This window comes from Thamnophis elegans, chromosome 2, assembly GCF_009769535.1.
Source record: "Thamnophis elegans isolate rThaEle1 chromosome 2, rThaEle1.pri, whole genome shotgun sequence".
Lineage (NCBI taxonomy): Eukaryota > Metazoa > Chordata > Lepidosauria > Squamata > Colubridae > Thamnophis > Thamnophis elegans.
The window spans coordinates 78,230,961-78,375,139 of NC_045542.1; the positions used below are offsets into that span (position 1 = coordinate 78,230,961).

The window sequence follows — 144,179 nt, forward strand, 5'->3', positions numbered from 1 at the left end:
TCACTAATTGTAGCTCCTTTCCCCATATAGCTTTAATTGTGGCTCACTTATTAAACTCTATTTAGCTGAAAGCTCTTGATTCTAATGCCTTCTTTCTAATTACTAGCTTTTGCACAATATTGCACCAAAAAAATAAGTTTTCCATTTATCTGAATTCTTTATCAGATAAATTGCAAAAATAAATGGAGTAGTCCAAGTAGGATTGCAAGATACAGAATAACAAATCTGAAGAAACAGGTTCATAAGTGATATGCAAAGTGTTATCTTATCTTTATCTAATATAATTTTAATCATATGCATTGTTTAATGGGGATTATGAGAGTCATTTTCTCCATAAAACAAAGTACTGTTCAATGTAGTGACTAAAGTGCTGGGTTAGAAACCAGGGATATGTGAGTTCTAGTCTTAGGCATGAAAGCTGGTTGGGTGACTTTGGGCCAATCTTTCCTCTTTCAGTCCAGTCCACCTGATAGAGTTTTTGAGAGGGAAAATAAGACACAAGGATGTTAAGTATGTAAACTGTCTTGAATTGACTGAAAATACAAGGCAGGATAAAAAGAAATCTAATCTATTCTTCTATATTTTCTCATCTAAAATTCTTCTACAGGTAGAGATATAAATCAGAATTTGCAAAGTGAAATTTCTTTTACTGAGACAGTAAGTAAAACAAGTTTTGTTTCAATTACAAAATAGGATAGTTTAAAATATATGAAAATAACCATTCATTAGATTTACTTGAAGAAATACTTTTAGTTACAGTGACATTATTGCTCTGTATATTGTATATAGTTTTAGTTTTTAACTTATATTTCTTTTACTGTGTATCTTCTAGCATGTTATTATTCTCCACTGCAATTTTCACTCCATTTTTAGTATAGCATGTTAGGTCCTTTGTGCTTCTTTTTAATAATTGTACCCACCCCCTTATTTTGTAGCATTAATAAAAACATGTTATTTTGCCCAACCACATGTATTTATATTGGTCAAAAATAATTTCAGAGACAAATAAATGTCAGTAAGAGAGTCAATTATGGCAATGGAATGCTGGGCACTAGGAAAGTTGATATTATGGTAAAAAAGATTAAGTTATTAAACAGCTACTCTAGGTGATTTTTTAAGCTGTTACAAAATGCTATGAGTTTACCTTTTCAGCCAAGGCAATACACTTTTATAAGCTAAGGAGACTTTTGTCAATGCAATTTTTCATAATGGTTTTCTCAAGAGATATTATTTATGAATTAGAAATATATTATTATCTTTTATAATAGCCCCAAGACATGGATATATCTATTATGAAACTATAGATTCCAAACATGTACCATTTGAAATTATATTGTTTGCCATATTTCATTTTTTTTTATTGCTAACAGAAGGAATCTATCAAGTCAAATTGTTTATCATATTTGAATTTGTAGAATATAGTATTAGTATTTGCTGAGTGCAAATCCCAAGGAATAAATTTGTTGGCTTATGGTAATTTCTCCTATTATACTTTAATGTTAGGTAGGAGTCTCTGCTAGTATCAAATATTACCATTTAGGGAATCCAAGATACACAGGGAAGATCAATTTTATTCCATGCCTATCAGTCCTTTGAGGCAGATTATGTTAGGAAACAGATTCCATAAACATGTTAAAAATCTACCTTATTGATGTATACTATATAGTGGAAACTTGACAGCCAGAGTGTGTTTTCCTTTCCTTCATTTTATAATCCAGGGATTTAAAGGAAAATCAGATTGAGTTTCTTTTTAATGGTCTTTCATTTTTAAGGTTTAAAACTTTATTATTTTGCATTTCCTTCAAAAAAGCTCCTTTTCATTTCACTCTCACCATCCAATGGGTTTGGATAAGAAGTAAAATGAGATTTTCTACAATATGTGCAGAATATTCTTCAGTTATAATGTATGTTCTGCAATATATATCTACACAAATAGCAGGCTCTTGATAAATTACAATTTTGCAGATAGATAAGTTAAAGTATTTCAACTTGATATATACTGAAAATGAAATAGTGCATTTATTTGTTTTAACAATATGTTCTTAACCAAGATATTTAATCTTTTTCTTTTAGGATGAGGCAATATTTGGATGGGTATAGAAAAAAAAAGAAACAAGGAAAAGAAGATTTATTTATTGTTCTTATTTTCATTGTTCTATACAATTAGCACCTAACCATTCAAGAGAAAAACATTCCCACCATCAGAAGTGCTGGAACATAAGTTCCATACAGTTTATATGAAGAATATACAATATAAAGTGCAAAGTATGCATTTGTGGTTACTGCATTTATGATTACATTACACTGTTATAATGTTTTGTTTAAATTCTGAGTAAACAATGCTCTTTGTTAGTATATTGTATACATTCTTATATAAGAATACAATATAATATGGATCTAACGCTGTGGAAAGAACAGTTAAAATTTCAGAAAAAATAAGTTTGCATGAAATAAATATATAAATTGAAACATCTGAAGTTTTGAATTAATTTTATTCCCATGCAATTACAATTGCATAATTGAATCTTTGTATGTACAGTATGTTGAAACATTTAAGTAGCCAGTCAGACATCAATCTCTGCTTGCCATAAGTAAAGTTCAAGGTAGTGAAGCAGCAAAGTGTGAATTCATAAAGGTGATGAAGTTGGGATGCAGTGGCAGTATTTTATTATTGTAACCTACCAAGTGTTAAAAGGAAAGGTAATTCTCCTTCCAACATTCACTGTCATGATATAACTTTTCATTGCTTCCTTGCCTCTACGGATTATTGCCTGGAAATCTCATGACTCATACCGCAAAATTATATTACTAAGAATAATATGTTTCCTGAAAACCCAAGTAAAAATGCTCCTTTCCTGAACAATAGAACATTATCATATTTGTTATTGTTTATTGTCAATCATAAAACCAGCATTTATAATATAATTTATTTATTTAGGTTCTAGAACAATATATTTGAACATTTCTGTTCCCATCTACATCTTTATGTCTTCATCTTTAAGTTGATGCCTTGAACACAGCATTCCACCTGAGAATGTTGTCACAGAGTTGATAGTCAGCATCCATGTACAAAATAGTTTAGATGTAGGTAATGCATTTCCATGCAATTTCCTGTTCTCCAGTGGTAATACATAAATACTCTTCTGCATGAAATTTCTCTAAAATAGATATGTGGTAGTTTATAGTGCAGGAGTTTAGCACATGGTAAGGCCTTAAAATTATTGCCTACAATATATAAACTGCACAAATAGGAACAGCAAAATAAGCCATTTTTTAAAAAAATGGTTTGACTTCTTTACTCTTAGCCCTTTTCATTGGCTATTTAATGTAATATTAGTTAAAAGTAGCTGATGTTAATTGACTAAATGCAAGATGTACTGTACTTAATTTCCATTTCCTGCTTTCAGATTACTAGATGTTAACATTCAGCTTGTCTGAGAACCCCAAAACAATCAACCCAAGAATAAAAAAACCAGATACACAAAATCCAGGATTTTCCATAACATAATTGACTTTCCTGAAAGACAACATATCCCATTCAGTGGTGATCTTTAAAAGGTTATACTTGGATTTGAAAAAAAATATCTACATTACAGTCACATAGTTACTGTTACAAACTTGGGCATTGGTCCAACCTAAAAGTGGAGAATCTGTAGCCATTAAATTGCTCTTTCCTGCAGTCTGGCCAAAGATAAAAATGTTTGGAAGCTGCTAGTCAATAAGACCTGCTCATAAGAAAATACATTTTTGCAAGACTTCTCTGATCGAATTATAGCTCATGTACAGCTTGGTGTTAGGAGAATTGAATGTAGCAAAAGACAGTATATAGGCTTAGATTTTCATTAGGGAACCCTATGAGATATTATTATTTATTACAAGATAAAAGTCTTTTTAAAAGATGTAGATTGCTTTCATCTGTCCTTGATATTAACATCCCTTGGGAATGAAACCTTGTATTAATTATGTCTGGTATATACGGTATGCAAATGAGATTGTATGTGCTTAGATTCTACATTTTAAAACTGAATGTGGAACACTCCCCCCACAATGCTTTTATTTTCTGAAGTTTTTTGAGTTGATGATGAATAAGTCTGATCAATGATAAGAGTGAATTGAGAGAGAATTAATTATTTTTGTTTTACAAAGGTATCTGAATAAGAATGAGAGAAAACATTAATCTAAAATGATAGATCCAAGTAAAAATTGCACCCAATCAACACCTGAGGTGCTTTATTTTATTGAATTCCTACAGCCTCAGGGAATATATCTGCCTATGGTATCTATGGCTATTGGGAAGATTTTTTTTTCTACCAGAATGACCTCAAACATTGGGTGTAATAAGTAGAGGCTTTCGGTTCAAACACAGACCAAGTAAAATAGGCCCTAGCCCACAGCCACTAATACTCTGATTGTTAACAACTTTATCTGCCTCTAATGTCATTCACTGAATGAGATTTCCATACATCCACCCACTTCAAGAAAGCACATGGATTTTGATGGCTTGCTTTGAGAAGCCTCCAAATGGAAGCATCAAGGTCATAAAGACTGAAACCAGCATGATGTTACCATCTCCTTAGTCTGAAGAATACCTTAGAGAGAAATGTAGAATTGGTTGCCCTGGCCAGCTCTTTGGAAGCAGCCTTGAACCAAAATTAATTATTTCCAAGATTATCGCTGAATTTTTACTAAGTTTATTGAGATGAAAGGATAGGATTGTAACAAGTCCACTGAATTATTTCCCACTTAGAACCTAATAGGCAGAGGATTTTTGGGTTCTAACATCCTTTCATTACTCAAACTAGGTAACATCATCAGCTAGCATTGATGATGTTACCTAGTTTGAGTAATGAAATGTTTGCAAGAAAACAACCAAGCTCAGAGAGTACCAAGGACCCCTCATGTCAACCCTGAGTTAAAAATATTCTCCTTTATTAGTCTACAGATATTCATTAGTCTAGTACCTCATTATTACAGATGTAAACTGTACCAATAAAGTTGCTTTTTACAATTGACTGATGGTGATTTTGTCAGTGTCAATGGCATTCAAGTGGTGATTTAGATGTTTTGGATTGCACTCAGGGCATTATAAGTACTGTGCTTGCTTTTGCCACAGCCATACTACTTCTACTTGCAGGTCTTTGTAATTTGTGATTTTCTCAAGTTATTCCTCTTGTATTCTCTTGTCTCCAGGTACTGCAATAGCCACTATCCAGATTCCTTTTTCTGGACAATTGTTAAGTCTGTCGAGTAGTCAAGTGCTTGTCTGCTTGAATTTTAAAATCTCTGAGCACTTTCATTTCTTCATTTTCTATTATTTTGTCTATTTTGTGATGCCATCCGTTTGTGCTTGTAGGCAAGTGGTATTTCTTGCAGATATTCCAGTGAACCAATTTTGTTACTTTGCCATGCTGTTGTTTAGATTCAGGCTGAATGATTTTCTTGCAGCAGCTAACTAGGGGGTCCGCAATTTCTTCAGCTTCTTTGTACAGGCAGAAATTGTTATATGTTGCTGTCTTCTTAATTCAGACTTTGTATACATTTGTTCTTAAAACTTGGTCTTGTGCAACTAGAATGAGTCCCTTGGTCTCTTTTTTTCAATTTCCCCACTCTTAGCCATTGCCAGGACTTGTTATTATCTAGTTGTGTATGTGTGTGCATGCACATGAACATGTATTGGTCATGTAATACTCTTCCTTGCCATGTCTCTTTTCTATTTTTCCTTTTTTTTTTTGGTAAACCAGTTTGGTCTCTTTGGTATTCAGTAAGCTTCCATGGTGTACTAGCTTCAGTGAATCTTCATTGTCCTTCAGATATTCTTCCAATGTTCTCTTTCTTCTTCCATTTTCTATTTGCAATATTCCGCACTCATCTATGCTCCTTAGCAAGTAGTCAACATTACTGCATGGATAAAGGGCAGGATTCATTGTCATTATTTTCTGGTCCTCCTATCCAGTGCTTTTAATTCAGCTTGAGTCCAGGCCACTATTCCTGCTGAGTATCTAATGTGTTAATTGTTATTACTTTTATTTTAAATTGATTATAGTCATTCAACTTCAGTGGATACTGGGTGGCATATAAAACCAAAAAAATCCATAAAAACAGATAAAACGGAACCACACAGATAATCTGGACTAAAACAATCTGAAAATCAAACAGAACAGCTCCATCCCAAAATATAATGATAACATCAGCCCCAGGCTTGGGGCCAAAGTCAGATTTTGAAGGTTTTCCAGAACCCTAGGAAGAGGACACAGTCCCTATCTATAATGGGATGCTGTTCCTGAAGGCCAGGGTCACAGAAGGCATGCTTTCTCAGTCTTGCAAGTTGACAACATTTAGTAGAGGCAATCTGTCATATGATAACAATCAAGTCTGCATCTCGAGGATTCAATTTACTGCTTTATTATTCAGGCCTATATACAGGAATCTTCTCAATGGTTTGCACCTGGGTAAAACTAGATAAGGTTCAATGGCATTCATGGGTGTGGGTGTATTGGACTTCACTCTCTTATGACTACATAGAGACTCTAAACCCGTGAGGTTGAGCCTATGTCACCCAGCCCAGCTAAGCTACGCATGCACATGTGCCTCCCGATGGCCAGCTGGTCTTTGGGTCTCTGCCGCACATGCATGTGGAGTGAGGCGCATGTGGGGAACATGTGCATGGGGGGCAGGGGGCATGTGTGTGGGGTGCTTGCATTGCATTTTGGAGGTGCATGCACATGCATGTGATACCCCCCGCACCCCGTTTTGGGCCTGGAAGGCCTCCTGCATCAATCTGGAAGCCAAAACGAGGATGGGGGGGCAGGGTATATGCACATGGGGATGCTCACATTGCATTTTGGGAGGGCATGCACATGCTTTGGGCACTCAGCACCAAAAAGTTTAGACATCATTGCTCTAAACTAATTCCTCTCTTTACTTCTCCCCCTGGCTCTGCCAATCTGTCTCCAACAGGATTTGAGCACTGCCACTTTTCCAGAACTTTTGCCTTCTTCAGGTAAAGGTGAGTATGTCCCTTGAGTAATTAGTTTGCCCTTGGCTTTTGTTGGAAAACTTGAGGCTCCAGTAATAAAATCCAACAACAAAGAAGGTCCTATGAACCTAGTCTGCCACTATTCTTGATCAAAACCATGTGGAAGGAGGCTACTAGAAATACTCGCTGTGTTGCAGTTGTACAATGTCAGCAGGTTTATTTTTATATTTCCTACAGCTGTTGCCAAATTACCCCTGTTTAATATGCTGTGCACCAGCCTTTGTTTTCTGCACACTGCCCCTTTTCTTTATGATATGCTTTAATTAGACATGAAGTGCCTAATCACGGTTGTGAAAACTATGAAAAGGAATGGCTTGTATGTATCTCAGTTTATTAAATTGAAATAGGATTGTCTGAACTGAATATAGTGCCCCTTTATAAATTTTGCCCAGATTTTGAATGATAAATGCCCAAGCTATGTCATTTACTATAAATATAGTAATATTTATACTTCCAACTATAATTTTAGATTGATCCAGAATACAAGTTTGAGTCATCAAATGGATTTTCCAATCCATTTTTCATGTTATTTTCATTCACCATCACTCAGTGAGTGTGAACATGCTTTGTTTGTAACAGAATGAACAATATCCAGCCTCTGAAAACTCTAGGGAACACACAAAATTATTTGTCCCAATTTTAAAAAAAAAACATATTATTTCTTGCAGATACTTCAGATAGGTTTATTACTGGAAGAGTGTTTCTGGTGATGGGGAGAGCTTGTGGACGACACTGTCAATCATCCAACTAATAGACCCAATGAAAGCAGGCATCTTCAGGAACTCCAAAGCAAGCCTTTATTGAGTACATCATCCTGGCACAGAAGAAAGCAAAACCAACTCTAAATTTTCCCATGCAACCCTGCATAATTAAAAATGTGTTTTTAACTCATCCTCTCCTCCCATGGAATGGGTCACATTGTCCAATTAGGAATCAACCTGTTGTTTTGATAACAGTCCATATCTTGGCAGACACCTGCAGAAGTGTTCTTGGTTCTCACTGTTAAAGATTGTAGCCTCCACATGCCATCTCACTCTTCCCTCCACCCAGTTCATTGGCAAGTTGAAAAGCAATAAATCATAGGAAGCTTAAGCATTTTTCAATCTTGATAGACACCTCCTTTAGCAGTGATGGCAAACCTTTTTTGGCTTGCATGCCATAAGCAGGGGAGGGCAGTGGAGTTGTGCGTAGGCGTGCTGCACCTATAATGCAATGCGCAACCCCCCCCAGTGCACAGGTGCGCATGACAGATGCGCCTCCATTTTTTGCATGCTTTTTTCACCCTCCCCAGGCTCCAGAGGCTTTATAGGAGCCTGGGGAAGGCGAAAACAGCCCCCCTGCCCCCTGGAGGTCCTCCGGAGGCTTCAGGAGCTTCCCTGAAGCCTCCGGAGGGCAAAAAATGACCCTATGAGCAAACTGGAAGTCATTTCTGGGTTCCTTGTAGGGCCATTTTTAGTCCTCTGGAGCCTTCAGAGAAGCCTTTGGAAGGCCCCTGAAGGCTCCGGAGGACTTAAACCGGCCCTACGAGCAAACCGGAAGTCTGTTCCCAAACTTCCAGTTTGCCTTTAAGGCCAGTTTTTTGTGCTCCAGAGACTTCAGGGAAGCTCCTGAAGCCTCCAGAGGGCCTCCAGGGCGGGAGGCTGTTTTCTCCCTCCCCAGGCTCCTATAAAGCCTCTGGAGCCTGGGGAAGGCAAACAATGGCTTTAAAGAAAGGCTAACTAAATGCTATCAGGAGAATATGTAAGAGCATGTGGTCTGTGCATATGTGCCTAGGAAGAGTGGCAGGAGGAAGTAACCTCAGATTAACAATCTCTGGAACAAAGAATAGATGGAATGGTAGACAACAATAGGTTCCAGAGAGAATCCTTAACTATGTACACTTACTGTCATTTTGGGGCCATGAAGTGTTGAAGAATCAGTGTCATCGGATTTGACTCTCCAATACCCCTATGTCTACCAATCTACAACTCCCACATGGTAATTTTTGAAGAGTTCTCTGTTGATCTCTGGGGAAAGACTTAGTAAGTGGATCTGTCAGCAATGTATTGATTGGGGGATCTGATCTGATTTGTATTCCACTGCAACAAAATGAATGACTGCTGTTTAAACATTTCTTTGGGTTTCAAATCAGCAACCTGTGTCTTTAATTGTGCATCTCTTTTGAAGGGTGGTGATTGAATTCGAGGAATTCTACCTGAGCATCTGTGCATGGTGGAATTTGGTTTTCATGTGCTTCAGTCATCTTTTGTGCAGCCTTTTCCCATTTGATCCTCCTCCTGATAGGCTATAGTTAGCTCGATGTTAGACTTTGCCTATTCCTGTATTTTGTTTCCTATAAATAATCTCCTTTCTGTTAGGGCTTATAAAACCTGTTCATTAATTATTGTTTAGTTCATAGTCTGACTTTCAACAATGCTTAAATGCATGCACAGAATGGTTTAACCTTGAACAAATAGAACTTCTACACTAGCGCTATGCCATTGATTTCCTTAATAATATTTATACTGTACATACCCAGTTAGAACATTGTTGTGCAGGTAAATACTACTACAATGTATAGATGCATTCTCAAATGTTTTTCAAGAGAGAGAAAGCTTTAATTATTTTTCTTAAAATATTGAAAATATGGCTGCTAGAAAATGCATATGCAAGCAGTCCTCACCTTATATCCACAACTGAGCCCAAAATTTCTGTTGCTAAGTGAGACATTTGTTAAGTGAATTTTGTCCCACTCTAAGACCTTTCTTGCCACAGTTGTTAAGTGAACCACTGCAGCTGCTAAGTTAGTTACGCGGTTGTTAAGTGAATCTGTCTTTCCCATTGACTTTGCTGATCAGAAGGCCGCAAGAGGTGATGACATAATCTTGAGACACTGCAACCCTCATAAATATGAGTTAATTGCCAAGTTTCTGAATTTTCATCACCTGATCATGGGATGCTGCAATGGTCGTAAGCTTGAAAAATGGTCACAACTCACTTTTTTTAGTGCTGTTGTAACTTCAAATAGTCACTAAACGAACTGTTGTAAATCAAGGATTACATTTATAGCTTGTATAGCTATTTCAATTTTCAACTGCATATCTGATTTATTTAATAAAAGTTTTATTCTGAGTAACGTGCAGAATAAGAAGAAAAGAACTTATTAGGGGTCTTAAATTCGTTTACAAGAAGAGAGAAAATGGGATTGGTTACCCATAATTCAGACATGCTTACAAAACCGAAGACCTGATTTTAATAATACAGTAATATAAATATGAATAGTGCTGATATTGTACTAATCTGGCAGTTTGTTTATGGGCATTGTAGTCGTGCTTCCCAAAATGAGTTGGAATGGATAGCTTGGACTCTTAAAATTAACAGAGCAGCAAAGATAATTGTAAAAAGCAACAACTTCTTGATTTGCTTAAATTGAAAAGGATATATTTCCCATGCTGAGAGCCAGTTTGGTCTAGTGATCAAGGCACCAGGTTTGATCAGGAGACTGAGAGTTCTAGTCCTGTTTTAGACATGAAAGGTGGTGGGTGATTTTGGGCTTGGCCATTCTCTCCCAGCCTCCATTGTCAGTGATAAGCTAGTTGGTCCATTTCTTTTAATATTTGGTTGACAGTAGGAGAAAAAATATAGTTTCATTCTATGGGACTCTTAATCACAAAATAAAACAAAGATACAGGTACTCTGGCAGTAAGCAACATATAGTGCTTCCATGATGTTCCTTTGCATACGTTGGTTGTTTGGATGGATGTCAGTTCATATTTAATATGCAATATAATCTCTAAATTTCTCTTTGATTTACTGCTTCCAAGTTACTTTTCTGTTTGCTTTTTTAATGGTGTTCATACTGTGTTTAACTTGTTCTTTCTCTCTCTCTCTCTGGGCAAAGCTGATCGCTTCAAACAGAAAATACCAAGTTTATATAAACTCATTACTGTTACTTCATATAAATGTATAAATAATTGATTTGGCAAGTTGTAATGCAAAGGCATTTCAACCTTAAAATCAGCCTTTTGAACTTTCAAAAAACAGCCAGGAGGGCTTCCACAGCTTTCAGGAGATAGCTCAAGTTTTTCTTCTCAAATTTCCACACAAGTTTTGATTTCTAGAAATAAAAACACAGAAACACAGAGAAACAGAATGCTATATTTTGTCGAAATCTGGCTCTGACCAACAAAAAGAAACACAGGTCAGATATTTTCTTTTTAATTGTCATGATGAACTTTAACAATCATATTTTGGTTTAAAGGCAATTTAACCTCATGACAATTAGTTAAAAGTAATTACATTCCACTTAGTTTTCTTATCGCTACATCTTACTAATATTCAGATAACCCCAAAATGAAGGGGCAGTATTTATCTGCCACTTCTTTCCTTGCTCATTCCCTCAATCTTTTATTTCCTGCTATGTTTCTAATTGATTATCAAATGTACACAAAAGACTGTATCTTGAGACATGGAAAATAGAAATCACTGGGTTTTCAGCTGTGCTCCTGCATATGGTGTTCATATTGTACATTCTCTATACGTGGATGATTAATCCTAGCTTTGGCTATTGATTGGAATAAAGAAATTCAGAATTTCAGTTCTTCTTTGGGATCAATTTGAGAGTTATTATGTCTCTGTGCCTGGCTTATTCACTATCTGTACTTAATTGACTCCTTTCCCTCCCATTTCCTCCCCTCTCCCCTCTTCCATTGGAGGGTTGAGTAATATAGCATTATCATTTGTGAGTGGTACTGTTTATAACCTTAATTTTTCCTCCCTCCCCTATTATCATCATCTTCATCATTGTTGTCATTATTATTATCACTATCACTATCATTATCATTATTATCATTATTCAATTTTGGTGTCACCCAACTCCAGAGTAACGACTACCATTATTTACAATTTTATATAATTATACAGTATACATCTATATTTTTATTCTGTTCTTTAGTTTAGCATAGTAAAAGTATACACCATGTAACTCTGTCAAATGTCAAATGGACTTGGATCACTTAAACCCACATGGCGGTGAGTCTTCAGTCTGACAACAGGCTATGTTTTCTGTACTGTACAATAACATCTGGGAGGGGGGAGCATTCCAAATCACTATAAATATTGGCAACAATGGGCAAAGTATTTATTGCCCATTCTCCACCTTCCTTTGAGAGAATTCTCAACAGCACAAATAAAAAGCATGACACTAAAGAAAAAAAGGTGTCTAAAGTAGTGCTTGTGTGTCAGCTCTCTGGAATTCTGTGCTGCTAAAATGAAAGCACAGGAGGCTGTTTCCCACCAAAAGTTGGAAATGAAACTTGCTTCCTTTGCCAAATGTTTCCCTCAAGAAAATAAGAGTTGAAATTTAATAGTGAGCACCGATCAATGATTGAGCTGGAATTAAGGAGGAAATGCAACTCAGCAAGATACATGGATAGCTGGAATGAATAATACACCAGAATAAATATAATCCATGACATTCTTATGTCTATTCCACTTTACATACAGGCTGAAAGGAAGCTTTTTCTTGTTTTAAAGACAAGCTAATCTTCACGCGTGATGGTCTGGTCTTAAGCATGTATATTACTTTTGAATAACTTAAGTTCAATAAGCGCATTGCTCTGGCCTGACTGTTTAAAAATGTATTATACTAATTTCCATTTTTCTGTATTCGGATGCATATTCTTAGAGCTCTCCTGTTTCAACGGTCCTCATCTTCCAGAGGATGCTTTTTTCCCCTCAAGAATTGAAGAGTGAGCTTTTTGAAAATTCCTGCTTAGAATTTCTTGGCAAACATGGCTCTGCCTATTGTAGCTACAACTGCTCTAGTTCCTGAAATCGTTCACCTATCTGTCAATGACATCACAGCAGATGGGTGGTTGACTTGGTGCAGACTTAAAACTCTTAGCATGCTGCTTTAAACAGGCAGGCCACGCTGAGCTGGGACGTCGCCTGCCTGTGCTCTGTGCAGACTGTAGGTGGCGTTGTCGCTAAGCACCGTCTCTTTTTTCTCTTTGCTAGCGCTTGTGGCTGCCTTGGGCGACAGCAGGTGGTGCCAGATCCCGCACGGAAGCCGCCGCCCCAGCTTGGGAGTGTTTGCCTGCCGCAGACTCGAGCGGCTGTCTCTGCGCTCACTCCTTGATCCTCTTTCAGTAGCGTTTGGAACCAGCCGGCTGAGGAACGAGGCGCTGTCCTTTCAGCACCACCGGGGGGTTTAAAAAGCAGCTTTTTTTTTTTTTTGGCGCAATCCGTCGCGAACTTCCTTCCAAGAGCGAGGTGTGCCCTGCAGTAAGTAGATAGTGGGAGGATGATGGGGGTGGGGGGCGGGAGGAGGATTTCTCCCCCCCGTGATCGTCTGATTCTGAGGCATGTATTTGTGACCCGCCCCTGATTACTGGTGCAGATGCATCAGGGCTAAGAAAAAAAAAACGAGAAGGAAAAGGGGCTCTCGAATATATTTGACACTGTGTTTCATTTGTTAATTTCTTCACAGACTATAATTCATTCTGGAATATGTCATTTGCCAAAGAAGAGGTGGTTGTTAAAGAATGATTGTTATTAAGCATCCCTTTTGAAAGGTTTTGTGTAGTTGCTATGGTTTTAAAAAATAGATGTAATATACAGATAAAAACCTGGGCCAAATGCATCCCTTGTTTAGATATTTTCTGTTAGCAACAAAGGAGCCAAGCTAGGTTCACTCCTATAACCCGATCTTGATATAAAACAATCCTTGTCTGGAACTAAACCAACAGAAGCTTAGCTGAACTACCTTTTGGGGTGGTTTAGACTTGATGATACATTCTTTAAAGCAAGAAATAAAGGTAAAATGCTTCCCCCTCTTCCCCCTCCCTCTTTTCCTCCCTTCCAATTTAACAGAGATATGCAAGTGGGAACCATATGACCTGCAGGGTGATTGAAATATGGCAAGCTGGCATATTCTCCCCTTAATTTCCCCTCCTTTCTGTCCCATCCTCCTTTTTGCCCCTTTAATACTGATCACCTCAATATGTTTTAGGTCTGGAAAGTGAGATCTAAGGATGGTGAAGCTGGGAAGCAATTTGAATGAAAAGAACAAGCAGCAGCCGTCCAATGAGGATGGTTTTCAGACGGTTCCTTTGATAACACCCTTGGAAGTCAATCACTTACAGTTCCCAGCTCCAGAAAAGGTAAAAGGAAAACAAAACAAAATCTAAAGGAGAGGGGTGGGGGAAGAATACACACTATAGGCTTTCTAACTATTCTGTTCTATCGCCTTTCAGAAGCATAGAAAAGACCCATTGTTCCCTTTAAAGGGGTTGACTTTTGCTGTGTGCACCTGTCTGTTTTCAAAAACGGAGCAGACCAGCATATAATAGAAATGGATCATGGCTCAAGCCTGAAAAATGGCAGAGTCTGTTCATCCTTTTTATCCAATAAAACAGAGAGGGGGAAAATACCTTTATTAGAACAATTACAATGAATTTGGGTATTTTAAAATCAGCTTTAAAGCTGCAATCCCAGTTGTTTATCTGACATGAATGTAGCCTGCTGCAATGAATTCTTTTGACAAAGTGTTGCAGGGAGATGTTTCATGCCTACATTCCTGTATCCCTATTCCTCTATTAGTTTGTGGGAAGAGAACACTTTTGTCAAGCAAGTCAAAGCTTAGATTTTGAATAGGATCTTCAAAAGCCAGTATCATCGAGCCATTATTTTAATACAGTCTGTTGTCTAATCTGTACACATTATCCTATTCTTTAGTATTATTATTGGGGGAGACAGTGTAAGGTTATAAATGTGTCTCAAATTCATTTAATCTGTCTTTTATGTGGGTAGAAAATGACTGCAGTGCATTTGTCTATTCGGTTCTCAACCCCCAAATATGTAGAAAACATACTATGTGGACTGTAGGCATGCACACAAAGGTGAAAAGAACAAATTAAAGAAATTATGCTTAATTCATCTCAATAATGTCACTCTCCTTCCAAAACATTAAAAGTTCTCTCTTTAATACATTATAATAAGTCATAATGTCTTTTCTTATCTAGAGGAATTCTACTAAGTAATTTAGTGATGCAGTGATTGAAAGATAAAATGATACAAAAGATTAACAATCCATAAAATTGCATTTCTGATTGCAAAGTAGTGTAATGTGAATCAGTTCTTAGAAGCAATGGGCTTGATGGAAATATTGTGATGATAATTTTTTTTGAAAAAAGATTTTTTTTGAATCTTGAATCTTTATTTGTTTCTTTCCAATAATTTTAAAAATGTATTTATTTATTTATTTATTTATTTATCCTATTTATATGGATCTATCCAAGAGGCAGCAAACCAAAGTAGAATTACATTAAAACAAAACAAAACAAACAATCAAACACAACTAAATGGCATTGAGGCCCAACAAAAACCCAAAACTACAAGACACATATTGTAATGTCCTAGTCTCAAAGCCTGGAGGAAAAGTTAGGTCTTCATGGCCTTCATGGCCTTGCCAAAGGCCAATAGAGAAGAGACTACCCATGCTTTTGGGGAGACTGTTCTAAACACTTCAAGAATAATAATCTTAAAAATATAGAAAAGAAAAATAACTCTGTCAATGATTATTACTCTGGATTGTTATATAAAATTTGCAGAATCGGGACAATGGGCTTCTCAGTACTTTGCTGTGGAACACCTCCAGAAGTGTTCTGGTGCCTTTATATCCTGCTTGTGAGTTTCATGATTGGCTATAATGGAGGTAGAATATCCCACTAGATAAGCCTTATACCTGATTCAACAACACCTACTTTGTTTTAAACAAAATAAAAATTACATTGAACTTAAGAATAGTCCATACTACAGAAAAGAATATTGTTTATTAGATACACAGAATTTCTAATAAAACAGATGTAAGCTGTCAATCATATTTTCCTTGGGTCATGGAGATGTGGGCCTATACCCTTTTTCAACCACACAATCAATTTAGACAAATATTTATCAGTTTCAAGTTGGAATAAAGATGATATGAGCTTCATTTTATTTAGGCAAGGAACCCAGTGCACATGGATGAATAGCTGGGGCAATCAGGTTATAAGCAATGCAATACAAAATAGATTATGTGGCTGTCAGATCTGGCAGACAAGGGCTTAAGCAGATCTTGAAAAACCTTGAAAAAATATGTGGTAGCTGCTTTATCTGGGGATGTAGATGTTTTGGATAATAATTTCTACAATATCTTGATGTTGCTCATAATTGAGGATTTTAGAGTGTCAAATATTTGGTGAACTACAGATTATTTGAGCTTGTCTGGGATGACATAACAATATCAGATGTGTTGAATTTATATTTTACCAACAAAGAAATAAAGAGAGACTATAGATCTATTTCAAGTTATAGATCTATTTCAAGTTATTTAGCTCTTATCAGCTAGCCATACTCTTTCTGGGGTTCGAACCCAGGCTACTTCAAACCTGGAACAATATAAGGTGTTACACAGTCACTATCATTTTTGTTTCCTTTACCCAGACTTCCATTACAGCACAGTATTTAAGCCAAGGACTGGGACTTTGCTTACTTATGATGAATAAAGACATGAGCAAAACTGAATTATGCTGTCATTTCCCAACTGTAGCCTTGTGAATGTGTCAGATTCTGTTGGGCCTTTGGTCAAGACTTGTAAGTCATATTATCTCAGGAAGGCAGGAAGTTAACTGAGAAATATATAGAAGCAAATACCACAATGTATACAATTATTGTATTTTTTAAAATCAACTCTTTCTATAGGAGAGGTACAATTTTGGTAGATGTTCCAGGAAAAGGGCCTTGTAGAATATTAGGAAATGATTACAAATCATCAAATTTACCTCACAATATTTTTGTAAGAATCAAGCAAGCTCAATTCCCTATATAGAAGCTTTGGAAATTAACAGTAATTTCCTACATGCAGTGCAGATGATTATTTCCCCTGCCCCAAAACAATAGTTAAAATTATGTTACTCACTCTTTGGCTATTTTCAGAGCATAAAAACATTTCCATATGCAAAGATAACTGATAAAAATACTGACACAGCATAAACTATATATACATAATAATTTGGTATCAGATGATAACTAACCTGATATAGAAGGAACTTATATTTACCTGTACATTTACTGTGCACCTTGAGTTATATCTGCAACTTTAACATTTCAATTTTATATTTTTATATTTAAGATCAAATTAGGCCTTTTCTAAGAAGTTTTTAGTGAAAGAAAGCTCACTGATGGCACTAGAAACAAAAATAAAGTATTGTTATGTTATAATCTTAAAAAAACAAACAAATGGGAGAAAAGTTTATTCTGAATACTTTATTTAGTGTCTTGGGAAACTCAATAACTTTCTCAAAATCATTAAAAAATTGCCATTGCCAATTCTTCTCATAGTATCTTTCCTTTCAATTCTTCTCATAGTATAGCTCATAGTATCTCTTTGAATATATATCTCTATACATATATGTAGAGTATTCCATCTAAGGTCATGCAGAAGTTTTTTTTTTTTTTTGCATACTTTCTAAAACAACAATAGTGTGGATGATGTCCTGTCTCTTAATGTAATATAACTAAAAAGGATTAAACTGATCCAAAATAACCAGGTCTTCTTCTTTGTTCCCAAGAGAATCTTAAAGATGGGGAGTTTAGATTGTGGCACTACAATAATCAGACTAATGTTCATGACTTTTGCCAAATCAAGAGTTACCTTGTAGATAGTGAGGTAACCACTGCTATGGTCTGGAAACAAATTTATTGCTATATCTGTGTTTTACTACTTAGAATCATATAGAAGAGAACCACCTCATTGCAGTGGTTAAAGGCATTGAACTAGAAATCAGGAGACTGTGAGTTCTAATCCTGCCTAGGCATAAAGTCAACTGGGTGATTTAGGGCTAGTCATTTTTTTTCTGGGCAATTTCAAAACCAAAACTGAAAAATGTTGCCAAGAAAACTACATGGCCTTGTCCATGTAATCACCAGAAATCAAGAGTGACTTGAAGGCACAAAGTCACCAGCATCATAGAGAATCAGAATCTAGCATAAGGAAAGGAATCAGATTTGGGGTTTTTTTTTGGAAATGTTTGATAATATCTGTGAAATGTCTGGTATGGCATAACAAATGGAAGTAGTTTAAATGACTCCATGCTTCCTTCAGGGCAACTCTATGGCTCAGTGAAGCTGCTCTTTTGCTTATAAAGCATTCCAGATTGAGTGCTTGTTATCCTCTATGAAAAAGGCTAGGTACGTCATGGAAAGGCCTTATCCAGAAACAGCCTAGGCTGCTTTGTGTTCAATGAACCAATAATAGGATATGACATAAGACCTTATCTAATGTCTCATCATCCCCCAATGCATTATTATATCTGAGCACACTCAGAGTCCATTACTACATATAACCAAAAGCTATTTTGCAGCTCAAGTTCTGATCACTATCTATTTTTGTCTTTTAATTCTTTTAATCGACTCAAATGCCTATTTTGCAATTATGGGAGCTCTGAAGACTGCAGTGGCTGAGGATGCAAATTAGATAAAAACAGGTCATCATGAATATCCACAGGGGTCAAAAAGTCAGGATGGCAGTGTGACCATGCAATCAAAACCCTGATTATGTTTAAAAATGCATTGCATGTACAAACAGATATAAAAAATAAAGGTGAAGTGGTAATTGGCAAAACACAGCCACATCTTGACTTTTTAAATCCTTCCCTATAGATTCCCCATCATATCACTAAAATTTTCCTGAGATGGGGCATTAGTTTATCTTCTTTTTTTTTCAAATAATAAGCCAAATTAAATAAATAAACCATATTTAGAAATTATAGAATAATGATATTTTATATCCCACTTCACACATGCCTCTATATCTCTATCTATCTCTATCTACCTATCTCTGTCTCTGTCTGTCTGTCTGTCTGTCTCTCTCTCTCTCTAACATCTCTCTCTCTCTGTATCTCTATCTCTATCTACCTATCTCTATCTCTTTCTATCTGTCTCTCTGTCTCTCTGTCTCTCTGTCTCTCTGTCTCTCTGTCTCTCTGTCTCTCTGTCTCTCTGTCTCTCTGTCTCTCTATCTCTCTATCTATCTCTCTATCTATCTATCTATCTATCTATCTATCTATCTATCTATCTATCTATCTATCTTGCTATGGTTCGAATAGAATAGAATAGAATTCTTTATTCGCTAAGTGTGATTGGACACACAATAAATTTGTCTTTGGTGCCTAAGCTCTCAGTGTGCATAAAAGAAAAGATACATTTGTTATGAATCATAAGGTACAACACTTAATGATACTCATAGGGTACAAATAATCAATCAAATCATGCTAGGAAACAATCAATATAAATCTTTTTTTTTTAAAAAAAGAAGTGAGGTACAAGCATTTGGCCTACTCCTAGGGCTACTTTTAAGCAATGCAATTCAGACAGCTCTATACTATTTTTAACCCAGCAAATGTAGGTGATGGATATTTTAGTTCTTTGTGAGAGAATAAATAATTATGCAGTCAATGAAAGAGAAATGAAAAGAAATGCATAATAACACTTTTGCTTTTTCTATGCAAGCTCTTAAAAGCAAGGGGTAAACTTTTATTGAATTTGGGGAGGGGTAGAGCAGATTTATATAAACTTGCCCTCTTAAAAATGACTGCTATGACTTTGAAATTATATCCATTGCTCTTCCTTGACTATCTATATCTTAAGTTTGTTTATTGCCTTCAAGAAGCCTTAGAATTTATTTAAACTACCAGGGACAACATTTATAAGAGATTGTTTGGGAAAATTAAATAAGTAATTCATTTTTCAATTTTAGTGGAAAATTCCTCTATTCTTACAAGTATTTCTTCAGGATATTCAATTCCAGTAAAGGTTTCAATAACTTTTATGATCAGCTCAGTGATATCTTATTCCTTTTAATGTAAGGACATTGCCTTTTAATGTCCTTTTAACCTAAACAATTGGGAAATTAATTTTCTTGAAGTTCATCAGACATAAGGAGAACTAGTGGCAGTACCAGATCATAATGTTTGTTTCTATTATGTTTCACATTTCTATATTAGGAAATGAGAAGTTTGCTTAATTTCAACAATTGTTTGCACTTGTTATTTATTTGCAGGCTTACTCTAATCAGAATACCCCAACAGTAACAATATAAAACTATACAAAGCAATACATAAACCCTAAATACTTCCCTTAAGAAAATGGAGCATATTGAACAATGACCTAAGACAAAAAAAGCTGAGTGAAATAAAGCTTTTAGCCATTTTTCAGAATGCCACAGGGGAGAGAGTTGCACAAATTATGGGAAAAACAGAAATTTTTTACCACTTGGTCCACTATCTGTTAATCCCAAATGGACTGGGGGTGTGGGGACCTTATCAAGATATCAATGTGAGATGGGCAAAGTCAATCCTGGTGAGGTGGTGGTTTGAGGTGCTTTGTGTATGCTATACAGGACTTTAGATGTGCTGCTCAATACTTTGAACTAGCCTTGGAAGCCTACTGGTGTAATTCAGCAATTTTAGAAGAGATATTACCTTGCAATGGTGAGGTTGATCTACAAGTACAGTACATCTACATTTTGGACCAACTGCAACTTTCAGGACATCTCTAAATGATACCCCATATAGAGTGCAACACATTAATCAAGCTGCACTTGAATTAGCAATACTAAAGAATCCTGGTCTAGGCATGGTTGCAAGCAGAGCACTAGATGAAGCTGGACAAAGGACCTCTAGCCATGGCCTATCTGTACTGTTGATCTATCTGTAACCCAAGAAGACACTTAGATCATGAACCAGTTCCTTCAAAAGGAGCAGGAGGCCACCCAAGGGCCAAAGCTCTTGGATGTACAGAAAGTTTGGAATTTAATCTAAATTAATTTTTCTCTATGCAGACATCAGCTCAAACATTTTGTGTCATTTCCAACTCATCTTAAGGTGATAAAATATCATCCCAGAAGTCTCATGGCTCGTCACCCCAAACTGATGAGCGTCTTTACTTAGAAACTTTATATACATATTAAATACCACAGGGCAGAGCCCTGTCTTACCTCACATTGGAGCGACTATGGTTTCAAATACTGTGATAAGAAACTTGAACTGCTCATTCAGGAACATGCAGAACATTGAAGAACTATACCTACAACCTCCAATCCCCATAGTCATTGAAAAGAGAACCCCCCACAATAAGGTCTGGACAAAGGCCATGCAACAATGCTGTTTAAGTGCTCTGACCAGGTCTGACTACTGATTGGTAGCATTTCAGATGCATCTTTGCAGACAAGCTGCCATCATCTTCTTCTCCAAAGGGATTCTGCATGTTTCTGTATCTACTGTATATGTGTTAGAGAGAGAAAAACAACTTCCAATTATCAAAAATGGATGGCTCCCAAGAGGACTTCATTCAACTTCATACTTTCAAGCAAATGACATCCACCTTCATATTTGAGAGTCTTCCAAATCCAATTACTCACATCCCATCAGGCTGCCTGTAGGAGCTAGCAAATTCAAAGATCCAACTTGTATGTGGCACAATTCATCTCAAAGAGAACATTATTTATTTCCTTGAGTGTAATAACCTCAAAAGAAACATATCAAAAGAAACTCATTTATAGAAGAACCTACCTCCACCCCATAGTATTCTGGCTTTATTTAATTTGTTTAAAGGTAAAGATTCCCCTTGCACATATGTGCTAGTCATTCTCGACTCTAGGAGGTGGTGCTCATCTCCGTTTGAAAGCCAAAGAGCCAGTGTTGTCTGAAGATGTCTCCATGGTCATGTGGCCAGCATGACTAAATGCCGAAGATGCACGGAACACTGTTACCTTCCCACCAAAGTGGTCCCTATTTTTCTACTTGCATTTTACATCTACTTGAACTGCTAGGTTGGCAGAAGCTGGGACAAGTAATGGGAGCTCACTCCATTATGCGATGCTAGGGATTCAACCCCCCGGAACTGCAGACCTTTGTGATTGACAAGCTCAGCATCTTAGTAAACAAGTAATTTGTTTACTTAATATTTAATGTTTGTACCTCTATTTTTATGATGCTTGTAAGCCAACTACAGTTGCTTGACAGTAAGATGGGTGGCATATAAATTTAATCAAGAAATCAGTTAAATAAATCAACCCAGAAAGCAGCATAAAGCTCTGCCGTGTTCACCTTGCTGAGCTCCACCCAACAGGCACCCAAACCAGAGTACATGCAAGCAATTTTATCTACCAAGAAATCATAACCATAACCCAGATGCCTGCAGGCATTTTATCATATCCAATTTTCACAAAAAAGAGTTTAAGTAAATCTACCATTGGGAGTAATGCATAATGCAAAAAAGAATTGACATTTTGCTGCTCTTATCACAAAAGTTGAAGCTCAGAGATAAACTCTCATCACAGCTTCATCACTTCTGCTTGTCCTCCACTTATTACATGACACTTTCATATAATGTATTTCAGTAAGATAGAATAAACTACAGTATCTTACCAGCATTCGTCATAACCATGAGGACAGCATATCTGTACGTTTTAGTCCATTTTGCATAATAAGGCACAAGCACACACAAAGCCCAGTTTTATTCCAAATACATTAGAGGTTTTTAGAGGTTTTATTTGCATTTGTAGGCCGCCCTTTTCCCTGAGGGGACTCAGGGCGGCTCACAGAAAACCAGGGAAAGGGGAAATACAACATTGAGACAACAACACATAATAAAATAATGAGCAACATGCATACAACATTCGGGCGGGGTAGAAATCCTTATCCCCAGGCCTGACGGGCGAGCCAGTTCTTCAAGGCAGTGCGGAAGGCCTGGACGGTGGAGAGGGTACGAATCTCCACGGGGAGCTCGTTCCAAAGGGTCGGGGCTACTGCTGAGAAGGCCCTCCTCCTTGTGGTTGCCAGCCGACACTGGCTGGCCGATGGAATGCGGAGGATTAATGCTATTCTATACATAATAGTACGTCCAGGCTACTCTTGCTCACATCTATCCAACTTGGAGATACATGCACGATATGGCCACACTCAGAGAATAAGGAGAAGACTAAGACAGTTGGGATGAGACGGAATTAAGGAGATCTTTTGTTCTTGCTTCTCTAACAACAGCAAGCCATGATCAGGAGATAATGAGGATTTGCTGAAACATAGTCCATTAATTGCTGACATAGATCCTCCTACCAATTCTTGCTTAATGAGAAGATACCTTTTACAGTTAAACCAAGCAAACATATCACTAATTATCAAATTCAACATGAAAAGCAATGAAAACAAAACAAAATGAATCAGAAGAACAACAACTACAATTCAAAAACATAGTAAAGAAATACACTAATAGAACCAGCCAATCCTGGTCACTGTGGACAGGGGATATACTGTAGCAGTTGTCCTGCAGCACCTGAAGGCTGCTGGTTCCTTGTCCCTAATTTTCTCTTATTTAAGAAGAGGAAGACAATGTAGCCTGAGGAAGAGCAAAGATCCTCTCATTATTCCCCAGTCCTCCAACCCAAGTTATTAAATGTAAGATAAAGGTAAAGGTTCTTCTCGTACATATGTGCTAGTCATTCCCGACTCTAGAGGGTGGTGTTCATCTCCGTTTCAAAGCCGAAGCACCAGCGCTGTCCGTAGACATCTCCATGGTCATATGGCTGGCATGGCTAAATGCTGAAGGCACACGGAACACTGTTACTTTCCCACCAAATGTGGTTCCTATTTTTCTACTTGCATTTTTACATGCTTTCAAACTGCTAGGTTGCAGAAGCTGGACAAGTAATGGGAGCTCACTCCATTACGCAGCTCTAGGGATTCGAACCACTGAATTCCTGACCTTTCTAATCGACAAACTCAGCGTCTTAGCCACTGAGCCATTGCAATTGGCTGGCATTAAATTGGGTGAAAAAAATAATCTTTTCCTATTACTAGATAGTTAGCGACTTTGGTAGAGGGCTTTGTGCAGAAACAATATTTTGCTATTCAGTTGGAATTTCCCTGAAGGACATGGGATTTCTTTGGCTTTATACTCATGATGACATTATAAATTATGGGGAAAGCTACACCTTCAGATATTTGTCTTTGATGCAACTTTATGTCAGACGAAAAGGCATCTTCAGAGGAGTTTTGCTTTTAGATTTTTTTTGTCTTTAAAAAACAATGTTTCTATTACGGGAGAATATACCCACAGGGATTCAACTGTAAAGGCCAGTACTTCAAAATGTCAAACATATTAGTTGGCAACCTTTTTCATAATAGAATAAAGAAAAGGGATGGGAGAACATGAGTGAAGACAACTCCCTCTACTCCCACAAAGCTTTTATCACCAAATGGCTCAGTGGGAAGAAAGGCAGAATGTTCATTTGTGTTTTGAAAGTTATAATTTGTTGGGCTTTTCATTAGGATTGTTGATTATGCTTAATAGTATTTTGTATTTTGGAAAGTGTGATATAAAATAATGGCAATCAATTAAAAAAAAGAAAGAAAACCAATGAGAACTGTATGCATTTTCAGTGTGAAGACAAGGAGACCTTTACTTGTTTGTCAAATTTAGATAATGCCCATCTCACTCACTGAGTGACTCTGAGCGATGTGCAGTTAATTACACCGAAGGTTAAATCAAAGGTTAAAAGCCATATAAAAATATTATGCCCCAATATGAAGAGCCAGATGAAAACAAAAATAGAATAAGTTAAAAAGGCACCCAGAATTGTTCCAATAATGAGATAGATAGGTATACATTTAATAAATAAATTACATGTATTTCTTTAAGAATTTATTTATTTTTATCCCAGAGCTATAATTGCACTCAACAATGAACTAAAAGGCCACCATCAGTGATCTGTTGGACAGTATTACTTGGTCTGTTGTGTGGATGCTTTGGTGGTTTAGGGGTGGGGAATTTTTGGTGGGTGGGGATTTTTTGGGGATTATCATATGTGTTGGGCCTGGTCTTCAGGTGTTATGTGAAATTCGTTGTCTGAGTATACTGTGTATATACCTACAATGACAATAAAGTAAATTTATTTATTTAAAATGTATATGGCCATCCGACTCACGGTCAGTGACACTGGTTGTCTTACAAAGATAAAAACCCAATATAAAAAAATAGGAAAGCAATAATTACCCTGGCAGTGAAATAAAAGTTAAAAGGTAGGGCAAGAACCATCAAGGCACTCACCATCCCCATGGTTGTGGGCTGTCCAGGGAGTCCCAGGGGAGTTGCCAGAGCCAGGTCTTCAAACACCTTCGAAAGACCAGGAAGTGGAGGCCTGCCTGACTTCCAGAGAGACAATATTCCAAAGAGCAAGGGCAATGGCAGAGAAGGCACTTTTCCTGACTAACTGATGGAATCCATAATGTATCTTCCTTATTTGATGGGGGTGAGTCAGTTGCTCTGGTAACCTGGCTCCATGCCACAAATTTGTGTATTTCTTCAAAAGAAGAAATTTTCCAATTTAAGATCCAGCCAGATTCTAACCACTCTCAAAATTCTTTACTTTCCAGAAGTCCCTGGATATGGATGGTTATGATTCCATATTTCCTAAGTGGCCCAAAGGCAGGTTTCAGTAAGGTAAACCCCTCTCTTCTGGAAGGAACCCAGGAACAAATCTTGTTGAAAGGCAAATCGGCATGGATTCTGCAAAGATAAACACTGCCTCACTAAAGTAGATATTTTTTAGAAAGTTAAACAGGCACAGGGATGGAAGTGTACGGTTGACATTGTATTATTGGATTTTCAAAGAGTCTTAAGTAGAGTTCCTCATCAAAGGAGTCTGAATAAACTTAATAAGTTTATCTGTTTTTTTTAATGGATTACTAATGAGTTAAAAAAAATAGAAAGCAAAGGGTAAGAATTCATGGACGATTTTGTCAATGAGTGAAAACGAGAAGAAATTCTTCAAAGACTTTTATTCTGACCAGTGCCCTTCAACTCCTTTGTACATAACTTTATCTTAGAGTTAAGTAGAGAGCTATCCTAGGTTTCAGATAATAGAAAACTATTCAAGGTAATAAAAACCAAAAGTAATTGTAAAAAGCTCTAGAGATGTCCGTTCAAACTGAGCAAGTAGAAAATGTAGCTCAATTCAAGTAAGTATAAAGTGAAAGCACTGGGGGAAAATTGCCCTATGTTCTTATATATACTGAGTCTGTTGTCTGTTGTCTTTAACCAGTAAAAAAAGATCTTGGGGTCATAATAGATTCTTCAGAGAAGATATTGATTCAGTGTTTGACAGCTGTGAAAAAGGCAAGGGATTATTTAGGAAGAGGATAGAAATCACACTGTGATATTGTCATACAATTCTATGGTAAGTACACATCTAGAATACTGTACAACTCTGTCCTTACATTTTAAAAAAAGATTTAAGAAAGGTGATAAAAGCTATGAATTTCTTCCCCAGTTGGTGGGCAAGCCCATTTGATATAGGATGAACCTCAGAATCCAGTTTCTCAGGGAGAACAATATCTCCATCCTGTTTGGATTTAAATTTAACTAATTCATATTAAATCCAAACATATGGCTGAATCTTATCAACTTTGATTGATCTAAAAGAAAATTTATTCAGGATCAAACCGTATTACTTACCTACTTAAATGGGTGACCACCAAAATAGAACTACAATGGGCATGACGGGCCAAAGACCTAGACACTGAACAATAGTCTCCCAAAATGACTTTTTGGACACAACCCAACAGGAAAGTTTCTCTAAAAATGCTTTATTGTACTGGAGATTCAGAAATATTTAAAGATTAAGATCACTGACAGATATTAAGAGTTTAAGAGGAGCCAATATTTCCATCATGCAGTTTCTGCCATGAGCCATTCTATACTCTGGGGATAAAGAAATAGATCTGAGAGGCAACTTTGTAATAAAACCTAAAGAAGCTATAGGAAAGTTCCTGTTCCTAGTAAATTGTGAAGTGGAATGAGGCGAGTCAAGATGATAAGCCTTTTGAGATGAATCTTGGGTGGGACCTTCTGAGGAAGAAGAAAGGAGAATTATTTCACTTCTCCAGACTTACTCTGTAATTTCAAATTACATCTCCATTCATCATCATCACCAGCATGGAATCAGCCATCATGTTGAGAGTTTGTAAGCCAAAACATCTGGAGAGAGCAAGGATCAGAAAAGTAGGAGAATCGAAGAATGGCAAAACTAAGATGGGAAGTGATGAAGATATAAAAGCAAGAAAACACATGGAAGCAATCCATACAAATAACATCATTCAGGAATGAAAAGGGGAAACAAAAACCTGAAAAGGCTAATTAATGAAAGGATGAGGAAGACTGAATCCAGGGGAAAGTCCAAGAATGAGGAGGTGAATGAGATATATGGGTAAGAAAAAAGAAAGAAATGGAAAAGACACAAGGCTAAAATAAATGGTGTGCTAAGTTCAAGAGAGGTATGTGATCCTACTCATTTTTAGAACTGGTTATGTGTATTTGGGGACACATTCACTGGACCATAGCTTTAGAGAATGCAAAGAAGCTCCTTATGCAGAATTCTTCTGGGGTAATTTGATTGTGAAATTCAGATGGACACTTTAAAATCTAAAGCCCAGGCTTATCACCATTACTATCCTTATCCTAGACCAGAGTTCCCCAATGTTTTCAGCTTTGCCGACTGGCGAGGGAGGGAGAGGGAATGGGTCCGTGAGTGGGGCTGGCAAGCTCCATATGCATGTGTGCCTGCCATTCATGCAAATAGAGTGACCACACAATCACACACTGCTTAGGCAAGTGAGGATGTGCGTGCATGCACACACAGTCGCCAGCTGTTTCTGTGGCCCAATTGCAATCCCTTCATGACCCACTAGGTTGGAGACCCCTGTCCTAGCCAGCATATGTGATAAAACAAAGCTAAGAGGGCAATCATTGAACTAGATATGAGTTTGAAATAGATTTAGATGAGTCAGGAATCTGTCTTTGGAAAACAAAAATATGGATCCTCCTATGGTTTGTTGCTCTCTTTTTCTCCCTAATAAAGGGAATGCTCAAACTATGAGGACAGCCTTTCTAAGGATACATAGACCAATTCCAAACCTTAATTTCTTTTGGCATTGTTAATAATCTGGAGAAGAAAAATTTAAAAATTCATGTTCTGTGCTCCTTATGCCACCTGACCTGCAATTCATTTGCTGCAAAGTGGGAATTACATGTCCTTTCCTTAAATGAATAATTTAAGAGCATTCATAGCACCCAATCATGTTAAATATTTCACTCTGTCCTTGGTAAGAAAAAAAGAGTTTAAGTGCAAGTATAAAGTGCAAATAAATGGTACTAAATATCCTAAAATGAAAAAATAGTGTTCAAACAATACAAGATACTGAATTGTCTTAGTCTTTAGCCTAAATATCGGGGGGTTTTTAAATGTTGGAAAAAAATATATTCTTGCACTACATTATGTGCTTTATTTCTTACTGTATCTCCCTTTTTAATTTGGGCATCCATTAAAGTTTCAAACAAAGTTCACAGGGTTCATGCTGGAATATGAAGATTAAATTTAGAAAAGAGGTGAGCATTGCAACTTTCAGTCTTTCTTCAGCTTATATTAAACTCTGAGCTGGAAGGAAAGTTTCCAGTTTACCCTCTTCCTGTTCATCCTCCTGAATGGAAGTTTGTGAAGCAAGGAGATAATTCCAGCAGGACTTTCTCTGACTAAGAAAACCTGTCAATGCTAGCACTGGATGGAAGAGTTTGACATATAGGGAAGTAATAAAGTGGCTGGGTGGGAGAAAGAAATCCATCACTCACGTCCTTAGAAATACTTCTCCCAAAGATCCTAGAACAAAGTCCCCCAAGTTTTTGTGGTTTTGTGGACCGGTTGTGGGGGGACGGGGAGGGACACAAAGGATGGTTGTGCACATGCAGTGGGCAAGCTTGTGCAAATGGAGCACATGAGCATGCACTCACCTGCCACTTCCGGTTCCGAAAGGCTCAAGGTCCAAGGGTTGGGGAGCCCTATCCTAGAAGATAAACTGTATTTTCTACTGTTTTTGCTTGTGACTATATCTCCCCTGTCATGATTGAGCAATATCTGTCTTGGGAATTGTTTATAGAGAGAAAAGGTGATGTAGCTTCAAGATCAGATCAGTGCATGTTTTTGTGTTTCATGGCCATCACATTCTCTTTAGTGGCTTAGAAAGAATACCGCTTCGGACAATGAGATGGGCAGCATATACATTTTATAATAAATAAATAAATAGCTAGATCTGCAAATTGGAATTGCCTGCGAAAAGACAACTATTATGGTATCTTGGTACTTATCGTTAATTGGTTCCAGGAAGCGTGACGAGTACTAAAAACAATGAGTGCCAGACAAACCATGTGACTTAACTTTCTTTTGGTCGAAAAGAGTCACAAGGCAGCCTACAGTGACAAGTACTAGCTTGTGCATCAGGTACCAAACAAATCATTTTCCAGAAAAAAATTCACATGAAAATGTGCCAAATTCCAAATTCAATGAATTTTAAAGCAACCGAGTACCAAGGTATAACTGGAGTTATCTGGAAGCCTGCAATATGTCTGGAAATATACTGGAAATATATTATTTCAATGTATTTTGATGATAGCATGGCACTAAATGGTACATAGCAATGGGAATGGCTCAATTAATTCTTGTTAAAAGGTGTTTATTAATTTGAGTTCCTAAAGGCATTTATCTGAGCTTCCATTCCCCTATCTAACCAAAGAGCATAATAATTTGCCTTAAAAGTATAGAAAAAAATTAAGGGAAACAGACAACAAACTTCTTAATAGCAATAGCAATAGCAGTTAGACTTATATACCGCTTCATAGGGCTTTCAGCCCTCTCTAAGCGGTTTACAGAGTCAGCGTATTGCCCCCACAGTCTGGGTCCTCATTTTACCCACCTTGGAAGGATGGAAGGCTGAGTCAACCTTGAGTCGGTGAGATTTGAACCACCAAACTGCAGCTTAGCAGTCAGCTGAAGTGGCTGCAGTACTGCACTCTAACCACTGCGCCACCTCGGCTCTTAGTTATCATGCACCATAACTATTTCTGACAATGGGTCTGTTACAATTCAGATAATGCATAAAATCCACCCTAATTTGTTAGAATTGTGATTCCCACGTTATGATTTTTCATTATTCAGAACTAATCTGTAATCTTTTCTAGTATTTTCCAGAAATTTTATTGATTGTGAACTCCTTATTGATCCATATCTCAATTGTTACTTTGTCTAAGGTTTTCCTTTATCAAGTGATTATTGTTTTAGCTGCTAAAATTAAATAGGTGATAAATTCCTTAGCTTTAAGCTTAATAATTCAACTAAATAAATTAATCCAATGCCATAGCTCTTGGTAGCATTCAATTCTCTACCTGATAATAATACTTACCCTAAGCACTTTTTGAGGATGTTGTGCTGAAGAGCATAACGTTAACACATAATTATCATTTTTTAAAAGGACCCCATATTTTGCTGATGCTTGTACTACCTAGGGGAAATAACTAATGATTGAAGAGTTCTTCCTTCCTTCCTTCCTTCCTTCCTTCCTTCCTTCCTTCCTTCCTTCCTTTCTTCCACCCTCCCTCCCTCCCTCCTTCCTTCTATTCTTAATCACTCCATGATTCTACTAAGATAATTTTGCAAAGCATTTTAAATAGGTTATACATGATAGTGTAAAAGCCAAGTATGTCTATCTCAGCATGTCCTGTGAAATAGTATTAAAGCTGGAGCTGAGCTTGCACTTCCTCCTCTTCAACATGTATCAGGAACAAAGGGTGACAGACAGACCTATGGAATTGTGAACCATTTACAAAGTGAGAAAAACCAGAGGACACAATCTTTTTTACCTGTTTTGTTGCAGCCTTTTGTTACACATGTCTTTTATTAAGAGTCAGGACATACACTTACATTAGTTCATCATAACTCTTTCATTATACATGCAATATTCAACTGGGTGCTTGACTGTAATTGGAGGCTCCTTGTATTGATTTTAGCTTCAGTTCTCATCTACTCCCATAAGTTTCCTTTGATCTTATTTTTATCAGAATTTTTTTCACATAGCTTTTAAATAATAATTTCACCTTCATTCAGATTTTTGTTTTAAGAGTTTCTGGGTAGTTAAATGTATCATCTCATTTGCTTATTCTAGGAAATATTTTAAAAAATTAACCAGTGTGTTATGAATATCCATCCATCCATCCATCCATCCATTCACCCATTCACCCATTCACCCACCCATCTGTCGATCCATTTATCCACCCATCTCTTTGAATCCCATTCCAGGACTTTGAAACTGACAGTCACCTGTTGTATCAAGTGCAGGAACCAATGACACTTTGGGATGATAAGCATTTTATGTATCAAATCCTATTTTTAGGGTCTTGAGGGAGATCCTTTTGTTATGTTTTGTTATGGCTAATCTTTTAGTCAGGGTCTATAGAGTCTACACAATGCAATTTAGGGACTGGATCCAATAGGATCTGGAGAAAGAAGTTCTTAACAGAGTAGTTGTGATGTTGGACTAGGACTGGGAAGACTTAGAATCTCATCCTCCGACATCCACAGAATTTCCCTGCTTAATGGGGCCAGTCTCTCTCAGCCCAACTTTTGTCACAGGTTGTTTTAGGGAAATAGGCAAAACAAATGCAAAAGCTTATCTAGAATGCAGTGGCCTCAGTATCCTGAGTATTGAGAGATGAATGGTTGTTATTTGGCCTTTGGTGACATTCTAATTGTTGGATGTCACCTTTAAAACCCTTTGTGGCTGAATGTCTGGAGAGCAGAGGTACCAGCAACTCTTCAATATCCTTTGTTAGGGTAGGGCTGCCTCCACATCCATTTTCTCAGAGAATAGCATCTTCAGGGACAATGGAAGTGAATCTTTATGATTGTTACCACCTTCTGTAGAGAAGCATTCTCCCAGATATCAGAATGATCCCATTTTCTGCTGGAAGGCCCCTAAAATGCCAGCCTTCTAAGTTAAAAGATGAGATATACTATTTTTTTCCTGCAAAATTAATATCCAGACACTAGAGGTTTATTTGTGTCTCTGTGTTCTGTAAAACAGGGATGGGCAATTAATTTCCCAATGGGCCACATGAGAAAGTGTGCCTATTGTGCTGGGCCACTGCCATGCCCTCCACCACTGATGATGCCCTTCTCCCTGCCAACATCAAGCCACTGCAGGCCAGATAGGGGTTGTCTGGATGTGGTCTGTCACCTGTAAAATGAATAGGTCTGCTGTAAAATATTTTTGAAGGGTTTTTAACATCAGTAAATTCTTGCCCAGTTTTCTAGAAGTCAACAATGCATCAATATACATTCAACGGAGGAAACGTATTCAAAGAGAGAGACAAAGGAATTAAATTTGAAAATGAACCAGAGATTGCAGAGAGGTTCTTGTGATATGCTTTCATGGCGTTTTATGATTAGAGAAGGGGGAAGGAACATTTAAGGACTGCAGATGTGCAGAGTTGAAAGGAAATGAACGCAGTGCTTGACTTGTTTATAAAATGATCACATTTTCTTTAATTAACGGTCCAGGCTTCAGAAAGCATGGAGAAAATAAGTATCAAGGTCCAACCAGGAATATAAATGGAAAACAGGAAAGAAAAGAGAGGTGTCACCGCACTTAATGGAAGTAGAGCTCTTTTCAGTTCAGTGAGACAGTACTTGTTGATACAAAATAGCAGGGGACCACCTCAAGAGGATCGCATCTAATTTACGTCAAGAACTTTCAATATAAACAGAAAGACCAATTCAGGGCAAACTCTTAATTAGAGGCTCTTAGTTCCATGTTGCCGAGCCAATAATTAGAATTAATGACATTTTGTCACCTTACTAGCATAAAATGGTACTTTCTTTTGCAAGCTTTCCAAACCTCTCCTGTATTGAGATGTCCAACAGTTTTTATTTTAAAAACAGTTGTTACTTTATCCTGTTGCACCTGTGTTACGTCTGTATTAAATAATATTTATTATTTCATTGGTGAAATCTCAGTCCCCTTATTAAATTGTGCTGTTAAAATTGAAGGATTATTTATACACACTGATGATGTTGTTATTGTGAGTGTGATGTGGATTAGCAAAGTGCAGCAGCCCAGACAGCTTGCAAATGCACCTCATGGCATTTAAAGCAGACACACCTTTATTTCTGAGATGATTTCGAGGGGTGGGGGGGAAACCATACTGAAACTTCAAAGGAGGAGATTGGGCAGGCCATTGATTTATTGGTGTGTGGCATTTTCCAAAACTGTTGCATTCTTATATCTGAAAACCTCTTTTGAATGATAAATAAGGCAGAAAGAGGTGTCCACAGCATTTTACTTTCATCAAAATGATAAAAGCACCATTGTGCTGTTGTCATGCAAACTCCTCCCTTTGTATACATGCACATGGATGGAATAATGCACATGGAAAGTGAATTGAACTTGTACAGGCAACATTCCTTTTGTCATTGGCTGCCCATCCCTCTGATATTTCTTAGGGCAATAAACTAACAGATAAATGTATACATATTGATTGATTTGATTGATTAATTAATTAATTTTAATCCATAGCCAATAAACAATTCTGAGTAGCTAATAAATTAAAAAAACCCAACCACATGTAAAAAGAATGCAGCAGACCAGAAGGGCAAAATGGAAAAACCAACCAAACCCATTGATGTGAAGCGAAGCGAAGCGAAGCACAGGTTTGACTCCATTTCCCAGAGCTCCTCAGCTCTTTTTGTGCTTTATTTCCCAGATCTCCTCCAAAAACCCAGGCCCATCTGGGATCTGTGCAGAGAAATGGGTTACATAGCAGCAATCCAGTCTAATGCCCCAGCTAGATTCCAGGCTATGAGTAGGTTGCTAAGTGGCCAAGCTACTTAGCAGATCCTTGTGGATAACCCTGAGCTTTCTTTAAAACCCAACTCTGTCCCTCTCCCCCAACATTTTCCAGATAAAAATGGGACGCTACTCTACAGGATCTGATAGAATATAGCGACTGGAAGGGTCCTTCATTCCTTCCATTTCAATATTAGCAGAAATACATAAGAAAAAAAATACAACAAACCAGCAGTGAATATAACAGTGAATTTGAGGGTAGTATTCTTCAGATGAGGCCACATCTCTTTCAGAAAAAAATAAATCAGTCTTCAAAGATCTGCAATAACCAACTATTCATAAATCTCCAGAAGGCTGTAAGGGTCACTCTTACAAATGGTTCTGTAGAAAGGAAGCCCCCCACCCTAGAGAATATTTATTTCCATGTGTCCTTATAGCAAATAAGTTGGGAACTTCAGCCGGTATTATCTGTGTGCATGCTTTGAGTAAGGTAAAGATGCTAGTCATTCCCAACTCTAGGGGTGGTGCTCATCTCCGATTCAAAGCTGAAGAGTCTCCATGGTCATGTGGCTGGCATGACTAAAGCCCGAAGGTGTACGGAATACTTTTACCTTCCCAACGAAGTGGTCCCTATTTTTCTACTTGCATTTTTTATGTGTTTTCGAACTGCTAGGTTGGCAGAAGCTGGGACAAGTAATGGGAACTCACTCCATTACGCGGCACTAGGGATTTGAAACGCCGAACTGCCGACCTTTTTGATCAACAAGCTTAGAGTATTAGCCACTGAGCCACCCCTTTGAGTAGGCAGATTCTAACCAAGCCCAAAGCCATATAAGGGTTTAGAGGTAATAATCAACATTTTGGATTATACACAGAAACAATGTATTGCTAGTAAAGATGGGCATTGGGCAATCAAACCTCACGCTCCCAGATACCAGAAATAGGAAAATAAATTAATCACAAAATTCACATGGCGTTCTTTCTCCCTTTATAGGACACTGTTTCCATTTTATGAACTGAAATTATAGTCAATGAATCTATATCAAGCAAATACTTTTTTTTTAACAAATAGAGCATCTTATAACAAAGCACACTGCTTTCTCCTCTTTACATTGGTCATCTTTTCTTCCATATATTTAGGAAAATATTCAAGGAGTGCTTTCCATTTTCTGCTCAGACTTCATGTCCTTAAGAAGCAGAATTTACATTGCTGGTATACTGCACATATACTGTAAAACTAATGGTTCATGCCTATCTGTTTTGAAATTATACATTGAGGCCATCTCCTTGTATCTCCTTGTAAAGATACTAGAAATAGAAAATGATCAATTTTTCAAATAGTTCAAATTCCATCGTTTTTTCCTTTCATCCTTGTTATAGGCATCACAGCCTTCTTACACTCAAGCTGCACCAAGATTTCCTAGGGTTCAAACCATTACTGCTTTAGGGAATATTTTAAACTTGTTCCTTTCAAACTTATCTAGAAGTCACATTGATCTCAATGGATTTTCTTTCTGAGTAACTGGCCTAGTTTGTGCTGCCAATAAAACAATGACTTTTGAGAGCAAATGGATTGGTGGTGAGTAGTAAACAGCAGAATAATTTACAAGAAATTATTAGAAATCTGTTCTGCTTAGTATTTCCAGCAGAAAAGTTATTTGTCCTGAGATATATATTTTTAAGGGCGATGACTATAGTATATTTTTCTTTTGGCAAAGCAAAACAATTTGCTTTTTGACAAATCAAAACAACTGGCAGAGCAAAACTGCCTTCCTTTATGTATAACTCTTGCAAGTAAATATCAAAAATAGTATTTCCAGTTCTATTTTGAAGGAATACACTCACATTAAGATATAAAGTGTGGATTCTCAATTATCAGTGACTTTGCCAGCTGTTAAAAATAAGGCAATGCAGAAAACATAGTCTAAAATTATTCAGATATTGGATTGATGTGAAAATGGCAGCTCTCCAAATTTTGTAGCCTCTGAAACAAAACCATCTGATTTGGCATCTAAATTCTGGATTAAATTCCAACATTTGTTTCATTAACTACATATAATTCTGTTATTTCTTTTACATCTCATTTTCTTAGCCAAAAATAGCTTCCAAAGTAGCTAACTATCTAAGGCCAATGCAAAATATAATACAGTGTCATAAAGTGTTTATATGTATATTATATAAGTGAATTGAAGTGGAAATTGCTCATCTAACATTAGCCATAAAGTTTGCTGTTTATAGGATTAATAAACGTGATAGGTGGCATCTAACATATTTTTAAACAGCTTTAGCAATGGTTCTTAAAAATGTGTAGGATTATCAGAATCCCAGTTAGATGCTACAGGTGAAACTTGAAAAATTAGAATATCATGCAAAAAGTTCATTTATTTCAGTAATGCAACTTAAATGGTGAAACTAATATATGAAATAGACACATTACATGCAAAGCAAGATAGTTCAAGCTGTGATTTGTCATAATTGTGATGATTATGACTTACAGCTCATGAAAACCCCAAATCTGGGCGGCATATAAGCTTATTAAATTATGAAATTAAATCCACAATCTCAGAAAATTAGAATATTGTGAAAATATGCTTTAGAACTACTTCAACATTTGTTGTAGATTAGAGGGATAAAATATTATACTGTTAATTTTGAATGTGAAAATTCTGAGCATGTGTTGTATTTCAAATGGAAGGAATTCTGTGGTACCACATTATGCCAGAAAGTTGCTATGCTACCTTTACCTGCCATTAACCATAAAGATTATCCTATGCTTTAGATTTGAAAAGAAAAGGAGTGTTGAAGCATACACAAAAGCAATAGCACTTATATACCACTTTACAGTTCTTTACAGCCCTCTCTAAGCGGTTTACAGAGTCAGCATATTGCCCCCAACAATCTGGATCCTCATTTTACCCACCTCGGTAGGATGGAAGGCTGAGTCAACTTTGAACCTGGTGAGATTTGAACTGTCAAATTGCAGACAGCCAGCAGTCAGCAGAAGCACCCTGTAATGCTGCACTCTAACCATTGCGTCTCCACAGCTCATCTACATTCCTTCTCAAATCAAATGCATGTTTTCCTGAGAATATTTATTCATTGAATTAGTTTCTATAGCTACCCAATTCTATCCAATTGACTTATGCTAGACTAGTCAGATTTCAGCAGCACCTAGTATGGCCTAAGTCTTGTTCCCAATGTCATGGGATGTTCCTGAAGAAGGTGGAGAAAGAAATAGAAGGATAAAACCTATACAAAACTATCATTTGAAGTGCAGTATTCATATTCCCATTCACTTGATTTATAGATTATTAATTGGCAACACTGGCCAAAAATTGGTTGAACAAAATATTTATAATGAGAAATAGATGTTGCTTTGGATATGCCAAATAAGACACGATGTGACTAAGTAAGATGTATTCCATCAAATGATTCTTAATATTGTGGGATGGTTGTCTTTGCAAAATGGACTCAGGCTCAGGCGTTAACCTATGATTCTCAGTGCATCCCTGCTGAAATTCAGGGCCAGAATGGCTGATGTTCAGCTACAGTTTTTAATAGTCCTAAAATTTATTCCATATCATTTGTGTCACTCTGCAGTATTTGAAGACTAAAATAATAACTTTGAAAATACAGATGCCAGGAGGAAAATGTTATCTCTATATTTTTCTGAAATAAATTGATTTTTCTTCATCTTTCCTTATCCTCAGATGTGAAGTACAGGGCACTAGTAGGTTTAGGGAGAGTTTAGTATGTTTACTAATAGGTTTTGGTGAGTTTAGTTTCTCACCATCATGGAAAAGGTTGTCAGTTCATTTATTTAACCTTCGTTGTTTCTTTCTGTGTGGGCATGTGAGTATTTTTTACTTACAACAATGATTTCTGCATACATAAAGTTATTCACAGAAATGATTTATTGAAAATCAATTCTTTAATGAAACTACTTATTTTCTTTTGGCTGGGGAAAACTGAAGATGTCAATTTTTGTGTCTAGGTGATTGTGAAAACAAGAACAGAATATCAACCAGACCAGAAGAACAAAGGAAAACTTCGAGTGCCCAAAATTGCTGAATTCACAGTCAGTTTCACTGATGGTGTAACAGAAAGGTTAAAGGTAAGAAATGCAGAGGTTTGGTAAAGGTCCACTTTTCAATTTTCATAGAATAATTAACAGATTGATTTAAACATGGCATACAACTCAAGACTTAAGAATTCTTGGGTTGGAATATACAGTTTACCAATGAATGGTAATGCATCTGCATTAGAGATTGGATTACAAATATGACATGAAGAGGAAGAGGGATTCAGCCAGGCCCAGCCTAGAGCTTTTAAGCTGCTATTACTCATGCCATGAGAAACTACATTTATAGTAATAATTCAATTGGGGAATCAAACTTCTTGCTTTCATTATAACCATGATTTAAATGTTTCCTTAATTAATTAATTACCTTAATTATCTGAATTCTGGTATGTTCAGTCTCAAAATCACAAGATATTTCCAGAATCTAAAGGTAAATGATTCTTCATCTTTTTGTAAAAAGCAGGTATTATATTAAATCTATGTTCTACTCCATCTGTTTCTTATTGGCAAAGAGGTTTCAGTGTTGTTAGCCTGATTACATAGTGGAGAAGCAGACCTGATTATGCCACAGATTGAATTTGTGCTCAATTGCAAAGTTTTATACTGTTGCAAAAAAAAAATCCCAGATTAAAAGGATATCATCTCCCTGACTCAAGACGATTACTGGTAATATTGCCACTGTTGGATGGATATGATTAAAAGCAGAAATTGCATTTGAACATGAAACTCAGGCCTGCAGACTATTTCTATCAAGGTCTGTTCATTGGCAAGTATGATCCATTGTCTTTGATCTTGGTTTGCTCTAAAGGATGAGATGACAGCTATAAACTTTGTTTATAAATAAAGAGGAATCATTAATTTTGGTATGAGAATGAGCTGCAACACATTTTAGGGTGATATGCTCCTGCTCCCGTCATTTCTTTTTTCTGTCTATCATGAGATATTTGTTCAATTTGCATTTTAATGTAAATTTACTTAATTGTCAGATTTCAAATCAATGTGCAGCCTGTGAATATATACAATTGTATATTTGAAAGAAAAGTGTGCCTGAAATGTCTATAGTTTTCTGATGAACTGCACATGAATATATATGAAATTTTAATGTAGACATGGAAATAAAAGAATTATAGTCGGATTCTGTAAGGAATTTAATTCTAAAAAAATTAGGACCTAAAATGGAAATATCTTATTTTCTATAGAAAACTAGCAGCTTCCACTTTTGATAGTCTGCATTTGGTATCAAATGCAGAAGACTTTCCTGTGATCTTCATTTATTTAAAACATGGTATCTGGAATAAAACAATCTTGGAAAGCATTTTTTGATCACAGTGTATTGCTAATTCCATAAACATCATAAATAAAATCTATTAGGAATATGTCAGAATTTCATGCATAATTGACAAGCCTATAGTTATACAATATGAGGAAAACAAGCTTCTATATCCATGTTGCCATATGGATGGCATCCACATCGAAAAGTGATCTTATGGGCGTAGTATTAGCTATCATGTGGCATATGAAGTTGCAGAGTAGTTCCGTTGACTGGAGTACTGTTCTGTATATCACTGAATTCTGTCTCAACGTAAGATCTATAAGAGTTAGTTTAAAATGAACTATGGACATGGGAATCAAAAATCTGCCAACAATCAATACAAAATGTAAAAATTAATAGCAATTGGATTTAAATCAATGCAATGGCCACCTTTTGTGCTTTGAAAAGTTCTGAGAATCCTTTGAAATCAGTATCTCATGCTTTCTTAAGCCAGGAAAATGGTTTTCTTCGTTGAGACTCTATAGTCTGAAATTTGTAGGTATATTTAGTTACAAAAACACATAGTGACTATATGACTATAGTCTATATATGACAACATAGTTCCCCATCACATTTATTTCTCTTTAATTGATCTCCCAAGCTACTTGCGGAGCTACTTGGGGAGACATGATAGCAGTGTTCCAATATCTCAGGGGTTGCCACAAAGAAGAGGGTCTCAGACTATTCTCCAAAGCACCTCAGGGCAGGACAAGAAGCAATGGATGGAAACTAATCAAGGAGAGAAGCAACTTAGAACTAGGGAGAAATTCCCTAACAGAACAATTAATCAGTGGAATAACTTTCCTCCAGAGCAGTGGTGGATTCAAGATCCCATTGCAACTGGTGTGCGTGTACGTTGTACCTGCCAGTGACACCTCCGCAAGCCTCCGCAATGCTCCAGCTGCTTGGCGGAGTATTGCGCAGGTGCTGTATGTGCCATGTACCATGCTCGTGTGCCGAAGTACCAAAGGCTTTAAAGGACAGGTAAGGAGCTCAGGCAGAAGGGTGGGCCCTCCGAAGCACCGTACCAGAACAGTACCCGGTGCTCCAGGAAGGCTCTGGTACGCTGGTACCGGGGCGTACTGCTTGCAACCCACACTGCTCCAGAGATTGTGAATGCCCCAACACTGGAAGTAATAAGAGGTTGGATAACCATTTGTCTGAACTGGTATAGGGTTTCCTGCCTAAGCAGGGGTTTGGACTAGAAGATCCCCAAGTTCCCTTCCAACTCTGTTATTCTATTCTATTCTATTCTATTCTATTCTATTCTATTCTATTCTATTCTATTCTATTCTATTCTATTCTATTCTATTCTATTCTATTCTATTCCATTCCATTCCACTCCACTCCACTCCACTCCACTCCACTCCACTCCACTCCACTCCACTCCACTCCACTCCACTCCATTCTATTCTATTCTATTCTATTCTATTCTATTCTATTCTATTCTATTCTATTCTATTCTATTCTATTCTATTGCTCTCTTTCCCTTTCTAGCATTCTTCTCACACTGGTTGTTATCTGAGTCAGCAAATAAATCCAATGATCTGTCATTCAATGGAAAATGTCAGTGCTTTTTTCTGACTTTTCATCTGATTTTGATTTTGACCTCTCTGTATTACCTATTAATCACCTACCATGATAAGAGAAAATAGATCAGGCCATAAACGTCTGCCTGCTTTTCATAGATACTGTTCTGACCTGGCTCCAGAACATGACAAACCCTCTGTAGTTACCTAATTGTTCCCTTTATTAGGAGCGCCAGCAGCCCTGGCAGAAAGTGTCTCTCTCTCACACACACAACAGGCTAACAAGCCTGTACGGCAGGGAGATGAATAGTTGTCTACCACACCTATTCATCTCTGCCCCCTGCCTTTTATCCTCAGAGCTAGGGTGGGGCTTCGCTAGCAGCAGTGGCTCTTCCGTCCCAAGGACCGTCCCATGGATTTCCACTGCTCTCCTCTTCTCTGTCTTCTGCACATCTGTGTGTCATGCAGTGGACCTAGCTGTTCCTCCTCATCCTCCTCAGCCACCTCCAGACCTGGGGCCTGGTGACTCTTCATCTGATTGATGGCCCAGACTCTGCCTCTGTCTCTATCTCTGACAGCTCCATTCCCACCCCCCACCCTTGGAGGTTTCAGATTGCCTTATGCTGGACCTGACTCCCACACTGCCTCCTCATCTGATTTGGCTACTGGGGGGGGCGGTGGCCGACAGGCCACAATAGATACTCCATATTCCAGATTAACTTTATTGACTTTGTTGAATTATCTCCTGATCAAAATGAGCTGAGATAATAGATTATTTTATTACCTTCTATATGGTTTTAAAAATTGCTCTTCATTTTTATCCCACTGCATATTGAAAGAAGGTTGATGAATATATTTCCTTCCGATTACATACATATCTTTTATCTTGTGCTGAAAAAATAACTTTCATTTGTGCTTATGGAGAAGGAAAGTGGCATAAATGTTTTAAGGTTTATCGATTCTGATGCTTTTTAAAAAGAAAGAAAAGGAAAAGAAAGGAAAGGAAAAGGGTAAAGGAAATACAGACTAACAGAACTTGTAAATGAGATCCTCATGTTTTCTGTTTTTAGATGGAAGCTTGTTATTCAGTATAACTCTCCAGTGAGCAATGTGCTAGAAATTTCATTTTCACCTTTCTGGAACGGTAAAAAAGAAAAGGACTTTTACCATACTTATAAGCTGTCTTTGTCTTTTATAAATCTTTGTGTGATTGCTTATTAAGAAGCAATTATTACTACGCTCAATGGGATTTGCTCTTAAATTGGATGTGAGGAACTGCAGCCTTCTTTGTCCTTCCTTCCAGGGTTTATTCATGGAGCTTTTCTGTAACAAATTCTTGGTGTCCAAATATAAGGAAGGAGCAAGTGATTTGATGATTTGGCTAATATCAATGGGATTCATACAGCTGTTTGAGAAGCCTTCATTTTCCAAACTGAAAATTTTCTCAATTTTGCCCAGGTTTTACTAATTCTGATGCACATTTATTTTTGAGTAAACTGATTTGAACTTAATGCCCCCCCCCCCACCCCTGCCCTGCTGATATCGATGATCTACAGGACTTCTTTCCTAAAATTTCATGTGATGGTTGAAACATATGAGTCTGTTTTTCAAATATAGACTGATTAGGGTTTTTTAATTGTTTGGTTTTGGTAATATAGTCATGTATGAAAGTTTGCAGGTATTTTCTTAGTGGTTGAAGTTTATAAAGACAGTTATATGTGTGGCCCATTGTGAATGTATATTTTTTTTAACAAACTTGCTTTAATTGCCGCTATTAGGAAATTTATTTAATGTTTTGTATTTTTAGATAAAACAAGAACAATCCATGGACTTTGAAAAAAAAAGATACTTTTTCTTGTTTAGACATTTAACTGCTGTATTTCCTTTCCTTTCACTCCCATGTGAGTGAAAATTTCATTGTGGCAGCAGCCATATTTATTTTTCCCTAACATAAAAATCACTTCAGAACAACATTTTAGGGCCAAAATTAAGAATGCCTGCTATCACTCTTTCCCTTCCAAGGAATGTTACCCTCAAACTATAAGAAAAAGAAAATATCTAACATTTAAAAAGGGATCCTTCTCAATTAGGCTATGTCCTAAATTGCTTCTAGCTTTTCCTTTCATCTCCCACTTGTAAAAACAGCTTTGTGTTTCTGCTGAAAATAGGTTGCGATCACATGCCTATTGCAGAACTGTCTAAAGTATGCAAATTAAACCAAACAGTGTGCTGTTTTTGCACAGTATATTCTGACTTTTCCTATTAGAGTACAGAAATAGAAATTCCCAAGGATATTGATGTTCCTTTGACTTTCAGAAATCTTTTCAGCTATGTCCTTGACATAGAAATTTCTGCATTATCAAACATCAATTTTCACTTTTGCTAACGGGTGAAAACCTGCCTAAAAATAATGAAAATTGGGAGTGAAGTTTTTCTTCTAGCATTATATTCTGCTTACTTTGCGTATTCTCTGTCACATTAAGTTTATCGTAGTCTTTGCCTTTAAACATACCGATTTTAAGAACAGTAGCACCTTCTATTTAGAAAACTAAATTCTTTTATTTCCAAAAATAAAAATAGCTATCCTCCCATCAAAAGCTCCAAAAATATGAAAATAATATGCCTCCTATAGGGACCCAGTACCCGAAGAGACATATTCTTTATATGTCAGTCAAGAGATTTTACTGGGTGGGCTAATTAGACATTGCAAAAACTGAGATACATGGACTTACCATATTGTACATTGAGTATACCTACCTGACAAGAATTTGTAGACTCCTTTTGAGGACCTTAATAACAGTTCTGTTCCACATCACATGACTTGAAGGGAGAAGGGAGGAAGTTTGGAATAAAGGATCAGCACTTTCTCAACTTTGATGCCCAACTACAATTTACAGGTAGATTTTTGATGACACCAACCCCCTCCTCCCCAGCTCTGGGTGGACAAGCTATTTTTGAATTCAGTCTTTATTTTTTTCCCCTAGAGCCAAACACGATCCAGTCCTCATCAGTTTTCAAAGAATTATCCATACAAATAGAGAGAGACATTCAGAATCCTGACCGCATTCATATTATTGATTTCCAACTCTTTCTCAGGTTGAATGAAAAGATAATTATATACAGAAGATAGTATGCCTGATGTATCGTTCACTATCCATTAAGGATGGGCCACAGATTACCATAGCCATATTAATTCCATAGATTAATTCATGTGAGCAAAAGTTACTTAATGGGTGGCTTCAGTTTTCAGTCAGTGCTAAAAAAGAAAATCAATAAATGGCTGCCCATCTTCTGTAGCTTTAGAAGCTCAGTGTTTTTCCTTGATGGTAATGTGTGACTTGCCCGTCTGTTTCATCTGTTTAGCTCATTTGCTAGATCTGACTAAAAATCAATTATTTTTATTTAGAGGTTTTGGGGAGAGGTATAATTCTATAATGGAAGGGGGGATTAAGATGCATGCTAGACATCAAGGATGTGCTTCTTTCTGTTTCCCTTTAGTTTTGTCAGTATGTGATTAGTAGCCTATTAGTAGCCTATGTATTTGGTGCAAGATTGATAACATATGTTTCAATGAGTTTCTAGCAGAGTGAATTGAGTGTACCCCAGTGATGGTTTGTGTCTTTAAACACTCAACTTGCATTGAGTCGAGCAAACTACATCTAAATATGGCCCCAAAAAACATTACAGTAAACACTGAATTCCAATGGGCAACTATAATAAGACCATCCCACCTTCTTTCTATTTGCTATTCAGCAATGTCTTTTACTACATCTTCCTGTCTTCTCAATTTATTGTTTATTTTATATTGTTTATTGTTTTCTTATTGTATATGTTGAAAATGTTTTTTTCACCATTCAAATGTTTTGTGATGGAGTGTTCAAAAACACCACAGGAGTTACAAATGATACTTTGCATGCAAAAGCAACCATATTGATGTTGTAACATAATATGCAGTATTTGATATTCCAGTTGGTTTTACAACTTCTTGCAATTCTTCAGCAATATTATCTATCCGAGGACAATCTTTGTTCAATTTCAGATGATGGAGGAGCACAGTGAAGTTATAGGTATCAGGATGCCTCAGTGAGTTTCCATCTCTTTATTTGGTAAATCTTTTCCAAAAAATGCATCAATATCCTGACCTGGGTGAGTTTGCAGGCGATATGGAAAGTGACTTGATGTATTTCCTTACAAAATGATCTGTGGCTTCCTCAAGGTTTTCTTATTCTAAAAGCATTGGAAAACAGTTGTAAGGAACCAGCTGGAACTGCTGGTTGGATTGGTCAAAACCCAATAGAGTGGGAATGTTTGGCCTTAGGGGTGAGTCTCTTCAATCAGAGTTGCATGGTTGCATATACAAGATGGAAATTGCATGTACAAGACAGGAAATATGTGTTAGGCTGAAGCTATAATAGCTGTTATGAGAAGGGAGAAAAGAATTAATAACGCATAGCTATTTTCAATGTTTCTTGTCTCTTGTAGACTCCAATTCTACCCTCATCCTTGTGAGTAACACTAATTAGAACATTTTGTTTTCAGGAAAGTCACTTCACCTTTGTAGGAAATATCAGAACTCCTTGTACTTAAAAGTAGCTCTAAATGTATCATTCATTCTGAGCCAATTGAATAAACGAACCTGTTAATCACATCACATTTTGATCATGGACAAGATAGCGTTTCTTTAGAAGAGAAGCTTTTATAGTAGAGCTGTCATCCACCTTGGCAAGCACATGGGTGGGTGGGTGAAGTAGGAAGATTCAAGATGTTGGCTGTGATGAAAGTTTTCCCCCCTTTTTTTGCACACATCGCAATCACTAGCTTAACTTGTTTGCCCCCACACCTGTGTTACAAGAATAGGGTTAAAGTCGGTAGGAGAGGCAGAGAAACTGAAGCCATGCTCACAAGGCCTCTGTGTCTCTGTAGAAATCTTAGGTAGAATATGCTTATAGCCTTACCCATAAATGTATTGTGTCAGCACACACTCCATTGTGCTTTTGTTTATTTTAGATGCAGATACCTCCATAGGGGTCTGGGATAATTTCCCAAAGGAGTTGTGGTCCCTGCACAACTGCTCTTATTTTTTTCTTACTGAAAACTTCCGTTATTTCAGGAGCTTGTCATTTCTGAAATATGATATTACATTTCTGTGCTGCTCGGTTCAGTTATGCAGCATTCTGGCAGCTTGACCAATTATTCTTCAACTTCATGACTCATCCTGTACATACATTATGACAAATGTCTTCGCCCACTCTGTGTAGGTGGAATACAGGAAAATAATGTTAAAGCAACATTAAGACCCAGCCACCAATGTCCCAAAGTAATTTCACTTCTGTTCTGCTCTCAGAAAAGACCTGTCAGAATTTCTGTATATGGAAGTTTTATTCTTTTGCTGTAGAAATGGACTGAAACAGAAGCCCATAGAAGGTTTTTAATTTCCCTACAATGTCCTAAATTCTCTGTCAGGAATCTAGAAATCATGATGAACAAAGTGGCTGAATATGTAAAGCAAGCATCCTTTGGGTTTCCCCATTACTGAATGAAGATGGGAAGAGAGGTAGGCTTTGATGATCCCTATCCACCCCCCCCCCCTCCCGAGCTTCTGACAAGGAGCCTGTGAGTTCTCTTGGTGAAAGAGGAGCTGAATTTGCCTCAAGTGACAAATCATTCTTGTCCCACAGATGACACTTTTGACTGGATCAAAGCATCTTTGGCCATCAAAATAATACCAATCAGAACCAACCCCCAATGGTCTTGTTTGTGGATGTTGCCATTCATTTTTTAATATTAAGTTATCTGTTGAGCTTTTCTTTATGTATATTGATATTCAAAAAAGTACAAAATATGATAATATATGTGGATTGATTTACCTCATTACTGCCTCTCTGCCTAAAAGGAAGTAGAACTGTCCACTCATCAGTCTAAACTTAGGTACAATTCATGATAATTGTTTTAAAGATTAAAATTTCAAACTGAATGTTATTTCTATTTCCTTCTTTGCTGAGACAAATTTGGTCACTAAGGAATCCTGAGTTTTGACAAATATTAGAGACATGATTTTTAGCTTAATGAACATTCCAAAGAGTTGAATGTTCTTTTTTAAACTTCTCACATGTTGCTATTTTTACTTTTCAGTTTATAGTCTGTATTAAGTAAAATACTATCTTCTCATTGATGAAATCTTTTCTGTTGATCTTCTATTTACCACATATGTTCCACAGGCATTAGAAAAGGTAAACATAAATGTATTGGACATTAACAAACTAAATGAGCACCTATCATTTAACCATATTTAATCAATTTTGAGAATTTTATAATATACGTTAACTTATTTTTATTGCAAATAAAGGAGAAAAGCATAGCAATTGGCACATAGCAATTGGCTCCATCCTGCTTTTTAATACTATATGAGGTCACTGGGAGAGAATACCTATTTGGATTTGGATGCCATATCATCAGTATGACATTGATACTCAATTGTTTATTGTCATCTTGAGTCACTCCAGAGACAGTGTTGAAGCTTTCGTGTCTGAAAGTAGTTCGGGTCTGGATGGGTCAATGTAGGCTAAAATCAAATCCAAGCAAAATAGATTTTGTGACAGCATTAGTCTTGACTCTCAAGGAGAAGGCACTTCCCCGATAGAGTAGATTCACAATTTGAGAACCGCTTGGACTTACCATGGCTATTGCTGAGTGGGCAGGTGGAGGCTATTCAGGAGGTCCTTTGCTCAGTAGTACCAGTTGTAACCTTACTGGGGTCTCACTACAATGGCTCATTCTATCAAAACCACTTGGTTAGGCTATTGCAAAATCACCTACATGGGGCTGTACTCAGAAGCTTCGGATGGTGCAAGACTGGATGTTTGCAGGAGTTGACCATTGCAGTAGTTGATCACACTTGATTTGTGGACCCTGCTTCAGCTTGCTATTAGCTTCCAAGTATGATTTACAGTGATGGTATTTACCTATAAGGCCCTTTACGCATTAGCACCTGGTTAGTTGGAAGACTGCCTCTCTTCATTAGAGTCACGCTGATCACATTGGTCATGCTGAAGGAAATGCTTGTCTCGTATTTTGGGAAGATTGGAGGAGTCAAATTGGAGGTACTGTTTTTGGTGGTGACATGACCACTCACTCATTGGAGATCTGTTTATCTGCTATATAGTCTAATTTCTGAAATTGGTGTTTTCTGGAGGCTTTCTGGGCATGCCACATGTGTTATGTGGATTCTCTTTGTCTTATTTTTTTCCATATAATATTCTTATATATTTTCTTGGCCACTGAGAGTCTTGGGAATACTGCAGTGTACACATCTGATAAATATTTTTTAATTTCCTCAGAAAGCTTTGAAATCTATCAAATGTCAATGTCAACAATTCAATTTCCCATCTTAGATTTGTTATGTTTCATATTCTTTTTATTCCTTCTACTGCCCTGAAGACTGCTGTAATGATCTTGTATCAAGTGGCTTCTTTCAATTATCTGTGATGGACATCCACTCATAAGATGAGACATTCATTGCTTTCCTCCCTTTCCAATAGCATTTTTCCATGTGTGGGCGAGTATATCTCTAAATCAGTTCAAGAGAGGCTTCCCTCAGTCTGGTAGAGCAACCTTGGAGGGCAGAAAGAGCAACATTCCACCAACAGTTTCTGTTCTACTGATAAACAATACTAACCTTTAGTTTTTCTATTCAGAAATAATGCCATGGGAATATGCAGTAAATAGTAAAGCTGTGCTGTATTTAGGGAGTGCAGAGGTGCTCGATCTATCTCCAGCTGCTTTGGACAAATGCATATTTTCCTGAGATTTCATGATATCAAGAAATATCTAGGTCTGGAAAACCTTGGTCAAGGCAGCTGAGTTTCTTAAGGACAGGATTTATTGTGATGTTCAAATGTTTATGTATTCCGGGAAAGCTGGAAACAAATTGAAGTCAATATAAATATGATTAGAGTGAAATTGAAAGGGTACTAAATGAACAAGGATACACATATAAAGCAGGAAAAGACATTCTGGTAACACTGCCTGGAAAAATGGAGCACAAATTCTTTGACTTATCAGGACCAGTGGTGGGTTTCAATTTATTTTACTACTGGTTCATTCACGCTTGCTCACGTGACACTTCTGTGCATGTGCAGAAGCTTCTGCACATGTGTGGAAGCATCTGGACGGGTTGGCAGAGCCTCCTGCTGCCACCACCACTACCATTTTGCCTGATCCCGGGCAAACCGGCAGAAACCCGGGACCCTCTTGCCCTAGATTTTATTTATGGCTGTTAGGAATGGATTTGGTAGGGGTCAGGGTTAGGGTTAGGGAGTTGTGTGAAAAAAAGAGTTGTGTATGTATGTATGCACGCACGCACGCACGCACACACACACACATATATATATAGGTCTCTAGTTGTTCGGGTTTTCTCCCGCGTAGAATTGGAGATGTCTTGGCGACGTTTCGACGAAGTCTCATTCGTCATCTTCAGGCGGCTTCAGACTACTTCAGGTTTGGTGTTTCCAGGAGTAGTGGAAACACCAAACTACTCCTGGAAACACCAAACCTGAAGTAGTCTGAAGCCGCCTGAAGATGACGAATGAGACTTCGTCGAAACGTCGCCAAGACATCTCCAATTCTACGTGGGAGAAAACCCGAACAACTAGAGACCTACATACTAACACCCGCGAAAACCTCAGAAAACATATATATTCGATTCCCAAACTTGGGTATGGCTAGCTGATGAGAGCTAAATAGCTTGAAATAGATCTATACTAGTCTCCCTTTATTTATTTATCAGCATAAATATAACAAATATAACAAAAAAAAAAAGGCAACAGTAAAAAATATTGGGTTTCTGTCTGGATGGACTCTTGTGACGAGCCTAATGACAGAGAGTGGAAGTGTGACCTTCCTCCCATACTTGGCATACCAGGGGTTGTGACTTTAAGTATATATATATATATATATATATATATATATATATATATATATGTATATGTATATGTATATGTATATGTATATGTATATGTATATGTATATGTATATGTATATGTATATGTATATGTATATGTATATGTATATGTATATGTATATGTATATGTATATGTATATGTATATGTATATGTATATGTATATGTATATGTATATATATATATATGCAGATATTTGGCCATACCGGGGGTTATATATATATATATATATATATATATATATATATATATATATATATATATATATATATATATATGGATTCCATGTCATCAAGTTGAATACCATCAGTGGATATAGACTTATATTTAAATTTACTAGATCCTCTTATAGAACCAGTATAAGAAAATGCTGTAAATTGGATGTGCGATGAACACAAGAGCAGTTGCAATGGCAGTAATGTCGTGGTCTTCCAAATCAATACAAATAATAGCATTAGTAATAAGTTTCTGAATGAGAGACAATAATGTATAATGCATGAATGCTAACAATAGTTTTGTTTCTTGATCTACAGTGGTCCATCAGCATTCTCAAAACAGAACTAAAATGCTAGACCATAGCAGTAAATACACTATTACTGCTTTTCATCTCAACAGTCATGAAAAGGTCACTGCATTTGAGGTAGAGAAATTATTTCTCTGTATTTATATTTAAACTCCTTTGCAGGGCGCTTGCAAGTGAAGCTCAATTTTGAGGGATATTACATTAAATGTCACAGCCAGTAGAACACTGAAATGTGAAAAAAAATGATCTGAGGCTACAGAACAGAATACAAAACTCAAACTCCAGAAAGTTAACCTTTGTTTGCCCTCAGCTGTTCAAACTACTTTTGTGACAGTGACGCAGAAATGCCTATTTAGATGCTTTTATAAATTGCCTTGTTTAAAATTACCTGTCATAACTAAATGAAGGTAGGCTATCAAAACAGAGGAAGTAATTTGGGCCATGGTGACTCAGGATGCCCCAAAGGTGCTTTTTTAAGAAGCAACTGGACTTTTTACTTTTTCTTTGAAGACATTTTGCTTCTCATCCAAGAAGCTCCTTCAGCTCTGACTGGATGGTGGGGAGCTTCTTCAGTCAGAGCTGAATAAGCTTCTTGGATGAAAAGTGAAGTGTCTTCAAAGAAAAAACAGAAAATTCAGTTGCCTTTTGAAAAAGCATCTTTGGGACGACTGTGGCAGGATGACTGAGAATCTCCATAGACAGTGACTTAGGATACATTACATTTAACATTTTACTCCTTTGTTGTACTTAAATTGTTTCATAGAAATGCAACTTCTTTTTTAAACGTTTCTGGATTTTAGGTGAAATCTATGTGCTGCTTTTAGTTACTTTGAACTTGTATTTCATTTGTATTTTGTATTTTTGAACTTGTATTTTATTTTATTTGTTAAATTTGTTAAATTGTCCAGATAACTTTTTGTTTACAAAAATTGGCATGCTAGTACAAAAATGAGGCACTGGGAAAATTCTCTGTCCATACATAATGTAAAAAAACAAACCTATATTTTTCAATATACATTACCTGCTACCCCCTCTAATGCTGGTTCCACCACAACCCCTTATTAATAGGAATAGTAAAGAGATTGTCATTTTGAAAGTTCCAATATGCATCTGAGAGGATTTATGGGAACAAAAATATTTCTGGATATCTTTGTCATAAATTCATTTCCTCAAAAAATTGACCATGCAAAATAGGTCATTAGAACTGGAAGCATTTGATGGATTTCACTTGAAATTGGAGGTGATTACCCATCTGCTTTAGTTGTATCCATAAATGTTCTTTCCCCATCAAAAAACATTATTAAATTTCAAAAAAAAATATAAAATACAAAAAGAAAAGTGTCAAAGAGAATGGAAAAGGGTAATGGAAAAAATGAACAAAAGCTATAGAAGAATGACAACTTCTGACTGTCTTTGATACAGATAAAACTCTCAAAATCAATTATCCTTTGAACTGGAATAAACCATAAACCATAACAGACAGTTCTTCTGTCACCATAAACAATCTAATAATCAAAATCCAAGGTTAAAATTTCTTTTCTTTCATCTTCAGACATTATCTATCTATCTATCTATCTATCTATCTATCTATCTATCTATCTATCTATCTATCTATCTATCTATCTATCTATCATCTATCTATCTATCTATCTCCAGAGGTGGTTTCAAGTAGAAAGGAAGCTAGATAAAGATTGCTTTAATCAAAACAATCAATTTCACTATCTCCGTCAACTCCATTAATTTCACCATCCACTATTCCATTTTTAAAAATATGTGACTCCTTCCATCTCTGTGCATATAGAAGCCTTGCTGCTGTTATCATATATAAAAACGAAGTTCCATGCTTTTTTTCAATCTGTTCATTAAACCTAAAAGAAAAGTCTCTGGCTTTAGTTGTACATTCAGTCCAGCAGAGATGGTAAACTGTGCCTTCAAATTGTTTACATTTCCAACATATGTATCAACATATTTTTGGCACACCCTTATTATACTGTACATCTTCAACAATTTATCAAGTGTTAAAGGCCAGTGGTACATCATCTTGTAATAATCCCTTCAAAGTTATAATTCAATGTAAATTTCAATTCTTTATTTATTCACACATTGGTCAAGTGTTATAATAAATTTCTTGCCTATTTGATAAAAAAAACCTTTTATACATTTGTCTTCCATATTCATTTTCAACAGTAATTTATACTTCTTAGCAGTTGCATGTTTGTCATTAATGTCATTAGTCATAAAACCAATTCTAAATCAGTTTTCTCATTGGTAAGAACAACATTCTTCTTAGTCAGTTTAAATATTTCTATTAACTGAGTGTAGGCAAACCATTGACACATGTGGTCTTCCCTTTCCAGTATCCACAAATGTTCTAACTCAGTGATGGCTAACCTTTTCTGGACTGAGTGCCCAAAGCATGCACGTGAATGCGCACATGTGTGGCCAAATCCCACAAATGCAATGCACATGTGGCCCTGTGCATGTGCCCCACCCCCATGCATGCCCCACCCCCATGCATGCCCCACCCCCATGCATGCCTCACCCCCACACATGCACATGTAAACCCTCTGCATGACCCACCCTCCTGCACATGCGCACATGCCCTGAACATGCCCTGCTCCTGCACGGCTGAGACCCAAAGACCAGTTGGCTGGCAGGAGGCACATACGCATGCACAGTGGAGCTGAACTGGGATGATGGCTCGCATGCCCATAGAGAGGGCACTGTGTGCCACTTCTGGCACGTGTGCCATTGGTTCGTCATCACGGTTCAAGCTTCTTTGATAATTTCCATGCTGAATTATATTTGGTATTTGCACTTAAAAATGTCCTTCAAGCTCTGGGGCTTTCCATTAATGAAAAATCCCATGTTAATCATTTGGTGAAGTGCCCTAGATGAAACATAATGCAATGTGATATCACCTATAAGAGCTGGCAGACAGGGGACAAGCTGTTATATAGGAGCTCTATTACTTGAATCAGTTGCTCAATTTACAGATTTGAAAGACAAGTCACTCCCAATTTTAGGGCGCACCCTAAAAAGTTGGCTTTTTAAGCAAGCTGGCCTGGCCTGAATAGAATAAAATAAATTATTAATTTTAAATTGTCTATTTTAATTTAATCCTAAATTTGATGTTAATTGTCAATTGAAGGTTATTGGATTCCTATTTAAGCTTTTTTAACTTTTGTCATATGTATTTTAATGATGTATGCTGCCCTGAGTCCTTTGGGAGAAGGGCGGCATATAAGTCCAATAAAACCAAACCAAACCAAACCAATTTTTCTCATCACAAATTTTCCTTTTTATAAGGGTCATTTTAGAAAGGCTGCTCTGAAAAGTACTCATCAACTGAGAACACCCACTGGAAGTTAAAGGATCATGTTCTTGCAATCTTTTTTCCTGGAAAAGCAACAGTTATGTTTCAGAAAATTAAGCATCCTATCTAATCCATTATTCATAGTTTATCATTATTTTTTATTTTCCCTTAAATATTACACTGTTTAGCATTCAACTGCTCATATCTTTCCAGTGTAAAGATCTTCTACAGTTATGCCATTGTTAGACCTACAGGACAGAACCAACCATGACTCGATAAATGGAATACATAGGGGTGGAAACAGTGATTATGGATTCTCACAATCATACAAAACCTGAGTTTTTAAAATCATTTTTGCCAGTTGAAATGGACTAGCTGCCTGAGAATTACAAGAACTGAAATCTAAAACACTGGATGGAAATCAAATTAGGGAAGAAAAAGCTGCATAATTACTTCCTTGTCATATTTATTACTGAAACTTTCAATCAGTTCAGTACGTTAGATGATGTCATGAACTTCATATTACAAAGTTCTGTTGGTAGAAAAGGATATTTGTAAGCTACCTTAAATGTTATTTTGACAATGAAGGACTGGGCTATAAATAAACATAACATTTACAAATAAACAAGGAGAAGGACACTGTCAAATCATATGTCTCAGTACCAGGATTTTATATTTAATATTCAGTGCATGACAAAAATCAATTATTCTACAGATATTGGCTTTTATAACCTTTTATACTACATTCTTAACTAATCAGTATTGCCATGTTTGATTTACTACAGTTATTCTTTGGGCTAACAGAATAAAACAATGTATCAATAAAGGAGAATATATGTAGCTCAGGGTTGATATGAGGGGTCCTTGATGCTCTCCGAGTTTGGTTGTTTTCTTGCTGATATTTCATTACCCAAACAAGGTAAACATCATCAATGCTAGATGATGGACTAGCACTGATGATGTTACCTAGTTTGGGAAACAAAACATCAGCACAAAAACAACCAAGCTCAGAAAGCACCAAGAACCTCTCAGAAAAACAATGTATTCATCAGATATTTCACTGGTACTGTAGGACAGAATAACAGTTGGAAGGAACCTTGGAGGTCTTCTAATGCAACCCCAAGCTCAAGCAGGAGACGCTATTATTATACCATTTCAGGCAAATGGTTGTCCAATCTCTTCTTAAAAATCTCCCATGTTGGAGCACTTATAATGTCTGGAAACAAGTTGTTCCACTAATTAATTGTTCTAACTGTATTGTTGGACTTTTGGTTCTGTGAATGCCCCATTCCAGAGTATTATGATGTTGGTGATTTATTCATTGATAGAAGAAAACTGAATGAATGAAATCTGTATGTGTGGAATAACCAATTATGAAAAACTAAGATTAGAAAAACAGATTAATCTGAAAACGAAATTCTTTCAGGGAATAAAAAGACAGTTGCTATTTATCCCCCCCTCCAAGCTTAATACACACACACACACACACACACACACACACACACACACACACTGTAATATGCAACCTTGTGGGTTTGCATTCTGGCTTAACTCTGGGGATTCATTGTGAAGCATGCAGTCCAAATGCCACGTCTTCCTTCACAAATGGCTTAGCAGACTGTGTTAGCTCAATTTTGTAGATTTGAATGAAGCAAGGTTTTTTTTTCTTTTTGTAGTTTTTCTAAAAAGTCTTAATACAGACATTCAATCATTTACCTGTAATTGTTAATGTGTCTTATAACTATAGGATTATACATGGTTATACATGGCTATACAATCTGAGGTTACCATAATCTGACTGATTATATTGTAAATAAAATTGCTCATATCTGCTCTGAATAGTGGGCTTGGCTGGACAGGATAAAATGGTGGATATAGCTTCTTTCATGGTTACTGGGATAATTATGAGCAAGTGGGCAAAAGGATTCTTTGTAGCATTATCTTCAGAACTTGTGGACTTAACCCCTGACCTTCCTGGCTAGTTAATTGTTTGGAGACAAATGTGTATTTAGGTAACCTCTAACCACCACCCCCTGTTGATGCTGGTAACTTTGAGAGAAGCAATGATCTATTCAACAAACTGCCTTGGATTAATTTATTTTGGGAAACCATCATCCTACATCCAATTTTTACTATGTGGGGACAGTGGTGGGATAAGAGTTGCAGATCCCTGGATGAAACAGATTGTCCAGATCCATTGAAACCGGGATTCAGACCTGAGCATAGGACTAAACCTAATTGGTGACTCTCATATGTGACTTGTGGCTAGACTTGGATGAAGAAAGCATGGACATCCATCCCTGTTTTATTAGAACTTTTGCCATTTTTATAGTCCTGCTTCATTGTTTATGTGGTTGGGATTTGGAGGCCTGATATTATAATGATTCCATTCCTTCTTGAGTGATGGAGTTGGCTGTCAAAATGCACAATGAGAATGATCGTTGTTGGTCATTCCCTCAAGGGATGCCAGTCCTTGATCTTCCTTGACCCCTCTCTGATTTAACACCAATTTGAAGCTTCTGGGAGAGGCAGTTCACTAGTTTAAGATGAGATATTATCAATATACAGATTATAACCAGTTCTACTGAGAATCACTAACCCTATCCCAAGGAGAGCAGGTCAATTTGGAGGTCCTCCTCAACATACAGGTCCTACAAGTAGAAGCCAAGGCAGGGGTAAAAGCAATAAACATCAAGCCTTTGTCATCTCCAGTATTGATTACTTTACATGGGGCTGTCTTACTTGGAGCTAAGGAAATGAGCCTTCTCTGTCACAGCCTCTCTCCACCAAAAACCTTAGTTGGAGCAAAGCATAGCAGTCAATAGGCTAAGTGGACAGTCTTGATACTACCGTACAACACCATTGCAATGGGACTTGCACTGGATATGTTTCCAAGTACAATTCAAAGTGCTAGTTATCACCTCTAAAATTTAGTAGTTCAAGACATGGGTATATTTGAGATTGCCTCTTCCATGGGTCAGAGAATGTCTACTGAAGATCTCCAACTATAAAGGGATGGGGCATGAAAAGGGGTATTTTCTGTGGGCACTGCCCTATTTTGGAACAGCTTGTTTTGGACACAAGGGCAGCATCTGCTCCCATGGTCTTATGGACGTTTGCAAAATTATGGTGGTTCTGCAAGCCTTTGGGATTTGAGTAACTACTGTATTTCTAAGACTAATTGTGATGTTTAACTGTAATTATTATGTTTGTTTCCATTATATAGTATTGTATATATACAAGCGGATTTGGATGTTCTTGCATAGTATTTAGAGTCAATTGACTGAACAGACTATAGATTAATTAAAACATTTCCCTATGGATCCTATTATGCTCACTCCACGTCCTCCAGGAGTGAGAAGAAACCGAAGAACGGAATATGTTAACATGAAACCTGTCACATCTAAGTTGTGCATGAGCCAAGCAAGTTTTCTGTAGAACATTTTTTTTTTTAAAAAGAAAGCTGCTACCATTTTGGTCCCATTAACCTTCTTCTATGTAAACCTCCCACACAAGTGTAAATCATTTATCACTTTAGTGCATCTGCTGAGAAAACAGCATTTTATAACTCACCCAGTGCTTATTAAGCCTACTGTAATTGTTATTCCCTCACTGGAAATTTAGGACTTGGCAATGGAATATGTCTCCTAACTGCAACCTGGCTCCACAAACACTTAAAGCATCAAATCCATTAGGATCCAAACAAGCTCCAGAAACGATATTATGTGATGGAGTTTGGCCAGTCTAATTGAGCCAGCTGCTTAATTTAATTATTTGACAAATTACTTGGAGACATGATGTACTTGTTTGTTCTGTCATCTCATTGCTCTCTCAGAATAGCAGGGCAGGCAGAATTAATGGCAGAGATATCATCTCAGAAGGCAGGCTTTGTGGTGACAAGATGTGTAAAGCAAACTGGGCAATGGTGACATTAGAGGTTCCCAAAAGCAAAAAAAATGTTGGAAAAGACATTGAATTTTTTTTTCAATGAAAAGCATTTTCTGAAGAATAAGAGTCTAATTTAATTTCATCCATGTTGTGCTTTTATTAAAGAAACATCAACAATTTGTTCCCACCTTTAAACTCTCCTAAATATTATGCACAATCTATTTTCAAACAATATTTTAATATTTTCTTGTCTAAGGATTATAAAACTTTCCAAATAGTGGCTGGATTTCTCCCTGGAACATGTAGAGCTGTTCTCTCCAGTTGCACTGAACTCTAATTCCATGTTCCATATATTGTGGCTGTTAGAGCAGGGATTGCCAACCTTGGCAACTTTAAGACTTGTGGACTTCAATTCCCAGAATTCCTCAGCCAGCCATGCTTGTTTTTAAGCATAGGAAAACCGGCCTATCCTGATGTAGGGAAAATATTACTTATAGTAGAATAGAGCCATCATTCTTTCACAGTAGGATTATGATAGGATGGGTGATAGTGAAAGAAGAACTGTAATACCATGGAAAGGATGAATATTTTTATTCATTTGTTTATTAGGCTTACAGGCAGCCCATCTCATTTAGATGCAACATAAAGATCCTTCATATTATAGAGACCTAAAGGATGTATCTTGCTTGTCTCTTCTGCCAAACCAGCAGCTGTATGTGAAATTTCAACCAAATACATAATCCTCCAATTTGTCCAAATGGGAAATTCATTAAATGTATGCATTTATTACTTGGCTTCAAATAGAGCCAAAGTGTTTGTCTAATATGGTCAAGCTTTCCTATTGCCTTTATCTTCTATTTTTAAACTTTATCTTTGTGAGAGGCACTCTTAATAGATGACTCATCTATATAAAGCATGGATATTCAATTATTCTTGCAAGCATTAAAAATGTTTCCTGAGTGTTCTAAAACTAGTGGAGATGTTAAGAAACACTGTGAAGTATATGTCTAAAGCTTCTTATTTTAATGAAAATTGCTGTGGACAAACATCTGTAGAGTCATGAATGGAAAAGAGGAGGAATGAGATTGGAAGATGTAGTTCCTCTTGGAGAACCACGTTTCCAAAGCATCTTGATGCCATTCCCCTTCCTTCCCTCTTTAGGTTGCATCTGCATGCATATAACAAATAATACTGACTATATGGGTTGATTTGGAATCAGTTCTGAACTAAAATAAGGTTATTTGAACTGCCCAGGTAAGATAAATTTATTTGTTCATTAGTCAGGATCATTCAATGAGTACATCAGGTCATGGAGTTATGATAACAGTAAGTTAAAAGGAATTAAATAGGTGGCTTCCACTTTCAGTTACACATTTCTTTATCATGCAGTTGAGTCTAAGAGGAAAAAAGAATAGAACATGAAGTTCCATTAACACAAAATATCTGGTTTTGAGAAGAATTGGAAATGATGCTTTCACATGAAGGCACTAGAATTCAAGTGTCATGAGATATGATAAAAATAAGAGGAGCATTAGGAAAAATGAAAGTGCTGAGATATACATTATTATAAAAAAAAAACAAATTATCCTCCTACTGTGGATTAAGGAACTTTTATGGAAGGTTCCTTCTGGACAACTATTCAGATAGTTCATTTTCCTGATTATGTGTTATTTCAATAATAATCAAGTTCTGCATTTTCAAGAGAATTTGGAAAATGGTAACTTATGCTTATTATTATCATTTTCCCCTTCAGTCTCTAAAGGGCTTGATTTCTTCACTATACTGGATTTTTGTCAACTTTACTATTCTTTAAAATAATCCATTAAATTACATAATTTATAATAATAGTTGTAAACCTGAAACATAGCTTTAAAATTGGAGGCTTTGATGGCCACAATCTGTTTCTCATAATGAGATATTTCAAGCTAGTTCAAATGTTAATTATGGGTAACTGTGTATAGATATGAATAAGTATTTATTTTGCTGGCTTTGAATTTTGTATTGGCTGAGAGAGTAAAAGTGATTGTAACCCGTTGATGGAAGACCAAGGCAAAATGAACTGAAAAGCAGGCTAGAAGTTAATACCTAGCGCATCAGGGGAAGGAAGAGCTTGACTGGAGAATGCCACTAAATACACAAGTTCCTAGGATAGTTTTAACTTCTGTACTGCTGGTTCTTCTTTCCATCTGATCAATTTATTGTTTATTTTTTATATAATATTTTAGTATGTGCTTTAGCTTACCATTATGGTTGCTTGAATTGTACTGTCAACCACTTTGGATTTTTTTAAACAAGAAGAGGCATATAAATGTTACTACAAAACAAATGGAAGTTTGTTTCAATTTTGTAGGTCATGTAGAAGTATCTAAAAGAGATAGCAGTAGGGTTAGGTGATAGAATGATAGTATGACAAACCTCCTGAATATCACAAGATGCAGAACCAATCTAGCGACTAGTGGTCTGAAAGGACACTTTGCTTCTACAGAATGTTAATGAAATACCCCCTTGAAGCCTTGCTAAAAGCAAAACAATGGTCCCCTATATATATTTTTTCCATTGTGTGAACCAGCAGCATTGCTTAACAACTTTTACAGACAAGAAGCATCTGATTGAGGCAGATCAGCACTGTTTCAGCACTTTGTTAGGACAGAACTGTTTGTCAAGGTATAAATATCTTTCTCAACTCAAAGGTGCTTTTTCAAATGGTCCGAACAGCTCTTGGATGAAATGTGACATGTCTTCAAAGAAAACACAGAAAGTCCAGTTGCCTTTTGAAAAAACACCTTTGAGACAACCATGACCTGGATGACTGAGAATTTCCATAGATATTTTTGTGAACTTTCTTGATGATTTTTGCACCATTGAGACAAGGAAACTTAACCCCGGGATTACTTGAAGCAGATTGCAGTCAGTTTGTCTTAGTTTACAAAGCAAAAATATTGGAGGCTCTTTAAGAAAGAAGAACAGTGATGCTTTGGCCTTAAGATAGATTGGCTGCCCTTGGACAGAAATATATCTAGGCAGCTTTCCAGTTTTTTAAAGGTCATAATATCATATTTTCAGCTCTGAAAGTCAAGTAATATTCTGTTTCCAGTCATACTGTCTTTCTAGGTTCAACACTAGAATAGAACAACAGAGTTGGAAGGGACCTTGGATATCTTCTAGTCTAACCCCCTGCTTAGGCAGGAACCCTACACCACTTCAGATAAATGATTATCCAACATCTTCTTAAAAACTTCCAGTGTTGGAGAATTCAAAACATCTGGAGGAAGTTATTCCACTGATTAATTGTTCTAACTACCAGGAAATTTCTCCTTAGTTCTAAGTTGCTTCTGTCCTTGATTAGTTTTCACCCATTGCTTCTGGTTCTCCCCTCAGGTGCTTCGGAGAATAGCTTGACTCCCTCTTCTTTGTGGGAGCTCCTGAGATATTGGAACACTGCTATCATGTTTTATTGAGGTTTTACTGAGTACTTGATATATTATAGCAAACAAACTTTTTGTTGTTCCTAATAAAAATGGTTATTGGTTTTGTCACAACAGATATTTGCAAGTTGTCTTTCTTTTTGTTGTGGCCAAAACCTGGCTCATCTAAAGCAATCAAATCACTTTGAAGATGTGACATAATTTTACTTCCATGCAAATCCATAAATAATATATTCTGGACTCCCAGCAAAGCTTGACACTTTGCTGAAGAGCCATGAGCCAAGGCAAAATCACAGTTTAGCTACCTTTGGTCCATTACAAGGGCAAGAAAAAGAAAAAGAAAAGGGTAGACATAGTGGCAATTACAGCAGATGTTAGAATGTTTTAGATAAACACATCTGTGTGACCTTCTTATCACTTATCCCTTCCTATTCAGTCAGCATGTTAGTCCTACTATCTTAGAAATATAGTCAGTGAATAAAAACAATTTGGTTTACTGGGCCACATGCTCCTCACTGATTTACCTTGACAAGGACACTATAAAGAAGGGCTGTCAAATTCCCGGCCTATGGGCCAGATGTGTCATGAACTGGCCACACCCATGCCTGGTTTAGCAAAGGGGAAAAAGTCTTGATGTCTCTTGACACTGCTGTGATGATGTGACTTTGGCAACCCTGCTCCACCAGTTGCCCCGGTTATAATTCATTTTTTAAAAATGAAAAAGAGGGAGCAGAATGAAATGAGCATCACTGTTTATGGCTTCAGGTACTGAGGCTAGATCTATATTTTGCTTCCTGCCTTCATCTCCTATTCTCTGGGTGTTAGTTCAGCAAGTGGGCTAAGGCAGCATCAATATACTCAAAATCAGCCAGCATTTATACTTAGAGTGCATCACAGCCAATAACATCTCTGTTATTTTCATCCAGAAAGTCATGTTTTCACCTTGAGCTGTTTCCAGATCAATCTCAGTGGGAAACTATGTTATTTTGACCCTTGGCTTCATAGGTGTTATTGTGTTCTTATTGCCAGATGGGCACATACTTGGTGATATTTAGCACTGCATATTTTATGTTTTTCTGCCTAGAGACATTAGATTCCAGTCCAAATTAGCTTGTTTGCATTGTATATGCTAGAAATTCATAGTTTCAGATGTTAATATTTATTGTTATTATTGTGATTGGTCATGTAGTCAGCCAGATGTTCAGACTGAATCTTTGTTTTCTTTTGCCATAGTCATTAATTTGCAGCTCTTTGTATTTTGTGATTTTTTCCAGTTCTTTCTCTTCTATTCTGCTATCCTCAAGTAGTGCACTACCCAGACACATTTTCTTTCTTATCAACAATTGTTAAGTCTGGGATGTTGTGGCAGGTGCTTGTCTATTTGAATTCTAAAGTCCCAGAATGCTTTGGCTTCTTCATTTTCTATTACTTTATCTATTTTGTGGTACCACCAGTTCTTGCTTGCAGGCAAGTGATTTTTCTTGCAGATATCTCAATGCACCATTGTTGCTACTTTGCTATGCTGTTGTTTCTAATGAGTCTGTGTCATTTTTTGCAGCAGCTAATTAGGTGATCCACTGTTTCTTCAGCTTCTTTTGTTGTCTGTGCTGTCTTCTCAATTTTGGCTTATATGCATTTCTTCAATAATTGATTTTGTTCAGAATTAGCTCCTCTATCTCTCTATTTCAACTTTCCATGGTCAAGTCTTCTTGTTTTTTGTCTTACCTACTAGTTTTGTATGATGTGCCGGCCATGTAATACTTAGTTTTCCCATATCTCTTTTCTGTTGATCTTTCTTGTAGGCTAGGTTTTTTTTTTTTGATATTCAATTAGTATCTCTTCACAACAATGTGAACTCACAGCTTTAAGTTCTTTAGCTGGTGTTAGCCTTCATGTGCACTCTTCTTCCCCAAGAACCCAGAATGTCGTAATGTACCAGTATAGTATATATGCACTCCAAGTTGCTTTTTTTCCAGTTGACAGATGGAAATGTCAATGCACAGATTTTATAAGTGCTGTACAATATTTTTTGGTCTGGCACCCAATGTCCTGATAATTCCTGGGACTGCCATGGCTGGTTTGTGTCATAATCTTTCAGTTTTTCAGATCTTGATACTTTGTCATCCTCTCTGATTTTTTGTCTTCTATTCTATTATCTCCAATTCTTTGTCTTCTATTCTACTATCTCTCTACTATCTACTATGACATATCCATTATCCACATTTTCTTCTTTTCAACCACAGTTATATCTGATGTGTTGTGAGTCAAGATATTCATCAGTCTATAGTCAGAATTCCACAAAATTTAACCTGCTCATTTTCAACTACTTTTTCAACTACAAGTTCCTACTAATTCACATGATACTTTAACAGATTTGCAGTGAATCATTTTGGTGACTGTGTTTTGTCATTGTTTATAATCCGTTTGCATGACCATTCTCACCTTCATCATATTAGTTCAAATATCTTGCTCTTGTGCAACAAAAATCAAATCTTTACTTTCTTTTTTTAATGTTCCAGTCGTAAACCATTGCCAGGTTTTACCCTTATCCACCTTCCACATGATCATTTGTAAAAATTGACCATGCAATCCTTTTCCTTGCCAACTTTTTATTCATGTTTTTATTATATTTTTTTCAATGTTCACTTTTTGCTTTAATACATTCTCATTTTTAACTTGAATCAATGCTTGTTCTTGACTGTCTTTTACATAAAAAAATGAATGCACATGTTTCTTCTTCAACAGTTTGTCTGTCTTGAAGAAACCTCTGCCTGTGGGGCAGGTATAATCCATCAATTTCTCTACAGAGATGTAATGCATAGTGAATGGTGGTCAGTTTTCTTGTTTGAACTAAACTGTCTAATTCAGCTTGTGTCTGGTTAATAATTCTAGCATTGTATCATATCATAAGTATGAAGCAGGTATTGATAGCATTGCTAACTTTTTGCTTGGTAATATTCCCTCTCTTTGAATGTCTTGTTTATTAATCACACTTTTAACTTATCTATGCATGATGTTATTCAACTGTATAATGCCCAGATATGTGTAGGCTTCATCCTGATGGTTCTTGATAGTTTGGCCATTCGGCACTTCAATAACATTACTGTTTGTGATTTTATCCTGATTTATTGCTACAGAGTCACATTTCCCTAGGCAAAATTCCATTGCTATATCTGTGCTAGAAATTTGTATAGTGTTTGTTAATGATTAGACTTCAATTTCTGATTTTCTATAAAGCTTTAGATCCTGCATGTCAAACTTGCCACATCACGTTGCTGTCATGTGACATTTCATGATGCTTTTCCATTCATGGAACTGGAGTGGGCGTGGCCTGTGTGTGACACACCCAGCCCGTGGGTTGCCATTTGGACATCCCTGCTTTAGATGTTGATGATGATGGCTTAGTTTTATCACAATTATCTCTCTATCTCTTATCTCTATTTCATCTATAATATATCTATTATCTATGTTACATGTTTGTATGTAGGTATGTAACTCAAGGCAGCAGAGATACCTAACATTCTTGCTTTCTATTTTCTATGCAACATCATCCCTGTTAGATGAGTTGGTGGGGTTTGAGAGAATTATTGGCTTAAAGTCATCCAGTAGCTTTATCCCTAAGGCAAACAGTCTCCTGATTTCAAGGCCAGCACCTTAACCACCACATCAAACTAATATCTGTAATATCTCTTCATGAATACTTGCTGCAATCTGTTCTAGTTTAGCTTTCTGTCTTCAATATGGTTTATCCAAAGTTATTAATTTGCTTTCTAAGAGTTAATATACCCTGTAAGAAAATATACCAGTATTCATTTTAATATCTGTGATGATGGGAGTTAAGTGCTGCATGTTGTGCTAAAAAACAACCACAGTCACAAATCTGTTAAACTGACTATAAATACACATGATTTCCCAGGGAGCTAACATTCATGACAAGAGATTAATTTAATTGTTAATTGTTTTGCAGGTCACTATTCTCATAAGCCTGGCTCTTGCATTCCTTGCCTGCATAGTCTTTCTTGTGGTATACAAAGCGTTTACCTATGACCACAGTTGCCCAGATGGATTTGTTTATAAGGTAAGAAGTCTGGCATGAATGAAGTGTCTCAGCTAATGATAGAATCTAGTTCGCTGCATGGCTACAATTTAATCCTGCCTTTCTCTGTCAGGACCAGAGATATAATTTGTCAACAACATGCTGAAAAGTGGTTAGTGCTTTAGGAAATAAAGGTCTGCAATAACCTCCAACAGCCTCAATTATTCTGATTCTGACAGGTATAAATCTTCAAGCAGACTACAGCCAGCCATCCCCCCATCTATTTTGAACAGGCTGACAAAAACTAGGTTTTTGACTCAGCTTAGTCTCAGCATCCGATTAAAAATGTAAGAGACATACAGTTATGCTGTATGCATTTTGAAAGTTTTGGGACATCTTTATTGATCCTCAGTTTATTGTCATAGAATAAAAGGAGAAATAGGGGTAGGAGTAAAACTGAAGAAAAAATTACCTATTGGCAAGCATGATTCACTGTCTTGTTGAATTTCATGTCTATGTCTTTATATCTAAGGACAACGGTCTGTTCATTAGCCTATACCTTACAAAGAGTTGGATTGAGAACATATGTAGTCACTCATGTCCTCGTCATCTCAAGACTGGATTACTGTAACGCGCTCTACATGGGGCTGCCCCTGAAGAGTGTTCGAAGACTACAGTTGGTCCAGAACGCAACCGCTCGAGCGATATGGGATGTATCTAGATACACCCATATTACACCTATCCTCCGCGAGCTGCACTGGCTTCCTATTGGTCTCCGGACGCGCTTCAAGGTGCTAGTCGTTACTTTTAAAGCCCTTCATGGTTTAGGACCTGGCTACCTGAGACACCGCCTCCTGCCATTTACCTCCCAACGACCAACAAGATCACACAAGTTGGGCCTCCTCCGGGTGCTGTCAGCCGGACAATGCGGCTGGCGACTCCCCGGGGGTGGGCCTTCTCTGTTGCTGTGCCGGCCCTATGGAACGATCTACCTGCAGAGATCTGGACCCTTACCACTCTCCCGGCCTTCCGTAAAGCCGTCAAGACCTGGCTGTTCCGGCAGGCCTGGGGTTGTTGATTGATATCCAGCCCCGTTTAGATGGAATGGGTGACATGAATTTTAATATTATATTTTTATTTTTTATCTCTATTTTTAAAAAATTAAATGTTTCTTGTCTGTTGTGAGCCACCCAGAATCCCTATGGGAATGGGCGGCATACAAATTCTAATAAACTTGAAACTTGAAAAAAACTTGAAACTTGTACTTGTAGTTCTGATGAGATTTACAGGACTATCCTAAGAACAAATTGCATCCAGGAAAGAAATGTTTCTTTTGAGTCAAAGTCAACTGCTGATCCTTCTTGCTCCATGGACAGATCCATGCAGTTATTTTGGCAACAATGCAGTATGGTGCCCGCATTGCCCTTTTTTTCTTCCTATTTTCCTATTTCTTATAGTCTGAACTACAGCCCTGGGCTTTCACCAATTCAAGTAATAGCCAGACCCAACTCTAAGTTTAGCTTTTTGAGATCAGCCAATAGTCAGCTGCCATGGAGTTGGGTTCGGCAGCTAGAATTGCACTCAAAATATGTAAACTTTTGCAAGGGGTTCAGGGTGAGCTAAGTTGATGTCAAGTAGATAACTAAACAAAAAAGTGTTTTTGCTTAATTGGTATTCATGGTACCTGTTTTTTATCCCCTTTTGATCTCCAGCATAAGAGGTGCATTCCCGCTTCTCTCGATGCTTACTACTCAGCTCAGGATTCCAACTCCCGGGGCAGATTCTACACTGTCATCAGCCACTACAGCATGGCTAAGCAAACCAGCTCGCGGTCTGTATCTCCATGGCTTTCTTCAGGATCGGTAAATCATGAAAATAAGGCCACTAAGACAGAAGGCCATTAAAGCCATGTGATGGCCTGGGGATGGAGGGAGTGGGAAAACCACATCATGTCTCTAAATCATTGCCCTAGTTCACAGAGGGCGCCTTGCTAATCAGTGTGATGAGAATACACTAACTCCAAGTGCAGGTGTCATCTTAATGGATAGTTTTCTCTCTTTCATTCATTCTCACCCTCCCCTTTAGTGCATTGTTCTCGTTAATTTGTAACTAAGTCAGGATCTTGTACAAAGGCATGTTAGGTGTTGACTATATCTCACAATGTACAAATATTTTTAAAACCATTGCTAAGTATTTGTTAAGAAAATAAAAATGAAACAAAAAAAGTAAACCCAGAAAACATTGACAAGAAGATAAAAGAAATAGTAAACATAATTTATTAGGCCTTTCTTGGCTGAGAAAACAGCCTTGAAACTTGGCAAACAAGGTGGGGGATTGTTTATCACAATGTAACATGAAAGGAAAGTTCAGATCGATGGAGGAACTATAGTGCACAACCATCATATACAAATAAAATACACAATTGTCTGGGCAAAAATCCATCTCAAAGGGTTTTCAAGGGATGGTGGTGTTATATGGATGCTTTTAAAGCAATTTAGCACCACTTGTGCTCCAATGTGCATTATTCTGTCCTTAACATTAAGATGAATGAGAAAGCCCATACATACAAGGAGATTACTGTCTCTTTACCAAAAGCCTCACACATGCATTAAACTATTGGATTGTGGCTACTAATCTTTGGTTGTTTCTCAAGAGGGAAATATTAGCCGTGAGAGTGAGTGCAAGCAGGTTCCTATGTGTCTCCTGATTGTCAACCCAATTTTGAATGTAACAATTCTACCCTCCCACAATCTAAAAATGATCGGCAAAGTTCAAAAACAACAAATCAAAATTTGACCTAGAGAAAGAGGGTGAACTGCTGTCTCAGAAGGGCCCAGGGTTGGGGTTTTGTTTTTGGGGGTGAATTTGAGATAAAGTCAAAAAATTATAGAAGTGAAACAGATTTTATTTTGATTACTCAAGGAGTAGGCTTATATCCCCTTGGATCCTGGGAATCTTGCTCAATAGAGCAACAGACAGATGTCACTGCAAATGCTCCATCACATGGCCAGCCACTCTTACAATAGAGATTCAAAGAAACACAAAGATAGCCTGTTTTCTGTATGTTTGCCAAAATACATTAAATTTTTTTAAAAAAATGGTTAGCCAATCAGCTGAGTTATTGCACAAATAAAATTTTGCTAGAGATACATAATAAGAGGAATAGCAATGGTATCTGCTAATAGCCACCATGATCCCCAAATGATGAAATAATGCATTATGACATCACGAGGCATATGACTGCCCTTTCATATCCCAAGATTAAATACAAATACAAAAGTTATAGGTTTTGCCTGGTGATATTATGACAACATTTAAACATTTGCCCTCCTCATGCCAATGGGTACCAGATAGCTTCAGAAAATTCTCATCCCCATTGGCAAGGCCCATTTTCTTTCCTGAAAATCTGAAAGAGTTGGATAATACTATCCTCTTCTCAAAATGTAAAAGACAGAAAAAAATAAAACAAAACCCAACCAACCAACCAAAACAAGCAAGCAAACAAACAAACAAACAAACTTCCAAGCAGAAAATAATTTTTTTAAAACGGAAGTTAGATTAGAAGTAGCACATGCTGAAACAGTGATATTGTCTATTCAGTGTCACATTTTCTGCAATAGGGATGATGAAGGAGGTGCAGGTTCTCCTGTGTATTGGATAGCATTTGACGAAACATATCAAATTAAATTAGCACATTGTGTAGATGATGAGTAGGTTACAAAAAGGATTTTAGGAGTATAACCTTGCTGTTTTATGCCACATTTGCATGCTGGCATTTTTAAATTCTTCCCTCTTCAATTGTCCTTCACCCTATACAATAACTAAACATTTTTTAAAGAAATGAAAAATAATTTTAAAAGTCACCCATGACATAACGTCAGAGCAGCTGTGGAATAAACCACTACCACCACCAAAAAAAACCACATGCGTATTTCTATACACTCCCATGTAATCCTGCCATGCACTTATTGCAGATCATAGCTTCACTCTTTAAGAAGATGCTCCTAACTGACTCTGTGGGTTCATTTTTAGCAATGAAACCAACGTCTAATATCACTGTCAATATGTAGGTGGTAAAGAGATGTGGAGCTACTCATCGGGAAGCCATTTTTTTCCTCCCAGGAAAAGAATCCACATATGTTTCTAAAACCAAGCATATACATTACTCTTAATGGAACATAATGCCTGTGTTTGTTTGCACCAAGTCCTTGGCATCATCTAATAAACTGTGTTATAAAAATTGTGTTATACAAATATACAGGCTACTAGTGCAGCTGGATTAGTACTAGTGACCTTGACAGGCAATGGCACTTCATAGTCTCCTAAACAGTACTGATTAAGGCCACATGATTCAACCACTTCAAGGTCCAATCAGTGCTAAGATGGAAGACTCAAGTCACGCGAGTCCAATCATAGACTTAAATGTGCTACATAGTTTTATATTACAGCTACAGTGAGTTCACACTTGGCCAATAAAGAATTCTATTCTGTTCTCTATTCTATCTTCAGTAAATTAAACATGATTAATTTTTAACAGAAGTTTTCAGAACCCCACAAATTGGCTTCCATGAAATCAGTAGAGGCCTTTAGAATGCCAGGAATTACTGAATAAATGCACAGGAGGAAGCAGTTCAAGAGTGTGTTTGATCTAAGACATCATATTAGGAAACTCTGTAATCTCAGATAAGTTTATGCTTTATATCTATACAAAGGTTTGAACGAATTGTGTATTTAAATATTCTTGGTTTTGCAGAGCTGGTTTGTGTCAAATTAACCTTCAGTTTCATGAAGAAAAAATAAACCAAGAGTGTGATCCACCAAAATCTTAATTTGTATTAGTAGGAGTTGCTTGGGAGTGATCAGTGGGAGAATTCTTGCCTATGCCCAAATTATGCGAGTTAAATCAACCTGAATGTAGAAGAAAAGCTAAGCAAACAATAGCTGTTTTAAAATTAATCAAATTGTCACTAAAAGTCCTAAAGATGGGCCCCCAAATCAGATTCATGATTTATATTTTACCTGCAAGAAAAAAAAGAAAGCCTACTCTACTGGAGATGAAAAGCAAAAGAAGTAATGATAAATGGTTGTATAATGTAGCCAAAACTGTAGTGCCAAATCTCATTGTCTTTTTATCCCTGTCTTTATCTCTTTCTTCATACTACATCTGTAAATCCATTTCTCATCTAAAAATGTAAAAAAAAATCATTGGAAAAAAAAAGTAAACAATTTCCAGAACAGCTACTGGATAATTTATAATTTTGTGGTTGTTGTATGTCAGTAGATAGAAGAGACTGAAGTATTTTTGGTGTAGTTCTTGACATTTTCTGACAGGACAAATAAAATTAGATGTGTCTGAGAGTCTCAACTATTGTGGTACCATTGTTTCTTTCCATTTTCTCTCAACGAATTTACATGGATATGATGAACGTGTTAGGAATGATAAAATATGGATTGTGCATGTTTATTTCACCCATCACAAAACATAATAGACTATTCTTACATTTTTAACACACATGCATCTTTTAGAGAAATATATATGTGACTGGCTTACCTCAGATGAACTTTACTTCAGATCAACTAAATTCATAGGTTGATCTGGCTCATAGTGATCCCAACTGTCAGTTTCAGGACTCAACTGGCATCTGCCAGTCAAGTATCTTAAACATTACATAATTGCAATGAGTTAGACTTCAAAATGGATGAGTCCTTCACAGTTCAAATCTTTGGCTTCTGACAACCTTGCTTAGATATCAGCCACCCACCTGTACATGCAACCACACTATATGCTTGGTATGTACACTTTTCTTTTGTGAACATTTTGCAGCTCTCACTTATTTTAAGATCCAAGCTGAACTTATTCTGCAGAAATTCATACCTTTCTGGGAGGAGGGAAGTGCTGAAAAATAGTTCTTGAAAATTGCTCAAACCCTAAGAAAAAAATGATGATTTAATCAACATCATACTAGAAACAGATTATAATCAGAGTCTTCTCAATATCACCCAAGGTAAGTGATATATCACTCTCTCTCTCTCTCTCTCACACACACACACACACACACACACACACACACAGAAACCTTTTCCATGCTGCTTAATAACATTTTGTCTATCTAAAAATACTTTAAATAAAAAAACGAATCAGATAAAAAGAGACTTGTGCATAAGAATGCATCACACAGTTGCAGAAATTAGGGAAGACAAAGATAATGATTAAATGAGAAAATATAGGTGCCAATACATCTTACTACCAATTAGGGGGTTAATGAGCATGCATATGCAGCAGAACACATATACATCTACACATTGTCTTTATTCACTGCCTTGTAGGATGAGGTAAGAGCCAAGGTGGCGCAGTGGTTAAATGCAGCACTGCAGGCTACTGCTAGATCAGCAGGTCAGCGGTTCAAATCTCACCGGCTCAGGGTTGACTCAGCCTTCCATCCTTCCGAGGTGGGTAAAATGAGGACCCAGATTGTTGGGGGCAATATGCTGACTCTCTGTAAACCGCTTAGAGAGGCCTGAAAGGCCTATGAAGCGGTATATAAGTCTACTGCTATTGCTATTGCTATTTACTTATAAGAACTTTGCCACTGCATGAATGTACCAAACCATAATAATTGCACACCAAGATATGTAATTAAAGTTCTAGTTTATATGGAAGCTTTTATATTTCTGCAATCCCTCTGCTACAGAAAATTACATTGTAAATGCGGACATCTCAGTGTCACTTGGAGAGGGAAGATGCTACTCTCCATGTGTTGAATCTACTTCATGCAAGCCATCCTTTGACAGAACAAGGAATGTTTTAAACATGAAATAAAACCAGTTCATGGAAACTAAGGCTATTAGGCAAAGTTAGTCATAGTGGCTATTGCATCCTTTCAATGCTCATTGTTGCAGTAAACATGATTGGGAAGTATCAATTTTGAGACCAGCTCTTGGGTTTTCACCAAGTATGTATTTACCAATGGAACAAAATGCAGACAAGGTGGAAACAAGGCACAGTCATTTTCTCAGGTCTTCATATAAAGAGGGAAAGCTTTACCAGTGCCAGGATTCATTCTGACTTTACTTAACACTATCTTCTTTTTCCCCAATGCCCAACATTATGTTTGTTTAAAAAATATTAGCAATGTTTTTAAGTGAGTTAATAGCAGAATTCACTGTTTTGCTAAAATCAGTGCAAAATTAGTCTTAAGAAATACAGATAGTTGATATTCCAATGCAGGTCTATTCTTCATTATGAAATTTAAATTTGAAAATAAAAATAAGGGATATGTTTCAATCTGATCCCACATTAGTTTCTTTTATAAATTGAGCATCAATTGGGAATGCAGATAAATCAAGGCTATAGATTTAAAATAATTTTGCCCACCAATGAGTTTTGTAAACACAGCAAAGATACCTTTGAAATTATTCTGTGTGATATTCATGTAACAGAATTGTTGATTAATCAATGTTTGCACAAGCTGCCTAAGCAAATTTTTCTCTCGTTGGGCAAAAACTTTGGGGACATGAGATTTCATCACTAGCAGCAGGCAAAAACTGACCAAGATAAAAATACAAATCTTTATAACATAACTGTGTGAATGCCCAAATTAAACGTGTATGTTCAAGAGGAGACTTAACAGTCCAATTTTTTATATGTGCCTGACTTAGGTTTACTGTAAAGTGGCCATTCACTTCATTAGAAGCTAAATAAGGATGCATTTGGAGGTATATTCAGTTGCAAGTCTCACTGAGTTATGTGGAACTATTTAATGTGGCTGAAATTTTCAAATCCTTTATCTTTTTTTTTTTTTTTTGCATGTGTGTAGGTCTCAAAAATCCATCACAGCAGGTGGTGTCCAAAATGTCTGTCTGCCTTACACAGACTTTATTTGGCTTTTATACAGTTTTAACAAGCAAAGCAAAAGCAGGGATAGCAACAGCATCTTATTGGTACATAGCAATAGCAATAGCAGTTAGACTTATATACTGCTTCATAGGGCTTTTAGCCCTCTCTAAGCAGTTTACAGAGTCAGCATATTGCCCCCAACAACAATCCGGGTCCTCATTTTACCCACCTCGGAAGAATGGAAGGCTGAGTCAACCCTGAGCCGGTGAGATTTGAACAGCCGAACTGCAGAACTGCAGTCAGCTGAAGTAGCCTGCAGTGCTGCATTTAACCACTGCGCCACCTCGGCTCTCATCAATTACTAAAATAGCTAAAAAAAGTAGTATTAATTGTTTTTGCCAAATTACACACAACAGCATTAATATTAAAACAAGCGCAAGCAACAAGCGCTGGCACATCCACTATGAATATAGCCAATGCTACATATTCTATTTTATTAAGCAAAGCTATCTCAGAGTCACAAGTGCTGTCTAGCATGACTCCACGTCGAGAATGGCTTGAATGAAGTTGCTGTTTGGAAAGCAAAACAAGAATTAACTAGCTGAGACAACATTGTGCTTCATTAACATTAGTAGGAATATAATAAAAAGTTTCTTGACATGTAAAAAACCATCCTTGCAGGAGCCAAACATAAGCAAAGTGAAAGGAAATCTCCTCAAAAGCTGTACAGTTTAAAGCAGGTGAACTAATATGAAGACAGTGAGGTTTTTTTACTTGAAGATGTACAATTAAATATTTTTGTGTGTGTTGTATGCTCAGGAACTGCTACTATCGAAGTATTTAAAGCAATTGCATCAGGGAGTGGATCATAAGTAACCAACCCCTAACTAGATATAGTCTTATAGTTAAAGTTTTCATTCAATAGCAATAGTTTTGAATTACTACAAGCAGGATGCACATAATGAAAGTCAGAAATTTAGTTTAAAAGCTTGTTGAGAAAAGATTTAGAAAGCTAAAATAGCAGCAGCTAATTTTAAACGTTGCGGAGATGACTGTCCTTGTAAGCAATCGCTCCTCCCATTCACCCCCCACAGCTGAAAAAACAGTAAAAGCTTGCAAAAGTGGAGAATATGAAAGCAATAGATGAACAAGAAAAGAAGAAGTCATTAAACACGCAAACCGAGGGTCTTTAGACAAATGATATGCAATGCAGCTCATATAGTCAGTTAAAGCACACGGAAGAGATAAATTATTCTGAAAATAAAATTGAAAATCAGATTTTGGAATAGGAAAAACAATATTAAACAAATCAGTCCAATTTCTTCAGCAAACTCGGGTATGTCCCAAGGTTAAAACATTTTGGGATGGGGTGTTTTTATCTTCTAATGCAGTTAACATTCCTGTAGGCAGCTTAGAAAACATCAAAAAAGTTAACTAACAATTTATACGATCCACAAACTAAATGCTCAAAATCTCATTAATCTTTCCAACTGTGGCAAGGGCTGTGGGAAAAAAAATCACAATGAGATCGCGGGACTGTTTTCCTTTGGTCAATAAATAAAATAAAAAACTAAGTAAATGTGCCAGCAAAGAAAAATAAGGACGAACCCAAGTAAGGGTCCCCAACAACTGCCACAAATTAATTAGCAAAATACTTTTGTGTACAGTTAAAGAAAAACCAGAGCAAGAAAAGATTGTAACATTTCATATAGTTGTACTTTTTCTCCAGAGCGATCTGCAATCCATAGATACTTAAATCATTTTTTATATCTAAAAGCCTATTAGGTGGTATCTTTAGGGCTCCAATTAAAATATCATTCATATAATGATTTAACAAAGCCGATGGATAACGCTTATGAAAAGGATTCAATTTTGCAACATAAATCTGACACAAAAAAGGACTAAGTAAATGTATAAATCAACCAACGAAATAACTTTGGACATTTTGCTTTTGGTTTCGACCCTTGATGGAAAGGGCTGCGGGAGGCTACACCCCTGGATTTCAACATTCCTTTTTAAAATGACCAGGTTTACCACAGTTGTAAAACTTTCCTTGAGGCTTGCTGCCTTACGATAAAGTAGCCACCAATTTATTAGTTTGACAAAAGGCTGTTCCTATATTTTGACACACTTTAATCATATCTGCCAAATCAGGATCGTTCCCAAGACCAATAATTGCCCTCCAGCATTTGGAAGTAGTGTTTTCCTTTGCTAATTTCATCAACAACTTCATCTGAGCCTTAGGATTGTCTATCTGTTCTTTTAAAGCATCCTGCAATCTGTTAACAAAATCAGGATACGGCTCAGTAGCCTTCTGCCTGATATTAAAGAAGGCTTGCTGAGGCTTGCCAGAAACAGGCACAAACTCTTCCTGATCAGGGGGTCTGAGGGGAACAGAGGAAAAACAATTCTTTAAGCCAATTACTTCATGATCTTGTGAAATCAATTTAGGTGAACAGACAGAAAACATATCTTCTATATCTCCCTTTCTTTTGCTAATCATTCCACTGGCCGTGGAGAAGCAGAAGAATTAACTTCTCCATGAGGAGCTGAAAGTCCAATTAAAGATGATTTTGGGGGAATTATTTTTACTTGATCACAATCAGGTAGCGGCTCTGTGGTCAATTGCTGTCCTGCCAAAACTTTAGAGCCAAATTTTTCCACTGCATGACACCATAGTTGTAATATCTCTACTGGGGCCCTGGGTTTAAGATGTAAAGTTTGCCCTATTTTTTCCCAGTCACGTAAACGAAGCGTTCCTCGTTCGGGATACCAAAGACAATGTGTCCCTATCTCTTCCACTAGCTTCCTTATGCATGCCTCAGGTGCTATAACACCTGACTTCTGTAACAAGAATCTAAGTTCTGTCACGTGTTGTTGCTGGTGTAGAGATAGCCTGCAACCCATACCTACCTCTGAGGGGTCCCGTAGGACATTGGTGCACCTTGGGGTCTGTTCCAGACGAAGATAACTATGTTGGCAGTTGCTCCTCCGTAGGGTGTCCTGGTCCTGGGTTTCGGCACCAGATGTAGGTCTCAGAAATCTATCATAGCAGGTGGTGTCCAAAATGTCTGTCTGCCTTACGCAGAGTTTATTTGGCTTTTATACAATTTTAACAAGCAAAAGCAGGGGTAGCAACAGCATCGTATTGGTACATACTCCTTGTCAATATCTAAGACCATCCCAGCCAGAGTAGAATCTTCACATATCTCCCTGCTATGGCTTGTCTCTGCTAGGTGAGCTCATAGGTTAAAAGGTAAACAGCCACTGAGATCATGGCATCGTAAGAGGGGTTAGTAAAATAATCATAATAAAAAAAAGAAACATCTTTACAGTTGCTTATACAGGGCATATACTTGACCCTGAGGCAGTATGGAAGAGGGTTTTAGGGAAAAAAGCTGTGATACATATATGTCTTTACGTCACCTTTCCTCTCATTCCTACATTTGTGCAAAATATCCACTGAGTTGGACACAAATGTCAAAAGAAAGATACTCAGAATAGCAGTCAATGTACTTAACTTCAGTTAGCTGTTGAGTCTGAATTACAAGGAACCTCCATTCCTCACTTCATAGGCACAGAATTATAGATATAAAAGTAAAAGAGAGCATAAGTCTTATACTGAACCATTTAAATTACCTCTATAGGAAAAAAACCCTGTTGTGGATTGTTTGTCAGTATTTTCCCCTGCATTTTCTTATGGATTCTATTTCCAATCCTCTCATCTCTACCAGCAAATCTCTTTGGCTCAGTTGTGATTCTCTCTGATACTGCTAAGAGGGAACATTTTTCTTATTTTCAGCCACCCTTGGGATTTTGTAAGTGTGATGCTGATAGTGAGTATTAATAATATTTTGAAGAAAAAAGAGCCTGCAATTGGGACAGCAGAGACATTCAGGATCTTGCAGTAACTGATGTCCCTGTCAGGAGTTTCCCTTATAGGTTTAGTCCACTTAAAATGTAGAATAATTGGCATCCTTGAGTCCAAGCAAAGTTGGCTGAGTTTTTCCGCATCAAAATATTTGGCAGTGCAGTAGAACATTGCCAGAATTATTAATCAATTGGCCTTGGATAAACATTTGCACATAAAAGAAATGCAGACATTTTGTGATGGCGTGGTTTAGCCTTCCAAAACGACAGCAGAGGAGAGAGGGGGGAGGAAGGGGGGAGGGAGGAAAATATTAAATATTTTCATTTTATGGGGCTAAGAAAATGAGCCTTCTCTGTCACAGCCTGTCTCCAGGCATTAGGGCCGACTCATATCCCCGGGACTTCCAAAAAGTAGTTATTTGATTTTTATTGGTTTATATTTATATTTGTTGGCTGTGCAGAGTCTTTGAAAATGGGAGGCTATAACAGTTTTATAATGAACTAGCCGATAATCTGGCATCGCCCGGGTATTTATTTATAGGAGCAAAATGTCCGGACCAAATGTAATTTCTAATGTTGGATTTTCCCCCTTACCAGCGGGAGCCCCCTTGTGGAGTACTGTGAAGTTGTTACCATGGCAACTCTAATGCACTGCACAGTAGAAGCCATTTTATGGCAGTATAGTAGAAGCCATTTTAAGGTACAACAGACTGTATCTTAATAAAATACACATCCCAGGGGGTTTTAGAGGTATCTTACCCCCCCACAATATTTTTCTCCAGAGGGTAAGTCATCTGTGTACCAAATTTGGTTGAAATTGCTCGAGGTGTTCCAGAGTTAAGCTGGAAAACACACACAGACACACACACACACACACACACCAGCATTTTTATAGAGAGAGATAATAGCAGTTAGAGCAGTTAGACTTATATATCGCTTCATAGGGCTTTCAGCCCTCTCTAAGCGGTTTACAGAGTCAGCATATCGCCCCCAACAACAATCCGGGTCCTCATAATGATAATAATGGTTCATGTGGATTATATTAACAATTTGTTGTTAAACATTCATTGGAAATATTTCACATATCATCAAAGTGATGCACATCCAATTGTACCATATTGACTTTTTATCTTTCAAAATCCAAGATCCAACACAATGGACTCTTCAACCACATGGATGGCAGCAGTGAGTGGAGTTTGCAGCCAGGCATTGTTCTTGGCTCAAAAAGTAAGTTGACCAATATGTAAAATCAATATATGTTTCTGAACAATGCATTCAAAACATGCATTCTTGGACTGAGTTATATATAGCAAAAGCAATAGCACTTAGACTTACATTGTGCTTTACATAGTGCTTACATAGTGCTTTACAGCCCTCTCTAATCAGTTTACAGAGTCAGCATATTGCCTCCAACAATCCTCATTTTGCCAACCTCGGAAGGATGGAAGGCCGAGTTAATTTTGAGCCAGTGAGAATTGAACTGCCAAATTGCTGGCAGCCAGCCGCCAGTAGAATTAGCCTGCAGTACTGTATTCTAACCACTGCACTATCACAAGTCTTTCCATGGTGCATATGCATAATTACATAATTTATACTGGAAAAATGCACAGATTGGGAAAATAAAATATCTGCATGAGAGCAACGTATTGATTTTCCAGATACAGTATTTCTACAAAAATGGATTTTCCAAGAAACAAATGGAACAGAACAATAAGTGCATAGATGTGGCAGTGTCACAAATTTAATTTCCACATATCATTATGTTCCCAAGAATTGATGTCTGTGTTATCACATAAAGATATTTCATCTAGTTAAAAATACTTATTTTTTTTGATTCCCTGGAACATCATTGTTGTTATTTAAAGATCTCACTATATTTTTGTTTTGTTTTAAATCTATTCTTCTCAATTAATTTAATTTCTGCTTGCCAGCATTAACCATTCAGGTATAGAAAACAAATTCAGAGGAAAGGGAAGTGGCCAAGCAAAGCTTGCTATCATATATGATAATCCCTGAAATGCACCCTAGTATTAGAACTTGTTGTAACTGAGGAACCTACAACCAAGAGGAAGAAACCAAATAATAGTGCTTTATTTTTGTTCCTCTCACTTTACATAGCCAAAGTCTGTCAGAATATAGGGAAGATAATTAGCTGTAAACATTTGCCTGGGTTCATGAAACTAAATCAATAATAGAATAACCATGGAGAATATTAATTAGTTCTGAGTCGCAGGGTATTGGCTAGATATATGTGATCACTTGCCAGTGCAATGGAATTTATATAGATGGTGCTCTACTTCCAAGAGAATATTCTTCCAAGAGAACCAGCAGCCTGAGATATGAAAACTCAGAGGGGGGTGGGGCGGGGAGAGATTAAACCTGAAGGTCCTTCCTGCTTTATGAACAAAGTGAGAAGAGAAATTTCAACTGTGGCCATTAGAATCTGCTAACCTAAAAAATTGTAGTCAGTTCAGTCATTTTCTGGATCAGCTGGGAAAAATAAGTAGACAGTGTGAGATGAATTCCAACACATTTTTGGGAATTGAATCATGCTGTTTAATTATTCCAGGAACTCCAACAAAGAACAAAGCAACAAAAGTTAAAAGAGAGCCATTACTTAAACTAATCTTTGAATTATGGCCAGGAATTTGTGGTCTTTAATACCCCAGCATCCCTCACCTTGTTCCATGTAGGTCCGGACAGCTGGACGTTCTTTAGTAATGGCTGTGGGTGAAACAAATGGAAACTGTGAACGATCTTATAAGCATCTGACACAACACAGTCACGATTCTGCAAATAAATGTCTGTCTCTTCTTCTTTACCCTTGGCATAAGATGTGAACCTTGGGCAATGAAGACGAATTATGGTTCAGCTGAAAGCTGTGGAGTGAATCTACCAGTAACTCTGGTTAAACTCCTGTTTCCTAGTGGAAGTTAAGCTTTCACCCTGCAGGTGCAAGAGCAGGAATGGTATTTCCTGATGTCACTAAGTTATCTCATGTTGGAGACCTGTGATGGAAATTGTTACTCATCATTTAGAACATGATTATTATTGTCCAATAATTGCACCTGGAGACAACAGGCTATTTCAGGAAATGCAGCACAAACATTTATCCCAATAGCTTCTTGTTTGCTCTCTCCTGGCATCTCCACTTGACATCAGTTGCTTTATTACATTCAGTAATAAAGCAGAATCCGCAGCCTAGACTGCAAAGCAGAAACAAATTCCCCAAACCAAGAATGGTGGATACGCTAGTTATGAACTAGTAACCAGGTTTCTTTGTTGAAATGGCAACCAAGCTGAGGAGAATCTTTTATTTCCAATATATTTTTTTAATTTTTACATTTAAAACAATGCAGTACCGCAAAGTCGAAGTGACCATACATTCACATTATATGCAACTAGTCTCAACTATTAACAATTAGCCTACTTAATACATTGTCTATCCTTCTGTCCAATCACAATATATACAGTTCGTTCCAGTCTTGCCACCTTGTCTTATACCAGTCGTAAAATCTGTTCCAGACTTTAAAATATTCTGATTCCCCTTTATTTTTAAGTTCAAGAGTGAACCTATCTGCTTCCGCACAAGCCAACACTTTTCTGATTATATCTAGCTCTGATGGTGTATTTTCTTTTTTCCAATATTGTGCATAAGTTATGCGCGCCACAGTTAGTACATGTATAATTAAATAAAGTGTATCTTTCTTAAACCCTGAGGAGAATCTTTTGTGGTCATACAAATTATTCAATTTTGATATTTGTGTTCCTTCTATGTACTGCAACCGAAAAACATGTCTCCCTAAAATGCTGGTGTTTAATTTGTACACATAATTTGTCTGTATCATATGAAATAGTCATTTTGCTCACATACACCCACACAGCATTTCCTGGGAATCAGAACTGATATTTTACATTTTCTCATAAAAATATTTAAAGTTAACATGTGGCTATCCCAGTCAATAGAATCCTCTGTAAAAAATTGTTTAGCTTGACATCCTCTAGAGTAGATATTGACACGACATGAATAGTCTTTCAATTATTATTTTTTGCAAACATCAATACATTGTTGCTGAAAGGAATTAAAATCAAATTCTCATTCTTATCACTGGTAATACTGCAATGTGAACATTTACCATTATTTCTATGGTGATCCCAGTTTCTCAATATTGCTTTAATGAAATCAAATTATGTGCTCGCATTCAAATGCTAGATATTTGAAAATCCTACTGAAATATTTTTGATTGGTATTGGATTGACAGAATTTCTTTAGTCTATATTTGATTTTCTTCACCTAATTAAATTTAAATCTTTAAATTAAAGTGTTTAAATAATGATGCAGAGTATTTCTACAGATTTAAGTCTGTTAGTGAAGCAGCTGTGCTGCTGTTCTCCCATAAAAGCATTTCTCCTTTACACTGATTTATGTCCTTTCGAGCTCTGCTATTTCTAGCTTGACCTGCTTCTTGAAACATCGCTGGTTGGTCTGCTATGATGTCACAGAAGTATTTGGAGCAATCACAATTCATCTGGCTGTCAGTGGCTCAAGAATGCTGACTTAATTTTGAAGTCAATTCGATAATTATAGTGTACTGTATAGGACTTTAGCATTCTGTGAGCATCATTAAACAAAAACTAAAATTGATCATATGGTGGGATTCTTCGTCTGATATCATAATTTGAACTGAAATGTTCCAAATCCTTTCAAGAAAAAGAAGCAGGCAGAACTTTTGTAAAATGTGGTACATGACACTGACAATAGATTGGTTGATTTATTAGAGTTTCAGATACATATGGAGAAGAACTATTGAAATCCATGAACGCAGCTTATTAATGTCTAACATATTTTATAGATTTCAGTTGCTCTACTTCAAAAAAGACTAAAACTGGTATCAATCCATTATCATGCACGTATATTTATCATGCCATTTTTTAAGACCTGCAACTTTATGTAAGGTGTAGAAAATGATTACAAAGTGGGAAGCCAATTGAAAATAAAGATATGAGGCAAGAAAACGTCATAGATACATTCTTTCCCATTACCAATAGTTGAATATTCCATTAATACTGATGTTTGAAATAACAGTACTTTAGGGGACAGGAAAATGAAACTCTGTTAGCATCCTTTAGGCCTGAAGAGGCTGTCATTAGTCATGTTTGGTCCCCTGTTATCTAACAGTGTTTGATGAGTTTGACTTAGATTTTTAGCTTGCAGAAAAACATTTTTCAAAGCCAGCTTGGGGAATTGGTTTGTAGCACCATATTTTGAGTTAAAATTCCTTCTTGCAAGTGGCAGAAACTTTTTAAAATATATACTGTAGCTCGGTTTAGGCTTTGCAGAAGAGCAAAATGTCTTAATATTCAGTCAGCACAAGGAGAAAACTCTAGAATATCATCACATATATTCTATATTGAAAAAAATCAGATCTCTTGAACTGAGACAGCTTGGTTGAGGTATGTGACTGCATGAATATATTTACCGCATACTTGTATTTTTAATAGCAATGGATAAAAAATGACGCTTCAGGATTCATCTTTCAGAAGATACTACCCAATAGGCTATAGGTTAACATTTGACTGAAGTTGTTGGTGACCAGTCTGTGGGTGAAGCTGGCTTTCCTATATGTATTTGTGTGTGTGTGTGTGTGTGTGTGTTTATGTGTATGTGTAGGACAGGACAAGACCTCTTGCAGAAATCAAACTGGGATTATCCCAAAGTCTATCATATGAATATGGGTCAAAATTATTCTTGAACTTTAAGCTTCCAAGCATACACTGCTGTTCTTAATGCTGAAAATACAATAGAACTGAGATTAAACATGAAGACAAGTCTATGCCGTGATATTGGGCATGTGCGAAGGAACATGGCTGCCGGGCTTTTCGCTCCGGCGTCTACACGGGAAAAATAGACAAAGAAGGAGAAATTGCCCCGAGAAAATCGAGCTTGAGAGAGACCAGGGCACGAGCGATTTCTCGGAGGGTCTGGTGCTGGCAGCGGACTGGAGAGTTTTTGCTCTCCAAGGCTGCCCTCCACGAAAAACGCCGACGCCGCTCGGAGGTGCCCGGAAGAAGCCGCGGCCCAGCTGATTAGTGAGGCGCTTAAAGACATCGCCCGGGTGCCGTTCGGAGCCTGAAGAGAGACCAGGGCACGAGCGATTTTACGGAGAGTCTGGTGCAGGCAGCGGACTGGAGAGATTCTGCTCTCCGAGGCTGCCTTTCGCGAAAGACGCTGATGCCGTTCGGGGACGCCCGGAAGACGCCGCGGCCCAGCTGATTTAGAGCAGCGTTTAAAGATACCGTCCGGGTGCCGCTTGGAAGGCGTTGCGGCCCAACTCGGCTAGAGACGTTGGGTAACTATTGTTGGAGGTTCGTCGTGACCTGTCTGACTTGAGAGAGCCTTAACTCTCCTCCACTTGCTGGCTGAGAGAATCTCCCCCCCCCCTTTATGCTACTTTCTTTATCCCGTCTGTGTTTGGTTGCTGTGGACTTGCATTGGACTATTCATCGCCCCAGGGAGAAGGCGGTTAGCCTGGAACAGCACTGGGAGAGAATGGGAGGCTGTCTCCATCTGTTGCTATTGCACCCCCCTTCCTCTCCCCTCGGCTTGGCCTCCCCTGTTGGTGCATTCCCCCCTCCACTAGGCCATCGCCATCGCAGGGCCTTTTGCTGGGCGAGATTAGAATCCTTTTGGAATGCGGCTTTTGGACTTTTTGGAGTATATCTTCATCTGCTCTTCTATTTGGACTTCCATCTGCCACGGCCATTGTTGCCTGATGCCGCCTTGGACCTGCTAACACAGATAGCGCCATTACCGGCCGAGCGGGGGTACTTACAGTACATAGAAGGCCCTCTCCTTGCCTCAACCATCTTGGACTTCTTTGGACCTTCCCAGAACTATTCGCACTTTAAATTAATTAATTTTTTGCGCAATTTATAATTTATAATCTCTTTCTTTTCTTTCATCTTTTTCTTCTTTCTTTGTATGGGTTATGCATGAGGTACGCTTGAGATGAATGAATGTCCCACTTTTATGATCATATTGTTGTAATTTTGTGTTTTTAACTTTTTACGTGGGGACTGCTTGGGGGAGTGTATGAGTATGCGTGATTCGGAGGACCTGCCGGGAGTTGCGGAGGCCACGGGGGTGGTTGAGGGGACCAGAGACACGGGAGAGGGTCGGGGTATTGCGGTCGTAACAGGGAGGGGCAGATACGGCGGGGACTTTAGGGCAGGCCATTACCGGGGAAGGAGGGTTCGCTACATTACAGAGATCCCTCCTTCCGGCCCTAGGAGTCCCACTCCAAGACCAGATGGTGCAAGTAGTCAGGACCCTGGTCTCAGGCTGTTGTCGCTAAATGCCAGGTCTGTTGTACATAAAGCTCCTCTCGTCCGGGACTTAATTTTAGACGAGAGGGCAGACCTGGCATGTATTACTGAAACCTGGCTGGGCCCAGAGGGAGGAGTCCCCCTTGTAGAGCTGTGCCCAGAAGGATTTCAGGTGCTGCATCAGCCGAGAGCCCAGGGAAGGGGTGGGGGTGTGGCCGCTGTTATCCGAGAGTCGTTAGTTCCTCGTAGGGTCCCTGCTCCGGAGATTGTCGGGTGTGAGTCTTTGCTGTTAAAGTTGGACCTCAAGGGTCAAGTGGGTCTGCTGCTAACGTACCTGCCTCCCAACAGCGTTGCAGCAGCCCTCCCCTCGCTCCTCGAGTCGGTAGCCGAGCTGGCAATTGAGTTCCCTAGGTTGATGGTCCTGGGGGACTTTAATTTGCCGTCGCTCGGCGAAAACTCTGATGGGGCGCAGGAGTTCATGGCTTCCATGACAGCCATGGGCTTGACCCAAGTAATTCGGGGCCCAACCCATTCAGCGGGACACATGCTTGACCTCGTATTTCTCTCGGAGCAGTGGATTTGTGATCTTGGTCTGAGGGGGAGTGACATCATACCCCTGTCGTGGTCAGACCATTACCTACTGAGGCTCGACTTCCGGAGGCCAAACCCCCACTGTAGGGAGGAGGAACCGACCAGGTGGTTCCGCCCCAGGCGTCTTATGGAGCCGTCAAGGTTCCAGACAGAGCTTGGGGTTATTCCTGACACTTTCGCCCACAGTCCGGTGGAGACTCTGGCTGCTGCGTGGCACTCGGCAGCGTCGGAGGCCCTCGACCGGATTGCGCCACTGCGGCTCCTCCGAGGCGGCGGATCCCGGAGACCCCCTTGGTTTACCGAGGAACTCCGGGAGATGAAGCGCCGGAGGAGATGCCTAGAGCACCGTTGGAGGTCCGATAAGTCCGAACCGAACCGGGCAATGGTAACCGCCTGCACCAGGGAATACACCAGGGCACTTAGGGCAGCAAAAAGATCGCATATAGCCACCCTGGTAGCATCCGCTGAGTCCCGTCCAGCCGCCCTGTTTAGGATAACCCGCTCCCTACTGAACAAAAGGGAGGCGGGGGAACCCTTGCAGGGCAGAGCTGAAGAATATGCCCAATTCTTAGCGGACAAAATTGCTCGGTTTCGGTCGGACTTGGACTCCACCCCTGCAGTTCCAGCCGAGGCGCAAGGGGACCAAGTAGAACAGCTCTGGGTTGAGTTTCAGGACGTTACCCCCGGGGATGTGGACAAGGCCATGAGAGCTGTAAGTACCTCCACCTGCGTCCTGGATCCGTGTCCCTCATGGCTGGTTACTAACTGCAGTGAGGTGACACGAGGCTGGATCCAGGCGGTTGTAACCGCCTCCCTTCGGGAGGGGAACTTCCCCGCCACACTGAAAGCGGCGGTGGTGAGACCCCTCCTGAAGAAACCATCCTTGGATCCAGCTGTTCTTAATAGCTATCGTCCAGTCTCCAACCTTCCATTTCTGGGGAAGGTTGTTGAGAAGGTGGTGGCCTTCCAGCTCCAACGGTCCTTGGAGGAAGCAAACTACCTAGACCCCTTCCAGTCAGGCTTCAGGCCCGGTTACAGCACAGAAACCGCTTTGGTCGCATTGATGGATGATCTCTGGAGAGCCAGAGATGAAGGACGTTCCTCCATCCTGGTCCTCCTTGACCTCTCAGCGGCTTTCGATACCATCGACCATGGTATCCTTCTGCGACGACTGCGGGAGGTGGGAGTGGGAGGCACCGTGCTACGGTGGTTCTCCTCCTACCTCTCGGACAGGTCGCAGTCGGTGTTAGTGGGGGGGCAGAGATCGTCCCCTAGGCCCCTAAATTATGGGGTGCCTCAGGGCTCGGTCTTATCCCCCCTACTATTCAACATCTACATGAAACCGCTGGGAGAGATCATCCGCAGGCACGGGATTAGATACCATCAATATGCGGACGATACTCAATTGTATCTGTCCGCCCCGTGCCAACTCAATGAAGCGGTGGACGTGATGTGCCGGGGCCTTGAGGCCGTCATGGACTGGATGAGGGTTAACAAGCTTGTGCTCAACCCAGAAAAGACCGAGTGGCTGTTGTGTTTCCCTCCCAAAGATTTGGCTACTGTTCCACCACTCAGGCTGGGGGGTCAAATTTTATACCCCTCAGAGAGGGTTCGCAACTTGGGAGTCCTCCTGGATCCACAGCTGTCATTTGACCACCACTTAACGGCTGTGACCAGGGGGGCGTTCGCCCAAGTTCGCCTGGTGCGCCAGTTGCGACCCTACCTGAATCGGGAGGCTCTCACAACAGTCACTCGGGCCCTTGTGACCTCTAGGCTGGAATACTGCAATGTGCTCTACATGGGGCTGCCCTTGAAGAGCATCCGGCGACTACAGCTAGTGCAGAATGCAGCCGCGCGAGTGATTGCGGGTGCACCCCGATTCACCCGCATTACACCTATCCTCCGCGAGCTGCGCTGGCTACCTGTTGATCTCCGGATGCGCTTCAAGGTGCTATTAATCACCCATAAAGCCCTACATGGCAGTGGATCTGGATACTTGAGAGACCGCCTTCTGCCAATTACATCCCTGCGACCGATAAGATCCCATAGATTAGGCCTCCTCCGCATTCCATCGGCCAGCCAGTGTCGGCTGGCAACTACAAGGAGGAGGGCCTTCTCAGCAGTAGCCCCGACCCTTTGGAACGAGCTCCCCGTGGAGATTCGTACCCTCTCCACCGTCCAGGCCTTCCGCATAGCCTTGAAGAACTGGCTCGCCCGTCAGGCCTGGGATAGGATAGTTGCCCCTCCCGAATGATGAATGTATGTTGTTTGCTATTTTATTACATGTTGTCCTACTGTCTGTATTCCCCCCCTTCCCAGTTTTTGTGTGAGCCGCCCTGAGTCCCCTCAGGGAAAAGGGCGGCCTACAAATTCTAATAAAATTCTACAAAAAAAAATATTGGAGGAGCCACAAAATGACTTCCTAGTTGTACCTAGAGCGGTTTTTTGTTTGTTTGTTTGATAACTTACATTCCACAAAGAAATGGAAGAACAGGCTACTAATAATTACAATCTGGCTGGTTTGATTGCTACCTTCAGACTCACACTACCCTACCCTACCCTACCCTATACTATATCACACCACACCTCACCACACCTCATTACACTACACTACACTATACTGGTAGTCCTTGACTTACCACCACAATTGAGCCCAAAATATCTGTTGTTAAGTAAAATATTTATTATTTATTTTATTAGCATTATTGCAACAGTTGTTAAATAAATCATTGTAGTTGTTAAATTAGTCACATGGTTGTTAAGGGACTCAGGCTTCCCCAATGACTTTGCTTGTCAAAAGGTTAGAAAGATGATCACTTGACCCCGGGACACTGCAACCATCATAAATATGAGTCAGTTGCCAAGCATCTCAGTTTTGATCATGTGACTATGGGGATGCTGCAATAGTCATAAATGTGAAAAATGGTCATAAGTCACTTTTTTCAGTGCTGTTGTAACTTCAAACGATCGCTAAATGAACTGTTGTAAGTTGAGGACTACCTGTACCATACCAAACAAATAAATAATACAAGTAACACACCAAAATTAAGAAATAGTGGCTTGGATCTTATCATCCGTCATCTTTCGTGCCATGAACAAAACAAAGTTTGTTTAGTTATGTAAAAGATTTGTCTGATTGCCGATCATAGAACATAGAACATAACTTTAAGTAGGTCATAACAAACATATGACCAACAAAATAACATAAAAACATGGTGCTCCCCCCTGTACTCCTTCGATATATCCAACAAAACTCTGTACAGGATCCCTGTGGGAAAAGTGAGTCCTTTACTATCTTCCAGAACTCCCCCCACCACCACCACTACCAATCAACACTGACTGGCCCCAGGGAAAGAAGGATGACCACTGCCAATCCCTAAGGTAAGGTTCCTCCGCACATGCATTTCCAGTTCTAGGGGCGGTGCTCATCTAAACGCCAAGGGCACAGGGAGAGCTGTTACCTTCTCTATTTTTCTACTTGCATTTTTTATGGGCTTTCAAACTGCTAGGTTGGCAGAAGCTGGGACAAGTAACGGGAGCTCACCCCGATATGTGGTGCTAGGGATTCGAACTGCTGAACTGCTGGCCTTCTGATTGACAAGCTCAGCATCTTAGCCAGTGAGCCACCGCGTCCCAATCCTTAATTCTAGTCCAAATAAATTATGTAAACAATTATACTGAAAGCTACTGAAAGATTCCAGAAGGTCAGGACAATTGCACCAATTCACCAAACTGATATTTAAATAACAGTTATCCAATGTACCCTTTTTCTTCTGCAGTATCTTCTTCCTCCAATAAATTGTGAATTGATGAATCTTTGGGCATGATACAAGATAGGATATGGAGGACTGCAGGTTGAATAATAAAGAACAATCCTCTCTTCATAACTTCCTTACTTGAATAGAAGCATTGTTTGGAATCCAAACCATTATATTTAAGCCAACTGATTTGTTGCTGAATTACCTTGCAAATGCCATCGGTTGTGTTACAAAGAGTTGATGATTTGTCTCTAGCATTATTTCACTAGACTCTGTTCAGTCTCCTAATGGGATTACATTATGCCCATTATTTCAAACAGATTATTAACATTCTATTGATATTCCAAATTCATATAGGCTCATTCTTCTACCATTCTATTTTTAAGTCATTTTTAAAATTGCACTCTGTGTAAAATTTCCATATTGTGCTTATTTGCATACATATTTTCTCTTATATCTTCCTCTCTTGGGGTTTTCATTAGGGTTAGTGTAAATTTTCAATATTTTTGACTGTAATCGATGTTTACCATGCTTAGAGAAGTGGGGGGGTGGATGGACTACTTAGCAGACATAGAATAAAACATACCATACTTTACTTCCATGTTCAATATTTTCAGTTGACTGAAAATCCAGTACAGATGTATAGGAATACACTTTGTAAAACTTCCATGTCACTTATTTCAGTCTTTCATACGAATGGCCTCACGTTGCACAAATAGTAAGGTGACCAGACGTTCCGATTTCAGCGGGATGGTCACGCTTTATAACAATTTGTCCCTTGTCCCGGGCCGTTTTTAAAAAGTCCCGATTTTCTGGCTTCATGTTGAAAGCCCAGTGGATTTGCTTAAGAAATCCTAACCGGGGCAAGACAAAAGACACCCTGTCTAACCTCTCTCTCTCTGTCTCAGTACTTTCATTGAAGATATTAAAACTTTAAAGCAAGGAAAACGGACCCCCCCGCCCCTTTTACTCACTTTTATAAGAAAAAATGACCAAGTACCATAGAGCTCCAGAAAATGCTTGGCTAGAGGGGCCACCAGTGTTACTTCCTGGATTTTTCCAGAGGGGAGGGGCACGGAGGTTGGAGGTCGGCTCGTGTGGAAGAAAAAATGGTGGCAAAAGTTTCTTTGAAAAATATTTCCCTGACTAATTTCACCATTTTAATTTGATCAGTTCTTTGTATTAACATCTACATCATTCTGGATTGACTTGTGCCTGCTGGTAAGTGAGCTGGGATTTTTCTTTTATTTTTTTAATGTATTTTAAAATAATATTTTATTTATTGTGCCTAGGATTTTTTAAAATAGCTTTATTCTGTGTGGATTCTTTTTTTAAATTGTCTTAGACTATTTAAAAAAGATTCTATACAAAATACAAAATACCAGCTGCAGTTATTCACTTAAGAACTGTGGCAAGAAAGGTGGTATAGTGACCAAAGTTACAATGGCATTGAAAAAAGTGACTGATTACCATTTTTCAAACTTTGAGACCATTTTAACACTTAGCAACTGTTGCAGCATCTTCATGGTCACATGATCAAAATGTTGATGCTTGGCAAGAGTTACAATTTATATTTGTAAATTGTAGTTATGTTGAAATAAAAAAAATTACAATACTATTTTTGCGTTATATGAAATTTTTTGTTGTTCTCTATAAAATTTTTAATCAACCCCCCCGCCCCACCCCGGTCAAAGGTGTCCCTCTTTACCAATCTGAAAATCTGGTCACTTTAACAAATAGATCTTGTTCACTTGAGAAGTTCCTACTGGTGGCGTTGACCTGGTTTTCCTTGTTGTTGCAGACATCTGCTAGTTAAAGCTTATAATATTATTTGATGCCTTAATATTGTGCTTTTCGCTCCATCCACTATCACTTCTCAATCAGCTAAATGCTGACGCCCTTCTCTAAAGAAAGCAGATATTTATCACCATTAGTCATATGACAACAAGGAGAAGAAGGTCAGTAAGCAAAGATTGTAGCCAAACCTTCCTTCTGATGTGGCCCTTGAGCCTTTTTTTAAGAAAAAGATTTTTATTAAACATGCTTATTTACAGTTGGTCTATTCAGTATTTACAAATATAAGGATATCGTATTTCCATCCATGTTGTTCTGTTCTTGTTTTATACATTTTTACTGTTATTATTTCTTACATAATTCTAATCTCCAGTCTATAAATCTTAATCATTGCTTATTTTGGGTCTTTCCTTTTTTGTTCCAACCATTGATAAAATTTATCCCAAATCTTATAATATTCTGATTCATCTTTGTTCGTCAATTCCCACGTCAATTTATCCATTTCAGCACAAATCAGAATTTTCCTAATTACTTCCTCTTCTTGTGGAATTTCCCTGTTTTTCCAGTTTTGGGCAAAGGCCAGTCTTGCTGCCATAATAATATGTATTATTAAGTAGATTACCCCCTTGTTATGTTTATTATTTATGATTCCCAAAAGAAATAGTTCAGGTTTGAATTCTATTTCCTCTCTGGTTATCTCTCTCAGTCACCTTTGAATTTTCCGCCAATATTCCTTTGTTTTTTGGCATGATCACCACATATGGTATTATGTGCCTGATTCATAATCACATTTCAAACAGTTTGGAGCTAAATTTCTAAACATTTTGGCTATTCTCGCAGGTGGGAGATGCCACCTATAAAACATTTTATATAAGTTTTTGTATACAGTATTGCCAATGTTATTTTTTTACTTCTTTCCAATAGTTTTTGCCATTTTTCCAGATGTATATTTTAGCCAAAGTTTATCACCCATGCTACCATTGTCTCCTTAACCTGCTCTTCTTCCATCTTATATTCCAATAAAAAATGGTAAATCTTTATCAATTTATCATTTGTTCCCAAAAGGATCTTATTTATTGACATCCACTCACTATTAATGCCCCTTCTTTCATATATTTCGAGTAACGTGATTGGATTTGAAGGTAGGACCACCATTCCAATTCTATCCCTTGCTCTTTTAGCTCCTGCCTTGATCTCAATCTCCCTTCTTTCTCTATTATATCTTTATAGGTGACCTGTTTTCCCTGGTTGATAAAATTTGGGTGCACTAACACTTCTAATGTTGATAGCCAAATTGGAACCTTGCTGTAAATTTTCCTTTTGAATTTCCTCTTGATCTTGCTCTGTTGGATATTTCATTATTAGCCTCTGGCCTGTTAGTGTACATTTTCAATATTCTTGACTGTAATCGATGTTTACCCTGCTTAGAGAAGTGGGGGGTGGACGGACTACTTAGCAGACATAGAATAAAACATACCGTACTTTACTTCCATGTTCAATATTTTCAGTTGACTGAAAATCCAATACAGACGTATAGGAATACACTTTGTAAAACTACGGTGTCACTTATTTCAATCTTTCATATGAATGGTCTTACATTGCACAAATAGATCTTGTTCACTTGCGAAGTTCCTACTGGTGGTGTTTGACCTGGTTTTCCTTGTTGTTGCAGACATTTCAATTTCAATTTTAATGGATTTGTATGACGCCCAATCCTGAAGGACTCCGGGCGGCTTACATAAAAACAGTTTAGAAAATATGAAAAGAATTTAAAATACAAGACAAAAACGAATTAAAAGAAAGACACAACATGCACTCGATTTTAATGGGGCTGAAGCTCAATCAAAGATCAGCAGCCCCAGGCCTGCTGGAACAGCCAGGTCTTAACAGACTTTTGGAAGGCCGAGAGAGTGGGGAGGGTCCGGATCTCAGGGGGTAGATCATTCCATAGGGTCGGGGCAGCTACAGAGAAGGCTCTCCCCCGAGGAGCCGCCAGATGACATTGTGTAGTCAATGGCACCCGGAGAAGGCCCACCCTGTGAGATATTATTGGGCGCTGGGAGGTATGTTGCAGGAGGCGGTCACAGAGATATCCAGGTCCTATGCCATGTAGGGCTTTAAAGGTGATAACCAGCACCTTGAAGCGTGTTCGGAGACCAATAGGGAGCCAGTGCAGCTCACGGAGGATAGGTGTAACATGGGTGTATCTAGGTACACCCAGTATCGCTCGCGCGGCTGCATTCTGGACCAATTGTAGTCTCCGAACACTTTTCAAGGGCAGCCCCATGTAGAGCGCGTTACAGTAGTCGAGCCTTGAGGTGACATCTGCTAGTTAAAGCCTATAATATTATTTGATGCCTTAATATTGTGCTTTTCGCTCTATCCACTGTCACTTCTCAATCAGCTAAATGCTGACGCCCTTCTCTAAGGAAAGCAGATATTTATCACCATTAGTCATATGACAACAAGGAGAAGAAGGTCAGTAAGCAAAGACTGTAGCCAAACCTTCCTTGTGATGTGGCACTTGGGCCTTGTTGTCAAGGAAAGCTCCTGAAATCCCTATGTTACTAACTCTCAGCTAGATGAAAAGACCCTCCTACACAGGGACCTCATCTGCTGGTTATTCTTACTTCTCCTGTTCTTGGTTAAAGTGGGATTATTGCACTACAGGTGGTCCTCGACTTACGATCACAATTGAACCCAACATTTTTATTGCTATGTGAAATATTTGTTAAGTGAATTTTGCCCCATTTTAACAACCTTTCTTGCCACAGTTGTTAAGGGAATCACTGCAGCTGTTAAGTTACTACCATAGTTGTTAACTGAATCTGGCTTTTCCATTGCTTGTAAGAAAGTTGCTAGAGTGGATCATGCGGTCCCGGGACAGGGAAAGCATCTTAAATATGAATCTGTTGCCTGACCATGAGGAGGCTGCAATGCGAAAAACGGTCATAAGTTACTTTTTTCAATGCTGTTGTAACCTTGAACGGTCACTAAATGAACTGTTGTAAGTCGAGGACTACCTGTAGAGTCCTCTTGGAAATTCACACACTTTTTAAAAAAAACATTTCTTGCTATAAATGGCACAGGTGTTCTGTGGTTGTACTGAATGATCTGAAAAAAGTGGCTTTGAATTGGTCATTTCTGATCAAAGGAAAACAGCAATAGCCCTTAGACTTGTATACTGATTCACAGTGCTTTACAGCCCTCTTTAAGCAGATTACAGAGTCAGCATATTGCCCCCAACAATCTAGGTCCTCATTTTCCCCACCTCGGAAAGAGGGAAGGACGAGTCAACCTTGAGCCTGGTGAGATTCAAACTGCCAAATTGCAGGCAGACTGAAATGCTTTCTATATCCTACTACCAATCCATAGGCTTAGGGTACATAATCCACATAAGGGAGATTTTAAGAACACAACCCCTTTAAGTGACGTTTGACTTTCAAGGTGGTAGCTTTGAAATATGTTTTTTTGATTAATGGATTCATTACGGAGGGCATGTCTTAACTTTTTCCTCTAAATTCTTTTGGACAGGGCAATGAGCCCTGAAAAGTGGTTTAGAAATATATTCAATACATTAATAATCAGGTTTTCAGCATGCTACCCCTTTTTGGGTTAATGGGTTTCCTGGTTTATCCACTTCAGTGCATTTTGGATGAAGAGAGAGAGAAATTATAATTTATATTGTTATAAGGTCCTTTGGGTTGGGTTGGAAACTTGGAGGTATAGTTATGATTTTCCTAGCAATACGGGAGTGATTTACCATTGACCTCTGGAATTATTTGACCTCCCAGTCTAGCCTAGAGAAGGTTCTCACCTGTGTATTAATCAGGATTGATCCTGCTTAGCTATTGGGCAGCAACCAAACTTGGCTGGCTGCTGCCATGAAATCACCAAGAGCTTTGTCTGATTGGAAAAAAAGAAATTATAGAAAATGTTTAAATGAATATATAAATTAATAGATAACAATTAAGAATCATTGATTGCTTCCTAAGTATCAAAAGCATCTGTCTCAAGATTTACTAAGTCCACAGTGACAGTGTTAGCATCAGAGAATTTAATTGCTAGAATCAGACATTTGTTAAGCTTATTAACTCTTGTTTCTTTCAAATGCTTTAATAAACTCAATGAACAAATCAAATAAATAAAAAATATTGTTTACAAGAAATTCTTTTCTTCAATAAAGTTTAGAAAACTACCGTATTTTCACGACTATAAGCCGCACTGAAAATCCTAAAATTTGATCAAAAACCGGCAGTGCGGCTTATAACCCGGTGCGCTTTATATATGGAAAAAGATCGAAAATCTCTCCCTCCCGATTTTACGCTCAAACTTGAAACTCGCAAGCGAATGACCGCGAGCAGGCACGCACACGTCCCTTGGGTGTCTCCCTCTCTCCTTAGCCGGGAGGCACCAAACTGCTCCCAGCATCCTCACTTCGTCCTGGTTAAGGGTGGGAGTGTCTGAGACGCCGCTGGGAGAATGTCCACTTCGGGTTGCCGGGACAGCAAATTTCAAGGAAAAACGCAGCTGCTGGAATCGGTGCACCACTGAAAGTTCTCTCGTCTGGCTGCACCCGAGCTGGTGAAGCGCCCTTGCGATCGGAGCAATCGCGCAGCTCACCTGCACTGGCTGTCTCCCTGGCGATAGGCGGGCGGTTGCGAGCACTCCATCAGCTTGGGTGCAGCCTGACCGGAGCCCTTTCTCTTCTCAGAAATGTCTTCTCAGTGGAGCTATAGCAGCCTGCATGCCCCTTTCAGGTACTTTGACCCCCCCTGGGAGGGAGGGGGCCAGCCAGAGGGGAATAAAGGGAGCCGCAGCTTCTCTGTGAATGGAGGGGAAAGAGTTCGGCTTCTCTCTGCCATTTAAAGGCTGCAGCAGGGAGAATCCCAACTTTTTTCCTCTCCCTCCATTCAGAACGAAACTGCTCCAGCCTCCCCCACCCCCACGTTGCCCAGTAACCCTAACCTTCGCGCTCTTCTCCGCGTTCTCCTCGGGATTGCAATAGATGTCCAGAAGTGGCTTTTGGGGCTAATGGGGATTGGATTTCCAGCTCGATAGCCCCTGCCGCTTCTGGACGTCTATTGCAGTTGTGAGGAGCCGAGGAGAGTGTGGAGAAGAGCGTGAAGGTTCTTGGCGCTCCGGGAAGCGGGAGAGGCACGCGGTTTGGTTTATCCTCCCTGGATGTCGCAGTAGCAGCCCCAAACTCACCGATCTCAGTGTTTTTCGCATCAGGGTGTGCTGCAAGAGGGAATGAGTGAAGAGTGAAGACCTTTTCCAGCCAGCGCAAAGGACTCCCCCGGACTTTTTTTGCTGAGCACAGGGCGACGGGCCCGCACCTCCACCACCAGCAATCCAGAAAGGTCTTCACTCACTCTCTCTTGCAGCATGCCCCGATGCGAAAAACACAGAGATCGGTGCGCTTGGGGCTGCTGCTGCGACGTCCAGGGAGGATAAACCAAGCCGTGCGCCTCTCCCAGCTGCTTTCGCGGCTTCCTGGAGCGCCAAGAACCTTCGCGCTCTTCTCCGCTCCTCGCGACTACAACAGATGTCCAGAAGCGTCGGGAAACGTGCGGCTTATAACCCGGTGCGCTTTATATATGGAAAAAGTTTGAAAAATTAACGTTAACTGATACTGCGGCTTATAATCTGGTGCGGCTTTTGGCCGTGAAAATACGGTATATAAAATGGGTGAATGGATTTATACAAGTTGTCTGAAACAGAATTATGTAATCATTGTTTTCTTTCATAAACTAAGAATATAAGCACTACATAACACACTGAAGTACTAAAGTATGTGCAGTTAAAGAGTTAAGAAGTGGGAGGAAATCCACGTTGTCATTTTGCAAACATTTGGAGTTAACGTAGGTTGCACTCTAATATAAAAATAGGCACAACAACCAATACAGGCAATATACCAAAATTCAAGTGTTTGTTCCAGCGGAAAATTGTACTGAACACACATGTTGGACTTCCCTATTGAAATTAATGAGCCATTTTCTTATTGATTGCAGAGCAATCTTTCAGCTCAACAACTTTGAAAAGGTCTCTTGATGTTGCACAAACATTTCAAAGGTTAATAAGACATAATGGGACAAGAAACATCATGGAAATGGAAAGACATGGGGTGGGAGGGGAAAACATAAATCAACAGAAGAGCTACTATATTTCTAATGAGGTGCTGGCAACAACTTATTAACAAGTTATTTTTTCAAGAACACCATAGGCTGCAAGAAGAATTAATCAATCCTGGAAGGGGAAAAAAAACCCTGACTGCTCCGTTGAAGCAAAGGTTGCCAAGCAGAACTACAAATTTTTGGTGTGAGCAGGTGATGGATTAAAAAAAAACCTAGGGTGGCCAAAGGTTAGGGAAATAGAAGAATGAGAAGACAATGCATGGATGGATGGATAGATAGATGGGTGATAGATGGGTGGCAGGGACGTGCAATCAGGGGAGGCAGGGGAGGCAGGGCCACACCACTGTCATGACTGAGCTGAAGTGGCGCAGTGGTTAGGGTGCAGTACTGCAGGCCGCTTCAGCTGACTGTTATCTGCAGTTCAGCAGTTCTAATCTCACCGGCTCAAGGTTGACTCAGCCTTCCATCCTTCCGAGGTGGGTGAAATGAGGACCCAGACTGTGGGGGCGATATGCTGACTCTGTAAACCGCTTAGAGAGGGCTGAAAGCCCTATGAAGTGGTATATAAGTCTAACTGCTATTGCTATTGCTATGAAAAGAAAAAAAAATAAAAGGAAAAAGGCAGAGGTAGTTGCTGCCAGAGTCACAGTGGATGACTCTGCTTAGTGCTTAACTGTAGGGGGGAGGCAAGAGAACCACGTGCCTCCTTTAGACTATCTTTATGATCACTTAAGCAGAGATAAGCAAGGGTTAAAAGGCGAAAAATTCCTTATGCAAAGGAGGCACGTGGTTCTCTCGCCTCCTGCTCTGGCAGTAGCAGCTCTTGCCTTTTTCTTTTTACATTTTTTACATTTTCATCATGGCAGACAAGAGGAGAGTTGAAATCCTCTGTGACACAGCTGGAAAAGGTATGTGGGTCGGACGGAGGGAGGGGGGAGGAATTCAAAATTATTGTAATTTAATTTGTAAGTAATTTTTTATTGTGAGTAATTTGTGTGTGTGTGTGTGTGTTTCTTTCTTTACTTCACTCAAACAAACTCTCTCTCAATTTGAGAGAGAGTTTGTTTGAGAAGAGAGGGAAGGGGGAGAGGCAGGGAGGGCAGCTTTGTTTGAGAAGAGAGGGGGAGCCCCCCAGCAGAAGTGGTCTTTTACCCGCCTCTGCTGGTGGGCTGGCACTTTCTTTGTTTTGCCTGCTGTGCCCCCCTTCCCTTTCTCCTCTCCCCCCCACCGGGAGCCCCATCCTGCTCCCCTCTCCCTTTCCTCCTTCTCCTCTCCCTTTTCTTCACCAGCTGCCGCCTTGCCCCCCCCCTGCCTCCTCTGTCTCCGCCGCTGTGTCCGACAGGCATCTGACGTTTATGTCCACCAGACGGAGGAGGCGGGCGGCGAGGCAGCAGAGTGTGGCAGTGGCGAGAAGCTACATCCCCGCCGCTGTGTCCGACAGGCATCTAGTGTTTATGTCCACCATAAATGTGAGACACCTGTCATGTCGGACACAGCGTCGGGGATGGAGGAGGCGGGGGGAGACAGCGGAGCATGGCAGTGGCCAGAAGCAACGTCCCCGCCACTATGTTCAACAGGCATCTCACATTTATGTCCATCATAAACACGAGACGCCTGTCGGACACAGCGGCGTGGGCAGAGGAGGCAGTGACGGCGGCAGCAGTGAGAAGCAACGTCCTCGCTGCTGTGTCCGACAGGCGTCTCACATCTATGGCGGACATAAACGTGAGATGCCTGTTGGACATAGCGGCGGGGACATTGCTTCTTGCCGCTGCCGCGCTCTTGCCTCACCAATCATAATCCTCACCGCACATCATTGATGGGTGGATAGATGGGTGGATAGATGGGTGGATGAATGGATGGCAATCACCACAATAGGCCTGGAAGAGCTCCAGATTGTCACTTGGCTGAGATTAAGAAAGTTTGCCCATTTGTCTATTTCTGCCTCAGTAGTACATAACTGTTACATGGAACCATATTGTCTGTTATTAACGTTCTTGCAACCAGCATAATTTGCAAGTTACAGATTATTAGGGTTATTTGAGGGATTTCCTCTTCCCAATTTCAGCTACTCATATTATCACATCCAGCAGAGAGGGCATGCTATATACCTCAGGAGTTACATTTAGTGAGCCATAAGTGGTGGGTCATTTCTACTATGATGCCTGCACTATGGAATATTCTCCCACCTGAGGTAAGGTTAGACTCGACATTGTTGAGCTTCCAGAGGTCCTTCCAAACCTGGCAATATCAACAGGCCTAGGGATTCCAGGGGACAGTTAATTATTGAGGTGGCTCTGCTATTTTAAACATCCCTTCATCTATTATTCTTTCTTTCATCTTGTTTTTTCATACCTTTAAATGTATTTATTAACTGCTTTCAGCTCTGTTGTAGGCCACCAGATTGCTTATTTGTGAGATGGACAGCTGGAGAAACTGCTTTAATAAATAAATAAAATTGTCCAAAGTACGGTTGGAGTTGCATATAGAAATGATTAAAAATTATTTCAACACATTTACCAGTAAACAGAGGCAGAGAAATTCTGCCACGCAAATAGATATGAAGCTAGATTAGAATAGTGGAAAACATTCTAAAGTGAGTGAGATTTTGTTGGACTTTTTCCTTTTTCCCTTTTCAGTCAGAGAGATGAATTAAAATTATCTTAATTATCTTATATCCTCATCTTTTATAGCAATATATCAAGCACCTGTGTCATATCCTCTTCACTGTGAGACTAGATATAATTACTGAATCTACCAATGCATCCTAGATTTTTTAAAAGAACTTTGTAAAACATTTTTCATAAGCCTTAACAACATAATTTCAGATGCAATAGATCTGAATATGAGAGAAATTTGAATTCTTCTATCCTTACAGCCAAGAACCCGAGAGAACCTGGCAGAGAAAAGTTAGAGAGGGCTAGAGGTCTTCATTGCTATTTGTAATGAAGAGGTGGGAAATAGCCAAATTTTCAGAATGAGAGAAGATTGATTGTGTTTTCCAAACTAATGACATTTACCATCTTCACTTGGAGGTTCTGAGTACAAAGGGATAAATGTGCAAAAGGCAAAGCTAAAAAATGTTCCAATGAATATACCATAAGGTGTTTCATACAAATCTTATTTTCTCCCCTTTGTTAATAAAAAAAGGATACATAGGATATTAGTTCATTATTAATGCATTTGGTTTTTTATAAGCCCTCCAAATGTTATTTCCTGGATTGTCTTCCTCAATTACAGTAAATGGGAACTAGGTACCTATTCCATGCCTAGTATGTCTGGCTGATTCGGTGGAAACCAAATGTTTTGGCAAGAAGGAACCCATGATATTCTAGTCTGGAAAGGAAAGAACAAAAGAGGTACATAATTGTCTCAGTCAGAAGTCAAAGCAATCCTTTTCCAGCACTGCTTTTCTGTATGATTCATGCAAAATTCCTTCTGAAATGTATCTCAGTGTGACAATATGGTTGGAACTCAAGAGTGGAAAGGATCCTTGTATGGATGTCCTGGGTACGAGTAAGTATCAAGATAAAAGGATAGAATGCTTGCTGTATTAACAATAGCAATAGCACTTAGACTGATATATTGCTCCATAGTGCTTTACAGCACTCTCTGAGCAGTTTACAATCTCAGCATATTGCCCCCAATAATTTGGCTCCTCATTTTATCAACTCAGAAGGATAGAACCTGTCAGGAATAAATTCCACTTTAGATCTTGGCTTTAATACTCTTTAATGGAATAGAGGAATTGAAAGATCCATGTGTTTTTCTTCAGTTGGGAAACATGCAACATCTCTCTCTCTCTCTCTCTCTCTTTCCCTCCCTCCCTCCCCCCCTCTCTCCTTACTAGAATAATTAATTAAGTGGGACTTATTTTTTCTAGCTGGCTTCTTGGAAATTGAATATAGCCAAACAATCATGAACTGTAATGATTGCTGCTCCTTTAGGGCAAACAACATATGCCACTTTACAGAGGAATCACTGAGGCAGCAACATGTTAAGCAATGCTTAACCAAGTGTTCAATGAGGCTTTGGATCTAAATCCTTTTAATATTTAACTGGTGAATGTTTAAACATCTTCATATTGCTTTAACCAGGAAATTCTGGGAGCTATTATTTGTCCTAGAAGTCAGTGGTTATCTGTTTCTACCTCCTGTGAATAATGTGGCAGAAAGTGATGGATCTTGAATTAGATGACTATAGAAGCATGGAATCTTTGGTTATTTTAATCATGCTGATGGTACATAGAATATTTCCACAGAGGAGAGGAGAATTTCAAAGATTTAAAATTCATGGTTGAGGACAGAGTTTCATAGAAGAACTTCCAGGAGATTAAGATGGCTTCTTTCTGATATTCTGAACAGCAGCTCATCAGTCATATTTACTATTAAATTTATTCTTAGATTTTTAGATTCCACAATCTAACAGAATCTCAGTGTCTTACAAATATATGAAATTTCAAACCCAAAAATAGAAACATTCAGAAAAGGACTAAAATCTATGAAGCATACAATGCCAAAGAAAAAGGCCTCATGATGCAAAGAACTTTTAGAAGAGATTGGTCCTCAGTATCTTCCAAAGATGTTCAAGGCAAGAGATGGTCTGACCTCAAGCAGAAGCCATTTCAAATGCAGAAGAACCAAAGAAATAATCTTTCAAACATTGGCTCCCCTGACTTCTTGAAAGTGGGGAACAATCAGCTGCTTCTCCCAATATCATTTTCAGATTGATTTTGGGAGATAATACCATAGACAGTGGGGAGTGAGTATATTCCTTAGCAAAAGCAACTTTGTATATATTCATTTCCAGAACGTTCAAGTCGGTGGAAAAAATGATTACAGATCAATTCTTAACTTGTCACTTCTTTCTATAGCCACAATAACAATGGAGATATAGTAGTTTGAAAAAAATAACCTTGTGATATTTACAGGATAAATATCTGGGGCCAACAAATAGCAAATTTAGGATGGAACTTTCAAGCCACTTAATTTAGGAAGGATTTTTTTCACCAGATTAAATGTATGTAAGCAAAAGGAGCTAAAAAAGCATCCTTCTCAAGATGCCCATAACTAAACATTCTTGCTCTCTGGTAGGGATAGGGTCACGGGGAAGGATAATTTAGCACAGATACAGTACCCATGAAATCTAAATGCTCTAAAATGGAAAATCTACACATGCACTTTTATCTGCTATTGATTAAATAGCATGGGCATCTTAAATGGGTGACAATGATTTTTATTTAGCTAAATACTTGTACAATGATATACGTTTATCCAATTACAGTACAATGATATAGCTACTTACAATGGGTACATGTGAATATCTGACATGTTCCAAAGTCCCAAATATATTTGTTGTTATACTTTACATCTTGAGTGTCCTCATTTATTTCCCTATGAAAAAGCTCCTATAAAGAAATCTGCTAATATCTCCATGATCTCTTTTCCTTATTGGTTAGCAACCTGACCCCAATTTATAATCATGTTTGATCATTATTCATAAGCTTATAATTCCATATCCCTGTATTTACTGTGATGCAATAAAATATAGAAATGTTGACCAACACAGAAAATAACATCTGGAAGTTTCCTGCAATATGTATAAAGAAAGCGAAAGTGGCATGGTTTAAATAGCCAAAACTTTGCATGGAAAAATTGTTCCTAAAATGTTTCTGTTTAATTGATTACATGTTTAAAATTAATGGATCCACATTTTAAGAAAAGTAAAATAAACTTATGACCTAGGACAGTGTGTCAAACTGGCGCCCTGCAGCCTGGATGTGTCACGTGTAGGCCACACCCACTCCAGCTCTGCAAATGGGAAAAACTTCGCGAAATGTCACATGATGGCATTGTGATGCAGTGAGTTTGACACCTGCGACCTAGGACAAAGCCAGTTCATTGGAAAATCTGGTTTTATGTTTATTGAATTTGTTAAATAATGTTTACAAAAGAAGTGGGTTTGTGTTGTATGAAATTTGAGGTTTCTTTGAGTTTCCTGGTTTGTTCATGCTCCTTTAGGCTGCCTTTTGTTTTCAGTACATATGCATATGTAATATGTATGTATCAGTGGTGGGTTTCAAAAATTGTTCGGACCTACTCTGTGGGTGTGGCCTCCTTTGTGGGAGTGGCTTGACACCCATGTGACCGGATATGAAGATGCCAACGACACTTGTCAGAACCACCTTAAATTACCTCACACACAGCACTGGCATGCATAAGAATATGATGTAAACTTGTTTTTTAAAAGGCATCTTTGGTTTGCATTAAAACAACTTCAACACACGCAATGTTCTGATTGCACCACAAATGTAGTAGTTATCCTTACCTTTCACAGAGGCACTGAGTTTTATAAATATGAGTATGATAGTGTAGAATAATCATATCCAAGGACCAGTGGTGGGTTTCAAAAAATTTTGGAACCTCTTCTGTAGGTGTGGCCTGTTTTCCGGGTCCACTGGTAGAACCTCTTCTAACCAGTTCGGTAGATTTGATGAACCGGTTCTACCGAATAGGTGCGAACTGGTAGGAACCCACCTCTGGTATGTATGTATGTATGTATGTATGTATGTATGTATGTATGAATGACTAGGCAATTACAGTACACATACATACACATATGCATACACACACGCAAACACAAACACACACCACACATATACACACAAACATACAAACTAGGAGATAATTTTGGAAGTTGAAAAATAATGTGGTGCTGAACCACTCTCCAAAAAAATATAGAAGTCAACATTTTAAGATGAATTCTGGTTCTTTCAAGCTTTGGCTTAGCAAAGACAATTATCCTGTATAGCTTGAAACAAAACAGTGTCTCAGATGTTAAAGTGTGGTTTGAAAAGACAAGTTCTCTATTGATTTTTAAAATATCTTTTTATTGCAAAAGCATAGGTTTATATATAGATTTTCCGATTTAAAAATATGTCAAATGGCTGAAGTAATTCTATAGTAATCACAGGGATGTTTCCCTCTTTTTTCCACCTTTAGCTAACTTTAATCACCGCTATGTAATTTTTTGTTCTGTGACTGCATTACCACCGTTACCTTTGTTATATTTCACTTTAGTAAAGAAAGCTTGCCAGCAGCTATGTATATAGTGGTTCAACTATATTTGGGGAATTTTAGAGGTAGAAATGGTGAACTCCCATAGGCTTCCTGTTCTCATTTCTCCAGAAGAAAATAAATAATTACCAGCTTCCTTCCAGCAATGGCACCAGAAGCTCAAGTGGCTGAGCTGTGCCCCCCTTCCTTCTTTTGAGAAGATTTCAACCCCTCACAGCAGGATAAAACTACAGAGGATCTACTCCTGGGGATTATTTCTGCCTTGTTTGTATTATTATCCCTTATCTAGCCTGCATCCTGTTTTTATCACCTGTCTTTTATAAAGATAATTGGGGAATCTAAGCATAATGATGATACTGCAGTCCATATCCTTTGATGATCTCTCCTGAGAGTTTATATAGATATTTAAAAATGCATCTGGAAAAAGAGAGCCAGTTTGGTATAACAGTTGAGGCACCAGACTAGAACTGGGGAGACATGAATTCTTGTACTGTTTTAGATATGAAGCCAGCTGGAGGATGTGGGGCCAGCCATTATCTCTTAGCCCCGGGGAAAAGGCAAGGGAGAATCTCTTCGAAAAACATTGCCAAGGAAGTTTCCTCTTAAATCAACCAGGAGTCAAGAATGACTTGACACATAGAATGTTGAACCCCATCCATATATATCTATGCATGTAGGTATGCACTGCACACCAAGACATCTAGACCAGTAATGGTACTCTATTTTCTTCACTACTGTTTTGGTAGCGGGAGCACGCACATCTGGGCATGTGCAGAAGGTTCTTGATGACGTCTGGGTGGGTGGGCGGAGCCTTGCACTGCCACATTACTGGTTCGCCTGAACTGGTACGAACCGGCAGCATACCACCTCTGAACTAGACAAAAGAACAGTTTTACCGAACGCCATCACCCTGCTAAACAAATAATTCCCTCACCACTGTCAAACTATACACTAAGGCTGCATTACTATTACTATTATTCTTCTCATCGCTCCTATCACCCATCTCCTCCCACTTATGACTGCAGGACTGTAACTTTGTTGCTTGTTTCCTCATGATTTATATTGATTTTTTCTGGATTGCTGATTTGTACCTTATGACTAATGATGATTAAGTGTTATATCGTATGATTTTTGATGGATGTATCTTGTCTTTTTATGTACACAGAGCATATGCACCAAAGACAAATTCCTTGTGTGTCCAATCACACTTGGCCAATAAAGAATTCTATTCTATTCTATTCTATTCTATTCTATTCTATTCTATTCTATTCATATACATGCTTATTATTGGCAGTAATAACATTACACAAATATTACAAAAACATGGTTCAAAATCTTTCTGAATCAATATAATAATCTGGGCCATAGAGGGGGGGGAAAACCAGGCATGAGCTTGCTCTGAGGTCAGTTAAACATCTTACTGTCTGACACTTGTTGGTGTTGTATAACATTGGCACTTCAGTGATGCAATGGTGACAGAGCAGCGTATTTGTCATACAACAAGTAGTCCAGCTGTATAGTTTCCTTGAGAAAATACTTCTTATGGATTTTGGTTTTTTTCCCCACATTCAGATTATTTCTCTCTGATTCTCTTCTGCTGAGCTTCTCCTCCTTCTGCCTATAGAATTCCTCTTGTGGGAAATTCTGCTCATGCATCAGAAGAATCAAAGAGAGGCTAATCTTCACATTGGCTGAATAATCACTAGTTTATTGAGGGAGACAGCTATATTCTTCAGTGATCAACTCCTTCCTTGCTGTTGATTAGATGGTGATCAACTGTGATGTTTGGTGATGAACTCCAGATGGTTGCTTATGTACAATGTCTTTTTTTAAAGTCCAACATTCCAATTTTTTTTTCATGTGCTGATAGAATTTAAAAGATATTTTACTGATTGGGCAACAAATTGAACACAGATATACTGAAGCTGCTGTGGCTGATAAAAGCATCATATGCCTGCTCTCAAATCATTTGCACATTATTTGTCATCTTATTTCTTGTGCAGCAAACATTTATTACAACAAGTAAAACTCAATGAAGAATGAGATTGAGGTCAGTCTACTTATTCCAAAGTAATCTTACCAATTTCAATGGAGCTATGTTGCAGCAGCGATTTCAAATCACTGATGGACAGTAACTGATACTTTCTCAGATATCTTTAATGACTTGTTCTGAGAATTTTCCAGGTTCTCTTCATGTACACCATTCTTAGTTCTTCTTGTTGAAAATAGAGGCCCAACTTTTCTGGACCTCATGACCTTCTGACCATAAGGTAGCAGGAAGGCATCATTTACAGATTAGAAGGATTAATTGGATTTTACTTGTTTTTGTCTAAGTCTAGAGACTTAGGGGAAGTGGTGGTTCAGTGGTTAAAATGCTGAGCTTGTTGATCAGAAAGATCAGCAGTTTGGCGGTTTGAATCCCTAGTGCCGCAAAACGGAGTGTCAGGCCTGCAGCCATATTCCTTTTGGATCTTTGGCCTGCCACTCTTTCTATTATTCTACTATGCTTTTTCTATTGTGGGAAAATGGGAGGGGGGATTGTACAGAGATACATGCTATGTAGCCAAAATAAAAATTCCTTTCTAGAAAGCCAAGGTCATCCTTTGTTTCTGCACCTCTGCACCTGACCGGAACTGGATGGGTTGAACTGCCAGCATGGCAGTGGAAGATTGGACCATGTGATGGACTTATGAGTGTGGGTGCAAGATCATGAACATTCAGTTGGGTGGGGAAAACTGGAAAGCTTTCAGATTTGGATTTTCTCAGAAGTGCCAACATGGGTCTCTTAATAAATTGGAATTTTGAGCAATACTTTGCCTTGGACTCTGATTTATTTTGGAACCGTGACATTTGGAACCCTGACAGTGAGCTACCGTTACTTGTCCCAGCTTCTGCCAACCTAGCCGTTCGAAAGCATGTAAAATGCAAGTAGAAAAATGGGGACCACCTTTGGTGGGAAGGTAACAGCTTTCTGTGCGCCTTTGGCTGGCCACACGACCACAGGCAGCACTGACACCGTGGCCACACGACCATGGACAGCGCTGGCTTTTCAGCTTTGAAACAGAGACCCTAGAGTCAGGAACGACTAGTGTGAAAGGGGAACATTTAACTTTACCTTAGAGATTGCTAATCTGATGTCATTTCCTTCTGCTTTGTTTCCTGCTGAGATCCCTTTCAAATGGGCCAATAATGCTTGACAGAATCAATAATGATGAGCTGCTGTTACAGATGCTTCAAGGCAGGTGGATCTATTTTTAAAGAATTTCTCAATTTCTAATACGCAATAGATGGCAAAGCCCTCTATTGTTATCCCTAACCTTTGTCTGTCAGATGACCTTGGACTGAAAAATCAGGGAAGCTTCAGTAAGTAGTATGGATTGCAAGAAATCAGGAAGCCAAGAAAGAAAAATCTCATGCAAGTGGTGCTTGCTAAATGACCAATCACTTAGATCTTTTGACGTTATTACAGACCCTCTAAAAGGTACTTACAATGCAGTTCTGGAATTCTGTTGGCACCCCTCTCCCACAGTCACATGATCACATTTTGGGTGCTTGGGAACCAGCTTTACTGCTGTTTGCAGAATCCCGCAATCACCGGACAATAATTTTCAGTGGTTTTTGCCAGTATTTGCAATTTACATCCAGATTATTTATTTATTCATTTATTTAATTAGTTAGTTTGTCAAACATATATTAGATAACAGGTATAAGTATAAACATGGACATGAATACAGGGATTGAGTACAAATAAATGGGAACCATAGGACAGGGATGATAGGTACGCTGGTGTGCTTATGCATGCCCCCTTTATGGACCTCTTAAGAATGGGGTGAGGTCCATAGTAGACAGTTTGAAGTTAAAGCTGTGGGGGTTAGAGGACATAACAATGGAGTCAGGTAGTGCATTCCAGGCATTGACCGCTCTGTTGCTAAAGTCGTATTTTCTGCAATCAAGTTTGGAACGGTTTACTTTGAGTTTGTATCAACTGTTTTCCCATGTATTATTGAGGTAGAAGCTGAAGTAGTCATTGATAGGTAGGACGTTATAGCAGACAATTCTGTGTACTATGCTTAGGTCAGACTTTAGGCACAATTGTTTCCAGCAAAAATAAGTCCTATTGGATATAATGGAATTGCTTAACAAGCATCACAAAAAAGGTCATAAAATTGGTTGTGGTCACATGGTGACTTGTTTAATGATGGTAATGACTAATTAATTAAGTAATTCTGAGCTCAATCACAGTCAAAAGTTCAAGACCACCTGTATAAAGGAACAAAAGAGTTGTAACTTCCACTCTACTTTTGTTACAATCTTTATGTTATTAAAGAACTAAGATTAAAAAGCACTTTGTTTATAAAATCTGGCTTGCCTACAGCATGTTTCCATCCCTAATCATTGGTACAATTTTTACAGTTACCATCCCCACTGCAAGCCATCAAATAAATAACATCCTTTCTTGTAATTCTTGGTTTTCAAAATTGTTAGATGACAAGGGTGTCATTGGATAAATGAATACAAAATGCAGAAGGTGTGGTGAAAAGAAGCATCTCAAATAAGGTGTCATATCTGGAGAGTTTCTAAAGGACTAGCCAAATTAGTTTTTCCAAAAGAACACATGAATTATATTTAATGTATTCTTATATTTTAATAAAAAGGAGGTACATTGATTGATGTATTATTTAATAATAATAATATATGGATTTGTTCATTGCGTAGTGCCCAATCACACTTGGGCAATAAGAATATTCTATTCTTATAGGAAACTAAGTTTTCAACTCATGTTTTACACATTTGTGTAAGTGAGGTCCAGTGAATGTCAGATTTACTAACTTCATAGGCTGTTGGTTGGCCCTAGCAAAACACAGATCCATCTTATATTCTTTTGGATTTTTGCCAGGATTTATTTACCTTCACAAAAGGTGACTCAGAGCAGTATAAATAAATACATACATTAACATTTGTTTCAGCACCTAAACAAACTGTATATGATCAGAACACACAACACTTTTTCCAAAATATATAAGCAGAGTACACCATTAGTTATATTTGAACTTCCCAAAGAAATTAGAAAATATGTCCAGTTACTGTTCAGATTTCTAATTCAAAAGTAAATGTGTGAGTACATTTTAAAAAAGTAAATGTGTGAGTAAAAGTAAATTTAATGTAAATGTGTTTTCCCATTTAATTTTCCTTCTATCCAGGGATTTTATAGGCAAAGTTGTCTGCTTTATCTGTTTGATTTTTTTTCTTTTTGATGCACTGTAAGTTTAGAGCCATTAGCCGATAAGGTTAGACAATATTTGTGTCTTTTCTAATAATTTATTAGAAAAGTAATTATTATTAATTCATTAATCCATTTATAAATATATTAAACAATTCAAATGGGCATCCAACTCACTCCCAGGGGATTCCAGGTAGATTATAACATATTGTAATAGTAATGATGTTTTATTGTTTATTTCTGAACCTCTTACTTTGATTCTGACTTTTAGGTGTTTGGTTAATATTTTTAAGCAAGTTGTAAGATATTCTGTTAATGATTTAAGTCTGAATCAATGGCAACAAACAAAAAATTACCAATGTATTAAGTTATCATGTTTACACAGACATTCATACATTGAATGTATTGTTTATGTATTCTGATTGTTGATGTATTCTAATTATAATTGTTTCTCAAATAATTATATTAAATATGAATAAGAAATGAAAACGGTTTGCTCCTTTGGAGGGTAGGATAAATACTATCAAAATTCATGTAGTTACCAGAATATTTTACATTTGGATTGGAATCCCCATGTGGAGATCTGAAAAATATGTTCAAAACCTCAATCTATTGTTTTGTAACTTTTCTACAGAATTCTTCAGTTCAGAAGGTAACTCTTAAAAAGATCCCCAGGAATCATCTGCTTGCCCATGTTCAAGAGCTGATGGTCCCATATCTATTCCTAACTGATTTCAGAAGTTCAGACACACAATACATCAGGATTGTAATTTGTCATTCTTTAAAGTGTGTTGATGTTTTCTTAACCATTTAATATGGTTGCAGATCACCAACACTTGCTAATGAGATTTTACAATTGATTTATAGCATGTAACTCTCAAGAGCTAAGAATGTAATGTCAAAAATAATGTCTTTTAGCACCTGTGGAAAGGGCACACTGTGCTTTTGAGCAACAGCTAGGGTGACCCAATATCCGTGATGGGCAATGATGATTCATCTGTTTTGATCAAGAACTCAAGCTGTGCTAAAACTGGCACTGAAGAGACAACAGAGGACTCTCTTTGCTCTCTGCAGAAACCATAGTGCTATGAACTGGCTTCAAAGTCTAACAGAAAAATGTTGCACTGCCAGAACTGTGATTTTCTTACTTTATTCACCTCTTTCTTATTGTAGTCGCTAATAAAACATTTTCCAATGATCTGCTCCCATGGATTGTACCTCTGGTTAAGCACTGGCATCTTTTAAAAGAAATCTCAGCATTCAGAAACGGAATGCACATATATAAACTTATTCTTGCATTGAAATTATTCCCTTCTCCTCCAATGTTTTCATCTTCTAAGAGTTTCAGAACTGCAGTTTAGGCTTGTTAATTCATTAGGGTGTTGTTTTGCTCTTACATAATCAGTATATACTTCACCTTTATCCCGGTCTTGGAAATTTGTCACCTTCCTTTTTTGGTGAGCACCTGCCCCATGTTTCTTAGTGATGCAGCTCATTTCAAACCACTTTTTCGTCTTCCTGAAATCCATTCTCCTATTAGCTGGTTCCAAGTTCCCCTTTCAACCAGTAGGCAAATTTTCTTTCCTAAATCCGCAAAGTTCTTCCTCTTGCTTTTGTTTCTTGATTGTACAGAAATATTTCTCTTGCTTTTTTAAAAAAAATTTGCCACCTCAGAGAAGAGTCTAATCTCCAAGGCTGTTGAGTGAAAATATAGGAAAAACACTAATCTTTTGCTGCTGAGCAAACACATTGCCCCTTTTGAACACCAAGAGAAGGTAAATCCTTCCAAGTGTTCAATCTTGCCAAAAGAAAAGAAACAAAAGAGAACTGCAAAAGAGACAGTTCTATGGGATGTGACTGTAATTCTCCAAATCCTAGTTAATTCTAGCACAAAGGAAAAGTCACAGACTTGGGCTTTTACATTTTAAACCACTGTCATGGTTCAGTCCTTTTGCATAGGCCATAAAAATAATGTTGTAAGGAATCTGCAAAGCAATTTAATACTAGATTGATCAAGGCTAGGGTTAATCTTTGGACTACAGGGAGGTTTTCAGGGAGCAGATATTTTTTTTTTTAGCAATTCCAAGAGACAAAGGTTTCTTAACTATTTTTAGAGTATATAGCCTCATGACCCTTTTCATTCATTTCTAACCTACTATGGATCATAGTGACAATGTGATTGGGTTGGCATCTGCCAAATTGTCTTGGCTCCATCTCTCCTTCCATTTATACCAAAGAATACCCAGACCTGATACACATCATGGAGACGTTCGTGGAGAAAAGTATGCAAGAGAGAACAGATGCTAAAAATTTCACAACAGTATGACTTTTCTTATCTCTGCATAATGTTGTGGCCAAAACCTGACTCGCGTAAAGCAACCAAATCGCTTTGAAGATAGAATATGAATTTATTAACATGCATACCTATACAGCAAAGCTCCCAGCAAAGTATTGGCAGCTTGCTGAGCAGCCCTGAGCAAAAGCAGAACCACAGTTTATATACTTTTAATCTGCTGCATTTCAAAGACAAGACAAAAGGAAAATATGAACCCAGTGGAAATTGCAGCATAACATTGGAATGTGGCTGATAAACCCATCTGGTATATCACTTCCTTCTAGGTTGTCAGGCTAGCCATACTATCTTTTAAATAGAATCAATGAATAGAAACAGTCTGGTTTACTGGGCCACTACTCCCTGTCTGATTCCCCCTCCTGTTGCCATTCAGGGTGAATTCAGCTTGCTGTGAATCTCTAGGATACTTTAAGCAGTTCATTTTCATTGATGGAGTACCACATCTGTATCTACCAAAATTCTTTCTTTTCTCTCCTTAAAATAGTTGTATCCTTTCCTTTTTGGCACCTGGCTTGAGACCGGAGCTTTATGGGAATTCTCAGGATTTTAAAGAAGCCCCGTGCGAATATTTCAGGCTCCTCTTTAATTTAAGAATCAGACTCAAAAGCCTGCAAGCAGGTATTTTTATTCATTGCCTTACTTTTAATTTCCCAGCCAAATTTGTTAGCTGGGAAATTGGCTACAGATGCCAACTTCTCCCACCTTGTTCTCTCCCTCTGAGAGAAAACCATAGCAACTTGTGATTCCAAACTGTGGAAGTCGTGGAGATTCTCAGTCGTGCAGGTCATGGTTGCCCCAAAGATACTTTTTCCAAAAGGCAACTGGACTTTGTTTTTCCTTGAAGACATTTCTCACCCAAGAAGCTTCTTGAGTGGAATGACTAAATACTTTTTTTCTCCTGCAGTCCTTAATCTTATGTAGCACAAATGTTTTTAACCTGGATATGTGTGAACTTTGCAATGTTGACATACATACATACATACATACATACATGCATGCATGCATGCATGCATACATACGTGTGTGTGTGTGTGTGTGTGTGTGTACCTTGCTCTATTCTATACTCAATCTACATTTCTAGAGTTAAGGAAGGGCTTACAGATATCAATGGCATTTTTTTTCTGGTTAGCCTCTGGCTGTTCTCTGACTCATAAAATTTTGAATCTTTCATCATCTCTGATACCTATTTAGGGCAGGTGTCTGCAACCTGTGGCTCTGGAGCTGCATATGGCTCTTTGGGCCCTCTGTTGTGGCTCCCCATTGGGTGATCCCATCACTGGCTGACCCCACCCCTTGCCCTTCCCTCCCAGTCACAGCGTTCCCTGCAATTCTTGTTGCTCCCCCCACCCTCTCTCTCTCTCTCTCTCTCTCTCTCTCTCTCTCTCTCTCTCTCTCTCTCTCTCTCTCTCTCTCTCTCATATGAACACAGACATTTGATTGCTTGAAAGGACAGACTGAGCTTTGCTTCTATCATAAGCACACACTTCCCACAATCTTCCACAATTGCCTGTCCTTTTCTCAAGCAGCAGCAGCTGGATAAAAGCAGCGGGCAGGGAAACTGATTCTGATGGGCCACAGGGCTTTCTGCCTCACCATAGCAGCAGCCTGAGCAACACCTGAGCTCCAAGTATGGCAGAGTGCAAACCGTGGTCGCTGCCTGTTCCATTGCTACAAGATGAGCTGAGGAACAGAGGGGCCCCTGACTACAAGGTTACAAGAGTTCACTGCAAATATGTCTAGGCACCCAGAGAGACAGAACTCCTGGCCCTTGCTGGATCAGCTGATCCACGAGCTGTGGTTAAAGGATCCAGCAGCTATGAGATGACTGCACTCACCACCTCCTGCACCTCAAAAAAAGACCTCCCCCAAAATAAGCACAAGTGCTTATTTTCAAGCCTCAAAGAATAAAACCTGGTCTTATTTTTGGAGAAACACGGTATTATTGTTTTAACTCTTTTTTTATAAACTTGTGTCTGGTTGACTTAGAATTAACCTTGCACACTGTCAATCTAGCTGTACTTGTACCCTGAAAAACAAGGCACCTGCCACCTTCATTTTTTTGCCATCATTTTTTTCTCTGATTTTCCTTTGACTGCTTATTATTGTAATATTAATCTGGATATTTCACTTTCCATTTTAAATTCCATAAAAGCATCTAAGACTTTTTAAGCTGTCTAATCTTGTGTCCCTCTGTTTTTTATTAATTCTGCCAACTAATTTGGCCATTTTTGATATCTATTTGTTCATTTTCTCTCCATGTATAATTCATTTTTTCTTTGTAAATTTGTAAATAAAAATTCGCATTTATGAAAGTTGAGTGCAATGGTTCAGGGAGTGTTTGCATTCTTGAATATTTTTATTTTTCAGAATAGCTGTGTACACTGATCTTTTCCAAAATAGGCCACTTAAATTTGTTTTATATTTACTGACACACTATTGTTAGCATTTTAACTGTCTGTTCTGCTGCATGCTTAAACAGTTGACTATAAATATTCCATCTGCATCAATTTGACAGTTGATTTACTTGACCGTCATACTGTATCTCGCTTTCAAATTGGCTTTGTTCTTGAAGACATTCCCTTTCTGCATATGTTTATATTATTGCATAATGCTATTATTAAAGAACTTTAATCTTCCTTTAAATTTATTTGCCTGCTTCAGATCTCTTTTGAAGTTGTTCTTGAATATACTTACTTCAGGTTTTAAAATTCAAATATTTTTCGTGATTTTCTTTAAAAATTTTCCTTTTCTTGTTATAACCCTCCATATATTGATACTTTTGACTGACATATTTTCTTTGTCCTTTTTTACTTGATATTGAAAAGCAATTCTATGTTAACAGTCATTAGACCTTTTCACGTCCTGTCTTTTTTTAGCTATCATGACAGCTCGTTCAAAGAGCCACTTAGATCTTTTCTTCTTTGAAAGGTTGGAAATTTTCTCCCACTTTGATTTTCATGACACCTCCTATTCCCCCCCCCCAATATTTTCTCATGTTCTCTTTCATATAAGTAAAGAATATGTCCATTGATCTTATATTCTGATTGTATGTTTTCAAGGTGATATCTTCCTGGGATCTCTTCCATTTTCAAATTTTGCCATAATTTATGGTCTCTTGTACTGTCAGCATCTAAAAGTGTTCCAGCAGAGTTGCACATTTGCATGTTCTATTTCCTAGAATAAGTATAGACTATTTGTTCCTGACGTTGCCCATTGGTGATATCTAGGTCTGCTTACATTACATGAAGAAAGAGTGATAACAACAAATAACAACAACAAAATCTCTTTGCAAAGTTCTTTTACAGAATAGAATGGAATAGAATAGAATAGAGTGGAATGGAATAGAATAGACTAGAACAGGTTTTTTTATTGGACGTACAAGAAATTTGCCTCCGGTACATAAGTTCTTAGTGTACATACAAACAACAAAGTGAGAAATCATAAGATACCAAATAGGAGAAGGTAATAGAAAAGATGAGAAGGCTAATAGTAATACAACCCTACTACTTGGGTAAATGTCCTTAGGCATAAGATAGTGCTGTAGGAATTAGATGTTTATTAGATGGATGGCATGAGGGCAAAATTGTTTTTTTGTGTCTAGTGTACTGCATTATTGTGTTCCAATTAACATTTTCCTATGAATCTAGTTTCCTCCATTCTCCCAACTTCTGTATTCCACTGCTTATTCCATCTTTTCTTGATGTTGCATTTCAACATGTGTTTTGCATAGCATTCCTTAATATATATATATATATATATATATATATATATATATATATATATATATATATATATATATATATATATATATATATATATTATATGTATGTTTTCTGAGGTTTTCGCGGGTGTTAGTATGTAGGTCTCTAGTTGTTCAGGTTTTCTCCCGCGTAGAATTGGAGATGTCTTGGCGACGTTTCGACGAAGTCACATTCGTCATCTTCAGGCTGCTGCTGACTACTTCAGGTTTGGTGTTTCCAGGAGTACTCCTGGAAACACCAAACCTGAAGTAGTCAGCAGCAGCCTGAAGATGAAGAATGTGACTTCGTCGAAACGTCGCCAAGACATCTCCAATTCTACGCGGGAGAAAACCCGAACAACTAGAGACCTATATATATATTGATAGAAGTGTTAAAAATTCTATTTATAACCCTACAGAAGAAACAGTGCACAGTCCACATGGGATTCACTTCTTAACTGCCACAGGAAGCAGGAAATTGTTATAGTCATAAAAAAGCCATAGAATATACAACAATAAGTTTGCAACTACAAACTTATAAACACTAACCATGTAACCATCAATTATACAATTGAAATACCATTCTTTTTTTTAAAAGGTAGTGCCGTCTTTATTTTTTTTAACACCCTTTTCCTGGCTGCCCTCTATGGAGGCAATTGTATAATTTTGATGTTTATTAGATATCCATGAATTCTAATTGATTTTATGTTGTTTATTCAGTTACAGACAAGAATATACCTAGCAGTATCCTTACTGAGTCCCACTGTCATTCTGTTCCTTTTTATGGATTTACTTCATTTCCACTTTGATAAGTTTCTGCTTCTCACTTTTCATGAGCCAATTGTGCTTTCCTATGTAAAGTGAAGAATTTAACTTTCAAAATTGGAATTACCAGTGACAAAACATCTTCACCACTGTGGTCAAGCTACATCATTTCCTCCAATCTGCTCATAGAAATTCCAATCTTTTTCTCGGTAACTACACTAATGCCTTTTGGCATGCAGGACACCCTGGGTGATTATTTGGCACTGAACTTGTCTAAACTTGACTGCTTTGAAATATGCTTGCTTGCTAAATATCGATGGAGATTCTCAGTCATCCAGGTCATAGTTGTCCCAAAGGTGCTTCTTTTTAAGAGGCAACTGGACTTTCTGATTTTTTCTTTGAATACATTTAGCTTCTCAGCCAAGAAGCTTCTTCAGTTCTGACTGGATGGTGGGGAATGGAAGGATTTATACTTCTTGCAGACATTTGACCATTTGCATTCTTTTAGAGAGTTGTTGAAGCTACTTGGAGGGGGGGGTGTTATCTGTGTCCTCAGGGTCACCTGAGTCGTTGAGAAGTTGGAGGATTCTGCAGGATGTTTTCTGCTGTGTGTTCCTTCATTGTTGAACACAGGCATAGGCTATTGAGGATGAGTCTATGTTGTCTGTGTCTCAAACTAGATGAGAAGCTAAACATTTTCAAAGAAAAAACAAGAAAGTCCAGTTGCCTCTTGGGAAAAAAGCACCTTTGGGATAACCATGCTTGTTTGCTCTAATATTAACCAAAGCACCTCTTTTGAATTTATTTTTTCAAAACATGTAAAGCCCTCATGACTGCACTTGAGTATGCCATGTGGGTGCAGCAATTAATCCTTTGAAGAGGTTCAATAGGATCTTGAGCCACAGATGTTCATTAGGTAGCTTGGGATAAGCCACTATTTTCTATTCCAATCAACATTATGGAGTTACTTCTTCTTAGGCTAAAAGAAGGGGAGGCTCCATTGTATAAATAGAATAGAAATACAATAATAAAGGAAGAAATGGGTAAATCAATCAATCAAAGCAGTTACAGTGATGCAAAGGGCATCTTGTCTAGGTACTACTAACCAATGTAATTCTTTGTTACGTACATTTTCAGTCTTTAAAATATATGTCCTGCATGCAATCATCCTCTTTAGCATGTATTCTTAATGAATTGTGGAAAATTGACAAAAGAAAGCAATCGATACTTGCAGACTCTGCTTGATGAAACTGACATGCTATCTTTGGAGACTATTTTATTTGCAAATCTGCTTTCACAGAAATCCATAACAGACTTCTTCTTCATTTTGAGCATGAACTGAAAAATATTGTATTCGATGTGATGGCTGATGCTGTGAAAATTCTATCTGCTATGATTGTTTTCTGATAGCTCACTCAGATATTCACTTTTGAGTGAACCAGTCTCCTAAATACTTTATCTACTCAATGCCATTGAGAACCTCTTAAATGTGATTCAAAAGAATAAATTCTAGGTTATGCTGTAGACCCCGTAAAATAATTCTGAATTTTGCTATATAAGTTTTGTATCCATTTATTTCTGTTTCTCTCACAGGACCCGGGCTATAAAGAAGGAGACAATTGATTTAATTTTAAGACAAGTTTGTTTGTTATAAATAATCAATGTCTTATTAGATGGAACTGAGGGACAGAATAAAATGCTGTTATCAATTTTGTACCAGGATCAATGGCCTGCAGTGGCATAGCATGGCTAATTCAGAGTTTTATGGCAGGTAGTAGAAAAACAGTGACAGTTTGGTTGGGCACTGATAAGTTCTTTTTTTTCCTCAATAAAAGCAATTGATAGTTAATAGGTAACAGGCAACCCATTCAAAAACCTTTTGTGGGCCACATAGTTTGCTGGGTAAGTTTGGGGTCATAGTTGTGTGCACATGTCTCTTTTTTTACACACACACAACTGGAGAGAGAGAGGGGGAAGGAAGGAAGGATTGATTTGCATCTCACTTTTCTTTCTATTCCTTCAATGATTCACTAATAGCTCAGTTTTCACATTGATAACAGACAAAGACATGCCTCTTTATATGGGGTCAGCTGATCAAGTGAACAAATAGAAGCATAGAATATCAGAGTTAGAAGGGACCTTGTAGGTCATCTAGCCCAACACAGGAGACCCTATACCACTTCTGATAGATGGCTGTCCAATTCTTGTTGAAAGCTTCCAGTGATGAAGCTTCAATAAATTACGAAGGTAAGCTATTCCATTGGTTAATTGTTCTCATTGTCAGAAAATTTCTCCTTATTTCCAGGTTGAATCTCCCCATGTTCAGTATCCATCCATTGTTCCATGTCTAGCCTTCATGTGCTTTGGAAAACAGGTTGACTTCCCTCCTCTCTGTGGCAGCCCCTCAAATATTGGAACACTGCTATCATGTATCCCCTGGTTTTTCTTTTCAATAGACTAGCCATGCCCAGTTCCTGCAACCATTCTTCATATATTTTGGCATCCAGCCTCTGAATCCTCATGACTATGATACTTTATTTCTTGCCAGTGAACATGGAGAAATAAATCATGTTCTAACAATTAGGCTATTCTGTGGGTTTATTGGAAAAATTAAACTTGCAGTTCTGCAGATTTTTTTTGGTAACCAAAATCCCTCTGCCATGTTGCCCGCTGAAAATGATGGCCATACAAACATATCCATATGTTAAATTGCTGCTCACTTACTTTGGGTCAGCTGGGCACATTTTGAGAAAATGTTGTGAGTGCTTTCAGAAAATGTCTGTTTGGGGACCTTTCCCAGTTGCAAAATGAAAGAATGGTTGTGAAGAACTGATTTACCAAAATGCTCCGAGCCTTTCCTTCTCTAACACATCTGTTGTGTGTATTGCAAAACACTGCCTTTATGCTTTTGTTTTTTTAAAAAAAAAAGTTTCTAAGGACCATTAGGACTTACAAACACTTTTGGAATTAATATGATGGGAGAAAGCATGCATAGCTTAAAAATAGCTCCATTTTAGGTCCTATAAACAGAAGGGAGGAGAGACAAGGTTTAAGGCTACAGCAGCCAGCATGATTCCAAGCCAGGGCCCATCTGCTTCTACCATAAGGACACAGGAATGATGTTTTCCTTCTCTGAGGCTCTTGGTCAAATCCAGCTTATTTTTGAACTTAAGCTGTCTTTTGCTGAATTCTTTTCTATGATAGTCTTCAGCTATGGCTCCCTGCTGACTTTTTTTCAGAAACCCAAACAAATGCTCTGCACTATTTTCGCTGAGAAGGAGAAACTGGGAGTAAAGCTTACTATAATTTTTCATAACAAGCATTCCCTTAAGTCAGGCAGGTAGGACTAATGCATGTGAAGTCTGCATTAAAGGAAGTCTTTAAAACTTGGAAAGAACTAGAGGAGAAAGGGAAATAATATATGTCAATAAAGGTAAACTTACACAGCTCCAGCTAGAGTACACAGTGGCTCATGTAGTTAGGACACTGGGTTGACAACTAGCAAGCCTGTGCTTGAGACCCCGATAATGCTGTATAATGCAGTGATGTGTGGTGAGGTTTATGGCTGGCGAGGTACTGACACAGTGGTGGGTTTCAAATTTTTTTAGACTTGTGGACTTCAACTCCCAGAATTCCACAGCCAGGCATGCTCAGTTCCAATTTAAAGTGCCAGCATTTGTTTTTCTCCTTTGCGAAATAAGTTTCCTTCTTTCTTTTTCTTTTTCTTCTCCCTTCCCTTCCTTCCCCCCTCTCTCCCTTCCTCCCCCCTCTCAAACACACACACACACACACACACACACACACACACACAAGTTGGATTGGACTATCTCTCCTACCCCCTTCCCTCTCTCATTCAACAAACTCTCTCTCAAACAAACAAACAAACACACACACACACACACACACACACACAAAGTTGGATTGGAGGGAGTCAGGGAGACCACAGGAGGAGGCAGGAAGCCAGTCAAAGAGCCATACTGGAGCACACACACTTTCCCCCAGCCCCGGAAGGATCCAGCCTGCTTCACTGATTGCAGGTTTGAAAAGACAACATGGCTCTGCCTGCAATCAAACTACACTTGTGGAGGGAGAGCACTTCCCTCCAGCCTTTGCCCAAAGCCCCGCACCAGGAGGATGAAGTTTGAATTCCTCCCCCTCCCTCCGACCCACACGTACCTTTTCCAGCTGTTTCAGAGTGGATTTCAACTCTGCTCTTGCCTGTCATCATGAAAAGAAAAAAATGTAAAAGGAAAAAGGCAAGAGCAGAGGTCAGGCTGAGCTAGTTGCTTCCAGAGTCACCGTGGATGATTCTGCTTAACTGTTTAAAAAAGCCTCTAAAAAAGCTCCCTCTACAGGAGGAGGCAGGAGAACGATGTGCCTCGCCTACATCAGGAATTTTTAGGCTTTAACCCTTGCTTAACTCTGCTCGAGTGATCATAAAACGCCTAAAGTCAGACTAGATGAGGCACGTCGTTCTCCTGCCTCCTCCTGTAGAGGGCGCTTTTTAGAGGCTTTTTTAAACAGTTAAGCACTAAGCAGAGTCATCCACGGTGACTCTGGCAGCAACTAGCTCAGCTTGACCTCAGCTCCTGCCTTTTTTCTTTTACACTTTTTTTTCTTTTTGTGATAACAGTGGTGAGGCTGTGCCTCCCCTGCCTCACCTGACTGCACGTCACTGGTATAATGGGGTGAGCTCCCATCATTTGCGCCAGTTCCTGCTGACCTGGCACTTCGAAAGCATGTCATCAATAGATAGATGTCTATTTGTCTACTTGCAATGACAAGGAGGACACATTAACAGGGAAGAAACCCGCAACCGGACATCCCCTGGTCAATGGTGATGTCACCGGCTAGTCTTTTCAACCTGGAAGCGCCTTGCTTCTGACATGAATGTGAGCAAATCTGGCTTCTCCCATTATCTTTGCTTTTTGGAAGCTAGTTAGGAAAGTGACAAAGGGTGTTTGTGTGATCCTGGGACACTTCAAACCATCATAAATACATGCCATTTGCCAAGCACCTGAATTTTGGAATTAGACAGGCATAGGTCTGTTTTGTTGAAAAAACAAACATATACCTATCTAATGTGCAGATAGTCCTTGTCTTACAATAATTCGTTTAGTGAACTTTTGTTAAAAAATGTCGCTGTGGACTTCAGATGGAAAAAAAATGAAACTTTGATTTTGGGTTTTACTGATTGGATAGATTTGTGGTTACAGAACTGGTACTTTATACTATTATGTAAAAGGAAAAAATTGTGGTTTGATGCGACTGTTTTATTCTAATGCACCAGAGGGAGTTGGAAGTCAACACCTTTTTTTTTCTTTTTTTCTTCTTCTTTTCTGCATTTCTCCTTTTTCCTTCCCTTCCCTTATTTTTCCTACTCTTTGCTTTCTTACTTTTGTATTTTATCCTAGCCGATAACACGGTGTTGCCCAGGTATTTATTTATAGTGGGAAAATGTCCGGATCAAACACAGTTTGGTTTCTAATGTTGGATTTTCCCCCTTACCAGAGGGAGCCCCCTTGTGGAATACTGTGAAACTGTTACCATGGCAACTCCACTGCGCTGCACAGTAGAAGCCATTTTACAGCAGTATAGTAGAAGCCATTTTAAGGCACAACAGGTTGTATCTTAACAGAGCACATGCCCCGAGAAGTTTTAGGGGTGTCTTACCACCACAGTATTTGTTTCCAGAGAGTAAGTCATCTGTGTACCAAGTTTGGTGGAAATTGCTGGAGGAGCTCCAGAGTTATGCTGGAACATACATACATACATACAGCCTTTGTATATATTAAGATTATATATAAGATCTTTATATAAGATTAAGATTATAAACTTATAAAAACTGAAAAGATGGAAAAGTGTGTCCCCAATGGACAGTTTCTATCCCAGGAAACAGTGACGAGGCAGGTGGGTGATGCTATTCATCCATATCCATAAAGATGCCTGAAAGTGTTCCTTTTCATGTTTGAGGATTTTTATTTGTCAACCAAGAACCATGTTTGAAAGAATTTATTTAGAAAGGATCTGTTCATCAGTGTGATAACTCTCCAAAAATAGAACAGTATGGGGTGAATGTGACAAGAGACGACAGTGAAAGAAAGATTGACAAGGGCTGGGAGATATAGACAGAAAAAACCCAAGAAAGATAATTTGGTGTGTCCCTTGGCAGTTGGGCAGGGATTCCAAACGCTGTTGATTTCTCCTTCTAAGCTGTCACCTATTCTTAACTGGTCACACCATCTAGAATAGAGTTGCTATTAAGTATTGAAAACTTTCAGAAGCCTGGAAATTACCTGCAGGCTTCCTCAGCCAAATTAATCAGACATTACAATAGTACATGATTTATTTATAATTGGATGGACTATAGAAATGGGTTGATCGAAAGGGAGATGTCTTTTTTTTTTTTTAGCAGTTCAAAGACTATTTATGTATAGACTTTGCATTTGAGATGAAAATGTTACAGGGAGTTTATAACTGATATTCATCCAAATATGGAATTAAATTGCCTCATATAGAACAAAGCCTTAGCAACTCTGTAACAGGTCAATTTCTGTGTGCTAAAAACATGCTACTTTGTGTAAGTAGAAATAGAGGAAAGCTTAATTCAATGTCAATTTTAAAAACAGTTTACATAATCTTACGTTTGCAAATTGTCAAAGGAAACAAGGTTATATTTCAGAATGTGTACTTTTCTGAATTAATTAATAGCAAAAATAGTTTAAAATACATTAGGAAAGAATTAAGATAAAAATACATCAAAGTATGTATAAATTTAGAGATGAGAATGCAATTTTTATGATTTTTTCCCTGGTGATTAAAAATTAAATATATCTCAAATTGATGTGGAAATTAGAAACAGAAACAAAGAAACTCAGTGAAATCAAAACGGATTGATTCGCCTTTACAGTATTACAGGTAGAAGGAATTCAAGACTTTTTATAATTTTCAATTCTCTGCCTATGCTTTTTGCTAAAGGAAGGATTGCATTTCTGTTACTATTATATTTTCAATACAGGTTCTAACTGTACATGATAACAAAACTGAATGCATTTATGATCCATATTTGCTTATATTTCTCTTCTTGTCAGCTGCATCTGAAACTTTTGCCATCTGTGGACATGATTATAATCATAAAGATCAAGTAAGAATTTCCCACCTCCCTTTGTAGTCAGATTCCCCAGTCCAGAAAGGAGAATGTGTTGGTCTGGGACTAATACACCCCAAGGCTTCTCTGATGGTTAACTATTCTGTGGGAACACTAGAGTTCTGTCTTCCTATCATTGTATTTAGCAGTAGAGTCAGGTGAACACATAAAAGCATTGTTAGGAATATGATGAGTTTTGAAAGAATGTTAGACTACTACAATGGAATGAACATGTCACATGTTATAAAAACATTACATAGGATTTCTAGATTCTGTACATTTTTTTACAAGTCTAGATTATTAAAATGTCCATCATATTTTACTTTGCTCCAGGATGGATTGGGACTCAACTGAAAGCTAGAGCATTGTGAAGCATGCCAAGCTGCATAAAAATCAACAGACAGGATTTCAGGTTACTATGACTAAAAGCAGGAACATTCCTGGAGCATTCCTAGTAATTCTTTGCTAGGATAAATTGATTTAAGCTCCTGGTCTCAATCTCTCTGGTAATACTGTCTCAGGGGTGGGTTTCAACCGGTTCGCGGCGGTCCCTGCGAACCGGTTGGTCGGCGAACCTGGAAGTAAGTAACTTCCGGGAACGGCGAAGGGCGCGCCCGCCCGCAGTCCTTACCCGGTTTTGACGAGTTCTGCGCTTCCACGCATGCGCAGGACGCATACAGCGCCTGCGCGATCCTCCAGGACCAGCTGGAGCATCACGCAGACGCTAGTACGCATGCGTGCACCGCGCACATGCACGAGGATGCCACCGGCCCCGTTCCAACCGAACCGGTTGGAACGGGGCGAGAAACCCACCCCTGTACTGTCTCCATGTTACAAAATGAGATGGCTAGAAAATAAGAACACAGAGAGAGAGAGAGGGGGAGGGAGGGAGGGAGGGAGGGAGAGAGAGAGAGAGAGAGAGAGAGGGAGGGAGAGAGAGAGAGAGAGATATTCCACGTGGCAAAGAAATTTGATTTTTGTCTACACTCCCTACCCTTAGTCTTGCCTCTTACTCCTAAAACTGCAATTGCAAAGTTAGTTTGAGAATGACCTGTCAGTCCCTGAATTATTCTAGTAAATAGTAAAACAACATTCTCTCCACCATGACTCTATGTGAACATGCATAAAAGGTAAGTAAGATAAAGCCCTCTAAATCAGAAACTTAACGTCTACTGGCTTCATGGACAGATCCATAGATCCATATAGCTTCCATAGCAATAATTTGGGGTGGATTGGTTACTGATGTTTCTCAGGAGATTTTGGTTTTATTTTTTTGCATGCTCTGCATCCCAGGGATTTTCAAGTGCCACTGCTTCAGGATTCACATTAACCTAAATGAGTGGATTTTTCAAGTAGAGTCTGAAAAAAGCTGAGCAATTTATTTACTAGCAGAGCACTTCTGGATAATTTTTGACTTGTGCCTAGCCCTATTGTATAATGTTTCTTGATGTGAGATTGCCAGAAGACCTCAGAGATCTCCCCAGCTTTTTCTCTTGTTGATACCTCCTTTGAAAATTCAAAGGTTTTCCCATTAGCACAAACACCAGACATTTTGGAAAAGTAAAACATGAATTCTGCAGTCCTACATTTTGCAGCTAGCTTTGTATCTGAACACGATAATGATAATGGAGGATTAACAGAGATTTGTTCAGGTTCTTTGGGTATAGTCACGTTAGAGATTTGAAAATAGAATTTACAAGCTTGCCTTCACTAAAATAGCAGCAGCAAACTAAAATACAGCATCGGTGGTTTAAAGCAAAACATTCTAAGACAACAATCATGTTGGAGAATCCATTCAAAGTTGGATTCCTTGCAAAAGGATGTTTTTGAATAAGAAGGTGAAATATTATACCTCATTATCAAGACAAATGAATATGATGAAAACTCAGTGCATGTTTGATTATACTGTTATGAAGGGCCAGATTGGGGACAGATTATTCTCTGAGGAAATTCTATTTAAACCAACTTGATAGCACACTGCACTAGCACCAGCACTAGCACTTAGACTTATACGCTGCTTCATAGTACTTTACAGCTCTCTCTAAGCAGTTTACAGAATAAGCATATTGCCCCCAATGATCTGGTTCCTCATTTTACTGATCTTGAAGGGAGGGAAGTATGAGTCAGCCTTGAACCAATCAGGATCAAATTGCTGGCAGATGGCAGAATTGGGCTGCAATACTTCATTTTAACCACTGAGCCACCATGGCTCATAATTACATACTGTGTATTAAGTTAGCCAATTTTAATGTGCTATAAACCATGCCTAAGCAATGGGAGTGAAATGATTATGTATTATGTATTTTTGTTTATCCATGCAACATCTTTGAATTAAATTGAATTGAATTTTATTATTTATATGCTGCCCTTCTCCGGGAGGGACTCAGGGCGGCGAACAACTCAAAAGGGGAAAAAGGGGAACATAGAACAGAATACAAATAATTAAAATAGGCAAGAATCACACAACCACACAGTCGAGAGGGGAGGGGAACTCATCAACCCCAGGCCTGCCGGCAAAGCCAGGTTTTGACGGCTTTTCAGAAGGCCTGGAGAGAGGTGAGGGTCCGAATCCCTGCGGGGAGTTCGTTCCAGAGGGCCGGAGCTGCCACAGAGAAGGCCCTCCCCCGGGTGGTAGCCAGGTGGTATTGGCTAGTAGACGGAACCCGGAGGATGCCAACCCTGTGTGATCTAATGGGTCTGTGGGAGGTAATTGGCAGCAGGCGGTCTCTCAAGTACCCAGATCTGATACCATGAAGGGCTTTATAAGTTACGACTAGCACTTTGAAGCATATCCGGAGACTGATCGGTAGCCAGTGCAGCTCGCGGAGGATAGGTGTAACGTGGGTGTACCCACAATCGCTCGCGCGGCTGCATTCTGGACGAGTTGAAGTCTCCGAATACTCTTCAAGGGCTGCCCCATGTAGAGCGCATTGCTTTGTCTCCTTCCCTGTTCCCTGTGGCAAAGAATAGGGGAATCCAAGAATCCAAGTCTCTCTTTTTTAAAAAAAAATGCATACCAATATGAGTCTGACGCAAAGGTTCTTCCAAATTCTTAACAACTAAGTCAGAAATGGGCCATGATAGCACTACTGGCCCTGAGAGGCTCCCCGGAATCCATGCTGAAATTCCCAGTAATCCAAGATCGCAAAGCCAGAATATGATAGCAAGAGAGCTGGCATTCAGCAACCTGTGTTCCGCCCCCCTTTTTCATTTATTTTTCAAAAATTAAAGTTCAAATAGAAATGGGAATCAAACTGCTTCCATTTCCTCTCTTACCCTCATCTCCAAGCTATTACTTTCCCCCAAGATTGTCATTTAACACTGAAAATAAATGTCAACATTTTGGCTGTTTTTCACATTCTGGAAAGGATAAGAGTGGAAATGGAAGTGGCCTTATGCTCCCACTCTTGCTCTTTAAATTCTCCCAGACACAATCCTCTTCCCACCTCAAATTCACTTCACTCCTTTTTATGACATCTTCATGGTCTCCTGTGATCCCCAAGAAAGTGACTTGCTTTCCCTTGCATTGAGATCTGCCCAAGGCTGAAGTATGTGTTGATAAATTCAATCCTGTCAAATCTCATATAACCATCTTTTACAGGTAAGAGAGTTTTTATTGATATACTTGTATAACAACAAAGAATTCACGTTAATTCCTTAGGACATGAAAGAAAATAAGAACAAAGCAATGTATTCTAGTAATTGTTCTTCCATTACAAATGCAAAGTAAAACATAAAAAGGAAGAGACACAAAACAATACAATAAAACAATGTTGACAATGGAAGTGCAGCAAGTGAGCATCAAAAAATAATTTATAACTGAGGCTTGGATAGAGCAAAGAATGGTGGATAGTTCTGAATAATTTTTGGAAAGGCTGTGTAGCTGTTCAGATAAATTTAACAGATTAACAGAGTTGTAAGGGACCTTCCAACTAGATGTAGGTCATCTAGTCACAAGTTGCAGTGGGCTCATTTTATCAGATTAAGGGATCTCCAAAGAAATAGTAGAACAGATGAATATATTACATTGGCTTTGGCCTTACCAAACAAGGAGACAACCTAAAAAACTAATAAAGTGATGGAAGAAATACAAAGAATAAAAGTGTTACAGTATTCAAAAGTCTACCCATTAGCTGGGAAAATTCTCACTTGACTGGATTAGTTCATGACAAGAGGTACTAATAAAGCCAATAAGTCAAATGCCTTGTTTTGTTGGCAAACACTTAGGAATTCAGCAAAGCACACACACTAAATGGAGATTAGTGCTATCCTTTTTCGGAAAAACAAAATATTTCCTTGGAAATTAGATTAGCAATGGGAAACTATGTGATCAATGCATACAGATTATCCTCTGAATCCCCAAGACTATCAGATTTTTCTTTTTAAAGACTGTAATTTCACAAACGAGGAGATTGATATTTTTTAAATCCAAGTTTCATACTTTGGATAACTCCAACATTCTTATACATAATGCAAACTATAATATAAAAACAGGATGACCTTGAACATTTCCCCCTCTGGCTGAAAATAAATAAAGTGTACTGCAACAACATCTTCAACTTTAAATTTTTCATTTTTTTTTATTGCGGATAAATATTAGCTAGGGAAAAGTGCTGAGTTGCTCGTTATAGTTTCCTTATTGCATATTAGAAGAACTAGTCTCAGTATCTTCCAGAAAGCATACTTTCAAAAAAAAAAATCTGCTTCGTGTTCTGATCAACATACTTTTCTCTATTTCCAAGATAGGACTTGTACAAATCAGCAGTGTCCAATCTGCTTTGGGTCATGGATATCACTTAGTTTGTGGCTGCACTCCAAAAATAGGTGGAGCTGGAGGAAAAAAAAAGAGCAAAGGAACTAAGTTTAAGCCTCATGGGCCACTATCTCCATCCCTAAGTTTTTTATTGGTTATTCTGCAAAGGCAACTAATGGGAAGCCTTTAAAAAGTCAAGAAGCTGGCTCTTATCCTGCAATAATGGCTCTTGACTTTTGTAAGTGCATTGACTTCATCTGCATTTAGAAAGGTCAGGACTTTGCTTATGTGGTTGCAGTCACCATTTAAACTTTTCAGACAACCTCTTAATTTCTCCTGCCTTATCCTTGCCTCTTTGTGTTGCATATTCCCAATTGATTTGTTTTATACCCTGTATTTTAATTTTAAGAATAGCTAATGAACGATTTAACAAAATCACAGTCTATAAAGAGGAGCTGTGTCCTTGTTGGATTTGTGATCAATCTCTTAGCTATATAGATTGGCATGAAGCTCCTATCTTTAAAGTAACAGAAAAATAATTTTTATAGTGATAAAAAAAACGCACAGAAGTTTAGGGATGTGCACTACAGAAGCATTGAGAATATGCATACCTTTGTAATGTCTTTATGGCTGCAGTTCTAAACAAACTGCAAGACAGTCCATTGAAGCTGACTAGAATGAAAATGGAAGAAACATATTTATAAATGGTTGCAAATGTCCCATCCATTCTCATTTGTGATGCATAGTAGTAGGTAACAATGAAAAAAAGTCCCATCATTTAATGACTAATATAGATCAATGTATGCTTTTGAAGGCAACTACTTTTGAATAACTTTACGGTGCAGCTGCCTTCTGGAACTGCTTTTATACTTGAATCTAATAATGGGTCTTATGAATTGCAATGTAGGGAACAATTATTAAATCTATGACAGCAGAAGGAGCAGGTAAATTGAACCTACCTGATGTTCTTGGAGGAGAAAGAGTCAGGCAACAGAAATCAGGTTCTTGTCTTTTCCTTGATATAAAATGAATCAATGTACGGTCACAATAAGAAATATTGTTTATATTTAGTGGGTACTGGAATCAGTAGAGAAGGATTGACTGGAAGCATCCTCAGAAATGAGAAGAGATTCTTAAGAGATTCTCTTAAGAAGAGATTGGACAACCATTTATCTGAAATAGTACAGAGCTTGAACAAGGGAATGGACTAGAAGACCTCCAAGGTCCCTTTCAACTCTGTTATTCTGTTATGTAGAAGTGTTGGACCAGCCCATATAAGGTCCCCCATGTTCTTATCAGATGCTATATATTCCATCTGTGAAAGTCATCCTATAATTTACATGATCTTGTGATGTGGTATCTTCCTACTTTGAATGAAGCCTGTCTCTCCTTTCATGTCTTTTTCATCCTTGACATCCCTTTTTACACAATTTGAGTGTGTTCATCCTCCTTCTTAGGAATAGCATAGGCATATTGTAGATAGTACAGAAAGCCTGAGTCATTCTTGTTCAGGAAAGAGGCAAGTAGTCCACAACTATGCAAAATTAGTAATACCTTTTGATCATTGTTTTTGATTATTATGTTCTTAGTATCCTGAGCAGTACCCCAGGAGGAGACATTATTGGTGGTGGTTGTGAAGTCATGTCCAACCCATCGTGACCTCATGGACAACATAACTCCAGGCCTTCCTGTCCTCTACCATCCTCTGGAGTCGCGCCTACTGCTTCAGTGACTCCATCCAGCCACCTCATTTTTTGTCGTCCTCTTCTTCTTTTGCTCTCAATCTTTTCAGAATTAGGCTCTTTTCCAGTGAGTCCAGTGAGGACACCAGGGGTGGGTTTCTCGCCCCGTTCCAACCGGTTCGGTTGGAATGGGGCTGGCGGCGTCCTCGTGCACGCGCGCAGTGCACGCATGCGTACTAGCGCCTGTGCGATGCTTCAGCTGCTCCTGGAGGATCGCGCAGACGCTGTATGCGTTCTGCACAGGCGTGGAAGCGCAGAACTCGTCAAAACCGGGTAAGAAACGTGGGCGGGCGGGTGGATCCTTCAGCGTTCCCGGAAGTTACTTACTTCCGGGTTCGCCGACCAACCGGTTCGCGGGGACCACCGCGAACCGCCTGAAACCCACCCCTGGAGGACACATTAGGTTGGAGGAAATTGAAAAAGGGGATTCCCTAAAACAGGGAAGGAGGAGCCAGCATCTCCAGAAGATGGCTTTAGCAGGCTTCTGCTGGCAAGTTGTTTTCTTCTGATTTTCTGTGTGCTGCTATTTTTATGCTTTATTGATATTAGTAATTGGTTGGCCTTGGCTTGTAAATTTATATAATGATAGTCTCCTCAGGGGCTTCATTGCAAAAAGATAGGAGAGAAGTGTATGTAAAATGAGTAATAAATGAATATGTGGCATGCCAATTCTGTTCTAGAGAGTTTTATCTATTTTTTTAAAAGAAACAAAAAGAAAAAGGTTTGGCATTTCTGTGTGAAAACTTCAGCCTAGAACAGCATCTTTAAATGAATGAGTTGTATTTGTTACTCAAACTGAAAATAACATATTGAGAACCTATCCATTTAATTTCACATCACCTACACTTTGATTATAGACATATTATTTTAGAGCTAAGTTAGACTCATGATCAGGAATTAACTTACTTAAAAAAACAAGAAAACAAGCCTGTTAAATTTAAAGGCGTATTTCTATTGATTCAGTCTCTTTCCCCTATCTAAATCATAGGCACAGCCTCCATAGCTCATAGGAGAAAATAATCCAAGTGATGCATTTTTAGCTGAAGAAAATGGAATAAAACATATTAAAGTTTTCCCTTTTCTCACACCACCAAATACGCATATAATGACAACAATAATATTCATAGTTATGATTTATTAAACTGCATATAAGTCAACTGTCAACTACTCTGGGTCACTCTCAACAATTAAAAAAATTAATTACAATAAAAGCAATAAAAGAAAAGATAAAAATAAAAGATAACAAGTATATCCGGACTATACAGATCCCAGTGAATTTGTTTATCAGGATAGTTGAAAGTTCTATGCGATTTAATATAATGAAAAGTAGTGAAATAAAAACTATTGTTTGACTAACTATTTATCTGCTATCAAAAAATACCTGGAACGTCCTCTATAATAATTTATCCTCTGTTTTCTAACCGATTAGCCGAAATGGCAGTTGAACAAGTTCTAGAAATTACAAGCTCTCATTCCTTGTTTTACCTTCTTAATTTAATTCTAAAACATATAAAACATCATCTGGGATCTTATATTGAAATAAAGTCTAAAAGTGAACCACATAACTGCAAGTTATTGCAGTTCTAAACTCCAAATTGAAAGTATGTTTGTAGCCCTTTATCAATGGTGGGATTTACATTTTTTTACTACAGTTCTGTGGGCTTGGCGTGGTGGCCGTGGTGTGGCTTGGTGGGCATGGCTTGGTGGCTGTGGCAGGGGAAGGATACTGTAAAATCTCCATTCCCTCTCCACTCCAGAGGAAGGTTACTGCAAAATCCCCATCTCATCCCGATCAGCTGGGACTCAGGAAGCAGAGAATAGATTGGGGCGGGGCCAGTCAGAGGTGGTATTTACTGGTTCTCCGAACTACTCAAAATTTCCGCTACCGGTTCTCCAGAACTGGTCAGAACCTGCTGAATACTACCTCTGTCCTATATGCTATACTTATTAACAGGCTGACTGACATATCCCCACGTTGGGTGAGGTTGAAGTCCACACATCTTTCGTTGCTGAGTTTGGAAACACTACTTTAGGAACACAGGATAATACTTTTGCATTGAAATCACATTACAGAAATGGTGACAGACATGGTTGGCTTTGTCACAACTTCAGATGTACTGTACATTTATTGATTGATTTATTGATTTCCCACCTTTATTAATTTTAAAAATAACTCATGGTTATTCATTATCTTCAAAATTATTATTATCAAAAAATTATTATGCTCAAAAAGGGTGACCCCATCCTAGTTGAAAATTAGAGACCAATCTCATTATGTTGTGTCACCTGCAAAGTCATGGAATCAATCATCAACCAATCCATTACCCTCCACTTAGAGACAGACAACCAGGGGTGGGTTTCAAAATGTTTTGCTACCTATTCTGTGGGTGTGGCCTATTTTGTGGATGTGACTGGGTGGTCATGGCCAACTTGATGTCACTCACCAAGAGATGTCATGGATTGGGTGAAATGTGGTGAAGCTCACTTAACAATGCTCTTGCTTAGCAACCAAAATTTGGGCTCAATTGTAGTGATAAGTCAAGGACTATCTCTGCCTTCCTCTACATGGCAGTCTTGTCCTAGTAAACTCCTCCTTTCTGGCAATTTTCCTGTCTTTTAGAGACACCAAAATAATCCAGACAATGTAAGGTTTCCTGCTGCAGCAGGGGGTTGGACTAGATGACCTCTGAGTAGCCTTCTAGCCCCACATTGCTGTGCTGTCTGTCTGTCTGTCTGTCTGTCTGTCTTTCTTTCTTTCTTTCTTTCTTTCTTTCTTTCTTTCTTTCTTTCTTTCTTTCTTTCTTTCTTTCTTTCTTTCTTTCTTTCTCCCTTCCCTCTGTGGGAAGCAACCCCCTCCAAAAAAAAAAAAAAATAACTGCTGAATGTCACTTTGCAAACCTGAGCAGCTTTTCAATTTAAAGCAGGACTCCAAAGTTTGCAGCTTTAAAACTTGTGGACTTCAACTCCCAGAATTGTACAGCCAGGCATGCTCAGTTCTGATTTAAAGCAATAGCATTTGTTTTTCTTCTTTGCTGAATCTCCGGGCTGAAAAGTGAGTTTTCTTCCTTCTTTCTTTCTCTTTCTTTCTCCCTTCTCTTCCCTTCCCTTCCTCCCTCCCTCCCTCCCTCCCTCTCTCTTATTTTAAAGCTTTTTTCCCCCTTGCCTGAACTGGCAAGGGAAAAAAAACTTTTTTTTAAAAAAGCTTCTGACAAAGCTTCTGATGGGAGAACAGGTGCAGGGGCGTGGCCAAGCCACCATTTTTACTACCGGTCCTATCTGGTACGCCAGTTTTTCACTTCTCTTCTGGCATATCAGACCGTATAGGGAGGAACCCACCTCTGCAGATAACCTACTCTCTAATAAGCAGTTTGGTTTCAGAAAAAAATGTCCTGTAATCTATAACTCCTACACTGGAGAAACATTTGGACCGCACAACGTGACCAGGGTAAAGCAGTAGACACAATTTACATAGACTTCTGCAAAGCCTTTCATTTAGTGGTACACGACAAACTACTATTAAAACTACGCTCTTACGGCATTTCTGGATCACTACACAAATGGATAGCTGCATTCCTGTCAAACAGGCGACAAGTAGTCAAAATAAGGAGTGCCCTATCAAACCCTGCACCAGTTAACAGCGGTGTCCCCCAGTGTAGCATTCTAGGACCCATTCTGTTTCTAATCTACATAAATGACCTTTGCAATCCTATTATAAGCAGCTGTGTCCTCTTTGCTGATGATGTAAAACTATTTAACACCACTGACAATGCTGCTGCCCTGCAAAGTGACCTTGACTATGTGTCAGAATGGACAAACAATTGGCAACTTCAAATCTCAACCAAGAAATGCTCTGTCTTACACATTGGCAAAAAAAAATCAGAATACCAAATACAAGCTGGGCAGATACAACCTCGTAGTCAACCTTTGATCTGTCAAGAACCTTAGTACTCATATCAAATGTTCTAAGTGCCAGAGCTCACTGTAACAACATTGCCAAAAAGGCATTAAGAGTTGTAAACCTAATTTTGCGAAGCTTCTTCTCTGGTAACATTGTACTGCAAACCAGGGCATATAAAACCTTTGCAAGACCAATTCTTGAATACAGCTCATCTGCCTGGAATCCACACTGTATAATGGACATTAACACAATTGAGTGAGTCCAGAGGTATTTCACGAGAAGAGTACTCCATTCCTCTGCTTGCAATAGAATACCTTATGCCACTAGACTTGAAATTTTGGAACTGGACAACCTAGAACTATGCTGCCTATGATCTGACTTAAGCTTAGTACACAAAATTGTCTGCTATAACGTCCTACCTGTCAATGACTACACGGGCAAACAATAGATACAAACTCAAAGTAAACTGCTCCAAACTTGATTGCAGAAAATACGACTTCAGCAACAGAGTGGCCATTGCCTGAATGTATTACCTGACTCTGTTGTTACAATAGCAATAGCAGTTAGACTTATAGACCGCTTCATAGAGCTTTCAGCCCTCTCTAAGCGGTTTACAGAGTCAGCATATTGCCCCCAACAACAATCCAGGTCCTCATTTTACCCACCTCGGAAGGATGGAAGGCTGAGTCAACCCTGAGCCGGTGAGATTTGAACTGCCGAACTGCAGAACTGCAGTCAGCTGAAGTAGTCTGCAGTGCTGCATTTAACCACTGCGCCACCTCGGCTCCTCAAACCCACAAAACTTTAACCTTAAACTCTCTACCATGGAACTCACCCCATTCTGAAGAGGTCTGTAAGGGGGCATGCATAAGCGTATCAGCGTGCCTACTGTCTCTGTCCTACTGTTCCCATTTATTTGTACTCATTTCTTATTTATATACTTATACCTGCTTATACATAGGTTTATATATTATAATCATAATGATAATTGTTTTCTCATACATGCTTGACAAACCAAATAACATAATAAATAAATTATCATATTCAACACATTTTCTTCTATTTTCCCTGCAACAACAACAACCCTGTGAGATGGATTGGGCTGAAAGAGTGACTGACCAAGTTTTCATCCATTGGAAGAAATATCCATCTGGTTCAGTTCCAAGCCAGGAGAAAGACAGTGAAAACATTGAGGCTGATTGGAAAGATGGTTTAATAGTAAAGTAGAACCACCAAGCACAAATGGGTTCTGGGCAGCTGATCACATGGAGTTGGGAGTGAGGGTTACTTATACCTTCTCTTGGGCTTAGCATTTGAACTTCCTGTTCCTGTGCGAGAACATGTATTTTATTGGCTGTTGTCAGACACCCATGGGGCCATGTACTAGGAGTTTGTCTGAGCTAAGTTTGGTTGATGTTTGTTGGGAGAGGTGCAACTGAGATGATACAATGTGTTCTGAACGGGTGTTGAATAGAATATAATTCTTTATTGGCCAAGTGTGATTGGACCTTTCTTGCATATGCTCTCAGCGTACATAAAGAGAATAAAATACATTCATCAACAATAAAAGATACAACACTTAGTGATAGTCAAGGTTGCTAATCAGCTATCAAATCATACTAGGAAACAAATAAAACCAATATAAATTGAAAGATACAAGCAATATGGTTATAGTCATAAGTGGGAAGAGATAGATACTAGGAAGGAAGAGAAGAATATTAATACAGACTTAGTAAATTATTTGACAATGCTGTGGGAATTAGTTGTTCTTTTTATATCCAAAGTTTTTTTATTTTTAATACAAATTTACACATATTATAGAAACAAAGTGTTAACTGGGTCTTTCCTTTTATATCCTCTCATTTGCATAATCCATTTTATATCAAAGCTTGGTTTTCACTTTCAGCCAAATTATTTTCTTCTGTTATTGCGGGAATTAGTTGTTAAGCAGAGTGATGGCATTCGGGGGGAAACTGTGGGCAATTCCTAATGTGGCAGAGGGCTAATCCTACCTTTGTTAGATCTTGGGTGAAGGTATTTGCTTATGAATAGAGCTAGCTATCTCTTTATCTCTTAATATGCTGGGGGCTATTAAGAAAGGCGGGTACTACTTTTCAATATCACGTTTCTCCATTTCTCATCCAGGCAAATATAATATTCTGTCTTTTTAATATTTCTCAAAATATTTCATTCTTCTAGGAGTGAGGTGGGAGCTAACTTTCTGCACATAGATAAAGAGAACTAGAACTCATAGACTCCTGCTTTTAGCCTGGTGCTTTAACCATTAGACCAAATTGGCAGCTTGTATTTCCCTTATACATGATGGGGAGTTGTTATCTATTATAATTTGGTGGCACAAATATATGGTACATTTTCACAGCAATGCAATTCTCGGATTGACTTCATCAGTGCTATGCATTAAAAAAAAGTGCTGGTTTTCGACTAGCAAGATCTGGCTTGTAGTTCATCTCAAGGTCATAAATATAATGGATCTCACAGACTGAGTGCTGTCACCAGGGAAGCTAAGCTGCTGTGATGAAGCTATCACACTTCATTATAGCCAGAGAGCTGCTAGGAGACAGCTTGATTTCAGCTTGTGCCAGCAATTGAATTCTCTGTCCCATAAAAAAGATGTCCCTTAAATTGTAATGGTTATGTCCCTCCTCAATCATCTTGAAAAGCATATTTCTAATTTACAGATGACATCTTTAAATGGAAAAGGGTGGTGGCAGCGGCTGCTTTTCCTATGCACGTAGTCTTGTAGGCTTTGTTTTTTTTTAAAAAAAGAAAATTATGATTATTTTTGTCTGTCTCTCAGCCTTTTTAAATCACATCTTTTCACATGGGGTGGGGTGGAGGAGAAAAGAGTCACTTCCCTGGTGATACGAATTTGTTTCAGTATTAGAGAATAATTGGGTGCTAGAAATCTCTGGCTGAAGGACTTTTGTCTTGCTAATTTTCATTTTAACAGTCTTGCACTGTGCTTCTATTATCAGCTATTGCATCTTTATGTGATAGTGATGTAAACATCAATACATTAATATCATCAAAGAGGACAAAGTGAAATGGAATGCCAGCAAATATCAGGGCAAAGCATTGACAGTTTTCTCATTCAGTCTTCGGCAGAATAGAAATAATGTATTATTCAGCTCATAACTGTGGCTCCATTTGTGGCTCAAATATTATTCTCTTAACCTATGAGCACGTTGAGATTCTGTTACTACCTCTGCCCAGGGGTTTGATATACATAATGAAAAATGTCAAAACTTGGCCTTCATTTTTATTTTATTTTGTTTCATTTTCCTGTTCGGCTGGATATTTACTCAGGAGGCAGGGGAGGGGGAAATTCTGAACCTGAAGCTAGTCCACAGGGATAGTCCATGATAGCCACTTTCATCTGCTTCATTACATCCTTCCGTTGATGAATAAAATAAAATATGAGCAGGGATTTGGCTAAGCTGAATGTTGCCATCTCCCCAATTAAATTTTAGGATGTTGCTAGTTGGAAAGAAAGTGCACAAAAAAACCCCACAAACTCCCATTCAGGACAACTGCAGAAAAAGGGAGTTGCTGCATGTAAAGGAAGCATTTGAAAGTAATAGCTGAACTAATTCTTAACTGTCATTGTTTGACAGGTACTTTATTTTAGAATTCACTCCACTTAAATGTTCCATTTGCAAAGTGTGGTGCTTCTTCGTGTTTTACTGCTGATTAACTTGTATAATTTTCACAAAATGGGTCCTTAAAGTGGCAAAGGGGTTACTGATGCACAGTATAATTTACGTAAGCAATATCTCTATATTTAGAGATGGATAAGGACCTCAGAAGGACAACATTTTCTTTATGGGACAATTTATTTATTTGTGCAATTTATCTACAGCCTCAGTCCCCACAGAGGAGAGGGTTACAGATGTAATTTGGGTAATTTATGAAATCTTCACATGAATGTACCTCTCGTTAATAATAATAAACAAGGAAAATCCACTGAGTGGGAGGAGTGAGCACAAAAGGGCAGATTGACAAAGTGAAGGGAGAGGAGCATATGGGGTGTAATATCACATTCTACTTCTGTCATGCGGATGAAAGCAGCAATATGCAGTACTATGGATGTCAATGAAACTGGAGTAAGACTACTATCTTGGGTGCCTTGATTCAGACTGATATGAAGGTTTAAAAACCTTCAGATGAATGGATTATGGGAAGAAGTATCCTTACAGTCTTGCCATACAGATCGTTGTGGAGGCGAACTAACTTTACTCATTTGTAGCTAGTCAGTAGTCATATACCACCTACTTCCACAGCTGCTTTTTTATGAGCTTGGAAGTGGTGGCTCAGTGGCTAAGACACTGAGCTTGTCAATCAGAAAGGTCAACAGTTCGGCGGTTCGAATCCCTAGTGCATTGTAGCAGAGTGAGCTCCCTTTACTTGTCCCAGCTTCTGCCAACCTAGTAGTTCGAAAGCATGTAAAAATGCAAGTAGAAAAATAGGAACCACCTTTGGTGGGAAGGTTCCATGCGCCTTTGGCATCTAGTCATGCCAGCCACATGACCACGGTGATATCTTCGGACAGCGCTGTCTCTTTGGCTTTGAAATGGAGATGAGCACCGCCCCCTAGAGTTGGGAATGACTAGCACATATGTGCGAGGGGAACCTTTCCCTTTCCCTTCTACCTAATAATTCCTAATAACTTTTGAAATTTGTAATCAATGCTTTAGATTGCAAATCTAGGTTATGTGGGAAACTCCCTAAGAACCATAGCATATTTGAGAGAGAGAGAGAGGGAGAGAGAGGGGGGGGGGAGAGAGAGGTAAAAAGAAAGAAATTTGATACAGAATCCTCTCCTGGACTACTCCTGATTTTGAATGGATTCTGCTTGAATTAAAAGTCTAATGCTGGAAAGAATCAAAGGAAGGCATTCTGTGGGTGACCAGGAGTCAGCTTGTCAGTGCACATAATTGAAAGTCTTTCTTTCCTCCCAGTGTACCATCACTCCATCGTGTTATCTTAGAAGCGCTGAACCTGGCAGAGAAATAATCCATCCCTTAAAACCTCAAGTAGCCAGAAAAAAAGGAAAGAAAAAGAAAAAGGTCAGAGAGGTGAAATCACTATACCTCTCTAATTTTCTGAGCTGAACTTTTTGAATACGTTGCAATCTTCAATTAGAAACCAACAGCACTTAGTTTAACTTGCCCATTCCAAGTAGGTTGAATTAATGGAACACATTAGAACTATCATTCCCAAATGTGTCCTGGAACTTTAGATGCTGCAATTGCAAAATGCAGAAACAAGGATTTGGAGCAAAAGCAAAAATATGGAGCACATCATTCTTCTGGATTTGCATCAGTTTCTGGGCACAAGTTCAATTGGTGTAAAGTTTTAAACAGCTGCGACACCTTAATAAACATCTCGTATATCTCTTATTTGTACATTAGCTGAGAAAAACAGAGTACTCATGCTGTGAAATTCCCTCTCCTTGGAAATCCATCTTTTTTTTTCTGGAGTGGCCTTTTCTGGAGTTTCTTTCACCTGCTTGTATCCTGAACGTATCTACTATATTTTTATTTTTATAATTGTTTTCCATCATGTAGTTTTGAAATGTCATGTATTTTACAGTTGATACTCATATTAGATATCTTCCAGCCAGAGGATGAAGGTGTTTCTTGTTATTGGTCCCTTCAAGTCATTCTTCACTCTTGGTGAGTTACAACTTCATTGCAATTTTCTTGGCAGAATTTTTGTTCTGATTTGGCAGTGCTTCTTTCCTAGGGCTGAGAGAGGAGATACTATCCCAAAGTCAACCCGACAGTCCCAAAAGGCAGAACTGGAACTCATGCTTTCTTGCTTTTTAGCCTGGTGCATTTAACCACAACACCAGATTGGCTCTCATAATGTTAATAAAATTACTTTCCAACCCCTTGTGTTTCCCAAGAGATGCTTTAGGTAGCTAAACTTTATGTGAACTGTTTTGAAACATCATCTGGGATGGCTCTCTTTTCTGTGTTAATAATTTCACATTTTTGTTTTAAAAAATGTCCATTTTGCAAGGTTAAAGAAAGCTGAGAAGGAGTATTTCCCAAAGACAAAAAAAAATACATTCCATATACTCTACAAATGAAAGCAGATACATGCACACCCAACACCTAATGGGAGAAGAAAATTTCTAGGAAACTGGAGGACAGATTTTGTTGCTGATAAATTCCTCTTTATTAATAAGATAATCAAAGGGCAGGGGGGAGATGGAAAGACAGAGGTATGGCTTCATTTTTACCTTCTTTTGTTTTTTATGTTAGTAATTTAATAACTAAGTATATTTTGGTTTGGATTCAGACAAATTTAATGGACATCTACGTAGTCAATCTTCAGTTCATCCCTCTTGGCCTAATATTTCAGAATTTGATTTATCCCTTGGTTAAATAGGCGGTGACATTTCCTAATCATCTGAATATTTTCTGGTAAAGTAAGAAATCCATTCAAATTACCTTTTTAAAATGTGATGTGTATACTTTAGCACAATGGGAATTATTTCAGATAAAACAAAAGCATGAAGCAAGCCAAACAAACAACACATACACAACCTCTCAAATAAGTAAAAAAGCAAAACATACAGACATGCAAGCAGACACACAGCATGTTGTCAGTGAATCATCCATATTTTTGGTATGGAAAATAAGAGAAGCATTACTTCCAGATGATGAAGCAGACTTGCTGATATGAAATGGAAGGCAAAAGTTTGAATATGATTTTGAGACTCCAGTCTATCACACATGATCAATATGATATTTGCACATTTACCTGGGATCAAGTCCCTTCCTGCCAGGTGTGAAAGATCACAACCACATATGAAGTTTCAATTAAACTGACTTATTACTAATCTTGTTCATGCATAAGAAGCTACTCAACTAATGGCTAGCACTATCTTGGAGTTAGATAAATGCCAATGGAATTCAAGAGGGGCTGGACTTAGTAGATGTATGACTATGTTGAGACTCTAGGCTGATTCCTCTTTTGACTCTGTCCCCAGGTTCTGACACTTCTTTTCCTATACTTCCCCTTCTATTTGTTCACTGATCAGTTAACAAGCTTCCACTCTTGCTTTGCAGTTCAGAAGGACAAGAGTGTAAAAAAATAGAAAGCTATTTGTGAAATTGATGGCAAAGAGCAGGGTGGAGGTGAAATACAGGATGAAACTGATAAAAATTGAGAACTAAAAGTCTGCTATCAAGGCAACAGTATATATGTCACAAGAAAAATACAGAAATTGTGCTATAAATATATATGCTTAGTCATTTCGTGGAATGATTTTATTAATAATAAAGATGTCACTATTTAATAGCAGTAACAATAGCCAGGATGTTTTCCCCACCTGATAGCTATTTCAAAAAATAAAAAGTATCATTTTAATTCTGTTACTGCTGCTCCTTATCAGCCTAGTAAAAGATGGTCGTTTGCTATATATCTTCAAATTCCTACAATTTTAAGTATTGTTTACAACAGAATGAATGTGTGTCTATATATGCCCGACCTCTGTTCACAGAAAAGTAATACATACGAACCAACTGATCCATTTGTTCATTTGATGTATGTGCTATTGATCAGATATCAGGGTTCTGACTGTTTTGAAAATGATTCTGAAGAAATGCTTTGGGGCTCATTCAAAGCCAGCATCTCTCTGCCATTTGTTAAAGGCGCCTATCCTATTTCAAGTGCAGAGAAGAGCGACAAAGATGATTAGAGGACTGGAAGCTAAAACATATGAAGAACAGTTACAGGAACTGGGCCTGGCTAGTCTAGTGAAGAGAAGGACCAGGGGAGACATGATATCAGTGTTCCAGAAATCAATATCAAATCAAATAAGACTTTGTCAGTAGACAACCGATACATAGTAGAATGACATCTGTTAGAGAGTAGTTGAACTTGTAACTTTAAACTTCATTCAGCAACTATCTTTTTTTAAAATGATAATGTAATAATTGATTGCTGTATTACACTGAAGCACCATTTTTATAAATCTTTATGCAAAATGTAACAAAGAGTAACATGGAATAGGTGAGGTTGATCTGAAAAAGGATGTTTACAGTTAGTGATAAAGAGCATCAAGTTTGATTTTTTCCTGTTAATGGAGGAAAGTTTTAAAATTTGTTTTAAGTAGAGAAAACATTGCCTTGAATAAACTCTGTGTGTGTGTGTGTGTGTGTGTGCGTGTGTGTGTGTGTGTGCGTGTGTGTGTGTGTGTGCAATATCCTTGTCAGTTCGTTCTCTGGATCTTATTTGATAGGATCATCCATGTGACAGCTGCTTATTGCCCAGACTGTTTAAGAGTGTCATATTTAGACATCACCATATTCACAAAAGCTTTGGGCAGATTTGCCTCCAAAGTGGATACGTATTGTGGAGAAAGTGCAAGGACACTTATCGGTACGCATTTGAAAGGGCCAACCTGCTCACAACTTGACAAACAAGTTTCATTAGGAAAACAAGCATCATCAACCTGGCTGGTAAACAAAGGGCATTCCTGAATGTTGTGGACTTCCAATGAAAATGGAGAAAGATGAATTTCATCCATAGGTATATCATAGAACATGTAACATCTCTCAGTACAATGACATGGAACCTACTAAAAGCAAATTGGAGCCTAACACTGTATTGAATCTTATATGGACTGACAGCTTGGTTTTAGATGCTGTTCGATAGGATATGTGGCTGCAATTGAGATTCTTACTCACACACTTAAGAGTGTTTAATAGAGGCCTCCTGACAGCAGCAGCATGGGTCTTGTGTCAGGAGAACACAAACCTAAATGCTGATTACATACTTGGGACACATGCTCAGGACACATAAGGCCAGGATTGGCGATCACAACATCAGTTTGCAATCCGTAATGCTTGAACATCAGGTTACAGCAGTACAGGTGGCAAAGTGTGAAATACTGAAGCAGCAGTGTGTCAGGAAGGGTGTTGAGACTTAGCTATTCAGGGTAGCTGGCAATGAAACAATGGTGCCAGGGGGCAATTTATATAACACCATCAATGGTGCAAATGTGAAAGCAGAATTTGTCTTGATCTGGAAGGGGGGCAGTATAACGAGAGAATTGGCATTTACAAATACTATTTCTATCAGCTGTTAACTATGGAATAAATAGACAATCTTTAACAGAAAATTAAGCACTACTGGATTTAGATTTGAGAGAACAAACCTAGAACTGTGCTTCACATAGTTTTCACAGTTTTGTTTGTTCATTTGTTTGTTTAATAGTATTTATATCCTATCCAAATGAACTTATTTTCTGGATATGGCAAAGTTGAAAACAGCAGCTCAACATAAAAAGCCCTAAAAAAGTGAAAAAAATATCATCAACAAACTGTCTAAACTATGTTTAGGGATACTAAATTAAACTAACCTAAAGCAGTAGCATGTTTCTGGCTAGTTTTCTGCGAGAGAAACCTAATTAAGAAACCAATACATGTACTCAGTATTACATTTAATTGCAACAACTCTCGCAATAGAATCTTGCAAGTCAGAATATACTTCCTCCTCCCTCCCTTTCATCTTTGTGTGAACTAAGGAGCATCTTGTCTGAAACATTTCCTCAAATTACTTTCTTGGCCTCGATTCATGTCTCCTTTATCTGACCATTACTTTGGTGGCACTTCTTCCCCAGGTCCTTCATGGCTATTCCCTCTGTCCTCTACAGCTAATAAAAACATTAAGCCAGGTTCAAAAGATTATATGGTCTTCAGTTTCACTTATTTATTAGACTTGTTTGGCATCCATATCACCTAGAGGCGACTCTGAGCAGCTTATAAACATTTACTGTTTCTTGCCCCTTTGTGGTTGAGAGGATGTTCTATCTTGTGGAGTCTCAGTTAGAGAACTGTCTAGAATGGTGGATTACACATATTTAGCATTGTGTGTATGTATAGAGATGTGTATAGTTAAAGAATGAAGTATGTCTCTCTCTTTGTGCATCAGAAGTAATATTCAGCAGGTTCTGACCAGTTCTGGAGAACCGGTAGCATAAATTTTGAGTAGTTTAGAGAACCAGTAAATACCACCTCTGACTGGCCTCACCCCCACCTATTCTCTGCCTCCCGAGTCCCAACTGATTGGGAGGAAATGGAGATTTTACAGTATCCTTCCCCTGCCATGCCCACCAACCCATGCTCACAGAAACGGTAGTAAAAAAAATTGAATTCCACCACTGGTGTGCATCCTTTAGACATATAGTGTACAATTTCAAAAATGCATTTTGTTTATAATCTGCTTAGAGAAACAAAACAACATTCAAATTCTGTTTTAAAACAAACAAACAAACAAACTTAGGACATTTCAGCTCAGGGACCTCTAAACATCATTTTGGTGCCAAGCAGATCCTTTATTTCTTTCCCTTGGGATTTCTATTCATTAAATTGTACTAATGATATTTATTACTAAAATGGTATCATGTTTAAAAAGCACTGCTTCCTCACTTGTAGGTGATGCTGAAGAGACTACATCCAAACTGGCTATGTTAGGTGATTAAAAAGTGTAAGGATGAGAAGATCATTCACTCACAAGCCAGCAGCCCTGTCAGTCATCAAATGATCAGCGTGGTTCTTATTAATTTAAATGTATTGGCTATCCAACACCATGTCTGTGAAACTACCTGATCAAAAGTTTCTACTGAAAAAAAGCCCAGCTTTAGTTTAACATTAAATTACATTTTTGCAAATTCTGCATCCTTACTAAAGTAGTTAATAATATTACTGCAAGTGCTTCTTTTCTTTTAAAAACAGCTATTTTCTGTTTATTTTTTAATCTAACACTCTCAGCTATGTCCATGTGTATGGATGTGTGACAGAGAAAATGCTGTATCATGCCCATGTGTACAAATAACATATACCTATTTTTTAAAATTAGCCTACCTGAAATAAATGTTTATATACAAAACTGTATAGGGAAGTGGTGGCTCAGTGGCTAAGACACTGAGCTTGTCAGTCAGAAGGTCAGCAGTTCAGCTGTTTGAATCCCTAGTGCCATGTAATGGAGTGAGCTCTCGTTACTTGTCCCAGCTTCTGCCAACCAAGAAGTTTGAAAGCACATTAAAAATGCAAGTATAAAATAGGGAACACTTTGGTGGGAAGGTAACAGCATTCCATGCACCTTCGGCATTTAGTCATGCTGGCCACATGACCACGGAGGCGTCTTTAGACAGTGCTGGCTTTTCGGCTTTGAAACAGAAATGAGCACTGCCCCCTAGAGTCGGGAACAACTAGCACATACAGTATGTGCCAGGGGAACCTTTACCTTTATACAAAATTGGCATGAATGTATTGCAGTTTCTAAAGAAAT

At 38.3% G+C, this 144,179-nt stretch overlaps 1 protein-coding gene across 1 annotated transcript; it reads left to right on the forward strand.

Annotated features, from left to right (window-relative positions):
* The first annotated feature begins 13,117 nt into the window (after window positions 1–13,117).
* NSG2 (neuronal vesicle trafficking associated 2) lies at window positions 13,118–67,090 on the forward strand. The gene is made up of 5 exons (XM_032212077.1): window positions 13,118–13,300; window positions 14,028–14,178; window positions 37,772–37,891; window positions 64,776–64,886; window positions 66,557–67,090. Exons 2-5 carry the CDS (start codon window positions 14,050–14,052, stop codon window positions 66,746–66,748), a joined length of 552 nt encoding a protein of 183 aa, XP_032067968.1. The 5' UTR covers window positions 13,118–13,300; window positions 14,028–14,049; the 3' UTR covers window positions 66,749–67,090.
* Window positions 67,091–144,179: the final 77,089 nt, after the last annotated feature.

Excerpts from the sequence above, each read along its gene's own strand:
- NSG2 (XM_032212077.1), top strand. The coding sequence starts at position 14,050 with ATGGTGAAGCTGGGAAGCAATTTGAATGAAAAGAACAAGCAGCAGCCG. Across the intron at positions 14,179-37,771 it reads AGTTCCCAGCTCCAGAAAAG|GTGATTGTGAAAACAAGAAC; the intron begins GTAAAAGGAAAA and ends TTTTGTGTCTAG. Across the intron at positions 37,892-64,775 it reads GTGTAACAGAAAGGTTAAAG|GTCACTATTCTCATAAGCCT; the intron begins GTAAGAAATGCA and ends ATTGTTTTGCAG.